This window comes from Tiliqua scincoides, chromosome 4 (assembly GCF_035046505.1).
Source record: "Tiliqua scincoides isolate rTilSci1 chromosome 4, rTilSci1.hap2, whole genome shotgun sequence".
Lineage (NCBI taxonomy): Eukaryota > Metazoa > Chordata > Lepidosauria > Squamata > Scincidae > Tiliqua > Tiliqua scincoides.
Genome location: NC_089824.1, coordinates 220,464,291 through 220,608,469, shown reverse-complemented (window position 1 = coordinate 220,608,469; position 144,179 = coordinate 220,464,291). Strand labels below are relative to the sequence as shown.

The following is a 144,179-nucleotide window of genomic DNA, read 5'->3' as shown; positions in this document are numbered from 1 at the left end:
ACTACAATAATAGTTCCCTATTGTTACACTTTTAACTTTGCCTCCCTACTTGTTTTGTGCCATTCCATTGAGTTGGGTCCTCAGCCATGCAATACATGTCCTGAATGTGCAGGCATGTTAAAAGTAACAGTAAAACTTTCCAGCAGCAGTAAAACTTCTAGCAAAGCATGGTGAAAAATAGAAAGCCATAAGAACAATCAGAAGGTCACTATTCAAATAACTTTTAGAATTCATTGTCATAAAGTGTTAATGGCAATATTATAAATGGAATAATTAAAAGGGGATTATGCATCGCAATAATTAGCCTCTTCAATTATCAAGCAGCCAAGACAATCTGGGGGTGTAATCTCATATCTCTAAGCCTCTGTTTGCTGAATGTTGGCAGCAAACCAGAGTACTGATGAGCCAAATTATGGAAATTGTCTTGTTTCTTCTTTGCTTCTAAAATAGTCAATGCTGTCTCCATTTAGACAAGTTACTTGATTAGACATCAAATGAGTGGTTCTCTAACTTTTTAGCACCAGGACCCACTTTTTAGAATTACAATCTGTTGGGACCCACTGGAAGTGATGTCATTAACCAGGAAGGGGTGTCATGGCCAGAAATGACATCATCATGACATCATCAAGCAGGGAAATTTTTTAACACCATCATATGACAAAATCAAATCAATCAGTTAAACAGTGTTTCTCGCACATTTAGCACCGGGACCCACTTTTTAGAATGATAATCTGTCAGGATCCACCGGAAGTGATGTCATGACTGGAAGGGACATCATGCAGCAGGAAAATTTTTAACAATCCTAGGCGGCAATCCTACCCACACCTACCCAGGAGTAAGTCCCATTTACTATCATTGTTAAAAGAACATACATAGTAGCTTGTTAAAAGTACAGGTCTGTAACATTTCCCCAAATGTAGTCACATGCCATGGCAGCATCAAGTCTAATCTATTAAAAATAAAATATTGAATCGAATGGGGAGCCACCTGAAATTGGCTCATGACCCAAATAATGGGTCCCAACCCCACAGTTTGAGAAACACTGAGTTAAATGTTTACAATAAGTATAAGTTAAAAAAATGTTTTTAAAATAAAGAATAACCCTCTCAAGCAGTTGCTGATCTGTTAAAAAAAATCCCAAAATATCTCATAGTAATCCTAGCCTCACTTATTTGGGAGTAAACTTATCATTGTTAAAATCATATATATAGTAGCCTATTAAAAGTACAGATCTGTAACATTTCCCCAGATGTACACATACTTAATAGCATCAAGTCTAATAGATTAAAAATAAAATATATATTGAAATGAATGGGGACACACCTGAAATGGGCTCGTGACCCACCCACTCTCCGTTTGAGAAACACTGCAGTTATCTAATCTCAGGTGTTACCAGCACATGGGTAAGTGCCGTCAGATCAGACTGGAATTTTACATGAAAGCTGTGTTATTGGGGTATGGTATCAAAATGTTTGTATCTTCCTAATTTTTACATTATACATTTTTCATTTCTTACATCTGGAGGTTTACCAGATCAAGTACTGGCTGATGACCCCTGCCCATTAGAGGGTCCATCTGGTTGGTTTGACCCCTAAGCCCTCCATCCCAGTGGCAGTTGCAGTGTGCTACGAACCATTAGGAGGGGGTCCCAATGCAGGGTTTTACTCCAGAGCACCCAGCAACACTAGCACTTTCATGCACAGTAACACACTATGGAGGGGGAGGTGAAAAATGCAGGTGCCGCAGGGCATGGAGCCTGGAAAGGGATGTGGCTGCGAGTGGCTCACCCCAGAATCCTTCCCACCTGCTTGAATGGCCAATGGAAGAGGATTCGAGGGCACAGGATTGGGGCTTGAGGCTCAGCCCTATGGCTGCAGCAGGTGTTCTATTCCCACGGTTATGAGTCCGCCTCTACGCCCTGTGCCCCCTCTCAGAGGACTGTCTAGCAATCCTCAACTAGCCCGGATGCAGCAAGAGGGGAAAAGACCCCCAGGTGGGCTTGCCCTCCTGCTAAGTTAGGCCTTTGGAGGAATAAAGGCAGCACCCGCCTCCATTTGCCCCCCACTCCTCCAGCAGCCAAGACTTGCTGCAGCTGATCCCCAGGGAGAAGCGTAGAAGAGGCAGTGGCGCCACTCAGGGCGCTCTGAAATAAACACACCTCTTTGAAGGAGGTGTGATGGGTGGGGAGGCAGGAGAGGCAGAGCCTCCCCACTGGAGTCCTTCAAAGAAGTAAAGAAAATATTTCTTTACTCAGCGTGTAGTTGGTCTGTGGAACTACTTGCCACAGGATGTGGTGATGGCATCTGGCCTAGATGCCTTTAAAGGGGATTGGATAAATTTCTGGAGGAAAAATCCATCACAGGCTACAAGCCATGATGTGTATGTGCCACCTCCTGATTTTAGAAATGGGCTCTGTCAGATTGCCAGATGCAGGGGAAGGCACCGGGATGCAGGTCTCTTGTTGTCTTGTGTGCTCCCGTCTCATGTTGTCTTGTGTGCATTTGGTGGGCCGCTGTGAGATGCTGGAAGCTAGACTAGATGGGTCTTTGGTTTGATCCAGCAGAGCTGTTCAAAGTGTCGCCGCTGCTGTGTGAGATGCCCAAGCACCCACAGCCAATGTACTCTGCCTGCCTGCTCCTCTGTGCTCTCTGCTCTGCATGTGGGTTGTGTGTGCTTGCACCCCTCCCATGGCTGCGGTGCTTTTCAAAGGACTCTGGTGGCGAGACTCTGCCTCCCCTGCCTCCTCACCCACAAGGACTGAAGTGGTGCAAAGGTGAGGGTGGGAGCAGCTCCTCCTCCTTCCATGGCAGGCAGGAGCAGAGCCGAGAAAGGGGCCAGTGGGGCCTGCACCTGCCTGACTGCCTGCACGTGATCCCAAGGTTGGCACCGCCTGTCCGGACTGGGGCCTGACCCTGGTTTCCTTTTTCTTGCTCTCTCCTCCAGACTGCGGAGAAGCTCTTCCCCTCCATCCATTAAGGGCAAAGGGAGCAGAAGACAGAAAGAGACCCAGCAAGCTCCAGAGATGAACAAGGCTAGTTGCGCGTGCAGTGGCATAGCTAGAGGGGGTGCAAAGCACTAAGTTCTGAGGGGAGCCTCCCTGTAGCATGCGATGGACACCTCCCCCTTGCCTTCAGAGCCATTCCAGGTGGGGGGAGAAAACACTCGCCTCTTCTCTGGGTCTTCTCTGGCATTCGCCTCCGTTTTGCTCCCACCACCCAGAATGCCTCCGAAGGCGAGGGGGAGTAGCCACTGGCACGTCGCAGGGAGGCTTCCTGTAAAACTTAGTGCTTTGCACCCCCCTCTAGCTATGCCACTGCATTAAGGTCAAAGCAAGCAGAACACAGAAAGCAGTTCAGTTGCTGCCAATAGTCTCTGGAGAGGAGCTGGGCTGGCTGTGTATGTATCTCTGGGAACCTGCACTTGGCGCCAGCAATCAAAAGCAATTAGCTGCTGTCCAGACAACACATGTCCCCGGGAGGGGAGGAGACGCCCTCTTGCTGTGGACAGCCTGCACGTCAAGGTCCCAGGGGGGGATCCAGGAGGAGCTTTAGCCCTGAGCCATCATCCCCATGCAATTCAATGATGCAAAAGTGGAGCCTTCCAGCTGGATTCCCAGAACAGCACTGCCAGGGGAGGAAGGGGAGGGAAGAGGTTGGCTTGGCTGCTTAGGGCTGTTTTCCCAGAGTCCCCAGGACTTCTCTGCACCCACTCCCACTATTTTGCTCCTTCCCTACTCCTACCACCTTTGCAGGCAGCCCAGCCCTTGGCTCAGCCATCCTACCTCCCTTCAGAAAGAGTGGGAAAAACTCCAGTCTGTGGACGAAGGAGCTGTTCTTTCAGCACCACTCTGGGCACAGCTGGCTGCGCACACAAAAGACCAAGGGGTGGCTCATGCGTTTCTTCACTAGATATCACCTCCCCAATGTAGCAGACTGCATGGGCCCTGCCTGCACACCACCAGGTGTGGAATCTGCTGCATGTACTGGCCGGATTCCTTCTCAGTGCTTCAAGGTGCACTGATCTGCTTAATTGGTCTAATACAGTGGTTCCCAACCTGGGGTACATGCATCCCAGGGGTACTTGCCAGGATCTTTAGGGGGTGCTTGAAATAGAATTGAATCATGGCGCAAAAAGGCAGGTCTGTATCAGAATGCCTTGCTGCACTGGCAAGACAGGAAGAAAGGCAGCTAGATGACTGTGAAAGCCCCAGAGACTGCTAGTCATCAATTCATGTATTATCAGATATGGATCAGTAGTTGAAAATATACACATTTGAAATAACAGCAACTATATTTATTATCAACATTTTACTAATAAAAGGGGTACAAATTTATGGGAATGGGCTGCCAAGGGGTACACAAGTGAAAAACAAACAAACATTGGGAACCACTGGTCTAACACACAAATGCAAAGCCCCCAGTGGCAACATAAGCCAAATGAATAACATCCACACATAGCACCAATGGTAGGAGAAAGCCCCAAAGCTACATGGAAGCCTTATGTTTGAAAATACTTGCAGAGCAAAATCCTATGCATGCTTACTCAAAAGTATGCTCATTGTGTTCAATAGGAATTTCAGGAAAGTATGCATATAATTGCAGACTGAGAGTCATAAGAAGAGCTCCAAAATGAGAGCAAATGGCTAGTTAACCCAGGATCCTGCTACCCAGAGTGGCCAAGAAGATGCCTTCAAAAGTCCACAAGAATGAGCAAGTCAAACTATATGTTACTTTAAACATGCTGTTAACCCTCGTGCATGTGTTTTTCTTATAGAAAAACAATATAAGCTGTGGGGGCAATCTGGGTTAGGCTCATGTTGCACAGGAAGAGTTTTAAAAACAATTTTTCCCCCCATGCTGTAGTCCTGATCAGGGCAGGCAGTTGCTTCAGGGAGAAGACTGGTGGGGGTGTTGATCTCTGTCTGCCTTACCTTCACCACTCCTCCTTCTCCTTCCACTCCCTGGATTAGAAAAACAGGGAGACACAGAGGAAGACAAAATGTGGAGGGGAGAACACTGGAGAGTGGCACACAATCAGATAAGGGGAGAAGCATTTGGCCTGCCCCCTCAGGGATAAGGAGGTCTCAGGCCAGCCCTAATCCTGATGAAAATTGTTCCCACAAAGGGACAATTTGCTCCATAGCCTCTTCTTCCTCAGACCTGATTTAGCATTGGATCAGTTCCCCCTTCTTCCTTAGCTGAATAAATTTTCTCTTCACACCACCAATCCCATTCACGTGCAGTTGCTTTATTTTCCCTCTAACAGCATAAGCCTTAGCTTGTTTACTCAAAAGTAATTCCCTCTGAGTTCAATGAAATTTATTCCCTTGTAAGTGCGCTTTAGTTTATAGCCTAAAGTTGCACATATACACACACCTATGTGTCATGTTCAGTTTAATCCTATAGTGCGCTGGAACAGGCAGGCCAGGAGGCCAGCACTGTATCCAACACAAGATAGGGGCCCAAAGTGGCTTAGCCAGAGGTAAGGGGAAACTTACCTTACCCCCAGAGGTAAGGGGAAACTTAGCCAGAGGTAAGGGGAAACTTACCTTACCCCCAGAGGTAAGGGGAAACTTAGCCAGAGGTAAGGGTAAACTCTTCCCCTTACCCCTGCTTATGCCACCACAGTTCCAATGGGTCTCCTCGGACTTGCACCACCTTAGGAGGTGGCATAGGTCTGAGGAGAGTGGAGCAACTTGCAGCTGCTCTGTGCTGCTTGGGAACAGGGGCTAGGATCTGGCATATCTGCTGGGTCCTAGCCCTACCTCCCTCAAGGAACTTGAGCCTGCCCAAGGGCAAGTTAGGACTGTGCCCTAAGTCTCTCTAAGCTCACTGAGACTTACTTCTGAGTAGACACAAATAGGATTGTGCTGTAAGACTGCAAACCTATGCACCTTTATTTGGGAGTAAGCCCTACTGAAGCCCTAAGTAGAACATATTCCTGGACAAATCCTGCCCATTTCCCTGTTCTTTTAAACATGATGTTTGTCAAGTGTTTCATAAATTTGATTTGATTTCACAAATCTAGATTTTGGAATTTGGGAGACCAACATTCAAATTCCCAGTCAAGGTCATCATAAGACCTTGGACTAATCACTAATCTACCTAACTGGGTTGCTGTGGTGGAGATAAAGGAGACTGAAGGACCAGGTATGCCACCCTCAGCACTTTGGAAGAAGGGAGGGATATACAATAAATGTAAGAAATACATGCATTACAGCTGTCAGCAACTAGATGCTTCCCAATCATTAAGAATAATGATTGCAATGAATAATCTTAGTGAAAGTGTTTGCTCCATTTGAAGCTGGAGCAAAGAGCACATCAGCTCAGCAGAACAGCCCAGTAGAACTAGTTACACTCATCAAGCATTTTGTGGCAAAGCCTGTGAACACAGAACCCTGGCACTCACTTGGGCTTTTGCAATGCAACACATGCCAATTAGGAATATAGTCCCATTGAAATCAGTGGGATTTACTTCCAAAAAGAAGTGTATAGGATTGGGCTCTACATACCACATAGGTGACTATACTCGAAGTATATATGACCAATAATAACAAATTTTAAAAAGTATTTCCATAGTGCTTTTGAAGGGTCAAAACACTTCCTATGTATTACCTTGGCATCCATACAACACTTCCACACACTGTAAGGTAAACATTATCCCCATATTGCAGAAGGGGCAGGGGGCAGGGGTAGAAGGCAGCGATTTGCCTAAGGCTACCTACTCAGTTAATGGCAGAGGGAAGATTCAAACTGAGGATTTCCTGGTTCATTGCTCAGTCTCTTAACATATTCACTGCTGCCTTTGATTGGAACTTGCTTCTATCTTCCCTATCACTAGATACCTTTACATGTCTCCTGGTACAGCAGCACAATAAAGATGTTTCTGCTTTGCCACGTTAATCCTTCAAGAGCAGAGTGCAGGTTCACAATGATGCCCTCTTCAGCTTTGTATTAGTTCTCTCTCCATCAGTTCCTCCCAGACAGAAACTGGTTAGCCAAAAGCAAAATGAAGGGGCCTGGGACTCTGAAGAAAACTATTGACATTCTATGACATTTTATTCTAGGTAGCACTTGATCTATCTTATCACTAATTAACAGAACTAATTAACTTCAATTAAAATGAAAATGAATGAGAACTGCATACAAGCACAGATGCAGAACAGATTTTGCCTGTGAAAGTACACATTCCTTTTATCAGTTGGGGGAAATTGCGTCATACTCTGCTCAGCAAGCCAGACACAAAGGGCACAATCCTAACCAGGTCTACTCAGAAGTAAGTCCCATTTTGTTCAATGGGGCTTACTCTCAGGAAAGCGTGGTTAGGATTGCAGCCTGATTCTGATGAGGGAGAGAAATCGATTCCAGATCTTTGTACAAAGTGTGAATTCTGGATTAGGTGACTCTGGAAAACCCAAGGAGCCCTGCCAAACCAGCAGACCAGTCTAGAGAGAAACAATCTAGGGGGGAAACGGCAGCAAGAGACAAAACCTAGGAGCTAGCAGATTCGCTGATTGCAGCAGGCAGTGGAAGCCTCCTTAAGAACTGCCCCAAAGAACACAGTAATCCAGATCCACTTGCCTGGGAGTCTGCCAAGGGGTCACTGCGCACTGCAGGATTCCAAGAATAAGCAAGGGCATTTTAAGGAGATACTTCTCACCAGGAAAAGGCAGGGTCTGGCTTGGACAGCACAGACCTGCTCTGTCCATTGTTGGAGCAAATTCAGCCTTGGAGCTGTCCAAGGTCCTGCACACAACACAGGACTAAATCTGCTCATCCAATTAACTGCTGCCGTCTATTGGTCATAAATTGCTTGATCAGTTCCATGAGGGTTTTGTCACTCCCAGTTCCTTCAGTCCATCCCCAATGATCAGGACAGGACAAATTGCGTCCGAGCTGTCAGTATCTCTGGCTACAAAGAGCTTTAAATCTAAGTGGGAAGTTGGACAGGAACCTTGTTTCCCTCAGTCATCATATTTCCAAATGGTCAGAATTTCCTAAACTGCATTCCGTTTCAGCCTTTCTCTAACACATGTCAATACTGTTACCATTTTGCAGAGGGGCAAACTGAGCCTGACAGCAACTTGCTCAAGGCTATCTGGAGAATCTACTGTATGTCTGAGCTAACAATGGAATCCATTTCTCCAGGTTTGGAGTGTAAAACATCATTCAACATACTATTCTTCTTCTTGGCACTGGGATGTGAATATGAGAATGATTGGAATGCATTGAACAGGTCACGTTTTTCCCAGAAGGATGACATCAATTACACATGGGCCAGGTGGAGAACTCAGGTGAGCCAGCCTTTTGTCTGTGTGTAGTACTATAGCCCTGAACTCTTTAACGTTTGCAGACATTGCAAGGTCAGCTGTCTAAGACCCAATACTGCATTTCTTTGGAACACAAATGAGGATTAGAAAGCTCACTTTACAAGCAAGTATAGATTTATGAATCAGAAAGTCAATAATGCACATTGATGGTAGGAGACAGGAGCAGAGGAATATGAACATATGAATTCATGAAAAATTAAAAGGAAAAAAATATATTGCTTTTTTTGTGCGAGTAGATGTGCCCCAATCATGGCAGAATAATGTAAAAGGTATGCTGACCCCATAATGGGATATGCCTGGCTTAATTGTTTCCTGAAAAGAGATTTATCAATATTATTTCAAGGGAGAACCTGTCAATATTCACTTTTCCTTCAGACCAGTGGTTTTAAACTTCTTAGAGGCCCTAGAAGCTGCTGCCTGATTTATTAAATGCCAGCGCCTATAATGGTGATTGGACAGCAGATGATTTAACCCTTGATCTGCCCTGTTAAGTTTCCAGAACCACCAAAAATTGGGTCCCAGATCCAAAGTTTGAGAACTACTGCTTTAGACAGATGGACACAATAAAGGCCATCTAGGAAGTTTCTCTGACCTCATTATCAATTTTCTCTGTAAACTGCAGAACTTTGTTGCGTCAGAAGCCAATGGGGCAAGTCACCACAAATGGCTTTGATCAGTGCAAACTAGAAAGGCAGGCAAAGTATAGAGCTGGAGAAGTGCTGTGTTTTCAATGGTTTCTGTCAGCTGAGGCCCCTCTCACGCCCATACAGGGTCCTAGACATGGTTGTTGAAAAAAGTCAAGAGGCAATGAAAGCACAGAAGATGAGTAGGGATTCCCTGGTGTCCGACTGCAAGCCATATAAGAAATAATATGACCAAGATGGTCGTGCATGGATAGGTGCCTAAAGTGATGTCTACAGCCATTCATGGAGCCACTGTTACAGTAGGAGTAGACTTTTTTCTGGGAAAGTTGTAAATAGCCAGAAAGAAGGTTGAAGGCATGAAAGCCCAACCCAACTTTTGTTAAGATTTTAACTAAGACTCCTTCAGCTGCAGAATATTAGACAGCTGCCTAGGACTACAATCCTAACCACACATTCCTAAGAGTAAGCCCCATTGAACAAAATAGGATTTACTTCTGAGTAGACCTGGTTAGGCTTGTGCCCTAAGTCACTTATGCAAAATGCCACATGTATTTTGGGCATAAATGGAACTGATATGTTAAAAAAAACCACCATGACTGGTGGTCATAATAATATTTGGCTTTCTGAGCATCACAGCTATCATAAATGAAACACAAAGCAAGCCTGATTCTGACTGCAGAGAGAATTTGGATAATGTGAGCAGTGCCCAGCAAAGTCCCAAAAGCCAGATGTGGGCTGTGCAGACCTTGCAATGCTTGGTGGTATCATGTCAGTGATCGGCACAAGTTCTTGTTCGTCCCCCGTGGCTTCTTTTCCTGAGCTCTTAGAGCCCATCTGTACTAGGCAGCCTTCCCTTTCTTCAGTCCCTGCTGAATAATTTTATATCTGTTGAAAATTTGGCTGTTGGGTGTATGCAAAATAAGCAAACACATACCTACAATGCTTTTTGACCACAGAAATTGGACTTTGCAGGGCACAAGGAATCTACAGTTGTGCCTAAAACAATATCAAGGATACTGTGAAAATCTTCTTAGGCAGGAACAATCCACAACTCTGTCACCAGGCTCTTTGAAGAGTGGTGTAGTTAGAGGGGGTGCAAAGCACTAAGTTTTGCAGGGAGTCTCACTGCAGCATGCAAGTGGCCCCTCCCCCTCCCCTTTGGAGCCATGTGAATGTTTGTTCTCCCTGCCTGGAATGGAAGGGGAAGGGTTGCTTGCATGCTGCAGTAAGGTTCTCTGCAAAACTTAGTGCTTTGCACCCCAGTGGCGTCACTAGGGTTCACGTCACCCGGTGCGGGATGCCAGCCCATCACCCCCCATGCAGTGGGTGGGGCAACACCCCAGGTGGTGGGCGTGGTGATGTACCATCACTCCACCCCCACTCATTTTTTGGCTGTACTTTATGATAGAACAAAGATAGAACGCATTCTGCATGAAATTACGCATTGATTGATATATAACATGATGGTATTATTCTTCCAAATTGTGATTTTAGTGATTTTGGTCACTAGTGGTGTCACACACACACCCCCGGGTGTCAACTTACTAACACTTTATTGCAGCAGTTCTCAAACTTTTAGCACTGGGACCCACTTTTTAGAATAACAATCTGCCCGAGACCCACCAGAAGTGATGTCATGGTGGAAGTGACATCATCAGGCAAATTAAAATAAATATGAATAAAGTAAAACAAATAATTAAATAAGCAGAAGCCAGCCCTGTTCCACCAAGTGAATTTCCTCTGTAGCCTGCCTGCAATAACACCCCCCCCCTCCAAAACCAGTAAGGTTTTCAGCCCTACCCAGTGCCCAGTTCAATTTAAGATCCACCTGGCTTTACAAGTCTCAAAAAAGTTCACCTTATCAGCTGAAGCCTCTGTTTTGATCCTTTTGGGGGGGGGGCAAATTTCTGGAGCATATGTTGAGCTCCAGTTCTATCAGACCAGGACCATTCTGGTGGCTTCACATTCCCCTTTGCCTGGCCTGACCACCAGCCAAGGTATGTTTGCTTACTTGCGAGTAAACTCGACTGTGAGTTTCACTTTCCATAGGGCTCAATATGTTTGTCTACTTGGAGGGGGGGACTTCCTTCTCAGAAGTTTTTGGGGGATGCATTCATTGGATCAGGACCATTCCAGTGTCGTTGGATTCCTCTCAGCCTGCCCATTCTGACAGACTAAGGCAAGTTCACCTACTCATCCATAAACACGCGATATGGCTCACTTTCACTTTCCATAGGGAACCATGCATTTTTTGTTCTCTGGTTTTTTGGCCATAACTTTTGATAAAAAGGAGATATTTTGCTCTGGTTTTTTGCATTGCATTCTGCTTGAATTTCTGCATCCAACGGTATATAATATGATAGGGCTACTCCTAGCCATCGCAATTTTAGTGTGTCACCCTCCCAGTGTGCGTCACCCCCATGCGCACCCCTCGCGCACCCCGCACCCCTCACGCGACGCTACTGTTGCACCCCCTCTAGCTATGCCACTGTTTGAAGATGCACCTTTCTGCTCTGGGTGCTTCTGTTTCTTTTCACACCATTTTTCTATCTGTTTAAATTCTCATTCTTTCTGCACAAGGTCACTTTCATTTTATTTTATAATGGTATAAGTGCAACTGCTGGAAAAACCATTAGGAGCAAATATTAAGGGCCAAGCAGCAAAATTGGGCAGTGACATATCAAAGTAACTATAAGTAGGTGGAATGAACCTTGTAGAAAAAAAGGTGATTTTTCAAAGAGAGAAGTCAACAACCAGTAAAAGAAGGATGGTCCTAACCTGAAATATAAGCCAGGTCAAAGAATACCTTGAATTTGCTCAGGACAAATGCAATGCAATGCAATGCAAATACATGAACATTTTTCTAAATAAATGGACAAAACTCAAAACTCAGGATACCAAGACAGAAATGCTGCAAAAATCAGCTGCCAGATCTTCAGTTGAGGCAGAAGGACTCAGAGCAATAAAATCATAGTGCCTAATATAAAACAATAAACAAATACAGTATTGTCTTTTTGTAAGCCATTTTGAATGCCCACTTGGGAGATAAAGTGGGATATAAATCTGCAAACAAACAAACAAACAAACAAACCCTATATCGGAATGCCTGTATTTTTGTCACAGTTGCCTTTTGTGTGACTGCGATCATTAACAACACAACAACTGTCAGTGACTTAGGTTATTTTTTTTTTAAACAAACAGTGTGCTTGTAATATTTTTCCATGCAGAATGTTACTGTAGCCCTGGAAACCAGAACACATTGTGACCATGAGACAGTAATATTAGCTTTTAACAGCCGCAATCTAGAGCAGGTGACTACTTCTTAGTCCTGCTGCATGACCCAGATTTGTGGCATTGGCAACACTGTATTGAAAAATGGAAATTTGAAAGAAGTCAAGAAGTCGTCCACTCCCCCCCATTAAGTTAAGCTGATAGGAAGCCAATTGCATGACTTTCATTTGGATGGAGAGGGTGCGTCAAGGACAGTGGTTCCTAAGCATTTTGGGGCCAGGGACCCCTTTGAGAATTTGATGAAAGCCATGGACCCTCTCCCCAGGAAAAATGCGCGCACACACCACTTTTTTTTTTGCACCCGGCTCACTAACCCTTGACTCCTCAACCTTAAATCCCAGGTTAAGATTTAACAAGATTTAAATTTATCTAAACTGTAGAGAAACCTTTCCCGTTTCGTGCTCTCACCTTCAACACATGGAGGAGAGATACAAGGTTAACCTCTTCCTAGCATCATTCTCTACTTGAAGAGAGGGTACCAATGGACAACAGTATGGGCCAGGGAATGCCATATGCCAGGATGTATGGCAGACTCATGAAAACACCCCAAGGTGGACCCCTCAAAGGCAGGGCTAAGCCACACTAACCAAAGCATAATATATGAATGGCTCTCTCCAGTAATTGCTTCATATTCAGTATTACTATTCTGGAGAAAAAAATATTGCTGACATATCTAGAAAAGTTTTTGTCTATAAACAAGCTTTCCAGAGTTCCTGGGGACTGTATGAGGCGTGCCGTTAAAAGGTCATGGGTCCAAACCTATGCTTAGTGGGCCTATATGATGCAGTAGTGCCACTGGAGCAGCAGAGAGATAAGTAAATATCCACTCTGCCAGTCCCTGGTCTCCAGATCTATGCCATCTCAGATCTATGCCATCTCTTTTGCTGCTGTAAATCCAGAAAGGTCCAAAGGGGAGTGTCCTGTCTGAGCTTGGGCATTGTGGCAGCTGCCATCAAGATCTCTCATGCTCCCAAACCACCCCGACCTGGCCCACCTCCCGTCCTGTTTTACCCTGATCTTCCTCTCTGTCAACTTACTGGCACAGCACATGATCTAGAGTTCACTGGCACCTTCAAGCATTTTCTGGGTGTCTGTGTTGGTCCCAGCAATCTGGAGTTGCTGCTGCACTAGTAGTCTGCAGGATGCAATGGCAGATCATAAGATCCATCATTGCATCCCATTCATAGGATTGGGCTACGTATGTGCTAAAGATCCATATATCCATATAATTTGACATGCTGCCAGCTATTACCCATCCATGCGGGTGCACAAGGCTAAAAAAGAACTGCTGTAGGTGGAAGCAGAGAAGGTGGACCAGGGGGGATTTATCTAGAGAACTGATCTACCTATTACATGGTCTGGTCATCTTCAGTGACCTGTTAAGTAGCCAAGAGAAGCTCATCACACACTTGCTCCTCACCAACTGGCTAGCCATTATTCTCCTCATCACTGAGCAGAATATTACAGATATAGGGGGGGCGCTGGATCCCATATTCGTAGTTTCAGTTAACCACAGATGCAGATGGGTTCCCACGTCCCACTGCACTCTCCGGAGGTGAGGGGAGCTGTGTCCACGCATGGCCTCTGTGGGCCTCAGAATGACTATTACACGTGAAAAAACATCACTTTCAGTTTTTCTGCAAAACCGGAAGCGAGTTTTTTATGCCTTTAAAAGCATTATGAGTGCCCGGAAAGCTTCACTTTGCTTCTGAGGAAGTGTCAGGGAAATGTCCTTTGCTTTTGAGGCCAACAGATTATGCAGGACTTGGCAACATATGGGTCAGGGTGTTTGTGGTACCAAAAATGTTGGACATATAGGGCAGCTGCTTCTTCATTCACCTTCTTTTGATCAACAACAAGCACATTCCTAGAAAAAGAATACAAGTGATGAAAACAGAGTTTGGGTAGAGTTAAAGGGTGTGTAGCACCTGCATACTCAGTAGGGTCAGACTTGCATGCCCTCAGTGGGGTCTTGTCCCCACTGACCCAAAGCGTATCTTTCCTGCATTTCTTTCAGTCCCCTGAACTGAAAAGCAGAGCCCTACCCAAATGAGATACAGTGAGATCCCAGGGGACACAACTTGAATACTCTTGTCAGATAAATACATGGGTTCTTGATGTCTACACAGGAACAAAAAGAAATTTGATTACAGGTTCTACCTGCTACCACAGAATAAGCAATAGTATTGACTGCCAGTTTCGAATGGAGGCCTTGGACAGATTCAAGCCAGAAGTGGCAACGGTTGTTAGACATTTCAACTTAAAAGTGGGAATCTCTTGTGCCATGTTCAGTGTTCCTTCCTGCCACTGAATCATCTCCTAGTTTGTTAACATGTTGAAAAACTACTTTATATACTCATTACTATGGTTCCTTACTATTCTGCTCCTCAAATGTTTGCAGATATTGAGAAAACCATTTGTTAAGTCATTTTTGGGAAGAGGGAGCCCAATCTACCTATTCTCTTTTCCTTCCTCAGTCAGTTTTCCATTTGATACCTAATATTGTTTCTAATTAAAAGACAAGTGTCAGCCCTAGGTCTGGACACACTTGATATACTGCATCAGCTCTCTACTTCCAATCCCAAGAAGAAGGTGTGGCCAAGAAACTGGGGGTACTGACTTAGAGACATTTTTCCCTGCTGCCATACAGTTCTACCACAAATGCCTTCCATCTTCCTTGGCCAAATATTTGGCATTTGATGGGTGTGGCACCTCTTCAGTTCCTTCTCAACCAGCTGCAGAACGGGGTTACCAGCAGCTGACTTAGGGCCAAATGTGGAGTTTGATCTACAGACAAGCAGGACACAACAAAAGTATGAATTCATCATATCTATAAGAATCCCAGGGGGCTTTCAACAACTGCACCAATTCATAATCACCAGGAAGGTCACAGCTATTCATTCCCTGTCCAAGTACTGAAAGGGGTCACCATGTGCCATAAATATGCATGCACTCTTGCATGGTCTTGTGCAGCTGTTTGAAAATCAAGTATTCAAGAAGGTGTGGCCTAGTTGTGCAGAAGGACTGTCTGGGGCTACAAACAAGATCTCTGCCTGGGTAGAATTCTTCGGCATACTTCAGCCACTACTGCAGCTGACACCACACTGAGCATGTGCCGTTGCTTCTCCTACTTTCTGGATGGAAATAATAATAATATCTATGCAACTGGAAATTGAAATATGCCAGGGAAACAAGAGGTTCAGGGAGATTGCTCCTTTTCAGATACAGGGATGCGTTGTTCCTTGTAGCCAACTTAACAGAAATCTTTTGAGGCACACACATGAACATCTTTACAGCTTCCTCCTATGATTCTCTTTCAAACATGTCCTGCTTTTAGGAAGAAGGATGGAAGAAAAGTAAGGGAAACCAGGCTTTTACGTGTGCAAAGATAAAAATCTCTTTTGCATGACTGCCACCAGAGATAGGGAGTTGCCTCACACAGACTCTTTCAGAAATGGTTCTGTTGTGCACTGCTCTTTGTCTTCCAGGAAAAAAAAATCTTCCTTGCTTGCTCTTCTTCTTCATTGCTGTCTCAATCCTGTCACCCTAGAATCTTGTTCTTTGGAACCGGTCTATGCCAAATTGAAGGGGAAACAGGCTGAAAACAGCCCTGAAAGGCAAACTGCTCAGCTTTAAATGCCCTGTCCCATTGTTGGTAAATTGATATTTATTGTTCGGGAAAAGGGAGAGGGGGCTGAGAGAGAAAGTACCATATTGTTTCAGAGCACCATATGGGGAAGGCACCTGGTACCCAGACATGCAAAACACACCCTCCAACTCCTTCACAGCAGGGTCCTTTCAGCCACAGCTTATAGCGTTGAGGAGCCTGAGCAACCCTTCTGTTTCAATTTATTTCATTCTGCAATTAAGTAAGAGGTGAGCTGGATTACAGATAACCCAAGAAAACCCACCCAATGTTACATTTGGTTTTTCTACCCGGGTTCTTTTTCAGAGACAATGTATATGAATTTTCTAGCAAAGGTTTAACATATTTTTGTAAAAGATTTTTGGCAGATTTTAGTCTCATGCAAAAGCTGTTCAAACATAGCCAGAGGGAATATTTTTTAAAGGAAGAAGCAGAGAAGGAACTGCAGGCATCACTGAGGTGGGAAAGTCAATGAATTTAGCAGGAAATGCTGATCCTCCTTTTGCATTTCTGTGGTGTATATTGTATGTACATTCCCTCCTCTTCCCTTCGTTCACTTCTTCCATTCAAAACAGCCTCCCCCAACTCATTTTTGAATGCAGTAAAGAAATGTGACCCGAGTCTTAATTTACAAAACAAGATCTCAGGGTTGGGGCCAAGTCTGGAAAATTCTAACAAATTCATTGTCTAGGTTAAAGCACTGCATGTTTTTTCCTCTTCCAAATGCCATCCACTTAAACCCCCCACCCCCGCCGAAACATACAACAGTATACATGTTTGGGAACTAGGAGGCAGGTTCACACATATGTACAAGTTCTCACAGCCTGCTACCCTGTGAAGAAAGCTGTCCCCCACCCTGGAAGCCAGGCCCTGTAACCTGGGAAGGCAACAGAGTGTAGCTGCAGTGGTGTCACAGCCCTGCAGGAAAGGACTGTATACCAAGGTTTCATTCAGCGCCATGAGTGGACCACTCCCTCTGAAACAGCTTCTAGCTACTCCACCTGCCCTGATTCAGTTAACCCAGATGTTTTTTATAAAAAACACACCCTTGCTTATTTGTTCTTTTCTATACTCTTTCTTGCATCATTGATCGACTTTTACAGAACCTGGTTTTAAAAAACCACAAAAGACACCCCCTCCGAATTCTGGCTTTCTCTGATCTCAGTAAATGGGTTTTTAACAATATATAGCATACAGACAGCAAATTATTTGATAATCAATGAGTCTAAAGATGAAAAAGATGTGTAAAAACAAGCTAATCCCATCGTCCCTCAGCAGGGAAGACAATGACAATTCCTGGGGAGCTTTGCAGACGAGCCCCACCTTGAGAAGAATTGTGAACAAGCTGATTGTTTCAAATGGCTTCGTTTTCAATTCTCTATACTGCAGTTGCATGTAAATAAATCCGTGCTCTTTACCTGAGACAGTGCTTGCCATGATGAGTCCCAGGAAGGATGCTGAAAGGGAGAGGCAGAGGCAGAGGAGCAGAGAGGCTGGCTTTTCTGCTGAAGTGCTGCAATGCTGTGGAAGGGAGGAAGGACTGACTCAGCTCTAGGGGTGGTGGCTATCCAAGAAGGGAGGAGAGAGAGGGAGGAAGGGAGAGAAAGAAAGAAAAAGAGGCCCACAGTGTAGGCGACTTGGTCTCCAGATAGACAGTAGCTTTTGATATCCAAATCTTTCCCAGTCTTAGGACTCTGAGAAAGAGGAATTACAAAGGCTGTTAGCAAAGGGGGGGGGGGAAATGAGCAGACACACCCAAGTTGGAGATGTTACCCCCTCCCCCGCTTCTCTTGTATGGCATGGACTGTCTAATCATCTGCTCTGTCATCTCCTTTCAGGGAGTTGAAAACAAAATGGGTAAGAGCACAGAGCAAACTCAATTTATTAGAGAGAGAAAATGAGTTTCAAAGCAAACCCTCTCCCCAACAAAACTACCTGAAAGCCTTGTTGAGAATTCACGTTAATCTGGTTAAAAAACCGGCACCCCAGCTACTGAGTTACCATCACTTAGGAGTGCTGTCTCATTGTTTAAGAATCACAGACATAAGGCAAAGCCAGTTAAGTTACAAATGCTTGAAATTAGCCCAGATAGTTAACATGATAGACTTGTTTTCAGTCCTCATTGCTAACTTGGAAGCTTATTCAAAGTTGTCTTCAAAATCAAGAAGCAAACAAGGGAATGCTACTTTTGTTAATGTATATCTAGAAGTCCTTCCTAAACCAGTCATTTAAAACATGCTTTTTGATTCACAGAATGACTTTGCTCCCAAAGGAATTTCTTTTTCTTTTTAAGGTCCTTCCTCATCACCTTTTTAGTTCTATCCAATGCATGAATTGTCATCTTCATAACTGTCATTATTTTGATCAGCTTCTTTAGCATTCTAGGGGCACAATCCTAACCCCTAATGTCAGTGCTTTCCAGCACTGACATAAGGGCAATGGAGCTCTGAGGTAAGGGAACAAACACTCCCTTACTTTGCGGAGGCCTCTGTGAGTGACACCCAACTGCAGGATGCAGCACATGTCCCATTGGCACTGCTATGCCAGTGCTGGAAAGCACTGACATAAAGGGTTAGGATTGCGCCCTAATCCAGATAACTTCACAGGTCATACTGAGAAGTATCTCCAAAAACAGCCCACTTGAAAACTCTCATGACAACAATGACAATAACCAACATGGTACTTTCAGAGTCTGCTGAAAGCACAATCCATGTTATTCAAGCATACTTTATGAGCCTGATACAAAGTTGGAACATGAGACCCCCCTCCCTCTTGCAAAGTCATTACCTATTTGAAAAAATCAGATGATCAATTAACCTTTAAGCATGCCTTTAGTCTGAGTGACTTATGACTCCGTCCCAAGCAGAGCTGGCGTCATTGCTACTTTGGCTCAAAGGCTTTGGTCATAACCTAAGCCCATCCAGCACAAAGGGAGCAGTGAAACCAGAGCTTGAATGGCTCAGTCCTCCTAGTAACTCTGCCAGCATCCATGGAAGTTAATACTGCCTACCAGGCATGGGGTGGTAGCCTAACATCAGCTACATGTGCATGGAGCCACTCACCACAATTTCCAGTTCCATCACCAGCAGCCAGGAAAGCACCACCAGGACAACCCAAGCAGGGAGCAGTGAAAGGTGCATGTCCAATAAGCAGTCACTGCTGGGCCATGACCCCTCTGGCAGCTTCTAGGAATGAGTATCATGGTGACAGCTGCCACTGCCAGCCACAGGAAGATGCCCCAGAAGATGCTCCTCCTCCACACACACATGACACAAGGATACCACAACACCTCCCACTCAGGAACTGTGGCACAGATAGCAAGGAAATGAAAGTAGGGAATTGCATCACCCACAGTTCAAATCTGTCTTGTGCCACTCACACATACAGAGCTGGCTTCAAGCCAATTGGACCAACTGCTCCAAAATGGGCCCCATGCTTAAGGGGGGCCCTGGGCTAGGGCAATCTACTCTAGTCTTTATATGCAATTTTATATTAAAGTGTGCTTAGTTCCATTTGGTCTATTAACCCACATGCACTTTTTAAGCACACGTTTTGACTGCTTCCCATTCTACCACAGAGTGATAGAGAGCTACATAAAATGTATTATAGACTTTAAGTTTCTACAGACCTTGGCTATGAATCTTCGGCCCCACAAAAAATGTTTCCAATTGGACCCCACAGCTCCTAAGGCCAGCCCTGCACACACACATATCTGGGAAATATCTTTTCAACAAGAGGGGAAGGAAGATAACTACCTTAGGAGAGGACAGGCCTGTGAAATAAACACTTAAGCTTCCCTAGGGCAAGTGCCTGAATTCCTGTGGGAGAATCTAAAAGTTTTTTGTTAGGGAGAGGATTGGAACAAACCACAAGGCGATCTTCAACAGCATTCAAGCAAACCAGGATACTGTTATCCCATTGTGCAGACTCAGGCCAGCAGCCAGGCAAAATAGGTTCAAAATCAGCCAGGGGCTTGCTATAATCAACATCACACTCATCTTTTGCATGATTGGTCAGAAAACCACCCGTGGTAGGGATCAAAGAAGAGATAGAGGTATGTTATGAACCCAATCTGGTCAGCATATGGGGTGCTCTCCAACCACTCAGCTAAAACAGGAGATGGACAAGGAGCACTTCATGGGATATTTAGTATCTCCCCACACCAGAAACAGGTACACCTGACTGGGAGACTATAGTAGATGAACCAAGCAGAGGGAGTACTGTATGAACCAGTCATTGGGCTTGCACAAACCTAACCCCTTACGTCAGTGCTTTGCAATACTGACATAAGGGCAATGCAACTCTGAGGTAAGGGAACAAACATTCCCTTACTTTGAGGAGGCCTCCGTGAGTGACATGTGTCCCATTAGCTGGAAAGCACTGACATAAGGGGTTAGGATTGTGCCCGTAGGGTCCTTATAGCAGCAGTCACAAACACATGCACACACTATGCCCTTTGCATCATTCCTGACACTGAAACAGGTGGCTTGTGACCAATTAAGGACTTCTGCCCCCACTTCAGAGTTCAGAGAGTCAGGGAGTTAGGATGCTGCAGACCTTGAGCTCTGCTAGCAGAGAGGTCCCTCCCCCCTCCCCCGCCGAATCCCCCCTGAGGGCAGCAAGAAATGACTAGAGTAGGGAGAAGGGATCCTTATCTGCTAGTAAAGTGACATGTGATCAGTAGGTCAGCAAATCCACAGAGAAACAGCAAAAATCACACTGCTTACTGCTGCCAGACATGCTGGGATCTTCACTTAAGGCCTGCACAACTAAGGGCACAATCCTAATCTGGTCTACTCAGAAGTCACTCCTATTGTGTTCAATGGGACTTACTTCCAGAAAAGTGAGGTTAGGATTGCAGCCTAAGGCGCCTGAGGAAAGAGAAACACAACATAACAGAACAGGCAGCAGCAGCAGCAAGACATGGTTTCTGGATCAGAATGCATACTTAGTGTTTGTGAGAAAGCCTTGTTACTCAAAGTACACTCAGCAGTACCCTATTGGGGGTGAAAACATGGTGTCTGAGATCCCTACTTTTGAAGGGGATTGCACTGGAACTCCATGAAAAGTGACTATTGGCCCCACATGGCAAACACGGCATAGTGGCAAGAGCCTAGTGCTCACCAAGAGAAAGCAGACACTCACTGCCATTAGATGTTGCCAAAGGAAGGGATGGTTAGGGAACACCATTTTTAGCAAAGGCACATTTGACAGTACAGTGGCTCTCTTTATCCATGGGTTTGGCACATGCGGAATTGACTCAATGAAGGCCCCGGCCCGTGCTGAGGGCCTCACATGACCATGAAGTATCTTCCAGTTGCATCTGGAAGGTGTTCTGAAGCTATGCACAACTTCCTTGCACTTCAGAAAGGCTGCCAGAGCCTTCTAAAAGGCACGTCTGGTTTTTTGGGTCTGGCCTCTCCACAGAGTCAATTATCTGTGGAAACTGGTAATTGCAGGGGTCTGGGAATGGATCCCCCATGGATACTGAGGGCCCACTGTGCTGAAGAGTCTAGGGGGCAAGGTAGGAACATGAAACACATATGCAACATCAAAATGTTGTGGCATGGAATTCCCTTCTTTTCACTGTTACCTGCGACAGGGTGCACTGTGCTTGCTCCCCCTGTTGGGTGGTGCAGTAGAGATTCTTCTTGGGTGTCTGTGTGTGGCATCCACCTGGGGCATCCACCTGTAACAAGAATGCTGAGAACACAAGCGTTAACAAAGTAATGACTGCCATACATGTTGGGACGGCAGAAGGTTGTTTGTGCAAAGTGTTGAGTCCATGAATTAGTGATATTAATGAAGTCATGAATGGGGTACAGAAGGAGAAAGTGGACAGGCAAGACGTAGTTCTTGAAGCATTGAAAATGGCTTTGAGACTTGTAGTGCCAACATCAGATTGTGCCATTGATGCCTTTCTCTTCGCTGAAAGTCCTCACTTTCAAGAATCCTTTGCAGAGCAGTTGTTGCTTGTGGACACAAAGCCTACACACTGCTCCTGTTCTAGGTGGCCTCCTTTTCCGTCGAGGAGTTTTATTTCGCTTTAGGACTCTTTCCTAACTGAGGGCTGACCTTTCAGCCCACACTGGCTTCTTGTGCATGAGGAGCTGGTCATAGGACACTTAGGGCCCAATCCTAGATGTCTTTAAAAGGGGATTGGACAAGTTTCTGGAGAAAAAATCCATTACAGGTTGCAAGCCATGATGGGTATGTGCAACCTCCTGATTTTAGAAATGGGCTATGTCAGATGCAAGGGAGGGCACCAGGATGCAGGTCTCTTGTGACCCCAAATGAACACACACACGATTTTTTGGATTTTGGAGAGGCAATCAAACAGGCGACAGGAGAATTCAAAGGACTTCTTAACGTTTACTCGTTTGCAAACGGGACCTCCACACATGTAGAGGACCAAGAAGGATTACAATGATGTGGATTTTATAGGGTCTTTCCGATAGGGGAGGGGGACAGAGGACACAAAGAGAGAAAAAATATCCAGGGGAAAATAACATACAGGCAGACACCCAAAACAACATTTGTTATGTTATCAGTACAGGATGTTGATCTGAGGATGGCAATTCAATACACATCGGCAGTTTGTTTACAGAGATATCCGTTAGAGGGGGTCTGGTACTCTGACTCATCCCTTTTACCCTAACCTTTTTATCCTCATTTGTTGATTGCCCTTATGTATGATCTTTCTGTTCACCCTTGGAGGCCCATATCACAGTTAACTGGTTCTCTGAGAGGGATAGCTTTTTGGTCAGAGAAGAGCCTTATGGGTGAACTGGGCATCTTGGGATATTTCCATATTGTGAGCTGGGCATATTGTTATCACTTGTTATCTGGTGTGTTCCCTGGGGCATTTGGTGGGCCGCTGTGAGATACAGGAAGCTGGACTAGATGGGCCTATGGCCTGATCCAGTGGGGTTGCTCTTATGTCCTACCCAACTTTTCAGCACTGATGTAACCATGCCAATGGGGCATGCGCTGCACCCTGTGAAGGGGGCAGTCACAGAGGACACCTCAAGGTAAGGGGATGTTTGTTCCATTACCTTGAAATTCCCTCTTCTAAACTGTGGTTAAAGGTACTGTACAGGCACCCTGACCCCCTTTGGATCTGGTCACCCTGGGCAGGGGGCATATCAAAGAATGGACTTCCGCTTTGTGCCTGAATCTGGTGTCTCCATTACTGAGCTAGGGAGGGTGTGAATGGACACCGTTTCCCCCATTAGGTCTTAGACGCTTCCTTGATTTGAAACTTGCCTCCCACCTCAGAGGTACAATGGGAATAAAGGTACTTATCTTGCTGTAAATATTTTCAGATTATTTGTTCACAATGCTGTGAAGGTTAAAGCATTATACAAATAAATAAATAATATAAATAATATAAATTATTAAGTTCAAAACAATGGTACTCTCCTTTAAACACTTTTGTGACCTAGGCCCAGAATATTTGAGGAAGTGCTTTCTTTGTACTTGTTCCTACTCTTGTAAGATCTGGGGCTGAAAACCTCTTAACAAACAGTTCCAACTTCTTTCAAGACTACCTGTGTTGAAATAGTCTTTTTCAGTGATTTTTCCCAGGCTCTGAAATCAAACGCCAAGTTTGGTAAGACAGATCTGAGGGACTGGTTCTCTTAAGTGAGCTTGCCAACCTTTTTCTTTAAGCAAGCGTTTGATGTTCTTTCACAACTATCTTGAGAATAATTGTTGAAAAGTAGACTACAAATTCCCCCCCCCCCCCAAATAGTAATAAATACTATAAATAATGGTAGGGTTACCAGATATAAAGTGGGACAGAGTGCCTATACCTTGGACCACTGTATAGAAGAGGGAATTCCCACAGGTTCAGCTCAGCACAGAAAGGCTTAAAAAGCTGTGCCTGCCAAATTCCCTCTTCTATACCAGGGGTCTCTAAACTTTTTGGTTGAAGGGCCACATCAAATATCTGGCAAGGTGTCAAGGGTCGGAAAAAAAATTAAATAATAAAATTTAAATAAATACATTAGAGATGTATCTTAGATAAATTAATAAATGAATGGGCTCAAATGCCCAGGATTTCTCCAAGCCAAAGAAATAAAGCACACATTTGAATGGCCCCCATTCCCCCACCCCAGAAGCACAACTCCAATTGTGTTTGGTCAACTGGGACAGAGGCTCTAAGGGGATCAGAGGCTGGCCGTGAGCCAGATAGAGACTGGCTGCAGACTGTACGTGGCCCCTGGGCGGGGGTTTGGAGACCCCTGTTCTATACAATCCTTCAAGGTATAGGCACTCTGTCCCACTTTGTATCTGATAACGCTAAATAATGGACTGGAAGCATCTACAGTACACTGATTCAAGCTGCTGTTGAAAATCACACTGAAAACTGCAGTAAGATACAAGCCTATCAGATAATGCTGCAGAAGGAATTTGTTTTTAGAAGATGTACTGTTTGGTAACATGTGACAAGGGCTATGTGGCAGTTGGCCCATAAAAATGCCTTCTGTGACTGTGAATAGTGGCAAAAAATACTACTGAGCTACCTTGCAGGGCTGTTGTACGGATGATGTTCATGTACAAGAGGCCCTGGAAACACTTTAAAAATTAGGTAGGGGAAAGGCAGGCAGAGCTTTTTCTTGGGATGGTCATGGAGGAGGGGGAGAGAGAGAAGCCCAGATAAGAAGAGACTCCTTGCTGGGTGAGGCCAGAGGCACATCTAGTCCAGATTCCTGCATCTCACAATGGCCCACCAGGCACCTCAGGGAGCACACAAGACAGCAAGAGACCTGCATTCTGATGCCCTCCCTCACATCTGGCATTCTGAGGCGGCCTCCTTCTGAAACCAGGAGGTTCACACACACATCATGGCTTGTAGCCTGTGATGGACTTTTTCCTCTGTAAATCTGTCCAATCCGCTTTTCAAGACATCTCAAAAAAGACATAGTCAAAAAAGACATCAAAAAAGACGCTGCATCTCAAAAAAGACATAGTAGAAATGGAAAAGGTGCAAAAGAGAGCGACTAAGATGATTACTGGGCTGGGGCACCTTCCTTATGAGGAAAGGCTACGGCATTTGGGCCTCTTCAGCCTAGAAAAGAGGTGCCTGAGGGGGGACATGATTGAGACATACAAAATTATGCAGGGGATGGACAGAGTGGATAGGGAGATGCTCTTTACACTCTCACATAACACCAGAACCAGGGGACATCCACTAAAATTGAGTGTTGGGAGGGTTAGGACAGACAAGAGAAAATATTTCTTTACTCAGCATGTGGTTGGTCTGTGGAACTCCTTGCCGCAGGATGTGGTGATGGTGTCTGGCCTGGACACCTTTAAAAGGGGATTGGACAAGTTTCTGGAGGAAAAATCCATTACAGATTACAAGCCATGATGCATATGCGCAACCTCCTGATTCTAGAATCGGGCTATGACAGAAGGCCAGATGCAAGGGAGGGCACCAGGATGGAGGTCTCTTGTTATCTGGTGTGCTCCCTGGGGCATTTGGTGGGCCGCTGTGAGATACAGGAAGCTGGACTAGATGGGCCTATGGCCTGATCCAGTGGGGCTGTTATGTTCTTATGACATCCAGGCCTTCAGGTGCCACCCCACACCCTGCGGCAGGGAGTTCCGCAGGCTAATCTCAGGCTGTGCAAACCCACCAGGGCTTGCAACCTGGGATGGACTCCTCCTCCCTCAACCTGTCCAGCTCCCTCTTAAAGGCCTCCAGGTGCCAACGCATGCCCTGTGGCAGGGAGTTCCGCAGACTTCCAAATGGGCGAAGGGGGCGAGAGAAGCAACCCCGTCGTCCCCGTGGCAACAATGGGAGCCCCACCAAGCTCCCCCGATCCCGGCGGAGGAACCGAAGCAGCAGCGGGGGGAGGGTCTGGAGGCGGCCGCTGTTCCCGCCCCCTGAGGGCGGAGCGGTTGCTGTGGAAACGCCGTGACCAGCCTCGGCGGTCGGGCGAGGCTCCGCCTCCTTCGCTGGCTCTTTCCCGCCCCGCTCCTCCCTCGCGCGTGCGCGCGCCGCAGCCGTTAGCCGAATGGGCAGGGGAGGGAGGTGTCACGTGACGGGCGCGTGGTGGCTGCGAACTGAGGTGAGCTGGAGGCGGGGGGGCAAGCAGCGTGCGTGGTGCAGAACCCTCAGGGGGCGCGGGCAGCAGCGCCCCGCCCCGGGGGAAGAGGGAGAGCCGCCTGCGCCGGGGCATCGCCGTGCCCGTGTTGCAGGCCCTGAAGCTCTGCGTGCCCCCCGTCTGCGGAACTCCCTGCCACAGGGTGTGGGGGGCACCTGGAGGTCTTCTAAGAGAGTGAAAGTCCACCCCGTGGCTGCAGAAAGAGGCATCTCAGAATGCCAGTGCAAGGGGGGCACCAGGATGCTGGTCTCTTGTCTGGCAGAGAATTAATACGTTTTGAATTTGAATAAAGCTACCTGATGGAATATGTTCCACATGGAACTTACATGAGGGTCTTGCAGTAGCTCAAGGCATGTCAAGGTCCTTGCGCAAAGCAAGGCCGGCCTTTCCTTCGCTGCCACTGCTGCATCACAGGCACGAAACAGCAAGCAGTGGAGGGAGCTCTCGTCCCACGTCTCAAATGAGAGGTCGGACAGTGGGAGCAGTTGCTTTGGGCCAGCACAGGCCAGAGTCTCATTGGAAACTGGGGGCTCCCCACAGGCTGGATTGGGAGGCCTGCAAATGGCCCTTGGGCCAGAGTTTGGGCATCCCTGTGTTAGGATACCAATGATCCATCTCTTGGCAATGCACTGAATTTGGCCTTTTTTGTCCTGTGTCTAGCATCGTGCTCAGATCTGGCCTTGCAGGGAACAGAAATTTGTATTGAGCCTAGTCAGAAGTGCCATTGCCTGCTCTGAATCCACAGGATGCTAAAGCTAAAAATATAAAAAGGACAGAGATTCATATATACAACACGCTGCTATCGCTGTTGCAGTGTGAAAAGGAACAAAGCAAGATGGTGTACAGAGAAAAATGAAACTTGAAGGCAAAAGTGACCTCTCCTACTTCTGTATGACTGGTAATCCATTTTTTTCTCTTGTTGTACTGAGAACAAAATGTGCATTCATTTGTGACTGTATTGCCTGAACCTCAGTCAGCTAATTTGCTGATTGTGGTTGGTAAGTGGTTTTTCTGGTCAACTGTGTCAGTCAGTTCCTAACCTGTAATGTGGTCTCACAGATGGGGCAAAGGAAGGATTCTGGGAGAACAGCAGTTCGGAATGCAACTGTACAACCTTTCTACAGCACTCTAGACTCTATACTGGGAATGCTAGTAACAGCATATTGAATGGAGGGCAGGAGAACTGCTCTCAGGGCCCTGTTGTTGTTGTTAACAGTATTTATATACCGCTTTTCAGCAAAAAGTTTACAAAGCGGTTTACAGAGAAAAATCAAATTACTAATGGCTCCCTTTCCCAATAGGGCTCACAATCTAAAAAGATGCAAAAGAACACCAGCTGGCTGCCACTAGAAAAAACACTGCTGGGGTGAGGAGGGCCATTTACTCTCCCCTTGCTAAATAAAAGAGGAGCACCCACTTGAAAAAGTGCCTCTTACTCAGTTAGCAGGGGTTAGTCAGTCAGTTAGCCTCTTACTCAGTTATCCTATCCAGCTTTCCAGCACCAATGCAGCCCAGAGGTAACAATTGTTCCCTTACCTTGAGGAGGCCTCAGTGACTCCCCTCTTCACTGAAGGATGAAGTTTGCACCCTGCTGGCATGGCTACATCAGCACTGGAATGTTGGATAGGATTGGGCCCTTAGAGCATTTACATATCTCTGTCCAACAAACATTTTTTGCATTGCTTTTCATAGTAACATTTGTCAAACATCCACATCTTCTAAAGCTTCATATCTACTCTTTGAATCTTATAGTCTTTGTCAGACATGTGGAGTTGGTAGCTTCTGGATGGTCAAATGCAGTGCAGTGTGTCTCTTTACCGTGAAGTTTGGAGGGGTGTAGGGAACCTAGGAGAGGGGGGTTTGAGTATTTAGCTAAGATCTTTTTGGTACTTGTATACTCTTGGTTTCAGGTTCTGAGGTCTGACAATCAGTCAAAATATGCCCAAAATAAAATTAAATGGTGTCACCGTGGACTTCCCATTTCAGCCCTATAAATGTCAGGAAGAATACATGTCCAAAGTGCTGGAATGCCTGCAAAAGGTAAGTGTTTGGAGAGATTGCAGATTTTTAAAAAGTTCTGGTAGGCCCTTTTGAATGTATGTTTCAGGGTGTTTCTGAAAAAGGAGGAACTAAAGTTGTAATGTTGAGATAACCTTAGGCTACAATCATATTCTGACTTACTTGGAAGTAAGTCCCACTCAATTCAGTTAATCCATATACCCAGTGAGTGACCATTGCAAACTGTTGTAACAGTAATACTGGTTTCTTTTTCTGTATAAAGATTACATTTAAAAATTTTTGCATAAAGATTATTTATCTTCAGATTTTCTATCTCTGGATTTGGCTCAGCGCGGGTCCTCTTGGGCCTCCCTGGCCCTCAAGATGTCTTTTAAAGACATAAAAACATCACTTCCAGTTTTAACCGGAATTACCATTTTTGCCTCTAGGAAGCATTCTGCATCCCGTTTGTGCACAGCCTCTGCGGACTTCAGAAAGCTCTTCGGAGGTGACCAGAGTGCAAGTTTGGCTTGCCTTCAGAGGGGTCAGGGGGCCCCAAACCACAAATTTGCCTATCTGTGGTTTTTATTATAAGCAGGGGGTCCAAGAATGGACCCCCCCCATGGATACCAAGATCCTACCTGTACTTAGCTAATGCAGTGCTTTGACTGGACAAGTGTCATATAAGTAATAGGGCTGTGTACATTTGTAAAGGAAAAAAGTCATAGTTTTTTTTGGGGGGGGTGAGGGACTTTCCTCCTTTTTAAATTCACACCTGTGTTGTGGTGTGGAAAAAGCATTCTTCCTCCTCATGGGGGAAGAAATGCCTGAAGATGGTGCTTAACATCTGAGGGTATGGAAGTGTTTGTATTAAAACTAATTAAAACAAAATTAAGATCTGCTACCCAATTAATGTAGGCCGTCTTTTTTTAGTTGATCTAAATGCTTGTCAAGGGCTGTGCCACAAGGCTGTCTATAGCTGTGTTGTAGTTAAGTCATCCAACTCAGGAAAGGAAATGACCAGGTGACCTAGCACTGGATGAGTTCATTTAAATAGTGGCTGCCAAGTTGAGAAGAGGGTAGCTGGAGGTAGGCAAGAAGACTGATGAGGTTTAATGCTGGAGCACCCATCTGCCCCTGGGCTAATTTCCAAAATTACTGTAGAAATAATTTCCACATAATAAGCACAATATTTTCTTAGAGATTTTCTTATAAAGGTATGCAGTAGATAATAAAATACATTTGGGCAATTCTTAAAAGCTTAAGAACTGGTTGCATTAATTTAAGGAACACTAATTTGCTTCTTCTCCTGATCAAGAAGATCAGGAATCTACTTCCTTGCAAACAGATTTATTGCACATATGTTTGGCACTCAGAAGAGAGAGGTTTTGCAAAATAGGCTCTTTTCAGGAAATGCATCTGTTCTGCACAGTACAAAATACCTTTGAAATATAAGAAATGTATCTTTTATTGGGCCAGTTTCAATTGAGATGTATACATTCTATGCTGGTGCGCAGACCCTTTCTCCTACTATACTGTCACAACTGTGTTGCAAAGCTGTCTCCAAACATATGTTGATAATGTCGCATGTTCTTGCCAAAGGACCAGTGGTCTGTGGAGCTTGACTTTGAGTTGCGCAGCTGCAACAACTCCACAACAGTTGGTGGCGGCGGCGGCAGTGGTGCTGAATTCTCAGAGGAGGATGGGGAGGGCTTACCTCTTTGGCATTTGGTGGTGGTGGTACTGCATCCTCCTCATCTTCTAATGGCTGGTAGAGGGATTGCTGGGAGCCCAGCATCCCCTCTGTGGCCATTAGAGGAAGTGGTAGTAATGGTGCTGGATTCTGAGGGAGATAATTGAAGCAAGGAGGGGTTTGAGGTCTTAGTAATTTCCCTCAACCTTCAGTGCCATTGCCACCTCTTTTTCTAATTGCTGTAAAGGCAATGCTGGGCTCCCAGCTTTCCTTACACTAGCCATTGAATGAGATGGTATCATGGCCATTTTGGATGCCAAGGGGAAGAGATAAACCTCCCTAACCCCTGCCTTATAGGTAAGCCCCTTATTTACTTCTTCCCTACATTCAGTTCCACCACTTCTTCCTTTTACTGGCCGCAAAGGGAATGCTTTGCTCCCGGTACTTCTTCTGCTGACTTAAAAAAAGAGGAGGTGGCAATGGTGACAGCATTGGCTGCTGAGAGGAAGATGGGAAGGGCTGATCTCCTCAACATCTAGTGAGACTTTCCCCAGTTCCTCTGATGACTGGTGGAGGGAATGCTGGAAGAGAAGCATTCTTTCTGTGGCTATTAGAGGAAGCAGGGACAATGGCACTGGATGCTGAGGGAGCAAGTAAGTCTCTCTCATGCTACAGCTTAAGGATGGAGCTGGTCTGGACTCCATGGAGGAAGCCAGCTGGGGGAGTGGCGGATGAATGCGGTATAATGTGGCCTGCCAACTTGCCAACTCTCCTGTCTTCTGCTTGACATGAGGTTCTCAACATGGACAGGCTGTCCCTGCAGGGGGCGTACTGGTTCAGGACTACATGTCACTCTCTACAGTCCCTAAACCTACCTTATTCCATTATTAGCGGTATTTATATACCGCTTTTCAACTAAAAGTTCACAAAGCGGTTTACAGAGAAAAATCAAATAACTAAATGGCTCCCTGTCCCAAAAGGGCTTACAATCTAAAAAGATGCAAATGAATACCAGCAGACAGCCACTAGCTGGGGTCCATTGTTTCTTATGGGATTATTCCGTTGTTTCTTATGGATAAAATTCCTCTGAGTTCAATGGATGCGCATGCAGTCCGTATTAATTTGTTTACATTACTTATGGAGAAAAATTCTCCTTCATAAGTAGTTTTGCTACAAGACCAAGCTTTCTGCTTTCTAATCCTGCTCCCTAATTTATAGAGGGGACGCCCTTATAATTTCAAGCTTGCTTTGTTCTTCCCCAATCTGAAAAAAGCACATATCAGAAGAGTGCCTTGTAGATTCTGTAGCACTGGAGTTGAAAAAGATTTCCAGAACAGTCAATACCTACTGTGAGCAATGCTGACCTAAAAAATCATCAGCAAGTGCTAAACCAAATGACTTATGCAAATCAAGCAATATGCTGAAAATAGAATAATGCTGTGGTAGACCAACTCTACTCTTTTCTTTTTGCTCAGATGGGGTATATGTGACTGAATGAGGGCCCAAGCCTATCCATCTTTCCTGTGCCGATACATGATGAGGCCTCCATAACTACCCCCACCCTGTAGGATACAGGACACGCCATGTTGGCACAGTTGCATCAGTGCTGGAAAGTTGCATGGGGTTGGGCCCTGTGAGAAGCTTTTGCCTCTCAGCTCTCATACCTTTTATCTTTTTCCCTGTGACCTTTGGTCTTTCAGCTCCACAGGTCTGAAAGCTTCCTACTCCTTCAAATGACTGTCCTGTCTCTCTTACAGCCCCTTATGCTTAGAACTGCCTCCCAGAACACGCACAGAAAACACCCTTGCTTATTTTGTTCAAATCCCCTCTTAAAACACGTATTTTCAATTGCACAATACCTTAGTCCCCATTCTGAAACTAAGCTTAAGAATGTGTGACAGAACAAATGCTTGTGTTTCTGCTAACCCCAGCACCCATTTGCCTTTCCTCCCCTTGTTGTCTCCCTTGTGTTAATGCCTAGATTGTAAGCCTCTCAGGGAAAGAAGCTATGTTTTTGTATTATGTAAGGTGTTCGGTACGTAGATGGCACTCTATAAATAATATTAATGAAGGCCTAGTGGCCAGCCCTAAGACTTTCTAGTTGCTTGATTCTCAAAACTGTAGAAAACTGCATTGTCATTAAGTGGTTAGGATTGTCAGATACAGTTCACCACAGCCAAACCAGTTCTGTTCCAGAAACCTTTGCTCTCTTTAGACAAGCAGTCTCTTAAAAGCACTTGTCAGATGTGTGTGTCTGTGGTGATATGGGTACAGTGTTTTGGGGAAATATTTGTCACTCAGCTGGCATTTAGGTGAATGTACCAGTGTTTCTCTTCTTTTCCACCATTATTCAAGAAAGTGAATGGGATTTTGGAGAGTCCCACAGGCACAGGGAAGACACTGTGCCTCCTGTGTTCAACCTTGGCTTGGAAGGAGCATTTGAAAGATGCCATCTCTGCGCAGAAGATTGCTCAGCGACTTAATGGAGCAGAACTTTTCCCTGACCGACCGATATCGTCTTGGGGAGATGCTGCCACCCTGGCTGATATCCCAGGCAAGCACTGTGACTTGTGTTTTCACAAGCATATTTGTGTTCATTTGGAAGCCAGAAGGTGTCACTTGGGCTGCAATCCTATGCACACTTTCCTGAGAGTAAGCATCATTGAACAGGATTTACCTCTGAGTAAATGAGTATAGGATTCCACTGTACATTTCTCAAAGTGGGATGCCTGTCCTCATAGGAAGTGTAGGAGAGGGTGTAGCAGGCTGTCAGATATTGGAAATATTCATCCTTGACGCAGCACTCTTGACTAAAAATTCAGGTCATGTGGAAGATAGGAAACATGTGACCCTCTGAATACATCTTTGGGTACTATGATACACGAATTAGGTGCATTAGCTTATAGTTTGACCTTTTTAGGGCTTGTCTCTGTTAAAGAACTTTGAGGGACTTATACCAGTGCATCAATTCTCAGTGGTGTTTGCAAGTATTTAGCTACAGGTGCTTCACAGAAAGCTCATTTGCTGAAGGCAGTAAAGATATATACTCTTGTTCTCTTTAGGTGAATGGTTGGGTTGTAATATCCCTCACTGCCTCCACAGGCTGTTGCCATAGCACCAGCAGGGGAAAAGCAGACTGATGATATATTTAGCACTAAACAAGAACTAATTTTTTCTCTTTTGCTCCCCCCCTTGCCTCACCTTCTCCACTTGACAGCTTATTACACTGATGTTCCTAAAATAATTTATGCCTCAAGAACGCATTCTCAACTCACTCAGGCCATCAACGAATTAAAGAATACAGTTTACAGGTAAAGAAAATTTAAGGTGTTCCTGCTTATTCTGAGTGTAAAAGAAGTTTGGTTAAATAAGTATCTGACCATTTTCATTTTAATGCTGTTCTCATTTATAGCAATACCTTGAAAGTGCTGATTATAAACTACTTGACCTAATCTGTGGCCACATTAAAAGAACTCTCCCTCAAGGTTGAGGTCATATTGCTTTTACGAAAGATAAATATCCTGTAATGCTGAAAAATGTGTGTGTTGTCAGACTTCTAATGTTTTTCTTACTACTGCCCTTTGCCCTGTTTGAACTCTGTGTTTTAAATACTTTCCATAATCTAGTAGCTAGCATATATCTTCAATGCGTTGTCAGACTTCCAATCCTGTTTTCCAAAATGCTGTTTGATTTGCGTGTTAAAAGTGTTTTTCTTCTCTTTAAACAGGCCAAAAGTATGTGTTTTGGGTTCTAGAGAGCAGCTTTGCATCCATCCTGAAGTTAAAAAGCAGGAAAGTAACCATATGCAGGTAAGAACATACAAGCAAATTAGCGCTAGGCCCTGACCAGCCAAGTCAGGCTGAGTCTCATGGCTGAGTGGGAATTTGAACCTGGTTCTTTCTGGTCTAAAGATATTTTATCTTTGACACTATATTGGTTTTGAGTCTAGTGTAATGATCTGTTGGTTAAAATGGGTTATAAGAGTAGCTGGACATTTTGTCTTGTTAGCTCAGTGCATCTTTTTGTGAGGAAGCCGCTTCTGATGAATCCGTAATAGGTGTCCATTACCTCTTGGAGGCAAGAGCACCATTTAGGAATGAATGGCAGCCCTCATTAAGTCACATGGCTTTTGGTCTTTGATTTATAATCTGGCCCTTGCTGCTCAGTGCAGATGGAGATTTTCCTTCCATTTTGTGTCCAGCAAAAATTTCCTTGAAATAGCTTTGGAGCAGCAATGTCTGCTTCTAATGTTCATCGTGCCCCTTCTTTGCATTTTTGTCGCATTCTGTTCACAGCAGATACCCTCAGCTGAAAATTGTGTGGTAGCAGTGGGATTTATACTTTATGCAGGCACTTCTAGACTCATGTAAGTTGAGTTTTACATAAGCTGGAACCAGGGTGCACAAGTGGAGCCACCCATGCTCATTTTTCTGTAAAACTTGCTGCTTGCTTTGCTTGTACAACTGGGATTGTTCTGGGGTGTGCTGGGAGTGATCACAGCATATAGAGCAGAGCAAGTGATGAATGTGGGCAGCTCCTCTTGCACAGCCCAGATTTCAGGTAAACTCAAAATTACGTCCTGGTCCATTACGGCTGATCCATAAGTCAGGGAATTAGAGGGCAGGTCCTCTCATGGATGAGAACTGGTTGAAGACCAAGAAACAAAGAGTGGGTGTTAATGGGCAATTTTCACAATGGAGAGAGGTGAAAAGCGGTGTGCCCCAAGGATCTGTCCTGGGACCGGTGCTTTTAAACTTCTTCATAAATGACCAGGAGACAGGGTTGAGCAGTGAGGTGGCTCAGTTTGCAGACGACACCAAACTTTTCCGAGTGGTGCAGACCAGAAGTGATTGTGAGGAGCTCCAGAAGGATCTCTCCAGACTGGCAGAATGGGCAGCAAAATGGCTGATACACTTACAATGTAAGTGTAAAGTCATACACATTGGGGCAAAAAATCAAAACTTCACATATAGGCTAATGGGTTCTGAGCTGTCTGTGACAGATCAGGAGAGAGATCTTGGGGTGATGGTGGACAGCTTGATGAAAGTGTTAGTGCAATGTGCGGTGGCAGTGAAGAAGGCCAATTCTATGCTTGTGATCATTAGAAAAGGTATTGAGAACAAAACAGCTAATAATTGTAATGCCGTTGTACAAATTGATGGTAAGGCCACACCTGGAGTATTGTGTCCAGTTCTGGTTGCCGCATCTCAAAAAAGACATAGTGGAAATGGAAATGGTGCAAAAGAGAGCGACTAAGATGATTACGGGGCTGGGGCACCTTCCTTATGAGGAAAGGCTACGGCGTTTGGGCCTTTTCAGCCAAGAAAAGAGACACTTGAGGGGGGACATGATTGAGACATACAAAATCATGCAGGGGATGGACAGAGTGGATAGAGAGATGCTCTTTACACTCTCATATAACACCAGAACCACGGGACATCCACTAAAATTGAGTGTTGGGAGGGTTTACTCAGCGTGTGGTTGGTCTGTGGAACTCCTTGCCACAGGATGTGGTGATGACGTCTGGCCTGGACGCCTTTAAAAGGGGATTGGACAAGTTTCTGGAGGAAAAAATCCATTACTGGTTACAAGCCATGATGTGTATGTGCAACCTCCTGATTTTAGAAATGTGCGATGTCAGAATGCTAGATGCAAGGGAGGGCACCAGGCTGCAGGTCTCTTGTTATCTGGTGTGCTCCCTGGGGCATTTGGTGGACCGCTGTGAGATACAGGAAGCTGGACTAGATGGGCCTATGGCCTGATCCAGTGGGGCTGTTCTTATGTTCTTAAGTAGATGGGTCTCTGTTTCAAGGCACTTGCAATCCAAATTCCAGCAAGGGAGTCCAGGGACGTTTGGGATAAATGTGAGCAAATGCTTTGCCTTCATATTGTTATGAACAGGACTTTCTGTTGTCTTGCAGATTCACATGTGCCGTATGAAAGTAACCACTCGCACGTGTCACTTCTATAACAACGTGGAAGGTACAAACATGTCCATTAACTTCTCAATTTGGCTGCCTTTTTATTGATATGGGGATAAGTCCTGCCATTCTTTTGACCACATCCATGTAACGGTTGCTTTGAGGTACATTTGCAAGGCCCCCTGTTCACCATAGGAATGCTTTTGTGTTCTCAAAAGCGTCATCATCAAGGCTGGTGTATACTACCCATTTCTCTGTGATCTTGTGGTGCTTTGCCTTCAGGTAGCTTTCCAATAATTGTTTTACTATAAGGGTCATGCTCTGTGACACCATAGTGCTAGTCTATGAAATGGGCTATGTCAGAATGCCAGATGCAAGGGAGGTACCAGGATGCAGGTCTCCTGCTGTCTTGTGTGCTCCCTGGGGCATTTGGTGGGCCGCTGTGAGGTACAGGAAGCTGGACTAGATGGGCCTATGGCCTGATCCAGTGGGGCTGTTCTTATGTTCTTAGTGCATGAGAATCTGGGATAATAAGATGCAAAGCAGCATCTTGTAATGCAGTTCTGAAGTGAGATCTCTCTAGCCTGATTCTACTTCGATTTGGATGCAGGGACAAACAGTAACTAATAGAGATGTATTCCTACAGATTAAAAAGGTTGCATCCTTAGCTGAAGGGTATCATTATACTCTGATCCTCTTGGAAGATCTCATTTTTCTTAAGCATGTGTTTGTACAGGTTGAGTCTCATTATTCAAGGGGGTTCCATTCCCAGAACTCACTTGGATGGCAAAAATTGCTTTAAAGCAAATCTGTTTAAAAAACAATGTCCCTTTGCTAGGTGATTTAAAAACAACCTTGCTGACCTTTGTGATATAAGGCAGAGTCATTAGGCAGACAATCCATCAATCAGTCTCTCTCCAGGCTCTTAGAAAGGTTTCACTTCAAACCAGCAACTCCTCCCTTCACCCAGAGCTGGGAAAGAATGCAAAGTGACTCTTTCTTTCATGTGCTCAGGGGGAAGGGAGGGGTCACTTGCCTTGGAGTAAAGCTGTTCTAATGTCTGGAGAGAGAATGGTTGATGGATTATCAGCTGGCTGCCCTGTCTTGCTTAACTGACTTTTTTCCTTTCATTTAAAGGTCCCTTCTCATTGCGTTGAGATAAAACCGCAAGTGAAAAATCTGTGAATAGTTAGGTTATACCTGTATTTAGTATATTTGTTTCTTAGGAGGAGTTTTTTGTCTTCATAATATTGAAATTCAGCAAATAGCTCCAGGTAGTTCTTTTAGAAAGCTGCTGCCTGTCACACCCTACATCTTCTGCTGTACTTTTCTTTGTATGAAGTGAATAGACTCAGATCTTCAAGATCTTCAAGGTAAATTTCTGCCTTCCTATCTGAATAGTAACAAGATCTCTGGGTTTTGGGCTGCAGAGGCTAGAGCCAACCAACACATTCAGTTCAGAACTGAACTGACTATACAGAAAAAGGATGGTGCTGGCATAGCTTGCAAAGTGTGTCATCTGCATGTATTATGGTATGAAAAACATAATTAGACTAAATCAACAGATGTTCACATTTTCTTGGAAACTTTCCTGGAATATGGGAGCAGTGGGCCCTGGATTTGGATAATCACTTAAGTTAAGGGTAGTGGGAGCAATCCATCAAATACTATTGCTGAGCAACTGCCATTAATTTAAAATTCGACTTCTGCAGACATGAGTGGTGGTTGCCTAGCAGCAGTGTTGGGTTGGGGTGTCCAAGAAAAGATCCCTAAGTTTAGGTATAGAAATACATAATTTGAGTGGAAGGGTTATTATGGTGCACTGGCTGTGTTTTGCTCATGTATTGGAAGCTTTTCTTCGAATTAAAATAGCACATAGCAACATGTGTGATTGGGATCAGAATCACAGTAGAAGCAAGGCGCCCCCCCATTCCTGGCTCTCCTAGGGCAACTGTTTTTAAAGAAGAAAAACCCAATTCAGCACCTGCATTTAAAATACCTTAGGGAAACAAATGGAAGAATTTAACTTAATGAATACTTAATCCTTGGAACTTGCTGCCACAACATCTTGTGGCAGTCATTTGTATAAATAGAAACATTCATGCTCAGAGATGAGTTATTTTCTGAGTACAGAGCATAAATCCTGCCACTGTATCCAGAATGTGCTCACCTTTGGGAGCTAGATGGAGCCATCAATTCAGCCTAGTGTGGTCGCTCTCAAATTTCAACTATATTTGCAAATATCATGGAGTTCATCTGAGTTGGCTGACTTCCATTTCTACCTGGAACTACTTGCTTGATAGCATGCTCCAGCCCCTAGGCATCTTCTCCATGTATTTGCCTGACTAGAGGACAATGTGGTGTTATGATATTTTTTTAGACATGGCAAGCAGCATAAATCTAAATTCATGGGAAATAATCAGATCTTCTCATTATGTATGTAGCTGCCTAGAAAATATGTGAAACTAAGTAGAAACAGAAGGGTATTTAAAGTCAGCAGTTCCTAAACGTTTTCAGAGGCAACTTCCAGTTTTCTTCTGAATACTGAAAGTAGCTTCCAGGGGCTTCTGAGGGCCATTCTGACGCCCATGGAGGCCAATAGAGAGAGTCAAGTGTGCAACCTTGGAGGCTCCAGGTATGTAACTGCGAGCTTCAGGAATGGAAGCATCCGTGGAATTCCTTATCCACAGGGAAGGGGGGAATATTGAAACCAAACCTCCATGTTTAAAGAGGACCCATTGTAATTGGATTATTGTGGAAACTGAATTGCCCTTGAATTGCCACCAATTGCCTTGGTGTTTTCCTTGGAATAAGCCAATTCATTTTTTTTCCTTTTCAGAGAAGAGCACTGAGAAAGACCTGATCAACTCCATCCTGGATATTGAAGACCTTGTTAAAAATGGAAACAAGCACAGGTCGCTATTCTCCACCGTGTTTTTCTCTGCTGGAGGCCCCTCCAACAGATACTTGGATTAAGGTTAAGCCAGAAAGGCAGGATGGGAATTTTGCTAAAACTTTGTTTAGTATTCAGAGACAGTTTCTTGTTGGGAGTTTTTTGAGATTGTTTTGAAGGGCTGACAAACAGTTAAATTTTTACAGTGATCTCTCGTTGCCCATGACTGCCTGAACCATTGCTCTCATGGTGTATGAACCACTGCTCTCACCCTGATGGCTCAGTTTGCCTTTTGTTAATCATTCCTAGTCAATCTGATTGGCTACAATCCGGTTGTAGTATCATTGCTTCCAGTATATTTTCAACAATTCATATAATTCAAAGAAGAATGAAATAAACAAAAAAAGACTGGGAGATGGGGAAAACATCAATGAACTACCACAAAAGATAGGGTTACAGATTTATAATTATTAAGGATTAATTGATAACCCTGAAATCACCACTGCTTGAAGTGAAAATTGAATCTGGGGAACGTGTTTTGGGACTCATTTGAGATTTATGTAAGTGTAAACAGTTTGTATCAAAAACTGATCATAGCTGAAAGCTGATCTTAAGCAAACTTAAGCAAAACATCAGCAAATGACATTTGCTGATGTTAAGAACCTGAAAGGGTGCCAATAATGAGCTGGATCTTCTGGGATGGCTCAGCTGTGGGAAACCAGCCTGTGATGAGTTTTTAAATTTAGTTGAGTGAATGGTGGTTTACAATGTTAGTCAAGATGATGAGTATTTCCAGGGTTTAATGAGCTAGACTGCTCCGTTTGGAAGCTGACGTGAAGCCCTGGTGAGCGCAGTAAATTACTGTGGAAAGATTGTTGGTCTGATTGTGAGCATTGGTGTGTCATTTCTTTTCATTCTTTTTAAACAGAGTTTGCCCCTATTATTTCTCCCGGAGCTTGAAGCAGCAAGCAGACATAATTTTTATGCCTTATAATTATTTACTGGATTCAAAGGTATGATTTTTCTCCCTCTGTTTTAAGGAATATTTTGAAAGGATTTTAGTGTATGTCATTAAAAAGAAATGACTGGCAGCTCAGTTCTGTGCATGTCTATTCAGAAGTAAGTCCCATTGTGTTCAATGAGACTTACTCCCAGGAAAGTATGAATAGGATTGCATCCATACTTAATCAACTCATGATGTTACAAATGACACATTTAAAAGCTGATTGTGTAGGCCAGGGCTTTTCAGACTGGGGCATAGCGACGCCCCAACCTATGGGCCCTGGGCTCTGCCCCTTTAAGGGGTGGGAGCAGCCTGGAGGCAGGGAGGAGGCAGCAGCGCAATCCCCAGGATCGTGCTGCTCAGGGGGCTGCAGGGCCTTGGGTGCACTTACCCAAGCCTCCTGCAGTCCCCTCGGGGTGCGGCACAACCTTCTGCAGAGCTCCCTGCAGCTGTGAAAGTGAAAGCGGAGTGATCGCACTCCACTTCCGCTTTAGTGGGGGCGGGGAGCAATCACTCCACTTTTACTTTCACAGCTACCGGGAGCCCTGCAAGAGGTCGCGCTGGGCTCCCCATACTCCAGGGGGGCTGCAGGAGGCTTGGGTAAGTGCACCCAAGCCTCTGCAGCCCCCTGAGCGGCGCGATCCTGGGGATCGTGCCACTATATTCCCCCCACCCACGCTGCCTCCCCCCTGCAAGCACTTACAGTGGCTCAAACTCTCCACGAGAGTTTGAAAACCACTGGTGTAGGCAGAAGAGTGTATGATGCTTAAATCTGGAACCATGAAGTTCATTTGCCTTTATTTTTTTTTGTAATATTATTTTCAAGAAGGGAAATAAGAGGGGGGCTCAGAGTCACTGGTGGCTGCCTTATGAATGGTAGGCCCCTGGTACTGTGGGCAAGTGCCCCAGCTGGGGTGATACCTATGTTGGTGTGCCGTTGTGTTCCACTGACCTAAAAGGCTGGTTCCAAGACCCAAGCTCCCCTCCCAAACTGCTGAGTCTGGGGTTTCTTCCATTCCTCTGTTGCAGTTCTCTCAGTCTCTGGCCCCTCTGCCTCCACTGTGAGTGGGGTGCCCCTTCTTCTTTCTTGTGCAGCGCACTGGACTTTGCCTACTTTTGCTACCTCTCTTACCTCTCCTGGCAACATCCCGCTCTATCCATTCTGTCTGTTGCCTTCTCCATCTTTTCCTTCCACCTTCTCTCCTCTATCTTTGCTGACTCCCCAAGTTATGGGCAGCTGCATTGGCTTAATGACTAGTGCATAGCATACGGTGTACATGAGTACACAACCATTTTTATCTTTGGAGTGGAAAGGGAAAATTTCACGGGGAGGGGGTAATTCTAAAACTCTGCATGTCTTGGTCCCTCCTCTGTCCCATGGTGAATATCTTTTGATGGTTCCTTTTTGGCTACAGACCTCTTGGCATCAAATGTAGAGTACAGAATTAGAAGACTAATGTTTGATTTTGGTATTGCTGCTGTGTAGATTTGTAGATTTCTGTAGTCAAGAGGTTGACCCAATAATAGAGAATTCTGAAAAGCTGGCAAAAGCTTTTTTCATCATTTGTTTTGTAAAATCTGTACTGAATAAACAAAATAACATGTTGTAAGTGGTTTTGTGGGGTTGTGCTAGTCACGGACATAAAGCTGTGGTGGTTACTTATCCCTCTGCACTGTTTCTCACTCTTCCTGTAAATTGTGTTTTGTTCTCCTTTGAGCAGAGTCGAAGAGCTCACAACTTAGACTTGAAAGGAACTGTGGTAATACTTGATGAAGCTCACAATGTGGTAAGTAAACTGCAACTGGCTTGTCGCCATTTCTATGAAATGCCTTTGTGCTTGTGCTAGGTTCCCTTCCACACAAGAAATATGATAATTCATGAATATTTGTTTCCCCAAATATTGAGGAATGTTGAAACCTCAAGTATTGTGGTGTTGAATGACTGAGATGGTGGTCTTTATGTGAAACCACTACTGTTAAAATGCTTGAGGCAAGTTTTTTAGTCTATCAAATGCCTGCTTTGGTGGTGGTAAGGCTTTTTTGTGTATAAATGCAAATTCATTTCTAATTGCTTGTGCGCAGGTCGCCTAGCTGTTCCCCTAAAACTTGATCCTGATTGGAATAAGTATCAATTAAAGAACTTCTCTAACCTTACTGGCTCTTTCATCTTATTGGTTTGCTTGTATTTATCCAAATGCTTATGGAAACCAAAATTGCAGAAACTTTAAATATCCTAAGATATATTGATTGCTTTATGCTGTAGCCCAGGGGTGTCCAAACTTTTTGGCATCATCTCTCTGATACAGATACTGATCTGATACTGATACTCTGATACTGTGTTTGGGGCCGGGAAAAAAGAATTAATTTACATTTCAAATTTGAATAAATTTACATAAATAAATATATTGGAGATGGAACTTATATGGATGAATGAAGGTCTTGCATTAGCTCAAGTCCTATAAAAGGCCTTGCACAAAGCAAGGCTGGCCTTTTTTTCACTGCCGCTGCTGCATCACAAATGTGAAACAGCAAGCATTGGAGGGAGCCCTCGGCCTGCAGAAGGTTGAACAGTCGCCCTCTTGCTGAAAGCAGTTGCGTCCGGCCAGTGTGGGCTTCAGGAAGTCTCTGGAGAGCCAGAGGCTCATTGGAGACTTGGGGCTCCCTGCTGGCCAAATTGGGGGTCCCTGAGGGCCATGAATGGTCCCAGGCCGGGGTTTGGGCTCCCCTGCTGTAACCCAGTAGTGCCTAATTTGATTTGCAACATTTATCCTGTGCTTCAGAGTGAGTTTTTTCAAGCCCTGCTGATATGTCAGAGATAAAATGTGGGACTTCCTGAGTGCCGGTTATGTAGTTTACCCCGTGTTGTGGCCTTCACCACAACTTAGGGGCAGTAGTTTAGTTTATTTTTTCCCCTTTGGTATATGTGGGATTAGGACAGAATGAAGGGAAGAATAATCTTGCGCATGATGGAAAACTGAGTTTGCCATTGGTGTGAAGTCTGGGTCAGGCCTCAGCACCACCTGATCCTTATGGGAAAGACACAACTCCAGATTTAGAACAGAACCCCCAAATGTAACACCTGCCTTGCTAATGTTATGATAATGAGAAAGAGCTTGTTAAAAGTTGGGCCCTTCATGGCTACATTTCGCATTTGTAAGTGAGGTAACCCTCATTTTGTGAGGATTATATTCCTGAAAGGCAGCTAATAAATATATATTTTTAAAAAGTAACTTGGGGCACAATCCTAATTGTTGATTAGGCCAGCGCAAGTCCCTTGCACCGGCTCAGGAGGGTTGCAAACATGCCATAAAGCATGTTTGCGCCTCCTTGGGAGTCGGCTGGGGTGACGCAGGGACATGTGCCAACCCACAGAGGCTGCATCCAGCCTCCATGCCAACTTGGGAAAGAAGGGTTGTGTCGTCTGAGCTCGGCCGACACAGGAGTCTGGGAAGGGCAGGGAGGAGGTGGGAAAGTGTTCCAGGGCAGGGAGCGGGATGCGGGGCTGGGACCCGCCTGTTATGCTGGATCCCAACCCTGTTCCCCAAGCAGCACGGAGCGACTTGAAGCTGCTCCATTCTCCTTGGACTTGTGCCACGGTGGCAGAAGTCTAAGGAGACCTATTGGAGCCGTGGTGGCTTATCTGGGAGTAAGAGGAAGAGTTTCCCCTTGCCTCCGGCTGAGCCACTTCTGGCCCCACTTCTGGCGCACTTCTTGCACTGGATACAGCACAGGCCTCTTGGCCTGCCTGCTCCAGCGCAAGATAGGATTGCACTGCACATTTATTTGGTATGCCTGTTGGAGATAGTTCTATAGCATGATGAAAATTGGTGTTGGCTTTGGGCCAATGGTGCATTTCAAGGGGTTACTGAATTGGAATGTTTTTTAACTCTGATCTAACCTGTGCTTTCTCTTGAAGCATATGGTGTTGATTTCTGGTGTCTCTACATACCAGAGGCAGTGACAGCCTAGATTACTCTGTCCTAACATTGTGGGATTTCTGCCTAAAAGTGTTACTTTTCTATTGTTTCTCTGATACAACTGTGTTTCTAGGACAAGCTGTCCAGCCACAAAAGTGGGAAGTCTGCATGGCTGCTAATATTCTAAAACAAAAATGTTGCATTTTGTCTGCATCCCTAGGAGAGGCTGTGTGAGGAGTTGGCATCATTTGACTTAACCCCCTATGATTTGGCTTCAGCTGTGGATGCCATCAACATAGTGTTGGAAAAACAAGCCAAAGAGGTTCAGCAGAATGAATTCAACTCTGAATTTGGTGTGGAGTCTACCAAGTCAGGTAGATCTCAGACTTGGAATCGTTAATGAGTTAATAAATTCTAGAATATGTTGTGGTTTTGTTGGCTGCACACTGTAGGGAATTGAGGTTTGTGAAGTCAGTCTTCAGGAAATTGAATTAAATTCTGATTTGATTGCTAGACACTTGATCACTTAGGAGCCCAGGGCATGATTTCCCATGCAAGTTCCAGTGGAAAGGATAGACTTGTTATGCAAGAGCTTGCAAGCACTAATGTGTGTTGGTATTTATGTGAGCAGGGCTTCTACAGAACAGTTTTTTCATACTTTGTGCTTGCTGAAAGCAGGGGTGTACATGTTTGGTTCCAAGGCAAACACTACATAAATTATCTGAGTTAAAAACAAATGGCTTAAATAATTCCTTCATTTGACTGTCTGAGCATTGGACCAAGGGTAGGAATCCCCATGCTTTTATGCTCCCTCCCTTAGGTAGTGGAGGACAGTCTGCGGAAATGGGAAGATGGTCAGAATAGACTAGAAACCTCAATTTTCTTATACAGCTTGGTTTTTGGGAGGGTTTTGTTGGGGGTCAGCAGAGGGCAACACTTAGAACGCCCAAGTCATCCAGTTGCATGCCACAGGACTAGTTGCAAAGTATACCATATAGGCTTCATTCTTTGTTGAGGTGGTAGCCAAAGTAGCATATGAAATGGCTGTGTTTATCTCTCTGTATAGCTTTGTTGTTAGAGATAATTGGGCAAAACACAGAGATAGCAGAAGCGCAAACCGGCAGCTGCAGTGTGTGGTGCTCAGAGCACAGGGAAGAACACCAAAAAAAGGAGGCAAGACCCAGGGAAGTACCAACACCAGAGTCTATTTACAGGCAGTATTTACAGGTAGAAGGCAGTTCCAGAAATCAGCAAGCAGAGCAAGTCCAAGTAGTCAGTAAATCAGGTATCCATCCAGCAGAGATTCATGCAGCAACTCACTCCTACAACTCACCCAGTGGAGTGTGCTTGTTGGCCATTTATACTCCTGTCAGCCAATGGGAAAGGCCATGACCTCATCCCTGAGGAATGTCATTGCATCATCCTGGGTGGGGATTGCATTAGCTTTTCCCATCTCTCCTTGTTCTGTGCAATGACTCAGCACTTTGCCTTGATTGGTCCTTGCCCCTTTTTCTGACAGGTATGCTTACATTTGCTTATACACAGCAGCAGTCTGGTAGGCCTGCCTTATCCAGCCACCAAATTGCCTTGCTGTATGGGGCACATACTGAGCTGCCCTTCTGCCATAGTCTGGGGATTGACAATAGCCCTAGTCAAAATACTTTCGCTTCCTGTCCCCACCTCCAAGATGATTGGAAATGCGTCAGTAACCTCCTGGTCTTAAAGGCCAGTACATTTCAGCAGCAACTGTTTCCTTTTTTGTCTACCTTTCAGTCACACTGCAAGATTCTGGGAATTTGAGACAGCCCTTAGGGTATCATCAAAATTCTTTGCAACTTTTTTCCTTTCTGATCCCTTCTCTGTTCCTTGCAAGCAAAGATCTGTAATACTATTATCTCTTGTACAAGTGTTCTGAAAGTTACATTAGTGTGTACACCTTACATATTCAACTATGTATTTACATATGAAGAGAGGGCGGAAAAGGCATTGATGATCCTGGCTCATGTCTAAATTAAATAAAAATGATATCTCCTCCCAAAACAGGATTGAACATGGAACTTGAAGATATAGCAAAAATAAAGAGTGAGTGTCATTATTACATCTTTTCCCCCTGTTCCATAGAGCAGTTTTCAAAATTGCTTTGCAACCCTTTGAGTTTACCCAAGAGCACCTGACTCAGTTGTGCAGAAGTTCCAAATTTTGTATCATATTGATCTAGAGATAGATGTCTTGTTTGTGCAACTTTGCTGCAATAAATTAAGCAAACTGTAAACAGATTGTGTATCTGAAAAATTGAAGGCATTGAACTCTACCCAAGAGAAACATGAGAAGTGTTTGGATGGAGCATTCGTTCATTTAAGGGGGAAAAATGCCCAGCAACCTTGTGAATGTTCAAACTTAAGCAGTTTATTTAAATGAATTTACTGGCAACTTTCTGATTACACAGGCCAACACACATTTTGCTTCCTTAAATGTTACACCAATTCCTGGGTATATTTGGGGTGCTGATTCCAAAAATGGCATCCGTTTTGCTGTATCACGTCTAGTTTTGGAGTTATAGTATAGCCACTTTAGTGAATGGTGCAAGCAGCTTCCTCATGAGGAAGCCTACACCATGGCTTCCTCATGAGGAAGCTGCTTGAACCATTCACTAATGAGGCTATACTATATCTCCAGAACTAGACGTGATAGGGCAAAACGGATGCCATTTTTGGAATCAGCACCCCAAATCCATATAAAACCACCATAAAGTTTGGGGAAAACCTTTCTGACCCTCAATTTTGTAGGCCTGTGTTATAGATAGATGCATCATGCTTATGTATCTTAAACTGCAGAGCAACAGCCAATAGGCGTATTTTAATGGCCTGTAGTTAACTTGTATTATGATCCTGGCTGATTTCAAACCATTGGTTAACTTGACTTTACTTATGTAACATTTTTATTATGAAAATATTAATCACAAACCCTGAAAAGGTCTTCACATGATAACTTATAAAATGAGAAATAGTGTGAGTTTGGACTTCATATTATTTTGCTTCTTGTTATTGGTCTTTTTGTGGTGGTGGTGTTAATTAAAACATTAACACTTTCTTCATCAATGAGAAACTCATTTTTTTCCTCTTAAAAACTGGGATTTTCAAGATATTGACCAACCTACCAAATGCACCCAAAAATGCCTGCATCGTTTCCCATTGTTTGCTTTGCTGTTTTGTTCTGTTCAAAGGGCTGGCAGTCTGAGCTGAACTGTGTGAATATAGCAAGGCAAGTTCTTCACTCCATTTCCAGACTTGGTTATGGTTCAGCCTGGAAAAAAAACCCTTTCTCACTGAAAAGGCATGGACAAGAGGAAGCCTGTGCTTCAGCCAGGTCTAAGGGGGCAGGAGAGGGACAATTTCCAAGAAAAGTGAGATTCCCCTTGTTGGAAATAGCCAAAATGCTGGCTCTCTTAGTTTTCCCTTTCTTTCTCTTGAAGGGATTCTTCTCCAGCTGGAAAACATTATTGATTCTGTAGAACTGTCACCAAATGGAAGTGGACTGACTAAGGATGGAAGGTATGTTCAGCAGCCAGAACCTCTATTCCAGGTTGGCTTTGTTTCTCATGTTTGTCTGTTTGAAGACTCATAAAATTGCAGTGTTGCTTGTAGGGGCTATGAGCCTGACTTGCGCAAACAAGTTGCTAAGTTGTGGCCACTGAAAATTCAGACTACAAAGGCAGTGCTCCAGTTAGTAGGATCAAGAGTTGGACTTGCGTTAGGGAGATTTGGCCTCACATCATCAGTCATCATGCTGAAGGGCAGGTTACCAGTGGGGTGAAGTAGAGGTTTCCAAACTAGGATGCTCTGTTGCTGCCTCCTTAAGGGCCGGGGAGAGGACAGTAACATGATTGGGATGATTGTGCTGCTGCTGGGCAGGGAAGGTTTTTTAAACTTACCTGGGGGTTGCTGTGGCTCTCTAGAGGGTCCAAGGGGCCTGTGGCCCCTCTGTAGCCCTGCAGGAGCCTCCACAATGCTCTAAAAAGGGAGAAAAAAATCTTTTATTGCTCACCTGCGACTGAGTGGTTCTGGTTGCGTCCGCCTGCCCTTCTGAGGCCTGCACAGCTGCCCCAGGCCTCTGAATATCCTCTGAACATGACCAGTCACTTTTTAAGGTCTGGGTACCCTGACCCATGGATTTCATTATCGTTGGATTTTGGCATCCATGGAAGTTTTGGAACAGAACCCCTGCAGATGCTGAGACACTTCCTGAATACCACAACGCTGTTTACATAGAAATAAATCAGTAAATGGTTCCCTGTCCCCAAGTGCTCATACTGTTTAAAAAAAAAATACAGTAGCAACAGTCACTGAAAAATCACCATGCTAAGGATATTATTGCAGACTTAAGATGTTCTTATCTGTGTATTTCTTCTTGATTTTACAGCTACATATTTGACCTGTTTGCAAAGGCCCAGATTACTTTCCAAACCTGGAACTCTCTCCATGAATCTCTGGAACAAATCCTACAGTATTTAGCAGGCTGTACGTATACATTCTATCCCTAGGAAAGAATGAGGAGAGCATATGAAAAGTATGGTGTAGCAGAGATAATAGGTTGAACTAGTACAGAAGCTCTCCTACTTACAAATATTCAACTAACAACAACATTTTTTATCCTGTCTTCTTCAGCACTTATGGCTGTTTTTGCAGTGAAGGTGTTCAACTGAGCAGCAACTGATTTCAGGGAATCTGGTGCCTGCACCAACAACAAATGCTTCTTTGCAAAGAGCTGTAACTGCTAGGGGCAGCAGAGGATGGGGAAGGCAGTTTAGATAGTTCTGGTTTCTCTCTCTCTCTCCTCTCCTGCATGGACTGTGAGGTAGATGAAGGTCTATGGGCAGAGTTTGCCATTCCAGAGAGAAACAGTTATTGGTAAACAACTCAAGATAGTCAGCAAGAGCATATTTCTGAAGTAATTGTTTTGATGCTTCTCATGACTTCTTCGTATTCAGCTCTTCTACCCTCAGTGGTTCAAAGTCACTTGTTCTAATATGGCTCTTGGTGTTCTCTGCGGCTGCCACTTCTGCATGGGACTCCTTCCTGGAACCTCTGCATGATCATACCTCTCTTCAGATTTCTCCCAGCTTTTCATGAGTTTATACTGTAAACTTTCTAATGGTGATGCTGATAGCTATTGTGGTATGGCAGTGAATTCCGTATATTGATTTGTGTTCTGTGAATAATTGTTTAGTCTTAAACTCATCTTCCTTTGCTTTGTTTGAGGATATGTTCAGACCCAAGTTGTAGATCTTTTTCTGGACAGTTCCTCTTGAGGCACAGATTGGCAATTGAGCATCTGAATGCTTTGCTGAGGGAGAAGCAGAAGGAAAAGAATGTTTGGAAGAAAGCTGTAGAGTCGTTCTCCCTCACTTATCAGTTTTCAGTGTGCAGAGATTCATTTCCCCATAGTGGAATTGAAAAATGCAATCTCCTTGTCACCAACCCCTGTTCACCTCTAGCCTGAATTGGTATAGTCCAGACAAAGTATTGCATTGTATTCTGCTCAGTGTATAAACTGCTCATACACTGTATGGATGTGATGGAGCAGTGATCAGGATCGAAGATCATTTTTCTCCCCTTAATAACTACCGCAGACACCCGCCCATAAGTCGATCTCACAGATAAGTCGAGGGCAGGTTTTGAGGCAAGAATCATAGAATTTTCTATGACCCTCGAATAAGTCGGGGTCATAAACTTGGGGGGATGTCTGATTATAGTTTTGTATCCTGAAAAATAACCTACCAGTAATTGTTACCTAAGAACTGACAGTCTCTGATTTATAAAAAATATAGTAAAAGATCATAAGATTCATTTTTATTCATAAACTTTTAAATTCTGGTCTTCACCTTTTTTTTGTAAACACTATCAAAGATTAACTGCACTGTAAACAGCATACTAATAGAACAGTGGTTCCCAACCTGGAGTTCATGTATCCCCAGGGGCACTCAACAGGACCTTTAGGGGTGCTTGAAAGAGAATGGAATAATGGTAGTGCTCCAAAATGCTTCACAGGAAAAAAACTAAAACATAAAAAAGTGATCTATCACTCAGAATTTCTCAGGACACTTCTGATGCAAAACAGTGCAAAGGCAGAGTCTTCTGCTCTTAAGCCAGAAGCTCTACATATACCATACAACTTAGAACACAATTGGGAGTGTGCAATTCATTTCACAGCAGAGACAAGCAACAGCAAATGGCTGTGACCAAGTGCAGCTGCACATAACTGAAACCCTATTTACTCAGAAGCAGACCCATTGCTTTACCTGGGTGTTATTCCTAAGTAATTGTGCTCTGAATTATAGTTTGTGAGACAATTTGGTGGGAGTGTTTCCACTTTCAGGGAAGAACATAAGAACATAAGAACAGCCCCACTGGATCAGGCCATAGGCCCATCTAGTCCAGCTTCCTGTATCTCACAGCGGCCCACCAAATGCCCCAGGGAGCACACCAGATAACAAGAGACCTCATTCTGGTGCCCTCCCTTGCATCTGGCATTCTGACATAGCCCATTTCTAAAATCAGGAGGTTGCACATGCACATCATGGCTTGTACCCCATAATGGATTTTTCCTCCAGAAACTTGTCCAATCCCCTTTTAAAGGCGTCTAGGCTAGACGCCATCACCACATCCTGTGGCAAGGAGTTCCACAGACCGACCACACGCTGAGTAAAGAAATATTTTCTTTTGTCTGTCCTAACCCGCCCAACACTCAATTTTAGTGGATGTCCCCTGGTTCTGGTATTATGTGAGAGCGTAAAGAGCATCTCCCTATCCACTCTGTCCATCCCCTGCATAATTTTGTATGTCTCAATCATGTCCCCCCTCAGGTGCCTCTTTTCTAGGCTGAAGAGGCCCAAACGCCGTAGCCTTTCCTCATAAGGAAGGTGCCCCAGACCCGTAATCATCTTAGTCGCTCTCTTTTGCACCTTTTCCATTTCCACTATGTCTTTTTTGAGATGCGACAACCAGAACTGGACACAATACTCCAGGTGTGGCCTTACCATAGATTTGTACAACGGCATTATAATACTAGCCGTTTTGTTCTCAATACCCTTCCTAATGATCCCAAGCATAGAATTGACCTTCACTGCCGCCGCACATTGGGTCGACACTTTCATCGACCTGTCCACCACCACCCCAAGGTCTCTCTCCTGATCTGTCACAGACAGCTCAGAACCCATCAGCCTATATCTAAAGTTTTGATTTTTTGCCCCAATGTGCACGACTTTACACTTACTGACATTGAAGCGCATCTGCCATTTTGCTGCCCATTCTGCCAGTCTGGAGAGATCCTTCTGGAGCTCCTCACAATCACTTCTGGTCTTCACCACTCGGAAAAGTTTGGTGTCGTCTGCAAACTTAGCCACTTCACTTTACCCTTGCTAATTGGGTAAGAGGCACTTTTTCACGTGGGTGCTCCTTTTTTTAGCAGGGGGAGAGTAACTAGCCCACCTCACCCCAGCACTGTCTGTTCTAGTGGCTGTCTGCTGGTATTCCTTTGCATATTTTTAGATTGTGAGCCCTTTTGGGACAGGGAGCCATTTGGTTATTTGATTTTTCTCTGTAAACCACTTTGTGAACTTTTAGTTGAAAAGCGGTATATAAATACTGTTAATAATAATTAATAACTTCACTGCTCAACCCTGTCTCCAGGTCATTTATGACGAGGTTGAAAAGCACCGGTCCCAGGACAGATCCTTGGGGCACACCGCTTTTCACCTCTCTCCATTGTGAAAATTGCCCATTGACACCCACTCTCTGCTTCCTGGCCTCCAACCAGTTCTCAATCCACGAGAGGACCTGTCCTCTAATTCCCTGACTGTGGAGTTTTTTCAGTAGTCTTTGGTGAGGGACTGTGTCAAACGCCTTCTGAAAGTCCAGATATATAATGTCCACGGGTTCTCCCACATCCACATGCCTATTGACCTTTTCAAAGAATTCTATAAGGTTCGTGAGGCAAGACTTACCCTTACAGAAGCCATGCTGACTCTCCCTCAGCAAGGCCTGTTCGTCTATGTGTTTTGAGATCCTATCTTTGACGAGGCATTCCACCATCTTACCCGGTATGGATGTTAGGCTGACCGGCCTATAGTTTCCCGGGTCCCCCCTTTCCCTCTTTAAAAATAGGCGTGACATTTGCTATCCTCCAATCTTCTGGCACCGTGGCCGTTTTGAGGGACAAGTTGCATACCTTAGTCAAGAGGTCTGCAACTTCATTCTTCAATTCCTTAATAACTCTTGGGTGGATGCCATCAGGGCCCGGTGACTTATTGATCTTTAATTTATCAATGAGGTCTGAAACATCTTCTCTTTTAACCTCTATCTGACTTAACTCCTCGGTCAGGAGGGGCCGTTCGGGCAGCGGTATCTGCCCGAGGTCTTCTGCCGTGAAGACAGATGCAAAGAACTCATTTAATTTCTCTGCCATCTCTAAGTCTCCTTTTATCTCCCCTTTCCCTCCCTCACCATCCAGAGGGCCAACCGCTTCTCTGGCGGGTTCCCTGCTTCTAACATATTTGAAGAAGCTTTTATTATTCCCCTTAATGTTGCTGGCCATGCGTTCCTCATAGTCTCGCTTGGCCTCCAGTATCACCTTCTTACATTTCTTTTGCCACAGTTTATGTTCCTTTTTATTCTCCTCATTAGGGCAAGACTTCAATTTACGGAAGGAAGCTTCCTTGCCCTTCACAGCCTCTCTAACTTGGCTGGTTAGCCATGTGGGCACCCTCCTGGAAGGTGCATCCTGCAGCTGCAACAAGCCCATCCTCACCTGGTCTGAGGGCTGTTTCCTCCTCATGATTTACAGCAGGATCAAGGCTGTCAGGGGGGTTTCACTCTTAGAGAAGTGGGGTTATGCTGGGGAGCCGGTTCAGCTCTGCTCTCTGTCTTGGGGGGATGTGCGAATGGAAACTGCTGTCTGCTGCTCTAATCAGTTTCCTGGTCAGTTTCCCTGATTGCATGGCTTGTAAATAGGGGGCAGAGAAAGAGGGCCAGTGGGGAAGGGAGAAGAGAAGGGGGGCACAGCGGGCAACTCGGAAGAAGCAGGTGCAAAGCTGTAGACTCTGCATGAAGAAGCAACCCTCCTGTCTCCCCATCTTCAAGCTACGATCATTTCTTAGGAGTAAGCCCCATTGACAATAATGGAACTTCTGAGTAGGCATGCACTGGCTTGGGCTCAAAGCCTGCCATCCTATGTGCACTTTCCTGGGAGTAAGCTCCATTGATGACACGCATGGGATGCGCTCCAGGCTCCTGCTCCCCTTTCCTGTGCTTTCAAAGACTAGCAGGGGTGGTGGAGGAGGAAGTCAGAACCAAGGAGACCAGGCTCAGGGAGCCTGAGTGGGTGGGACTGCAATGCCCAGGAGCAGCAAAGAGCAGGGAGCAGTAGGTGAGCCGAGCAGCTCTGTCAGGCTCCCCACTCATGGTGGGAAGGAGGGAGGGGCAGGTGAGCTGAGCAGCTCCGTCAGGCTCCCTGCTCCAGGTGGGAAGCGCGCAGTGGGGGAGCGGGTGGCTCCTCCTCAGCAGCACCACTGCTGCTCCGCAGTGTGCCTGAAACAGCCCTGACCCCTAGTGGCCCGGCAGATAAGGCGAAGGGTTGATTCAGGAGCGATCCATTGGAACAGATTTATTGCCCTATAGGCGGAGTATCTACGGTAATAGTAATTTTCAGCTCTCTTTATATGGGATGGTGAATGATGCAAACATATTGCTCATGATATGTTACAATATATGTGCATTATGTGCCCATCTGCACAAACCCTTCAAGTTCAGCTACTGAGACCGAAAGAAAGATATTGATGCATGTAAAAATGTACTAATCCTCTGTTTTGATTTTCTAGGTACTGGGCTGTTTACCAACACTGCTGGGCTGCACAAAATTGCAGACATCATCCAGGTAAACATGTGTTTCCTCTATTTGTAGTTTATAAAGAACTGACAGGCTTTATTGAAAGAGGGTTGTAGATACTATGTATCAAATCAACCTTTCATATGGTTTTTGTAGTCTCTGTGCAATCACATTAATGGGATCTGTGCCTGTGTAGAGCTGCCTTCAAAGAATTTTGAGCTCAAGCTAAGACCTTTGGTGGTAGTCATGCCCCCTGCTTGGGATGAGCACATGCTAGTGTGCATTCTTGGGCATGGCTAGCTGTAGTCTCCCTGCTAAGTTCTGCATTTGACAGCCTTTGAGGAATGTTCTGTTCTGAGGCCAAAACTCTTCAGGCTATGCTGTAGTCCAGTGTTTCTCAAACTGTGGGTCGGGGTCCACTAGCTGGGTCCCCATTAATTTCAATATTTTATTTTTAATATCGTAGACTTTATGCTACCATGGTATGTGACTGCATTTGGGGAAATGTTACAGCTCAGTACTTTTAACAAGCTACTATGTATATTCTTCTAACAATGACAGTAAATGGGACTTACTCTTGGGGAAGTGTGGGTAGGATTGCATCCTAAGATTGTTTAAAATTTTCCTGCTTGATGATGTCACTTCTGGTCATGACATTACTTCTGGTGGGTCCTGACAGATTCTCATTCTAAAAAGTGGGTCCCAATACTAAATGTGTGAGAACCACTGCTCTAGTCATTTATTTTTCTATTCTTCTTTTTCTTCATATATTTTTACATCATTGTTATTTTCTTTGGTTAAAAAAAAAATTTGTTCATTGTGGAAGTTTGGACATTTAGTTCGTCCTTTCACCCCATGTATCTCCACAAATCTGGCAGAAATCTCTGGCACAACAGCACTCTTTATAAAAGAGTACTTTTATACTTTATAAAAGAGTTACTTTATAAAAGAGTACCTTTATAAAAGGTACATTTCTCATTGGGGAAGGAAACTCTTCAGGTTTCTACAGCCACTGTTGACTGTTTCTAGGCGAGTCCTACAGTATTGAATTCCACCCACTGCCTCTGTTTCAAAAAGCAAGCGCATGAAACTGAGCTTTAAATTTAGTGCTGTACTTTGGGACATATCCTTAAAAGTTCCAAAAGGGGTAACATTTCAGCTTTGTCCCCTCCTACTGTTGCATAGTAGCTGAGTGGTTAAAGACACTGGACTGGGCTGGAAGGTCAGCAGCCCAGGAGTTTGAGACCCCGGTGCTGTAGAACAGGGTGAGCTCCTGTTACTTGCCTCAGCTCCTGCCAGCCTAGCAGCTTGGAAGCATGTAAATGCAAGTAGATAAATAGGTACCACTTCGGTGGGAAAGCAGCATTTAGTCAAGCTGGCCACATGACCCCCAGAAGATGTCTTCTGACAAGGCTGGCTCCCTTGGCTTGGAGGCACAGATGAGCACTGCCCCCTAGAGTCAGACACGACTGTTCAGGGGAAACCTTTACCTTTTACTGTTCAAATAACTACACAGTTCTCCTCCATCCAGGGATAAAGTTCACTTCCTTGGGATAGGTAGCAATTCCAGTTCAATTAGCCACTTCAGGCATGAGATAAATTTCAGTTTCATTGATATATAGACAAACACTGTAAGGGCTGTTGTGGCAAAAGTACCAGCATGCTTCCTGTGTGCCACTTTCCTATTCAACCTTGGCTTCTGCAAGGGGAGACCAAGACATGCTGTCAATCAACTGGGTTCTGTTGCTGTGGCTCCAGTCTGATACCCGGGAAGTAGAATCTCTGCCACCAGAGATGGAATTTATTTATTATTTCCATTTACTTGGTCCTGAGGCAGTTAACAATATTTATAGGTATGTGCTGCAGGGCAACATTCTGGTAAACAACCGGTTGCATATACAGTGGTAGTCCCACCAATCTTACCAGGCTAGCTTCTTTCTCTCACCAGGCTAGCCGTCTTTTAAGAGGGACGCATACATTCAGTTCTAAAGGTTAGTTTAGCATTAAGCTCATATTTCATTTTAAAGAGATTATTTTAAAAAGAAAAACTGCTTAGAGCTGAAACATCAAAAAGTTTTTTAAAAATCATCCATTTTTTACACCCTGAAAATAGCAAGTGCAGATGTTCCCCTGTATGGCTTTTGGAGTCTTCTTTTTTGAGATCTTTGAAGCAGTTCTTTTGTGCCCCACCATGTGGTGTTATTTTCCTATAAATAGTTGAATAGAAAGTGCTGCATTCTGGTGCCTGTATGTCTCCTTTTGCAGAGTTTGAAAGTGTATGTGTGTGATCTCATGGTTGAGGTAGGAGGTAGAAGGATTGGATGAGGGGGCTGTGTAGGCTTCTGAGATCCAAGAGATGTCCTTTCTCAGGCACAGTGTTCTATGTTCCCTCTAAATGATTGTTGTATTTGGAGTCACCCATGGGTAGCAAACATGGGATGGTGCAGAGATTGTCTTATAAGGTTCTTGGCTCGGATCACTTCAGTCATTCAGGTTCACCTTTTGTTGTGCCATCTGTGTGTATTGTATGAAACAGTTCCTGGAGTGGAGCAGCACCTCCGAGGTGCTCTCTGTTTCAAGAAAGCATGGTCAGGGATCACTGTGCAGCTTAGTCTGTGCTGTATGGCTGAGGAAATGAGTGGGGGATCCTTCTGTGAAGCTGGATGACCGAGGACACTATAATACCGGAGTATCCTCTTTGATTCACAGCAAGGTTGAAGAAGACCTTTTTCCAGCTAATTGTGAAAAGCAGACTGCTTCCATCCTCCTCATGTATTTTAAGTAACATTTCCTGCTCTAGGCTTCCAGATTAATGAGAATCTTAGAGCTGCTTATTTGTTTTGGCACTGCAATTGGTTGTCCATCATTTATCTATCTGTTTTTATCATTAGAAGTTAAAAGCTTCATTAAATGTTGTCCCAGGTGGAACGGACGGGAATAATAGGCCACTTCATAGCTTAACAGAGGTATCTGAGAAACTACCAAGAAATGATGCAACTCCTTTTCCTGTGCTTAGTGCCCTCTGTGAACAAACTTCCTGAGCTATAGGTTTTATCCTGGAAACAGCTCCTAGGTGCTGAACTTAAGAACGTAAGAACAGCCCCACCGGATCAGGCCATAGGCCCATCTAGTCCAGCTTCCTGTATCTCACAACCGCCCACCAAATGTCCCAGGGAGCACACCAGATAACAAGAGACCTGCATCCTGGTGCCCTCCCTTGCATCTGACGTAGCCCATTTCTAAAATCAGGAGGTTGCACATACACATCATGGCTTGTAACCCATAATGGATTTTTCCTCCAGAAACTTGTCCAATCCCCTTTTAAAGGCATCTAGGCCAGATGCCGTCACCACATCCTGCGGCAAGGAGTTCCACAGACTGACCACACGCTGAGTAAAGAAATTGTTCACAACCTCCCATTTGTTCACTTCAATCAGTTTTGATGTTGCAGGTGGCTCCTTCGGATTGGGGCTTGTCCCCACTAGCCTCTGCACCTTCAGAATGGCTTCTACTACATGGGATCTGAGCCCTTTTTGAGATGCAGGTTACGTAGGAAATTGCTATATACCATTGGTCATTAAAAATGCTAATTGCGTCAAATCTTCGGATTAGAAGTGAAAAGGCATCTATGAAGTCTAATTGTATGTACTAATAATAACTAAAGTGAAATGATGGCTTTCCTCTGATATGGGAGCTTTTAAATGCTTTACAATCCTAACTTGCGCTGGAGCAGGCAGACTGGCGGTCCTGTACTGTATCCAGTGCAAGTTTGGGGTTGACTACAGGCCAGACTGGGGCAAGGGGAAAAAATTCCCCTTACCCTGGGTAACACTGCAGCAGTCCCAATGGGGCTACCCGGATCCACGCCTCTTAAATCAGTGGTGCAAATCTGAGCAGCCCGGGGCTGGTCCAGACTGCCCAAGAACAGGGCTAGGATCTGATATAAGTGCCGGGTCCTGGCCCTGCCTCCCACTCCCTGCCTGCCCACTGAACCGCCTGCCATCCCCCACCCTGAAATGCCTCCCTCCCGTCTCCTCCCCGCCTTCCCCGCACCTCCCTAGACCCCCATGCCGACTGAGCTTGGCTGGTGCAAACTCACCCTGCCCTGGAGCCCACGTATTTCTCCTGAGAATGGTGCGAAAGTGCTTTACAGCACTTTCACAGTACTCATCTGCAAGCCTTTGCACCATCTGAGCAGGTGCTTTGGATTGCACCCTCAGTTATTGATCCCAAAGTAGATTTAACTGTAAAATCATGTTGGCAAAATAAGAACTAGAATACCAACAAATCCTTTTACATATAGTTATCCTTGTCTTTGTTGTGTTTTTAGGCTGATTTTAGTGCTGAAAGCCTTGGATGTGTCAGCAAAAGTACATGTTACTTCAGAATATTTTCTTTTTTCCATTGTCATGCAGCAGACATTCAGAAGGGTGACAAACGTTATTTACCCTCCTAGGAAGATCTGGTGAAATTTGTTTTGCTTACTTTTCTGTTTTTCTTCCATCTGCTATCTAGATTGTTTTTAACTTTGGTCTTCCAGAAGGGGAACCCAGCTTGACACCAAGCTGCTCAGTGTCAAAGTATTATAAGGTATGTGTACTAGGAAGTTGGAATAAGGAGTGTCATATCCTTATAATGGGATTTCAGTAGATTGCATTGCCAGTATGGTGTGCGGATAAAATTATTTCTGAGAGGCAGGGGACAAGTATGACCGTGTATGAACTTCCTGGAGTAAGGGATGGAATAAAGATGTAAGAAATGAGTGCATGTTTCATTTGTGAAATATTAGATAAAAGCCCCTTTACCTGTTAATGTGTTTCTAAAATCTGCTTCATTCATTGCTCAGATTGCATAACTAACCCCACTTGCAGTATTCTGATTCCTTCAGTTGGCTACAGATTGTAATAGCTGATTGCACGCTTTGCTTCATTCTGTGGGGATTACAATGCTGATGGTGATGCATGTAGCATAGATGTCCTGTCCTTTTAGTTTGTTTCAGTGTCCCTTATTTCTCCAGGTTCATATTCACCCTGACACAAGCAGTCAGAAAAAGAAGCAGACGATGGACCTGTGGAGTTTATCAGCAACTAAAAAACAAGGTGATGGGGTGATGCTCAATCTGTGCAATTTGTTCAGACCAGTTTTCTTCAACTCAAATTATTGGAGGCTGTCGGGAGTGCCAGTCCAACAGCCTCCTGGAAGAGTTGTCATTTTACCTCACTTGGCCAGGGCTGTTTGCAGCTGGCTTGTGTGAAACCCTTGTCAGGACTGTAATCAAATTGTTTAGGTGTGTTGGCAACCTTCAGTCTCGAAAGACTATGGTATCGCGCTCTGAATGGTGGTTCTGGAAAATCCCACCGGGTAGATGGGACTCGTTAGCCTGGGAAGGCAACTCATCTGAGAGAAGGAAACTCTGACCTCAAACCTCCACTGCCTTGTGGCTATATCCAGTTGTGGAAAAGGCTTCAGGAATCAACCTCGAGGCAAAATCAGGAGTCGGAGTCCCTGAGGCAGTTCATGGCTGAACACAGTCACGCTCTGGCAACTCCTGCGATGCCACTGGAACCAACTGTATTGGCTTCTGCCTTTCAATTGGACCATTCCAGCGACGTGGAGAGGGGGGATTTGCTGCATGGGTAACAGCCTATCCTCCATACCTTCTTTACCCAGGCTTTGCGCACTGGAGAGGACACTCCAAATTGTATAGATGTGCATCCAAAATTGTTTTCAAAGGATTTGGATTTGAAGGAGGCAAGCAAGAACTGGGGAGACAGAGGTGAATAGAAATGTTAAAAAACCAAACAAAGTGGCGTGGAGGTAGAGGTCAGAGAGGGGCTGTAGCTCAGTGGTAGAGTGTCTGCTTTACATGCAGATGGTCCCAGGCTCCATCTTCGACATCCCCAGGTTGACAGAATTCATGTCAGTCCCTGGAGAGCTCCTGCCTGTCACTATCACAATAATAGTGAGCTAGCTGAACCAATGGAGCTCTATATAAGGCGGTTCTGCTGAGGTTTGATAAACAATGAGGAATTGGTAGCCATAGGGTTGGGTAGGGTAGGGATGCAAAGTTATGCACAGGAAGGATAGAGTGGATAGAGAGATGCTCTCTAGACTCTCACATAACACCAGAATCAGGGGACATCCACTAAAATTTATTGTTGGAAGTGTTAGGACAGACAAAAGAAAATATTTCTGTACTCAGCATGTAGTTGGTCTGTGAAACTCCTTGCCACAGGATGTGGTGATGGCATCTGGCCTAGATGCCTTTAAAAGGGAATTGGACCAATTTCTGAAGGAAAAATCCATTATGGGTTACAATCCATGATGTGTATGTGCAACCTCCTGATTTTAGAAATGGGTTATGTCAGAATGCCAGATGCAGGGGAGGGCACCAGGATGCAGGTCTCTTGTTATCTGGTGTGTTCCCTGGGGCATTTGGTGGGCCGCTGTGAGATACAGGAAGCTGGACTAGATGGGCCTATGGCCTGATCCAGTGGGCTCTTCTTATGTTCTTAGGGAGTTCTGCCAACCAGTAAGGCTTCATCTTGCTCAACCACCTGCTGCTTGCTTCTAACCTTTCTTTTAACCTCCACAAATGATGGCTAGAAGCAATAATTTTAAATAAAGGCAGAGATTTGTTTGTAGAAACTGTTGCACTTAAACAGTGAATACACCAAATGTGCATCAAGCAGTTTTAAGCTAAATATTTCCTGCCTTTGAGAAGGCAGGAATTCACACCTTCAAGCTGTGTCAAAGTTATGGTGACTAGCAGCTGACATAGATGCCATTCTTTTCTAGAGGTGTTGCAGTGTGCACCTTGGGAAACCCTGATCCTTGGTTGTGTGATCTGTGTGAGGTTATTTGTGTCTTTCCTTCCTTCAGATGGCCTCTGAAGGTCACATCATAGGTCAATCATAGGTCACAAGTCTACCTTGTGAATTGAGCAAGACAAACTTTTACTCCAGCCTTAACCTTCTTATCTTCACCAATCTCTCAAGCAACCAGTTTTGTTTTTACTTTTTGATTATCTGGAGACGAAATTAGAGGGTTTGCAAGCAAGAGGTGGGCAGTTCCAACTGTATCTATGTAGAACTTGCTACTGAAACTGGTTTGAGTTGTACCTCCTTAATGCACCCATTCTCTTATTAAGATACACTTGTGCCAGAGAGCTCTGGTAGTAAAGGTGAACCCATTCAGTTGTGGTGGATACAAAGATAATCAAAACAGATTTGCTAGATTTTTAAAAAACTGGTGTGAATGTGTCCAATTGAAGCTTTCTTTCCTTAAAATGGAATTGCTGCTGTAGTTGTAAGAGAAGTTTAGGCTCCAATCTTGGCTTGTCCTTGCTTGTAGGTCATCAAGTTCTTCTTGAGGTTACATCAGTTCTACATCAGCTTTTGAAAGAGTCATGTTTCTGTTCTTTGTCTCTGGCTGCTACCTTCAACATTCTTGCAGTTGTGGGTCACTGAAACTATTTGCAGTGCAGTCACTAAAATAAAACTTCCAAGAACAGCTGAAGGCTGTTTCTTTTTAGTAACATGTATATTTATGCCTAATAAAGGTCGTCTGTCTAGTAACATGTATATGAAGAAAAGGAAACATGCCTGTTGAATTTGTAAGATTTATTCATATGTCAACATGTCATGTGCTTGGTTTCCACTTCTCGCTGAGCCTATTACATAGTATTCTACATGGTGAATTGATTTTGGGTTTTGACTCTGTCATCAGCACAATTGCAGACCATGTAAGGATGTTTTGACACGGCTATAACTAATTATTTCCAAGAAAAGATTATTTATTTTGTGCTACTTCTGTGTAGGGAAATGCAGTGCATAATTAGTCTGTTAGTAGCATGAGCTTGTCCTTCAGTTCTAGGAACCCTTGCAGACAAACTGCACAGCAGGCATTTTATCTGGAAAAGGAAAAATATTTTATTGATATGCTGATCAGAAATATCATAGTAATGCAGAAAACAGAACCTGAAATTGAAGGATAGAGTTAAGACTGGCATAAGGCAGCCTTGAAAATGGAGCAGAGAGTGGCATTGCCTCCAAATCTCCTCCCCCAGTTCTTTTTGCAGTTCCTCTCTTTCCAGCCCTGCAATCTTTTGCATCACATGATGTGATGGCAGATTAGCTTTCTAGTTTGAAAACTAGCTGTGCCATCAGCTCCTTGCTTAAAACTGACTAGTAATTGCTGCACTACTGCAGCATTGTTGACTGTCCTGCTCAGGTTGTGCTGCTGGGTCATTACACCAGGGCTGTAGTCTAACTTCATCCTGAGCAAGTGACTCGTGTTTTTGACAAGTAGCAGGCAGGGTGACCCCATGCCAATAAAGAGTTCCCTAAAACTTAAGAACAAGAAAAGACCAGGCTTATAGAAACCCTAGAGCCCTAATACCCTTTGTGCTCCAGTCTCTCTCTTTCAACTGCTTAAGAAAGGCTGAATCAGAAGCCTGGGCAGTTAAATATTGAAAATTTCATTTGCAAGACTGTCAGTGCAATCCTAATTTGCACTGCAGCAGGCAGGCCTACACTGTATCTAGCACAAGTTTCAGGCAGCCAGAGGCTTGTCCCAAGGCAAGGGGAAACTTTTCTCCTTACCCCAGGGAGAGCCACTGAAGTCCCAATGGGGTACTCAGATCTGTGCCACTTCAGTGGGCGGTGCAAATCTGAGCAACCTGGGACTTCCCTGGACTGCCCAGGTCTGCCAGGTCCTGGCCCCACCTCCCACTCCCTGCCTTCCCATCCCTGGGAACCCCTGCCACTCGCCCACTCCCTGCCCCAGAACACCTCCCTCTTCCCTCCCCTCTGCCCTCCCCACGCCCTCTTCAGATCCCTGTGCTGGCTGATCTTGGCCTGCGCAATTTCACCCTCTATGGGGCCCGCATTGGCACAGGGAGACCAGCGCAAGTCCCTTGATGCAAAGTGCAGTTGCGTCAGCGTGAAAGTACTTTATAGCACTTTCGCAGCAACATTGGGCTGGCATAAGGGACATACGCTGGCCCACTGCACCTTTGAATTGTGCCCTATGTTAGTAAATGTTTCCTTCTATAGGTCTTGTAAGACGCTAAAAATTGGAGGGCTGGGAATCTCTGTCTTTTAACTTTTATTTACAGAGGTATGTGTCAGGCAGGAGCGCTCAGGATACTGTGTGTTCAGGAGCTTGGTTTTGCATTTCAGCTGTGAATGTTTAAAAGTGTTTGGTTTTTTAACCACATATCTTATTGATGATTTCAGTAACAAAGTACTTTACAGTTCCTGTAACTTCTCCTTGCAATCCTTAAGAGCAGGTAAACTAAGAATATGTGACTTGCTGAAGGTCAGCCTATGGGTACCTAGTTGGTTGATTGAGGATTTGAATCCGGATCTCCAGCAGCTAGCAGAACACTGTTTGGCACATTGTCCTTTGCTTGAATTGCCGAAGAACTCTACAAAACGTCTTCCTCTGTTTTTGATGCAGGGAAGATTCTGAGCTATTGGTGTTTCAGTCCTGGATACAGCATGCATGAGTTGGTTCGTCAAGGAGTCCGAACAATCATTCTCACAAGTGGCACTCTCTCCCCGATTTCCTCTTTTACTATGGAAATGCAGATGTAAGTTGTGATCCTTTGCAAGTATGAAACAGGCAGATGAGTTACAGTATGATGCAGCTCCAACCCTACCCTAAGTGTGAATGAAGTGAGGAAAAGTCTAGGTTGCGCAGAAGGAGCACTTCCAGGTTTAACCACTCAGAGCCCAACCGTATCCAATTTTCCAGAGCCAGTGCAGCTATATCAATGGGGCGTGCACTGCATCCTGCTGTGGGGGACAGTCACATAAGCCTCCTCAAGGTATGGGAGCATTTGTTCCCTTACCTCAGGGCTGCATTGTGGCTGCACCAGAGCTGGAAATTTGGATAGGATTGGGCCCTCAGTTTTCTTGTAAAGAATGTAATACTTTTGTTTTCTGTCATATGAGATAGTTTTGACAAAGAAGTGTTATAAAGAAGTGTAATCACTTGTTCACCATCTGCACTGTGCAGATTTTTCCCCTCTTGCCTGCCTCCAGATTGCCCCACTTTTATGGTACCACCACTGTTATTTCCTCATCCTCCTGCCACCACCCACCTTCCTGCTGTCTGCCATTTGAAAAGGTAGAGGGGGGAGGGGAAGGAGGAAGTGAAGAGTAGAGAATGGAGACCTAGGCAGGCCTCTACCCCACTTCTGTCCTCCCTGTCCTGCCTCTTCTGCCTTTTCACATGGGAAATGGGAGAAAGGAAATGGCAGCAGTGGTGGCCTCTCCTTTCCACACCACCACTAGGTAGTGGGAAGCAGGCAAGTTTCTTAGTGTGCCCCAAACCATGCTCATTATTGTGGTGATATGGTGTGCCCTTCATCCTTTGCTAGTTTGATCAGTAGTCTTTGCCTGGTATGTATGGATAACTGGATAGCTGCATGTACACAGCTAGGGAGGCCAGGATAGCCTTTGTGACTTCATTTGTGTGGCTACTGGAAGACTGCAGGTAGAATGCAGGCATCCAGATCTCTCCAATATAGAGAGTCAACATATAGCATGATGTGTAACATTATTATCTGTCAGTGGCTGTTCTCACAGTCCAGGGTCACTGGGTGACAGAGATACTACTTAACCTATTTTTACCCAGTCCACAGGTGTACATGTTTGGTCCCTGTTGCATATATGCAACATTGGGCAGAAATGGCTTAAGTATAAGCTATAAAGTTTGTAACATAAGCATGTCATCTCTGAGTCTTTCTCCTTTGCTTTAGACCTTTCCCAGTTTGTTTAGAAAATCCACATGTTATTGATAAACACCAGATCTGGGTGGGAGTAATACCCAAGGGACCCGATGGAGGTCTGCTGAGCTCCACCTATGAAAAAAGGTAATGCTTTTATTGTGTTTCTGTTCTGCCTTCTACGAAAAGTATAGTCCAAGCCACAAGCTAACATAAATGTTGTCTTCCGTATGAGACAGCCAACCCCTGAGGTAATCTGAAGTTGAAGTTCTGAGTTTCAACCAGTGAGAGCAAGCAGGGAGGGCTTTCTCAATAGTGGCACCTCAGCTATGAACCTCCCTCCTCACTGAATTAGAACAGAATCCTCCTTGTTGATTTAGGATTTTTTTTTATGCTAGCTTGCTTTTACCCTTTAAAATGATACGTTACTTTTATGGTTGTGTTTTGTTTTATGTCTGTTTTTTATTGTATTTATTGATGGTTTTATTGCCTTTAAATATTGTTAGCTACCTTCATTCTTGTATTGTCCAAACAGAAAGGCGTGATATAAATGTTTTAAAATAAAAAGTTGATTTCAATACTAATAAATACTATAAAAACACATGAAACTCCAAATGCTTAGCATTTGTATGGCACTTTCAGGTGTGTGAAGTGCTTCATGTAATCAGATCTTCCATTTTAAAAAAGTTTAATTGTCGCCACCAAGTTTGATATTGATCAGTATAAGGACTGTAGCACCTAGAGCAGGGGTGCTCAATTGGTGGATCGCGATCTACCGGTAGATGGTGTGGCAAAATGAGTAGATCGCGGAGTGCCGACCCCCCCCTTCAGGTGCCTCTGGGAGGAAACGCCGGGAGTAAGGCCCATTGTACTCAATGGGGCTTACTCCCAGGTAAGTGTGGCTAGGATTGCAGCCTCACAGCCTAATCCTAGGCATGTCTACTCAGGAGTAAGTCCTGTTATACTCAGTGGGGCTAAAGGTACATCAACATACATTGTACACATAAATGTTATATGTTATGATGGCGCGAACATTGTAAAAAAAACTCTGGTAGATCTCCAGGCCTTGCTGGGTTTCAAAGTAGCTCTCGAGCCAAAAAAGTGTGAGCACCCCTGACCTAGAGTGTAACTGTTTTCCCCCCTTATTTTATTTACTTTATTTATACCCCGCCTTTCTCCCCGAAGGGACCCAAGATGACCCTCATATCATTTTTCTAATGAAAATCCTCCTGAAGCTGTTTACCACCATAGAACAAAATGCAGAGGTACCCATATGGGTTTTCCTTGCAGGACAAATTGTAGCTTGCAGGGGAGGGAAGTTCATCAGAAAATTGGATCAAGAAGAAAAAAATTGCTACACTCGCCCCCAACTTGCAGCTGGTATTCTTTAAAAAGTAGCAGGAAAGTTAATCCCAGATGTAGTTTGGTTTTCAGCTTCCCTTGAAATTCCTTGGGTGTTTTGTCTGAGGAGACACCACCAAATTTGCTTCACATTCCATTTGAGGGGCAGTTTTGGTGATCTCTCCCTCTGAACTTTTTCTGGTGTTCACTCTTGGAGGTAGTCATTGATGTGGACTTCAACATGAGGGGTGTTTGGTAAAGGCTAGCATTTTAGACTTAAAGTCTGCACTGCTGAGTTTCTGTAAGGTGGGAAATGAGCAGCTTTCCCCCAAACCGATCTATATACTGCTAGATGCTGGAACAAAAATGAAGATAAAACAAAACTACATTTTCACCCAAGCATAAAAGGGTTTTTTCCCTTGCTCAATTTGTCGGTTTTCGTTGTTAATCCAAAACTTCTAAAAGTCTGTCCATTTCCATCACATTCATTATTTTCTCTATTAATTCATTTTTCATTAGTATTTTTGAATCCTTCCAATATCCCTGGGGCCACTTCCCTGGGGCCACTTGCGGCCCTCGAGGTCTCTCAGTGAGACCCTCAGGAAGCCCCGTCTCCAATGAACCTCTGGCCGTCTGGAGATTTGTTGGAGCCCACACTGGCCCGACACAACTGCACTCAGCGTGAGGGCAACTGTTTGTCGTCTCTCGTGAGCTGTGGGATGAGGGCTCCCTCCACTGCTTGTTGTTTCATGTCTGTGATGCAGCAGTGGCAGCAGAGGAAAAGCCATCCTTGCTTTGTGCAAGGCCTTTTATAGGCCTTGAGCTATTGCAAGACCTTCATTCATTCATATAAGTTCATCGTTAATATATTCATTTATGCAAACTTATGTAAATTTTTTCAAATTTTAAATGTAAATTAATTCTTTTTTCCCCTGGCCCCTGACACAGTGTCGGAGAGATGATGTGACCCTCCTGCCAAAAACTTTGGACACCCCTGATCTAGCATATAGGATTCTACATTTAAAATTATAATAACTAGGTATACGTTGTTTTCTTTATCTATAATATCTAAAATAATATAAAATTCGTTGCTCTAGTAAGTTTTTTATTATGCTTCCAGATCTGTTCCCATTGATCTATCGCAGGGGTGCCCAAACTCTGGCCTGCGGGCCACTTGTGGCCCACGATGGGTTCCCATCCGGCCCCCACGGGGTCCACCCATCTTCAATGGGCACCCGGCCCTTACCACAGCCCACGCTGGCCCAACATGCGAGCTCCGGTTCTGGTTTTCCCCCGCTACAGCTGTCAGCGGCAGCGAAGGAAAGACCAACCAGCTGCGCACGCAGGGCCTTTTATAGTGGGAAAGTAATGCGAGACGTGCAGGCCTCGTAAGTTCAAGCCTTGCAAGTGTTGCGTTACTTCCCACTACCAAAGCCCTGCGTGCATGCTGGTTCCGTCATTCCCTGCCTGGCCGGTTGAGGGCGGGCAGGCAGGCAGGTGGCTGGAGGGCCGGCCGGCTGGCCGGGCAGCAACACAAGCCACCTGAGCGAGCAGGCAGGTGGGGAGGGGGGCTCAGCAGCCGAGCGAGTGTTTGAGCAGGCGGGCGCCTGCAGCACAAGCCACCTGAGTGAATGGGTGGGGGGGAGGGCAGCTGGATGGGCAGGCAGCCGAGCAAGCGGGCAGGCGCCCACAGCATAAGCCACCTGAATGAGCAAGCGGGCGGGGGGGTTGGCTGGATGGGCAGCCAAGTGAGCAGGCGGGTGACTGGGTAGCCAGCCAGCCGGCTGTAGCACAAGCCGCAGGAGGGAGGGTGGCCAGGCAGCTGAGCGGGCGAGTGGGTGGCCAGGCTGCAGCACAAGCCACGCGAGGGAGGGTGGGAGAAGGGCGGGCAGGCAGTTGAGCGGGCGAGTGGATGAGTGGCCAGGGAGCAGCATATGCCACCCGAGCGACAGAAGGAGGGAGGATGAGGAGACAGGCAAGCTGGCGGGTGTGTGTAGAAGTGTTTAAGAACTGGCTGGGGGATGCCCCCCCTTTCTGTGTGTGAAAGTGCTTAAGAACTGGTTTGAATTCATTCATCCATATAAGTTCCACCTCTAATATATTCATTTATGTAAATCATGCAAATTTGAAATGCAAATTCTTTTTTTCCAACCCCCAACACAGTGTCAGAGAGAGGAAGTGGCCCTCCTGCCAAAATGTTTGAGCACCCCTGATCTATTGTGATACTATGGCCTATATTTTACGCCCATTTTATCACGCATTGTTTTACTGTTTCTTCTCTCAAAATCCAATGGTCCATCTTATAATGCATATATTAATTTTGATCGCAATCTTTCTTTAACATAAATGATAACACCTTTTTTTATCTGAAGCCACAAAAACTTTTCCAAATTTTTTATTCACCAACAATACCCTATTCATTAGTCAATACGTTTCTTTTTACTGGTCTTCTTCTCTTTTTGTCTTTTTCTTGTCGCAGTTGGTGAGCACCTCTTACTCTCTCCTCTAAGCCATACCCTCTCTGATTCATCTGTTGCTTCTTAGTCATCTGATTTCTTTTCATCCGATTCCATTTCTGCTCTATATTCTTCTAATTCTTTTCTTGATTTCCTCCTTTTCTTCTTTTCTTATCTTGTCTTTCATCACTGTACTCAAGAAGTTTTCTGCTTTCATTGTTGAATTTATATTATATCTCTGTGTCTAATATTGAAAAAACATACCTTCCGGAGAAAGCCATCTATATAGTATTTGCTTTTCTCTTAAAAATTTTGTCAGGTTTTCATATTCTTTTCTCTTCTTCCTCACTCTCTATGGAACATGTCTCAAAAAGTTGACTTTATTATCATCCACTGTCCATTCCTTTTCCTGTGAGGCCTTCAGTAATTTATCTCTGTAAAAGGTTCTGATGAATTTCACATGGATTTAACATAAGAACATAAGAACAGCCCCACTGGATCAGGCCATAGGCCCATCTAGTCCAGCTTCCTGTATCTCACAGCGGCCCACCAAATGCCCCAGGGAGCACACCAGATAACAAGAGACCTCATCCTGGTGCTCTCCCCTACATCTGGCATTCTGACGTAACCCATTCCTAAAATCAGGAGGTTGCGCATACACATCATGGCTTGTACCCCATAATGGATTTTTCCTCCAGAAACTCGTCCAATCCCCTTTTAAAGGCGTCTAGGCTAGACGCCAGTACCACATCCTGTGGCAAGGAGTTCCACAGACCGACCACACGCTGAGTAAAGAAATATTTTCTTTTGTCTGTCCTAACCCGCCCAACACTCAATTTTAGTGGATGTCCCCTGGTTCTGGTATTATGTGAGAGTGTAAAGAGCATCTCCCTATCCACTCTGTCCATCCTTGGTAATTTCTCTTGGTAATTCGTGTTTTCTCAGATAAGAAGTGCTCACTCTTCTCATTGAGTCCAATTCTTTAGCTATCTCTTCCATCAGTGTATCAATCCATTCTGATATTAATCTGACAATCCGTCGCAATGTATCTTCTCCTTTCTCCTCTAGTATATTTTGTATCCTCACCACTTGAGCTGCGCTATCCATCTGAATTTGTGTTAATGTGCCTCTGCATTGTGCTGATTTTCTTCTATCTCCAATATTTTAGCTTGATCTTTTCTTATCTTTTGTCCCAATCTCTCAATCTTTTGTTTATTTTCTTCTGATGTAATTTTCACCTCCCATCAGTTGTCCAGTAAGATCATCTAATCATTTAGTTAAAGCATGCACACTAGCTTGAGTTTGTACAGATTGGTTTGTTAGTTGCTGTACCATTGCCAACAGTTTTTGTATGTTGTCTTGCACGGTCTGTTTCCAGTCTTTCCCTTTCAGTTCCTCTTGCACTAATTTTCCAAGTCCCATCTCCGCCTCCGGCGAGCCTCGGACTTTCACTGTTTTGCCCGCCATCTTCGTTCTTCCTTCCTTCTGGTCGCAGTGTTCTTTAAGGCCACTAGATGTCCTCAGTGTATTATCTTCCTTGCTTCAATTATAAACACAAATTCAGTTCTTACAATGTCTTTTAAAATCCAGTAGATGTCACTGGTGCACTGTTTTATTTATATTTCTCTTATCTTGTTTGTACTAATAGCCTTGGCAACGCCATTCCTCCAACTGCAGGAATGTCAAAACATCCAGCTGCTCCTTCAGGCACTCCAAACGATAGTAATAAACCAAGGCAATAAATGCTCCAATACACAAACTTTTCAAGGGCAGTTAATTTGTAATCCACCAAAATTCAAAGTTGTAAAGTTGTAATTGTATTGGCAACCTTCAGTCTCGAAAGACTATGGTATCGCGCTCTGAAAGGTGGTTCTGGCACAGCGTCTAGTGTGGCTGAAAAGGCCAATCCGGGAGTGACAATCCCTTCCACACCGGGAGCAAGTGCAGTCTGTCCCTGGTCTGTCTCCCTGGCTATGGGCCTTCCTTCTTTGCCTCTTAGCCTCAGACTGTTGGCAAAGTGTCTCTTCAAACTGGGAAAGGCCATGCTGCATAGCCTGCCTCCAAGCGGGCCGCTCAGAGGCCAGGGTTTCCCACTTGTTGAGGTCCATCCCTAAGGCCTTCAGATCCCTCTTGCAGATGTCCTTGTATCGCAGCTGTGGTCTACCTGTAGGGCGCTTTCCTTGCACGAGTTCTCCATAGAGGAGATCCTTTGGGATCCGGCCATCATCCATTCTCACGACATGACCAAGCCAACGCAGGCGTCTCTGTTTCAGCAGTGAATACATGCTAGGGATTCCAGCACGTTCCAGGACTGTGTTGTTTGGAACTTTGTCCTGCCAGGTGATGCCGAGGATGCGTCGGAGGCAGCGCATGTGGAAAGCGCTCAGTTTCCTCTCCTGTTGTGAGCAAAGAGTCCATGACTCGCTGCAGTACAGAAGTGTACTCAGGACGCAAGCTCTGTAGACCTGGATCTTGGTATGTTCCGTCAGCTTCTTGTTGGACCAGACTCTCTTTGTGAGTCTGGAAAACGTGGTAGCTGCTTTACCGATGCGCTTGTTTAGCTCGGTATCGAGAGAATGAGTGTCGGAGATCGTTGAGCCAAGGTACACAAAGTCATGGACAACTTCCAGTTCATGCTCAGAGATTGTAATGCAGGGAGGTGAGTCCACATCCTGAACCATGACCTGTGTTTTCTTCAGGCTGATTGTCAGTCCAAAATCTTGGCAGGCCTTGCTAAAACGATCCATGAGCTGCTGGAGATCTTTGGCAGAGTGGGTAGTGACAGCTGCATCGTCGGCAAAGAGGATGTCACGCAGACATTTCAGCTGGACTTTGGATTTTGCTCTCAGTCTGGAGAGGTTGAAGAGCTTTCCTATTTTCATATATCCATAGCAAACTTGGTAAATCTCCACCCTGATTTCTCCTCACATCGATAAACAGCTGGGGGGGAAACCTTCGTCCTCCTCCTCTTCTCACGGCAAGAAAACAAATCAGGCAAACAAATTATTCAGTCCATGCCAGGCCAAATGGAATAACACTTACTTAAGTTTTTCAGCGTCTTTCCCTGCTGGGGCCTTCAGTTTGATTTCAAAATGAATTCTTCACCATTGCTGCCAAGACAGTGGAATCTCCTGGGAAAGCCCCCTGACCGGGCTTTATCTCCTCAGGAATCGTGCCATCACGTGAAGGAGTTTGTCTCTCCTGACAAACAATCCTCGGATCTCCTCAGATCCAGTTTTTGGGAAAAACAGTGCCTTTTAAGAGCTTGAGAAAAGGCACTTCTGCTCGGCTGCTGGCTGGCCCCTCCCCTATCAGCAACTTCATTCTTCAATTCCTTAATAACTCTTGGGTGGATGCCATTGGGGCCCGGTGACTTATTGATCTTTAATTTATCAATGAGGTCTGAAACATCTTCTCTTTTAACCAATATCTGACTTAATTCCTTGGTCAGGAGGGTTCTGCCCGAGGTCTTCTGCCGTGAAGACAGATGCACAGAACTCATTAACCGTAGATACTCAAGGTATCTATTTTTTCCAAGTAATCAAGCTCAAATTATCACTTCGCCTTATCTCCAGGTCAATCAGAGGGCAAAGCCTTTCAACTCTGAAAAGTTTCATTTCTCAAGCAGCAGACAGGCCTCAAGTTTCTCAAGCAGAAGGCAGGCACCAGGCAGGCAGGGCAGAGATCGTTCCTATGGCAACTGGGAAATTCCAGCCAAAGTTAACCTTTTAATCTCCTTCCTTCTGCTGCAGCCTGGTTCTGCTTGGCAACTGCTTGCAAAGCAGATCTGTTTTTTGAAACACCAGGATGGGACCCTCCTTCCCAGGCTGCAATTCACTGCACCATTACTTAAGAATAACACCCATGGAAAGCAGTGGGTCTACTTCTGAGTAAAAAGGGCTGCAAATATATGTAACTGCATCTCTCTGCTGTGAATTGAATTGCACACTCCCAGTATGTGTTAAATACTGTATGTAGAGCTTCTGGCTTAACACACCAGACACCTTAAAAGTGAAGTTGATTCATGGTTCAACCTTTTTCACTTGTATATCCCTTGGCAGCCCATTTCCATAAATTGTACCCTTCCTATTAGCAAAATGTTTGTAATTAGTAAGACAAGCCCTCATCTCCTCTATATGAAAGCCCAGGCTTCTTGTATTCATCACATATTTTCTCTTTTTATCTGTTTGAAGAACAGAAGACTCTACCTTTGCACTGTTTTGCACCAGAAGTGTGCCGAGAAATTCTGGGTGATTGATCACTTTCCATATTATGTTTCAGCTTTTTTACTGTACTGGTTTTTAATCACTGGTTCATACATGAATTGATGACCAAAAACTAGCTGTTGGTGGGGCTTTCACTGCCAACTAGCTACCTCCTTCCAGGCCATGCATTCTGGAGCACGGCCTGCCTTTTTCTGCCATTATTCCATTGTTTTTCAAGTACCCCTAAAGGTCCTGTTGAGTGTCCCTGGGAGTACATGAATACCAGGTTGGGAACCACTGGTATGTTGTTAGCAGTGCATTTACTCTGATAGCGTTTACAAAAAGGTGGTGAAGACCAAAATTTAAAAAAGAATAAAAATGTATCTTATGATCTTTTACTGTGTTTTTAAAAAATTAGAGACTACAGTTCTTAGGTAACAATTAGTGGTAGGTTATTTTTCAGGATCTGGCCTCGGGTAAAAACTATAGTCAGACACCCCCCTAAGTTTAACCCCCGACTTATCCTTGGGTCATAGAAAATTCCATGATTGTTGGCTCAAAACTTGCCCTCGGCTTATCTGTGGGGTCGACTTATAGGTGAATGTCTGCGGTGATTTCTCTGCCATCTCTAAGTCTCCTTTTATCTCCCCTTTCCCTCCCTCGCCAACCACTTCTCTGCCGGGATTCCTGCTTCTAACATATTTGAAGAAGCTTTTATTATTCCTTTTAATGTTGCTGGCCATGTGTTCCTCATAGTCTCTCTTGGCCTCCCGTATCAACTTCTTACATTTCTTTTGCCACTCAATTTTGCCACAGCAAATCCAATGAAATAGAAGGACCTTGTTTGTTTTGGTTCAATGAATGAATTTTCACTAGAAGTCACTGTGGAAAACATTAGGTGAGAGAATGGGAAATTGAGAAACTGAATCAGGATAAAAAGTGAGCAATATAATTCTTTTGATGGGGTTGTGGTGGCTGTTATGCAGTCTTAACTACTACCCTGTCTTCAACCCCAAATGATGCTCTTTGAATTTTCTCATTTGCAGATTTTCAGAAGAGTGCCTGTCTTCTCTTGGGAAAACTATAGGTAAGATTGGAAAATGTCTTGTTCTGACTCAAGGCTGAAGTCCCCAAAAGCCAGGAAAAGGGCTTCGGTTTAGAGGTAGCTGGGAACTGAAGTACCAGATTATGTATAGTCAGGATGTATATGAGCAATAAAGTAGATCACAAATGGGCATTACTCAAAAACCCAAGCAACAGAACTGTTGAACCTACAGTGATCTGCCATCAACTAATGCTGTAAATACTGAAATGTATCCTGTGCTCCATCATGGAAGAGCTCATGCCAGTTAAACAGTACTGGACCAAAAGTCTGACTCATCGTTTTCTTTACTATATTTATAAAGATTCATGCTCTTCTTTTCTCAAGACAGATTATCTTCAACAGCTAACAATCAAAGCAGAATGAAGTGTAAGGAATAAGCAGTTAAAATTTTTATAAAGCAACTAAATTCAAAACTAAAGTCCTTAACTAAAACAACCCAGCAATACCAGCTCTTCACTGGCCAGGGCTGGAGATTCTTCTTAGATTCAGGGAAGAAATATGCTCAGTCCAGGGTCAGGATGCAAAAAGGCACTTTATTTCTTCTAAAACAAACATATAGAGCAGAGGTTCTCAAACTCCTATATGGGAGCAAGCACTGCCGGGACAAGGGGCTTTTAAACATACCTGGGGGAGTCATGGCCTCCAGCAGGGTGTGGAAGGCTTGCAGCCACCTCCAAGGATCAGCGGGGAGGCCCACAGAGGGGACTGGGAACTTCCCGTCCCCTGTCGGAGGCTGGTGCAACCCTCCAGATAGATTTAAAAGCTCCCTAGTCCCAGTGGCTCCAGCACCGTTGGAGCGTTCATTTCTGGTCCATGCCCCTTAAGGGGAATGGCCCTCTTCCAGTTCCCCTAGTGGATCACAACCCACTACTTTGGGAACCACTGATACAGAGCAAAGCAAAACTAATGAAGTGTTATCTGGTGGGCTCATGGACTGACACAGCAGCATACTGGTATTCAATGCAAAGTCCAGGGGGGCGAACCTTATTAATTGGAGGGCAGTGGAACATATTGCCGAGGGAGGTGGTGAATTCTTCTTCACTGGAAATCTTCAAGCACAGGCTTGACAAGCATCTGCTGGAGATGTTCTAGGTCACAGTATTTCTCAACCAGTGGTACAAGTAGCGCCAGTGGTATTTGAGCTGGTGTCTGGTGGTAGTTGCAGGACACCTGCCACCCAGCAGCAAGACCAGGAATGTAAGACAACAGTGGTAGGAGGCTCCAAAACATGCTTTTTTGTGCTTAAAAAAGCCCTCCTGTCTACCCTTTTACTGGTGTTTGTCATGTTGCATCTGGCCTCCTAACCCAGAAGTAAATGGCAATGATGTCACCACCAATTACAACCAGTGGTACTTCGAATGGGTGGACCATGTTAAGTGGTACAGTGGAGGACAAACATTGAGAAACACAGCTCTAGCAGGATTTCCTGCTAGAAGGATTTGGACTAGATGGCCTTTTAGGCCCCTTCCAACTCTGTTTCTGTGTTTCTATGAATTGCAAAATTATATAGGCTAGGTATTTATTTTGACTGATTTCTTAGGAAATCAATGCTAATTATCAAGTAACACACTGATTAACAGTGAAATGATACATGTTACTGTAGATATAACTATGCCTGGCTATTACCCAGGTTCTCATAGCTTGGAAATGTCTTATCACATAGGTGTGACTAATTGGCAAAGCTGGTACAGCAGCAAGCAATAACTAGGAACCTTGAGTTTCCAGAGCAGACACTACGTAATTCTTTTTTCAGAGTAGCCAGCTGTTGTTGAGGTAATTTGTTTTTAGCTCAGCTTCTTAGGAAAAAAGCAGCCTATGACAAAGCTGACAATTCTCTGAAGCTGGGGGAACCAGCGGCTACACCAACTAGCTGTTACAGCCAGCAGCCAAGCATCACCCTGCCCCAAAAGCAAAATGAAAAAGGCAGGTTTTCTGACAAACCTGAAACAGTGTGGAATAGGGACCAAGCAGGCATCTTTGGAGAGGGCATTCCACAGAGTAATGCCATTGCCGAAATGGCTTTGCTCCTACTAGATGACTGTAAGGGAGCTTCCTATTTTTAAAGTACCTTCATCTGAGCTGCTGTTACTTTGTAAAAGGCCAAGATTCTAATAGTCAAATCCAAGCACTTCGGGATCTCCACCAAAGATTTAAGCTTGCATTCATTTGCAGTGTGTGTCTTGTTCGGATGCATATGGCAGGCATTCCCTAGTGGCATCAGTCATTGACATTGTTGGTTGGTCTGGATGCATTAGATTTTCTAGTCACACCGTGTCCTGTCTGCCAGGGCTTCTGAGATCTTTGTCATCAGATGCTCATTTGGAGCAGTGTGTGGTGTCAGAAGAGTGGATGTAACACCAGATATATATGGTGGTTAATGGTGTTCTGCTTTGAAACGTGCATCTGCAGCAGTGCTGTTGTAAGTACAGTAGTGCATCCCCATATCCACGGGGGATACATTCCTACTGTTACCATGGATACGCGGAACCACAAATAGTAGCAAACCCTATACTTACTGTGATGCCACAAGCCATTCTGGGGTGCTACAGCCTCTCCCCAAGTGAGGGCCCATACTAGACAGTACTAGAGTTTTTCCCAGCCGTACTACGTGACAGAGCAATCTCATGCATATTCAGTGGGACCTGCTCCCAAGAGAGCATGTACAGGATTACAGTCTTAACTGGAGATCCCGGGGACTGAAGCCGAGACCATCCCCATAACGCATATGAAATGTGACCCCAATGCTGCTTTGATGGTCATGGTGCCTGCAGGTGTGTGTGTGATTTTCTTGTCTGTTTGTTTTTCCCCCAACCTGTCGACAGAGATGAAAGATGGAAAGATAATCCCTGACTAGGGAAACCCAAGTAGGAGAACTGGCAACTCTCTGTGTCTGACTGAAGTGTGTGTGTGTGTGTGTGTGTGTGTGAGAGAGAGAGAGAGAGAGAGAGAGAGAATGATTTGTTTTAAATGCTGTCTTTGACCTGGTGGCTGCAGTTTGTGTGTTTAAATCTGAGCAAGAAGGCAAAAAAATATTTTCATGTTTGGTCCCAAGAGTCTCCCAGCTGAGCTCCTTTGGCAGCTTCCCTGGAGGTGGGCCCTAGTCTGAAAAGGTGGGAGGCTGCTGCAGGAGAATTGGTTTTCAGCTGCTTGGTTGTGTGGTCCACGATGGAACCTTGACCTGACTAAGGGGGCTTCCCAAACTAGCGCCACAGTTGAACATTTAGAGCGAAAAGGAACAGCAAAACCGAAGCCGAGAACCTCTCTGTGCAGTGCATGAAATGTGGCCCAAAACTCTGCTGTGATCATAAATGAATAATATGATGTAGTAAATCATAAATAAGCATATACAATGGTGCCTCGCATAACGAAATTAATTCGTTCCGCGAGTCCTTTCGTTATGCAAGTTTTTCGTTTTGCAAAGCGCGTTTTCCCATAGGAATGCATTGAAATTGTGTTCCTATGGGCAAGAAAGGTCAGAACAAAGTCAAATTTGGTTTACAAAGTGTTTATTAAGTGCTCTTTAAAGGCATACATACTGTACTGAGGATTTCAAAAACGGGGGGGGGGGATGCTGAGTGGGGAGCTTGAAGGCTGTAATCCTGTGCACACTTTCCTGGGAGCAAGCACAATGGGACTTACTTACATAAAGTAAAGTAAGATCATGACATGAAGATCCTCCCCTTACTAGGGTGAACGGGATCATAAACTGACATGAAGATCCTCCCCTTACTAGGGTGAACGGGATCATAAACTGACATGAAGATCATCCCCTTAAAACAAACCAAAACAAAAAAAAAATTCATCTTGTGAAGCACGGGTCATAAAAATTCGTTGTGCGAGTTACCAAACTTCGCAAAACGCTTTCGTTCTGCAAGTTTTTCGGTGCGCGAGGCATTCGTTATGCGAGGTACCACTGTATTAGCTATGGAGCTTATATGAATAAATGAAGGTCTTGCAATAGTTCAAGGCCTATAAAAGGCCTTGCACAAAGCAAGGTCATTGTTTCCTTTGCTGCCGCTACTGCATCACAGATGTCAAATAGCAAGCAGCCCTTGTCCCACAGATCACATGAGAGGTCAAACAGTCACCCTCATGCTGAGAGCAATTGCATCGGGCCAGCGCGGGCTCCAGCAAGTCTCCAGAGGTTTGAGACTGGGGGCTCCCCACGGACCAGATTAGGAGTTCCCAAGGGCTGCAAGTGGCCCCTGGGCCAGGGTTTGGGCAGCCCTACTCTAGCAGCTACGAGTCTAGTATTCTCACTGTCTCCTTCCTTTTCCAGAAAGCTTCCTGTACTGTTTGCTTCCTGTTAGTGCTTTTCAAACAAAGCTTTTGCAAAGAAAGAGTTGAGTCATGAGAGTGATTGGGGAGGGGAATACTGTATCTGTTTATACCAGGGGTGCTCAATAGGTGGATCGCGATCTACCGGTAGATCGCGAGGCAAAATGAGTAGATCGCGGAGTGCTGACCCCCCCTTCAGGTGCCTCTGGGAGGAAACGCCGGGAGTAAGGCCCATTGTACTCAATGGGGCTTACTCCCAGGTAAGTGTGGCTAGGATTGCAGCCTCACAGCCTAATCCTAGGCATGTCTACTCAGGAGTAAGTCCTGTTATACTCAGTGGGGCTCAAGGTACACCAACATACATTGTACACATAAATGTTATATGTTATGATGGTGCGAACATTGTAAAAAAAAACTCTGGTAGATCTCCGGGCCTTGCTGGGTTTCAAAGTAGCTCTCGAGCCAAAAAAGTGTGAGCACCCCTGGTTTATACCATTTTACTGTAGAGTTTCAAATGCAAAAGTGATGCATTCCTGCACCTTAAAAGCGTCCAGTCTGAACTGGGGCAGAGTAGGACAGAGGGGCAAGGGATAAAAATGAACTAATGCTTAGTTACAGTTATGGGACTCATGTTTAGTTACCATTAGGGATGGGGATTTCATAGAAATGCTGAACTCAAGAAGGATCTGAATGAGTGGGGGACTTTTATCTTTGGGGAGAAATTTACATGCACAATGGACAGGAAATGTGTGGAGTTAATTATTATTATTATTATTATTATTATTATTAACAGTATTTATATACCGCTTTTCAACTAAAAGTTCACAAAGCGGTTTACAGAGAAAAATCAAATAACTAAATGGCTCCCTGTCCCAAAAGGGCTCACAATCTAAAAGGTCAGGAGACTTTTGGTTGTTGAGGATGGTAACGCTGCAGGAGTGAAAACTGCAGGCAGATATATCTGTTTCACGAGGTAATAGCAAAAGAATCCATGGAGAAAATGGAAGTTGTGTAAGGTTGTCTTGGTACTCTAATCAAGGTGAATTTGACTGCAGCATAAATGTATGTGTTTTATTGCAGGTAATCTTGTTCGAGTCATACCACATGGCCTGCTTGTGTTCTTCCCTTCATATCCTGTCATGGATAAAAGTCTGGAATATTGGAGAGTATGTTGTGTTTTTCATGAAGGATTTGGGATCAGCGTCTGACGCAGGATCACTTAGATCAAGAGTGTCAAACATAAGGCCCCGGGGGCCAAATGTGGCCCCTGGAAGCTTTTTATCCGGCCCTCAGGCTCTCAGCTGCTGAGCAGTGCTGAGGTGTTACTGCTGAAAGGGCAGCCCGCACAAATATTGGGCTCTCCCACATCTTGAAATATGATCAAGATTTGCGTGTTTTCTGTCATTTGCAGCTAAAGAATTCCTAAGTGAGAAAAAGTGTTTATTTTTGGTTATGACCTGTTTAATGACAATACTTCCTGCCTAACGACATCACTTCTGGCCCTCAGCAGGCATCATGAATGCCAGAAAAGGCTCTCATGTCACAGCAATAGTGTATGAATTTAATCTCAGGAAGAAAAATAATCACACAGCTATTTGAGCATCTCTTGCACATTGCACAGATCACTCAACTTGCACTTCTAGCATACCAGTTTTGGGTCTTGTGGCTTGTGCTACAGTCAATTGGCAATAGCCTTTAGTGGAGAAAAACTGTTGCCTGGCTATCTTGTGCATGTCCACTCCTACTACAGAATTTCTGGACATTAGTGATGCTGCTGATTATAAATTACATGGGTGAGAGTGGAAGAGAGAAAGAGAAAAAGAGTTTTCGGATTGCCCCTTTTCTTTTAAGCAAGGTTGCTGTGCATTTATTTTATTAGCTTGAGATGCAAATATTCGACACAGCTTTTTTTTTTCAACCTGGAGATGTAATGTTGAGAAACTAGCCTGCTGAATGCTTCTTTCCATACAACTTTGGATAGGTGGAAGGTCAGCTATTGCATTATAACAAAGAAAAATTGAGAGGTTGTGCATGTGGTTTTTTCTTTTTTTAAATTTCTGCATAGCTCAAGTTCACATCAAAAGCCTGTTTAGGTTGTCATTCAGTATATAATAGAAAAATATCAAATATTTAAAGAGGTACAGAGTATGTGTATTCGTAATGTTTGGATCAGTGTGAATTCTGATGAGCCAGAAGTTAGGTACAATGTATCAATTACCAAAGGCCTTAAATGCTCATCAAAGAGGGGGAAAAAATGAGCTATGAACCCTGTGAGAGAACAGCATGTTGATACTATCAAGGAAGTGAATGGTAAGAAGGCAGCATTCTGATGAGCCTGGCAGAAATTAAGCCCTGCCTCAAGGGCCTCTAACATGGAAGGTTTTACTTCTGATTAATGTGTGCATTGATTTTTTAACTGCAGATTTGTTAAAACCAGACATGTTGAAGTCTGAGAAAGAATTAGCTTGACTTATTTCATTATTCTGAAATAAAACAAAATACTTCATTATTTCTCTACGTTGTTATGTTCATAAAAAAAACCTAAAGGGCACCCAATGAATTTCAAAAGTTTGTATTTTTTAATGACTAGAGCAGTGATTTTCAGTGTTTTTCGTCTCATGGCACATTGACAAGGTACTAAAATTGTCAAGGCACAGCATTAGTTTTTGGACAATTGACAAGGCACACCATGCTGTTAGTGGGGGGGCTCATATCTGCCAATGGTCCTATTAATAAATTTCCCTCCACCAAACTCCTGGGCATACCTGGGGACTATTTGCAACACAGTAGTGTGTCACGGCACAGTGATTGAAAATGGCTGGACTAGAGAGTTACTGGAGTAAGCTATTTACTTGCGGCTGATTTTTTTTTTTGCAATAGTTAAGAAGGTCCTAAAGAACACAATGTTCCATGTTTAAAGCAGTGTGAAATCTTTTTAAATTATCAAATTATAAGAGTTGGACAAGACTTGTTTTAGTTGTAAGGGGGGCAAAGAGGGAAGAGGTATGATTAGAGAAAAAATGGCTGATGCCAAAGGAGTCCCTGATACTTTAAAGATCTGAAGTCAGCTCTGTCATTTGATGGACCTATAAGAGCAGGGTAGGGGGAGGATAAATCATGCAAATGAAACAAATAGGGTGGCTGTTCCCCCTCCAGTTGCTTTTTTCAGCTCTGCAGCTGCCCTATGCTATGATATAGCTGACATAGTTATAATATCTGAATCCACCTTGGTCATACCTTCCAAAGTGTTCAACAGTTAGGACTCAATGGTTGGACCATGGACCGCTTTTGGACCATGGACCATGTTCTCACTGTCTTATAACTGACTGATGGTTTCCAGCTGGCAGCGAAATAGCAGAGATAAGTGGAGAAGCATAGATTGTATTGTGCCCAGTAAGCACTTTTTGTCATCTCTCTCCCTCTCTGTTTACCTAGGAGCATGATTTTGCTGGAAGAATAGAAGCGGTGAAGCCAATGTTTGTGGAACCAAGAAACAAAGGAACTTTCACAGAGGTTGGCAAGACTTTGCATTATTATACAGAATACAGTTTGGTGTTCTTCAGGAACTGTCAAATTCCTTCTTTTAGAAGCACTGCAAAACTGTTCCTTTAGCTGGCTTTCAGTTGCCAGAGTTTACATGTGTCAGTGAATGAATATCAGACCTAACAAAATGCTGCATTTTGGTAGAATGTCTTCAGTAGACAGAGGAGGAGAGGATGGATATCAGAGATATTAGTAATAACTGATTGTAGATTTGCTATCTTTTTGAAAAAAGAATGTAAAATTTCCAATAAACATTGTTAATTGCTCTGAGTCCTCAAAGATAGTATTGGCTAAAGGTCTAATTGCATTACTAGGATTGTGAATGTCACACTGACCCAGGCGTTCTTCTCTGTTTCATATTTCTTTTCCTCATCTCCTTCTGTTACTCCTACAAGGGGAATACTATCCAAACAAAACTGATAAATTGATGCTGTCTTTTTGTCTAACCCAGTCCTTTTCAAGTTGTATCTTATCCTCTCAGTATTGTGACTGTCTCCTGCGTAAGTGCTCTGTTCTCTAACTCTTCTTGAGTGTTGAGCTCTCTAGCTTTGTATAGTTGTGTTTAGCTTGGTAATAAGCTCTGCACCAAGTGCGTAAAGATCAGATCAAGGAAGGATTGACTTTTGCAAGCTTAGGGATAACATAGTTAAGTCCTGCTTGGAGATCAGTCCTTGTTATCCTGGTGCATGGGAAACACCAGTGGCAGGATCAGTGCATAACTTGTCCAAGTAAGACTTGACTAGAGTGCTTTCAGAATTGAATGCAGGCGTTCAGGCTACTGTTGTTGCTTCAGCAAATCCTAGATTGACATCTGTTCCCTATTGTAAAACAGATAACAGCATGTGCTCAAGTCACTCCTTGATTCCTAGGTCTGGACCTGTAAGTGATCTAGCTATTGAGTGGTCAAGGGACATTTCCAGACTTGTCCTTAATTAAGCTTAGTTGGGACAGCTTCTAGCTTCCTGAAATGACTCCCCTGAACTAGTGGGCACTGTGCAGAAACAGGGAAGGCATCATTGTCCTGTGTTTCCTGAAGAACATTCCAGAACATTTGGGATACTGCTCTTCCTGGAGCTGCAAGGACAGTCTTTGACTTTGTGTCATCCTCCCAGAGGAAGGAGACTGACCTAGTCTGCTGGTACATAAGAACATAAGAACAGCCCCACTGGATCAGGCCATAGGCCCATTTAGTCCAGCTTCCTGTATCTCACAGCAGCCCACCAAATGCCCCAGGGAGCACACCAGATAACAAGAGACCTCATCCTGGTGCCCTCCCTTGCATCTGGCATTCTGACATAACCCATTTCTAAAATCAGGAGGTTGCGCATACACATCATGGCTTGTACCCCGTAATGGATTTTTCCTCCAGAAACTTGTCCAATCCCCTTTTAAAGGCGTCCAGGCCAGTCGCCATCACCACATCCTGTGGCAAAGAGTTCCACAGACCAACCACACGCTGAGTAAATAAATATTTTCTTTTGTCTGTTCTAACTCTCCCAACACTCAATTTTAGTGGATGTCCCCTGGTTCTGTTTGGGTTTGTTTGGTAATGGGTTTGTTTGGAGTTCCTAGATGCTTTTGAATGGCTCTCACAGTTGTTTCTAAGCCTTTTTGTCTTATCACACCCACACTCCAGTCCAATCTGTCCGAACAGGAATGACCATTTTATGTTTAGGGGGAACAGAGGTGAAGAAGAGCTGCAGGAATGACTGGGGAGTTGAGAGCTCTGCCCTTTCATATCCTTTTGATTTGGACTGGAGATTGCTCCTACTTCAGCTGGACAGCTTCTGCCACTCTCTCATCCCTCTCTCTGGTGCTAGGCGGGTTAAGAGAAGGCATAGGAAGATAACATCATCTGCCCTAGTAGGCAAAGTCCCCCTCTTTCTATCACAGCATAACGTTTAGTGGGCGCAGCTAGCCCTGTAATAGATTGACTCAGCAGGATGTCTGCATTTACAGCTTGGTGTGAGCGCTTTTGCAGATAAGTGTGCTATAATTAACTAGCAGTGAGTTTCTGCACCTTCCTAAAAAATGCGCTGGTCAAAAGTTTCGTGACAGGCATCATTGTCAACCAGCAAGAAGAACAGGTGTATTGGAAACAGACCAAGAGGCCTGCTGTATGTTTCCTCTGATCCCACTCCTATGTTTCTTCAGAGGATGGTGGGAATCATTCTAGTAGCACCTCCTTGGCCCAGGTTGCCATGGTTTCCAGGTTTAATCAGTAAGTCAGTCCACAAGAGTTGGAATCTTTTGATTGTAAAAGATATACTGGTGCAGCGCTCAGTGTTCCATCACCAACTTGCTTTCTTTTGGTTGACGGATTAGGTGCCTCCTAGCAATGCTGTTGCTTCTGCCTTTTTTTCCTGTTGGCTCCTGTGGTGTCTACCTAGCAAATCTGCAGTACCACAGAGATGTCCATCCACCACTAAAAAGAGTGCAGAGATATCCAGTCTAGGGAGAAAGTTTTGGAGACTTAGAGTTTCTCTTTTCCCAGCACCTATTGCTCAGAAGGGATCTTAGAGTTCTACCACCCATCCTGTGATTGAAGGAGAAGCAGTACAGTTATTCTTGATTCACTAGATCAAAGCAATGCTTTGTCATGGCGCACCCCCAAACAACAAAAAGAAAAATGAATGAGGGTTTCCCTCTCTCCCCAACAAGGATGTGGAGTGCAGTTGGGATTCAGACTCTAGCTTAGGGGTGTCCAAACATTTTTGCAGGAGAGCCACATCATCTCTCTGGCACTGTGTAGGGGGCCAGGGAAAAAATTATTTTACATTTAAAATTTGGATAAATTTACATAAATGAATATATTAAAGATGGAATATATGAATGAATGAAGGTCTTGCAGTAGCTCAAGGCTTTTCCTTCGCTGCCGCTGCTGCATCACAGATGTGAAACAGCAAGTAGTGGAGGGAGCCCTCGTCCCACAGCTCACATGAGAGGCTGAACAGTTGCCCTCATACTGAACAGTTGCGTCGGGCCATCACGGGCTCCAGCGAGTCTCTGGAAGGCCAGAGGCTCACTGGAGACTGGGGGCTGCCTGCAGGCCGCAAGTGGCCCCCGGGCCGGGGTTTGGGCACCCCTGCTCTAGCTCCTGCAGTTCCCTTTAGTGAAGGGGTACTAGGGGAGGAAGGGCCAGTCATAACAGATCCATCTCCACTCCATGTAGAGATGCCTACAAAGGGGCTCTGTAGGTCGCAGGACCCCCAATGTTCCCACAGCAAATCCAGGTTGTGCTCCTGCCATTGTGATCTTGGCCATTCTTCTAAATCTCCCAGGGTTTTTTTTATTCCTTAAGAGAATTAGTTCATGGAAATCACCCAGAGATTCCTGTAAGGACATGCAATCCGTTTCTCTTTTGCTCTCACTCTTAGAGAGAGGTGTCAAAGGTTTTATTCGAGATCTCCAGAAGCCTCCAGTGCAAGTATCACAGCAAACTAAATAAGCAATAAAAAGAGTTGAAGTGGCCAGAACACTGGCTATATATTCCACTACTTGCTAGAAGCGTGTTGGGATAGATGCAAGGATAATAATCTAACAACTCCTGAAATTGTTACATGACATGCCCATAGCAATTTCTAATATTTCTCCCCTTCTGGTGGAATTCTTGAGCGGGAAATTTTGCTTTTCGTTTACTGGATTTTCCTGCTGTGGGCCCCCACAAGGCTTGACAAGTACTTCTAAAAAATGTCATGTGTCCTTTGGAGAGAGGCTTCTCTCCCCTGTTCCTGCTATCCCTACTAATGGGGGCAGCAATTATGAATCTCCTTATCAAACACAAATACTCATTCATAATTCCAGTGAAACCAGCTAGTTAAATGCAAAGGGGTGCTGCTTCTGACGGTGGGAGAGATCATTGCATCTCATTGGGCAGCTACCGCCCGCCTTAAGCTGGGCAGTCCCCAGCCAGTAAGGTGTTGCCTCGCCACGGGGTGCGTGGGGTTTAGGGTGAAAACCGACAAGCGAGTCGACAATTCTGCACCATGCAACAGAAAACAGAAAACTCCTGCCCTAAAACTGGGCACCTGGACACTTGCTCCCAGTGTGGAAGGGATTGTCACTCCTGAATCGGCCTTTTCAGCCACACTAGACGCTGTGCCAGAACCACCATTCAGAGCACGATAACATAGTCTTCCGAGACTGAAGGTTGCCAACAACCGTCCAGTGTCTTGACTCATTTGTTAATGCGCATAGCTTGGTTTTCTCCAGCGTGGCAGCAAAAATCTCTTAAGAACATAAGAATAGTCCTGCTGGATCAGGCCATAGGGCCATCTAGTCCAGCTTCTTGTATCTCACAGCGGCCCACCAAATGCCCCAGGGAGCACACCAGATAACAAGAGACCTCATCCTGGTGCCCTCCCTTGCATCTGGCATTCTGACATAGCCCATTTCTAAAATCAGGAGGTTGCACATACACATCATGGCTTGTACCCCATAATGGATTTTTCCTCCAGAAACTTGTCCAATCCCCTTTTAAAGGCGTCCAGGCCAGATGCCGTCACCACATCCTGTGGCAAGGAGTTTCACAGACCAACTACATGCTGAGTACAGAAACATTTTCTTTTGTCTGCCCTAACTCTCCCAACATTCAATTTTAGTGAATGTCCCCTGGTTCTGGTGTTGTGTGAGAGGGAAAAGAGCATCTCTCTGGGCTGGGGCACCTTCCTTATGAGGAAAGGCTACAGCATTTGGGCCTCTTCAGCCTAGAAAAGAGACGCTTGAAGGGGGACATGATTGAGACATACAAAATTATGCTTGGGGAAGATAAAGTGGATAGAGTGGTGCTCTTTACACTCTCTCATAACACCAGAACCAGGGGACATCCATTAAAATTGAGTGTTGGGAGAGTTAGGACAGACAAAAGAAAATATTTCTTTATTCAGCATGTGATTGACTTGTGGAACTCCTTGCCCAGGTGTGGTGACAGCATCTGGCCTGGACGCCTTTGAAAGGGGATTGGACAAGTTTCTGGAGGAAAAATCCATTACTGGTTACAAGCCATGATGCATATGTGCAACCTCCTGATTTTAGAAATGGGCTATGTCAGAAGGCCAGATGCAAGAGGGGGCACCAGGATGCAGGTCTCTTGTTATCTGGTGTGCTCCCTGGGGCATTTGGTGGGCGGCTGTGAGATACAGGAAGCTGGACTAGATGGGCCTATGGTCTGATCCAGTGGGGCTGTTCTTATGTTCACTCTATCCTTCCCGTGCATAATTTTGTATGTCTCAATCATGTCCCCCCTCAGGTGCCTCTTTTCTAGGCTGAAGAGGCCCAAACGCCGTAGCCTTTCCTCATAAGGAAGGTGCCCCAGCCCAGTAATCATTTTAGTCACTCTGTTTTGCACCTTTTCTCAGTAGCCTTTGGTAAGGGACTGTGTCGAATGCCTTTTGGAAGTCCAGATTTATAATATCCATGGGTTCTCCCACATTCACATGCCTGTTGGCCTTTCAAAGAATTCTAAAAGGTTTGTGAGGCAAGACTTACGCTTACAGAAGCCAGGCTGATTCTCTCTCAGCAAGGCTTGTTGTCTATGTGTTTTTGAGATTCTATCTTTGAGGAGGCATTCCACCATCTTATCTGGAATAGATGTTATATATCTATAGTTTCCTGGGTCCCCTCTCCTTCCCTTTTTAAAGATCTGTGTGAAGAATTGATTCATAAATAAACCAAAGATTATGGTCCCAACTTGTGTCCTGTGTCCCCTTTTCTTCCCTTTACTAGATTGACCTAAATTCCAAATCAACGTTCATATAATGTAGAAAGAAAATACTGATATATCATTGTTTGTCTTGGCTTCAGCATCATTACCAAAATTTAATTTCTCTTCAATGTAAACTAAGGTCACTTGGTGCCTGCCATGAGATCAGCAGGTTTCATGTAGTAAGGGTGTTTCATTTCTGTGACTAGGCATGTGATTGATGAAACATAGTAAGCAACATTCTGAAACCCTATTTTTTGTGTATGTGAGTGGAAGGTGGGTGGCTAGTTCTGATTTTTATTGACTAGTTTGTCTCCTAGGTAATGGATGCATATTATGAGAAGATTTTCTGTCCCAAGTCCAATGGTGCTATCTTCTTGGCTGTGTGCCGGGGAAAGGTAGGTGTTAATCAAATGTGTCTGCCCGAAGGTTAAAATATGTGCAGAAGATGGTCTTCACAAAGCAATGAGAGAAACTTTTATAGCCCTGTGGTAGCTTGTTAACTGTAAAAACGTTACTAAGTGGTAGTGATGGACAAGCTCCCACAGATTGGCTTGGAATAAACTGAGCTATTCTCCCTGCCACCCCTCCCCCCCAAAATAGGAAGTAGCTCTACTTACTCAGAGATGGATGCAGATGGATTCAGACCTGTCACAGCACTTGTTATGAGCATAATGGGGACCATTCTCTGTGTATGGTTTTAATGCCCACCAAACATACTTGACAGCCTTTTCTTCCTTCACAGGAGTTAAACTGCAAACTGTTAATTTAGTTACCTGAGGGACTCAACAGTTCCCAGATACCATATCAGTGCAGTCAATAGGAAGCTTCACCATCTCCTGCAATACAGTATAGATACAGGGGGTGGCAGAAGCTTCACTGTTGTGGGGGAAATCTTGTTAATTCTTGTCCTAATTTGTAGTTGCAGCCACTTAAAGTTGCAGCCACTTTTGCACTTGTACTTGCAGCCACTTATTTTGTTGGAAGCTGTTTCAGCTTTGGAGAAGTAGGTTGTAAATATTGTTATTGAATGTTAGAATACATTTACAACACAAATCTATCAAAAGTATAAAATAAGCAGCGTATGTCCATTTCTAAAGCTGAATCAAATGCACTGTTGTGGACCAAATTAAGAAACTTGCATGAAAAGTTTTAATAAATAAAAAAATAATTGGGTTTCTTTGTACTGAGAAGACGCAATAATAATCAACAATAATGACTACAGAAAGGAATATTGGTTAATCAAATTTTGTACATCTTTCCAATAATCCTGGGTTTCCAAGCCGCCCTGGGTCCCTTTGGGGAGAAGGGCAGGGTATAAATAAAGTTTATTATTATTATTAATCTGTATAATGTCTCTGCTCTTCTTCCAGTTTAATTAGAGAATAAAATAAAACAACCTATTTCTGAGGCTATCATTCAAGTGGTGTGACTATTTTATATATGAACTTTAGTCATCTTTCTAAAAAATTCCAGAGAGAAAAAGTTAAACAAAATACTGAAAAAGTGACATTATGTCTACCGTACAACCACTACTTTGTAGAAATTCATGAGAATGTTTTACAGAAGGTGACAGTATCAGATCTGGAAGATGGAAGCCAGGCTGGAGTACAGAAGACAGGATAGCAAATCAGTTAGTGCTGCTACTCTTGGCAAGTTACGTGGCTCAGACTGAGGAATCTGGATATGGAGCAAGTGTTACATAGAGCCAGCTAGTTCTTGGGGTCACCAGGGTAGAATAGGAGTACCTGTGGCTGGGCCATTTTAGGAGGGGTGCTGCAAGGCACCAGCAATCATGCTGCTAGCTCCCTCAGTCTGGGAGTTGTTGGCATAGTAAGTAAGATGTCTGAGCCCTGCTCTTGGAATTCCCAGTTCAAGACTGACTGTGCCTTATAAGCAGGTGAAATCAATGTAACTCCTATTGGAGAAACTGGAAGGAGTTGAATGCAGCTAAAACTTCTTTTGCCCTGATAGAACTGTTACTGGACTTGCTAGATGATGCTAGACTTTACTAGACCTTTTTGGAACTCTTTGATCACTAGTAAACTAGTGGTAGCTCGAACCAGCTTGGCAAAATCTTAACCTCTGATGCTTGTCTGCCCCCCCCCCCGCCTTCACAACCTTATCCCTAATGAACTTTTTACCTTGGAGGGAATCTTTCTACATCTATTCGTCAAGGAAACCCCTACATAGCTGCCATGTAATTCCCATGGGTCGCAGAAAATCCTGGGGCATGTTCTAAGGTACATAGCCAGTTTGTGACCTGCACTGATGTGGATAATTGGCCTCATTGTTGCCCTGCATGAACAGATCATCTTGGTGCATTACAGAAAAAGATCAGTAGTAGTGAGTCAGTAGTGTTTCAAGGGAACACCCATCACTGTTTAGCTTTTCAGTAATTACTTCATGATAAGCTTCCAAGGAACTTCAGGATTTCCTGGAATAGTTTGTAAACTGCTGCTGTAATGTAATCTCGAAGGAGCGGGAAGATCTGTAAACAGGGAGTTGTATCTGCATGTTCCTGGTGCAGATAAAGTTGCCTGTGTACTGAATTTCTTTCAGGCCATAACCTCTCAGCTTATTCTCATAATTTCTAGCATAGTTTTGTCCCTCATAGACTGAAAAATCCTAAAGTTTTGCCTGTGGCCTCAGAGCAGTCAAGCAGAGAAACGTGGCTCAAATGTTACTAGAACCCTGCTGCAGTTTTACATTCTGCCATTTATGTACAATAGCTGGGCACTGGGTACAGCTGAGCAGCACAAGTGGGTTCAACTTGAATTGAATTGAATTGAGAAATTAAATGAGTTCTTTGCATCTGTCTTCACGGCAGAAGACCTCGGGCAGATACCGCTGCCCGAACGGCCCCTCCTAACCGAGGAGTTAAGTCAGATAGAGGTTAAAAGAGAAGATGTTTCAGACCTCATTGATAAATTAAAGATCAATAAGTCACCGGGCCCTGATGGCATACACCCAAGGGTTATTAAGGAATTGAAGAATGAAGTTGCAGATCTCTTGACTAAGGTATGCAACTTGTCCCTCAAAACAGCCACGGTACCAGAAGATTGGAGGATAGCAAATGTCACGCCTATTTTTAAAAAGGGAAAGAGGGGGGACCCGGGAAACTATAGGCCGGTCAGCCTAACATCCATACCGGGTAAGATGGTGGAATGCCTCATCAAAGATAGGATCTCAAAACACATAGACGAACAGGCCTTGCTGAGGGAGAGTCAGCATGGCTTCTGTAAGGGTAAGTCTTGCCTCACGAACCTTATAGAATTCTTTGAAAAGGTCAACAGGCATGTGGATGCGGGAGAACCCGTGGACATTATATATCTGGACTTTCAGAAGGCATTTGACACGGTCCCTCACCAAAGGCTACTGAAAAAACTCCACAGTCAGGGAATTAGAGGACAGGTCCTCTTGTGGATTGAGAACTGGTTGGAGGCCAGGAAGCAGAGAGTGGGTGTCAATGGGCAATTTTCACAATGGAGAGAGGTGAAAAGCGGTGTGCCCCAAGGATCTGTCCTGGGACCGGTGCTTTTCAACCTCTTCATAAATGACCTGGAGACAGGGTTGAGCAGTGAAGTGGCTAAGTTTGCAGACGACACCAAACCTTTCCGAGTGGTAAAGACCAGAAGTGATTGTGAGGAGCTCCAGAAGGATCTCTCCAGACTGGCAGAATGGGCAGCAAAATGGCAGATGCGCTTCAATGTCAGTAAGTGTAAAGTCATGCACATTGGGGCAAAAAATCAAAACTTTAGATATAGGCTGATGGGTTCTGAGCTGTCTGTGACAGATCAGGAGAGAGATCTTGGGGTGGTGGTGGACAGGTCGATGAAAGTGTCGACCCAATGTGCGGCGGCAGTGAAGAAGGCCAATTCTATGCTTGGGATCATTAGGAAGGGTATTGAGAACAAAACGGCTAATATTATAATGCCGTTGTACAAATCGATGGTAAGGCCACACCTGGAGTATTGTGTCCAGTTCTGGTCGCCGCATCTCAAAAAAGACATAGTGGAAATTGAAAAGGTGCAAAAGAGAGCGACTAAGCTGATTACGGGGCTGGGGCACCTTCCTTATGAGGAAAGGCTACGGCGTTTGGGCCTCTTCAGCCTAGAAAAGAGACGCTTGAGGGGGGACATGATTGAGACATACAAAATTATGCAGGGGATGGACAGAGTGGATAGGGAGATGCTCTTTACACTCTCACATAATACCAGAACCAGGGGACATCCACTAAAATTGAGTGTTGGGCGGGTTAGGACAGACAAAAGAAAATATTTCTTTACTCAGCGCGTGGTCAGTCTGTGGAACTCCTTGCCACAGGATGTGGTGCTGGCGTCTAGCCTAGACGCCTTTAAAAGGGGATTGGACGAGTTTCTGGAGGAAAAATCCATTATGGGGTACAAGCCATGATGTGTATGCGCAACCTCCTGATTTTAGGAATGGGTTAAGTCAGAATGCCAGATGTAGGGGAGAGCACCAGGACGAGGTCTCTTGTTATCTGGTGTGCTCCCTGGGGCATTTGGTGGGCCGCTGTGAGATACAGGAAGCTGGACTAGATGGGCCTATGGCCTGATCCAGTGGGGCTGTTCTTATGTTCTTATGTTCTAACTCTGGCTCATTGTCCACCATCATTTTTGTCCTGTTTTCATTTGCTCCTAGATCAAAGTGCTGGTGGTAACTTTTAAAACCTTAAATGTGTAGGGATTGGAATACATAAAGGACTACCTCCTCTCATATGAGCTCCCTTGTGCGGCTGTCTTTAGAGGAGGCTTTTGTTGTGTCCCATTCCTGACAGCGTTGAGGTGGGTGGGCAGGTTTGCAGGATTGCAGGAGCACCTGGATTCTGGAGCACTTTGTGCTTGAAAACTAGCTGACTCTCCTCCCCCATCCCACCTTATGCCTTCCATAATAAGTTGAAAATGCTGCGCTTTCTTTAAGCCTTGGTTTAGTTTTGATCTTCATTGGATCATTCTGTTACTGCTGGATTTTCTTTGCTCTTCTTTGTACTGTTTGATTGTTTTCAGTTGATTGTACATTTCACTCTAATTTTGTATGATGTTAGTTGTTCTTTCCCATTTTGGAGATAGAAAGCCAGAATATGGGATGGGGGATTGTATTTAAATAGAGTGGGTCTTGGATTAAATCAAACATGAATGCTTTTGAATTAGCAGCTCTCAGACTATGAATCCTGTCTTCAGACTGGACAAGCAGCTCTGCAGCATCTTCAACCTTGCAGGACTGTGTCAGTAACAGAAATTATTTACTTGTCTTCAGGCCAGTGAAGGTTTTGACTTTGCTGATAGGAGTGGACGAGGTGTCATCATCACCGGCCTTCCTTTCCCCCCTCGAATGGATCCCAGGGTCATTTTGAAGATGCAGTTTTTGGATGAGATGAGGGCAAAAGCTGCTGGCACACAGGTAGAGTGAGACTCTTTATCAATTGGTATGCATATTTTTTCTTGTTAGTTTGCAACTTTTTGTGTGAGTTTCCATCTTCATTTCCCTGGCAGTGTTGTAGGCTTTCAAAATTAGGCTGAGATTCCCAATTGGCTACTACAGATGCAATCTGGGTCCATCAAAATGTAATCATATGTGTACCATTAAGGGATTTGTAGGCAGTTACCAATGGGCAAAACCCTCTTACCCACACATGGTCTAATAGTAAAGCCTTAATTTGTCTAAAGGGCACTGCCACTTTTCTGAAACTGCTAGATTGCTTTATGTGTAATAGGTTGCAAATACTTTTATTTACTTTATGTTTAATATTTGCAGTGCACTTCTTTCTTGAAGGATGATATTGATTTTGTTCTGGGCATTTGGTTCTTTTAAAAAGAAAAATAGCTCTACAATGAAAGCTCCACATTGAATTACAATAAGATTATTCTTTCTTTCCCATACTTAGTACTTATCTGGTAGCACCTGGTACAAGCAGCAAGCTTCTCGTGCTGTGAACCAAGCCATTGGCAGAGTCATCCGGCATCGACAGGACTATGGTGCCATCTTTCTCTGTGACCACAGGTGATTTCCCTGGCTTCGGTAGAGTTCCTGCACAGTAGAATAGGCCTGTCTTTTTCTCCTTGCCTCCCCCCCACTTGCCTAGCATACCTCTCCGACCACTGGCACCTCTTTACTTCGCTACTGTGAGATAATTGTTTTAGAGTGCTGCTATCGGCTAATTTTAAAAGACACTCTTGATAGATATATTCAGGAACTGGCTGGCTGGTTAGATTTAGAAGAACTATGAGCAGCAGTTTCTAATTATGTAACACTTTTATTGCAGTCCTGGGAAGAGACTCAGAGCCCAATCCTGTGATCCGCGGCATGGCTCCGACCGCAGACCACAGTAGCAAATATGCCGTAAGGCATGTTTGTGGGGCTTACTGCCGGGCTCCCGCCGGAGCTAGCCTAGGCTGGCGCACGGTGGTTGCCCGGGTTCCGTAGCTCGGCATTCTCCAGGACCACCGGGCTGCGGAACGGGAGACGGGGGAGTGGCCGGGAGCGGCCTTCCGGGGAGGGGGGAGGTGTAGCCGGGGGTGGGCAGGAGGTGTGTTGGGGGAAGGGAGAGAGGCGGAGCCACAGAGCCGAGCTCTGCAGGATCCAGGGCACTCGGGTAGGGCTGTGCACCCTACATGAGCGCCTTTACTTTAGCGCCAACCTTTTGGATGGCACTAAAGTGAGTAGCCCCATTGCGGGGCTGCTTCCCTTACTTGGGGGAAGGGGACGAACAGGAGGCAGTGGGAGCCTACCACGGGGCCGCCGAGCCTGGGCACTGCGGGCAGCTCAGGATTGGGCTGCCCATTCCCAAACAAATGACATTGACTGAACCCTCACGAATGGTTTAAATGCCCCTCCTGAATGTACAAGAGTGGCTTCAATATTGAGGCTGATCACTGAGATATCAATCAAAAGTGTTCTGTTCAGAAGATGGAGCCAAGCTGCAAGTGGACTCTGGGGTGATATTTCCAGAATGTTTTTGCAGGGATGCCTAGCAGATACCATGATGCTAGAGTTCTGCATATGCCCTCTCTGTTCAGGAGAATGCAGAAGGGCTCGTGGACCTCAGTGGGGTCATCATCCCACCCCTGAGCATTTGGGATGTAGTCCACCCACCTTTTCATGGCTGATGAAGTTTAGCCCTTGAGCTTTAGCACTTCTACACCAGCAGAGGTTGTAATTGAATGTTGATGGATAAAACCTGCAGACAGTTGAAAGGAGGGTGGAGGATTCTTCTGAATTATCATCAGCTGTGACGAGCAGATAGTTACAATGGTGCATACTGCACAATTTTGCCTCTAAGCAAAGTTCTGCGGCAGCAGAACCATCTGCAGAGGATCAAGGACATGTACTGCCACCTCCACCAAAGCCTAACAGAGAAGGAGCTGTAGCAAGGGAGGGCTCCCCTGACAGCATGGTCTAAGATGCTGTCTTTTGGCCTTTTCAGCCACACTAGACGCTGTTCCAGAACCACCTTTCAGAGCGCGATACCATAGTCTTTCGAGACTGAAGGTTGCCAACACCTACAAAACTCACAGATAAGTTCCATGTAGGTTTTGCAACCACAAAAAAAATCTTATTCAAATTAAATTTTTCACCAAGTTGTCATTTCTCCCTGCATCTGAGTATTGGCAGAGTTGGGTTGAAGTTTTGGAGGAGCTGTGGTTAGCCAGAATTGAAAGATTTGGGCCAGGACGACATTTGCAGCCCTGATAGGAAACTGATGCCAATCTTGATGAAGAGCACGCTTTTATGGAGGTCAAATGAGCAGTTATATGCCTTGTGTAACAGACCTTCTGTTACTCATATCATATCTAGTGCTTCAGTGTCAGTAAGTGTAAAGTCATGCACATTGGGGCAAAAAATCAAAACTTTAGATATAGGCTGATGGGTTCTGAGCTGTCTGTGACGGATCAGGAGAGAGATCTTGGGGTGATGGTGGACAAGTCGATGAAAGTGTCGACCCAATGTGCGGCGGCAATGAAGAAGGCCAATTCTAAGCTTGTGATCATTAGGAAGGGTATTGAGAACAAAATGCCTAATATTATAATGCCGTTGTACAAATCTATGGTAAGGCCACACCCGGAGTATTGTGTCCAGTTCTGGTCGCCGCATCTCAAAAAAGACATAGTGGAAATGGAAAAGGTGCAAAAGAGAGCGACTAAGATGATTACAGGGCTGGGGCACCTTCCTTATGAGGAAAGGCTACGGCATTTGGGCCTCTTCAGCCTAGAAAAGAGATGCCTGAAGGGGGACATGATTGAGACATACAAAATTATGCAGGGGATGGACAGAGTGGATAGGGAGATGCTCTTTACACTCTCACATAACACCAGAACCAGGGGACATCCACTAAAATTGAGTGTTGGGAGAGTTAGAACAGACAAGAGAAAATATTTCTTTACTCAGCGTGTGGTTGGTCTGTGGAACTCCTCGCCACAGGATGTGGTGACGGCATCTGGCCTGGATGCCTTTAAAAGGGGATTGGACAAGTTTCTGAAAGGAAAAATGCATTACGGGGTATAAGCCATGATGTGTATGCGCAACCTCCTGATTTTAGAAATGGGTTGTGTCAGAATGCCAGATGCAAGGGAGGTCACCAGGATGAGGTCTCTTGTTATCTGGTGTGCTCCCTAGGGCATTTGGTGGGGCACTGTGAGATACAGGAAGCTGGACTAGATGGGCCTATGGCCTGATCCAGTGGGGCTGTTCTTATGTTCTTAGGAAAGACTGTAAGTATTTCAGAACACAGATCAGCGCAGTGGTGTCACTAGGGGGTATGGTGGTGTCGGAGAAAATTACACCCCTCCTGTCCCCTCAGAAGTGGTGACACCTCTAGTGGTCAAAATTTGGGAAACCTTTTGGAAAACGTGTATTTATGAATAATACCATCATGTTATATATAATTGGAAAGGTCATTTCATGCAGAATGTAATGAAACAAGCTATTCTGAATTATCTGTATTCTATCAAACGTTATCACTAATTAACCAGAACAAGAAAACACAACTACCCTGTGTAACAAAAAGTGGATCAATTCAAAACTGACCAATAAGACTGATGGTTCCAAGATCCAATAAGGTGGTGTTTTGACACAGCAGGAATCCAAGACATTGGCATCCTTCAGTCTTGGAAGAGTATGGTATTGCGCTCTGAAATGTGGTTCTGGAACAGAGTGTCCTCTCCAGTGCACGAAGCCTGGGTAAAGTAGATATGGAGGATAGACTGTTTCCCATGCAGCAAATCCCCCCTCTCCACGTCGCTGAAATGGTCCAATGGAAAGGCAGAGGCCAATACAGTTGGTTCCAGTGGCGTCACAGGAGTTGCCAGAACGTGACTGTGTTCAGCCATGAACTACCTCAGGGACTCCAGCTCCAGATTTTGCCTCGAGGTTGACTCCTGAAGCCTTTTCCATAACTGGATGTAGCCACAGGGCAGAGGAGGTTTAGGATCAGAGTTTTCCTTCTCTCAGATGAGCTGCCTTCCCAGGCTTACAAGTCCCATCTACCTGGTGGCTGTCCAGTCGCCTCTTACGACAAGTACAGCCAAACTGAGGGCCTATTCTTATCCCCAGCCCCCAGGGGATAGGAATCCAATATGGTATTAGTATCAGTCAGCTCTCAGTTCTGTGTATCAGAGCTAATACTGGAACTCTTATTCAGTTGTGTGAGTGTCAAATAGGCTAATTTCTTTTTGCTTGTTACTGATTTGTTGGGAGACCTGTACTGTTATATATTAAAATAAATTAATAAAGTTAATGGGGGTACACCAACCCTAGTGATGCCTCTGCATTTAGGCTGTGCATATGATATTGTAATTTATTCTTTGTGGTCTAGTATGGGAAGAGATCCATCATGGGGTTGATGCAGTGAGCTCTCGTACTGGGTGACAAACCCTAGTGACACCTCTGGATCAGCATGTACTGCTGGTAGGTGCCAGAATCTGAACTGAGGGAAGAGTATAGAGTAGATTTGAAAGCACATATTTGCCCTTGCCTAGTATTGAGGATGGGCTAGAAGTTAGCAACTTAGCCAAGATCTATACCTGTATATCAGAATGAAGTGATAGAGTGTACAGCTTCAGGGTGTAGGCTGGGGGATAAAGTTTTTAAATGCTTCTGAGTGTAAAAAACAGCACCATAATCCCTGCAAGAAGGATATTCAGAAAGAAAAGTTCTAGCTGAGCAATCTTGTTAAATTAAAAGGGGGACATGGATTCTCCATCTGTAGTCTCTTCTGCCACTTCATGTTTGTTGCAGATGTGCACCCAATCTCATTGCCCCCCCCCCACATGTACACTTACTAGCACAGTTGCTTCCAGGCCAGCAAAATAATGTATGAAGGACTTGGATTACATAGATTATGTCATCATTAACAACCATGTAGGTTACCTAGCCTTACATGGGTAGAATATTTCAGCAGCTTCTTATGGACTTGGGGCAAACAGTAGAAGCAGTTGCAAACTCTTTCCTCCATCGACAAAGTGCACATGTTTGAAGGAGATCTTGAGGCACTTTACTGCCTTTATGACTTCTGGCCAGCACTCCAGGCAGCTCTTGCAATCCCAGAATTTCACACAGCTTCTGCTGCTGTTTTACCATTTCATCTTTTGTAACAAGGAAGACCTAGGAAGATGCAATGATAAGAACACCTGAGTATGAGAAGACATCCTGCAAAGGGTAATTGGTCTACCAGTTACTGGAGGCAGGGTTTAATGGAATTTCTTACCTCTACCATCTGGGCAATTTTCCTTCTAGCTCTCATTCTGCATCAGTCAGGAGTTCAGGGTTTTTTGTTTTTTGTTTTGCATGGCTCCGTAAATAATTTTTTTTTTTTTAGTAATTGGGGCCAAGCTAAATGTTTCAGTGCATCTTTGGCTTACATTTATTCATATGTCAGAGCCCTGCAGTGACACTGTTGAATCTGACAGCTGAGGCAGAGGGCTTTTAACTCTTTACTACTGCATGTTTCCTGCTGAAAAACTTGCCATTTGCTACATTTATCTTGTTAGGACTCAGTAGCCTCTTTGAAGAGGCTATTTTAAACTGAAAAGCAGCGTAGAAGAGGCAAATCCTCTCTACTTTGTGAAAATACTTTGAAAATTTTTTAAAATTTCAAATGGCATTTGGGGGTACGGGGGAGGAGTGATTTGATAGTTGGGGATATCGAGGGGGCCCAATGGAGTTCTTATATGCTGTTAATCTTAAAACGTTTATATTTTAGCTGCTGTTTTTAGGCTAGTGTAGTTTTAAATATTATTTTTCTTACATGTTTTATCTTTTTATGTCAGTCCAGAGAGCACTCTTTCCAGAGGAAGTGTTCCCATTTGTTTTATTCTTGGTTTCCTTCTCCCTCTTCCCATTGTTTTAGTTAGAAAGAAAGAGTGAACTTTTCCTAGCATTGCAGCCCAACTGGCAGAGCCAGTGGAGTGATTCAGGAGATGCTACTTTGTGGTCCACGGCTCTCCTGCCCACATGTTTTCTGGAAGACCTGCTGCCTACAGAGAAATGTGTGGTTGCGTCTCCATTCTGCAGAGCAAAGCTGCAATTAAAAGTCCAATCCTAAACCTCGGGGCTGCCTCAAGGAGCAGCAGTGCTGAAATGGCAGGCACTGTATCCTGTGGGGCCAGGGCAGCCACTGGAGTCTCCTTGGGGTAAGGGAATAAACATTCCCTTACACCTTGTCAAGCTCAGCGGCTGGCAGTGGGTTTCCTCAGAGCTATGCCCACTATTTAGCGGGTGCAGAACTGAGGAGGCCCACGTCAGGCTTTCTGGCTCAGGAGGCACACAGAATTCAGCAGCAGAGTCTGCAGCCATCCCATCCTCCCCTCAGTTCATCCGTCCTCCACCCAGTTCTGCCCTCCCCCCGGCCCAAAAAGCCTCTCTGCCAGCTGGTGGAAGTACTTACTGTTGGGCATGCTCCACTGTCATGTTCTTGGCACAGTGGCCCAGTACTGATTGGAGTGGGCCTCAGTGCCAGTGCCATGTGCTCTCTGCTGGCACAAGAGTGCCTGATGGCAGTTGACAAGGCAGTGGGTGGCTGCCAATGCTGTCCTGGCTCAGGATTGGGACCTAAGTCCCCTTGTGAGATCACTGAACTCTCAGAGGAGGGTGCTGTAGTTGCCATCCAACAAGGAAGCTCCCTTGGACAACAGGCACAGCTGAGATTCCATTCCAGATCATCGATTGGCTTCAAGAAAAGGTCAGCATATAGTGAGCTAAGTTGGTGACTGAGTACTCTCCCCCACCCAGTATTGAATGGAGTAAACTACACCCCCAGTTTTATTGGTGGATCTGGATGGTGCTTGTCAAGATCCTGGAATCCAAATGGACAGGGTCAAGCATAAGGGAAACAAGAATTTTATCCTCTTCCCTCTCCCTCCATCTGCTTCAAGCTCTTCCACCAGGGAGAGAAACAGTCAGCAATAGTACAAGATCTAGAAGCAGACAAGATCTAGAAGCACTCACTTTAGCAGAACTGTTAATTTTTATTTATTTTTCAATTCCTGACAGGTTCATGAATATAGATGCAAGAGCCCAATTGCCTTCTTGGGTCCGTCCTTATGTGAACATTTATGAAAAGTTCGGGCACGTGGTCAGAGATGTGTCTCAGTTCTTCCGCGTTGCACAAAAAATTGTAGGTAACTAACAATGAAACAAGTGGAGGTGAAAACTGATAGGCTCCAAAATTTCTAAGGCTTACATTTGACAATTCTTCTGAAGGCATGCAGGTGATTAGCCAGTTGCTTATAGACTGTGTTTGGACTCTGTGATACTTAGCATTGTCAGAATGCTCTTAATTTAGAAATTCGAGAACCCTGGAATTCGATTTAACCGAAGTAAATATGTGTCTCCTTTAACCAGGAGCCTTTGAACCCTTGAATGGTGTGGGCACTGCATCTCTTAGAAGTGGCCTATTTCTCTCATCTTGTTGGGATTTATTAAAACTAGACTGAACTACAGAACCTTTTGCAAAACTTCCAGTGCGTCCTTAACGCTTCAAATTGCTCCCAAAGATTGGGGCATTTTCTGGAGCAGCTTCTAACCCTCCTTGGCAGGCCAGAAAGGGTCCTCAGGAATAGCATTTATTGACTGTGCATCAGACAGTTGATCACATCATCAACTATATGAAACATTATTTTCACATGAAGTAGATCTGCAATGTGGGCCTCCTAAAATTGTAGCGTGGAAAATGGCCCTCAGTATCGTTTCTTTACGATGACCCCATACGACCTACTGTTCTGCCTTGCATTTGAACTGATGGCTAATCTAGTCTGTGGTAAAATCTTCCTCCCCGCTTGGCAGAATGCTGAAAATCTTTCCCACAGTGAGGGAGAGCTAGTTCGGCCAGTCTGACAGGAAGAGGTAGTATTAATAACTTACAGATATTCGGATAGCTTTCATTGAGCCTCACAACTCAATGAAAGAGGTCACAACTATTTCCATTTTATTTCCTCTATGAAAGAGGTTACACTATTTTCATTTTATAAATGAGACAGAGACTTGATCCAAAGCTACTCAGTGAGTTCCTTCCTGTTCAGGAATTTTCATGGCTCAAATGGGTGGAAAAACCTCTTGGGGAATACAGCCAGAAGTGAAGTCATTTGACTTCAGTCATTGTTTTTCTCTTCAGTTCTCTGCCATGATTGAGCCTAGCATTTTGTTTCTAACAACATCCATATTCATAAGTAAAGTTTCAGCTCTTCTATAGCATTGGTTGCTATAGCATAGCAAGTACAGGCATTTTCTGCTTATACAGGTTGTGCCTTGTTATCCACTGCAGTTCCATTCCAGAAGTCTTAGTAGATACCAAATCAGTGGAAAAATAACTTTAAAAACCCACTTCCAGGTTTCTTGCTCTATACCAATGCATTCTGGAGCAGCAATGGAGGAGCAAAAAACCCAGTAGTGGGTCCTTAAAGCTATCTTTAACCCCAAGAAGCTTGCAACCAATGCAGTTTAACAGCGCAAAGGTAGGAAATGGAATTTTGGTACTTTTTTACCTTGTTACAAGGCATTTAAAGGTGGACACTGGTATCAGTGGATAATGAGGCACAAGCTGTAGCTTTAGGTTTCATCCAGAAAGAACAAACTCGCAGAGCTCTTTTCTCAGTGTGATGGGTTTAATGTGTGCAGCACTTGTTGCTTTTCCTGCTCACTAGATATGATGGTGGCAAGCCATGGTTTCATGTGTCTGCCCCATTCTCTCAATTTGGGGGGGATGGGACTAATTTTGCATCCAAAGGGGTGCGTGAGTGTGGAGAACTGCACTTCTGGCTGCCTCAGGAAAGATGAGACAGATTCATGAAGGTACACTGCTCAACACAATAAAGGGAACACTTAAACAACACAATGTCACTCCAAGTCAATCACACTTCTGTGAAATCAAACTGTCCACCTAGGAAGCCACACCGATTGACAATCAAGTTCACATGCTGTTGCACAAATGGAGTAGACAACAGGTGGAAATCATAGGCAAGTAACAAGACACCCCCAATAAAGGAGTGGTTCTGCAGGTGGTGACCACAGACCACTTCGCAGTCCCTATGCTTTCTGGCTGATGTTTGGGTGACCTTTGAATGCTGGCGGTGCTGTCACTCTAGTGGCAGCATGAGGCGGAGTCTGCAACCCACACAAGTGGCTCAGGTAGTGCAGCTCATCCAGGATGGCACATCAATGTGAGCTATGGCAAGAAGGTTTGCAGTGTCTGTCAGTGTAGTGTCCAGAGCATGGAGGCGCTACCAGGAGACAGGCCAGTACACCAGGAGACGTGGAGGAGGCCGTAGGAGGGCAACAGCCCAGCATCAGGACCGCTACCTCCGCCTTCATGCCAGGAGGAACAGGAGGAGCACTGCCAGAGCCCTGCAAAATGACCTCCAGCAGGCCACAAATGTGCATGTGTCTGCTCAAACGGTCAGAAACAGACTCCATGAGGGTGGTATGAGGGCCCGACATCCACAGGTGGGGGTTGTGCTGACAGCCTGACACCGTGCAGGACGTTTGGCATTTGCCAGAGAACACCAAGATTGGCAACCTCGCCACTGGCGCCCTGTGCTCTCCACAGATGAAAGCAGGTTCACACTGAGCACATGTGACAGACGTGACAGAGTCTGGAGACGGCAGGGAGAACGTTCTGCTGCCTGCAACATCCTCCAGCATGACCGGTTTGGCAGTGGGTCAGTAATGGTGTGGGTGGCATTTCTTTGGGGGGCCTCACAGCCCTCCATGTGCTTGCCAGAGGTAGCCTGACTGCCATTAGGTACCAAGATGAGATCCTCAGACCCCTTGTGAGACCATATGCTGGCGCGGTTGGCCCTGGGTTCCTCCTAATGCAGGACAGTGCTAGACCTCATGTGGCTGGAGTGTGTCAACAGTTCCTGCAAGATGAAGGCATTGATGCTATGGACTGGCCCGCCCGTTCCCCAGACCTGAATCCAATTGAGCACATCTGGGACATCATGCCTCACTCCATCCACCAGCGCCACGTTGCACCACAGACTGTCCAGGAGTTGGCAGATGCTTTAGTCCAGGTCTGGGAGGCGATCCCTCAGGAGACTATCCGCCACCTCATCAGGAGCATGCCCAGGCATTGTAGGGAGGTCATCCAGGCATGTGGAGGCCACACACACACTACTGAGCCTCATTTTGACTTGCTTTATGGACATTGCATCGAAGTTGGATCAGCCTGTAGTGTGTTTTCCCACTTCAATTTTGAGTATGACACTAAACCCAGACCTCCATGGGTTAATAAATGTGATTTCCATTGATGATTGTTGTGTGATTTTGTTGTCAGCACATTCAACTATGTCAGGAACAAAGTATTTAATAGGCATATTTCGTTCATTCAGATCTCGGATGTGTTGTTTAAGTGTTCCCTTTATTGTTTTGAGCAGTGTATATCCTGTATCAAATATGCTACCTAAATAGAACCTCTGTCTTCAGAGATAATATATTTGATGACCCGATTCTGTGATGCCTGACATCATCTTGTCCTGCTTGTGGCTTTCCAAAAGTTTTCCAGTACTAGAAACAGAACGTTGAAGTGGATGGATCTTTCATTTGATCCAACATCCAACTATGCTGTGTTATTTCAGTACTGGATCTCATAGGCTGGGTCATGCAGTTCATTTAGAAACTTTCTGGCCCTGTGAGAGCCCTACAATAGCTGCTATTAATTTAGTGTTTCATTGGACACTATTGGACAATTAAGGAATTGTCACCACGCAGCTCTAGTGGAAAGTTTCTTCTCAGTGTTGTTCTTATGAGGTCAGCTCCTGCAGTTCAACATTTTGAATTTCTCTTGTGTAATGCTTCTGATTTGTGTTCAGATGCCACAGCCACCACCTCGTGAGTCCTCTTGCACCACAACAGCCAGAAAGCAAGAAGAATCCGCAGCTTCTGCTTCCCATGAGCAGTTTCTTTCTGTGACCAGAGCAAGCAATTTGGATGACCACGTTCCTAGTTTGAAAAGAAAGAGAATGGGTAAGTGCATTTCTCCCAAATTGCTCCCCTGAATGTTTTTAATCTTTGTGTTAAACAGGTTTAGCATGCGAGCAAGGAAAGGAGGGACTCATCTGCTGCTTGCAGTACCCTCTTTCTCCTTTAGTTCCCATGAGTCATATGTGGCACCAAAGGAAGAGGAACATTAGTCAGACTTGCTGGTTGCCTGTCTTGGGAAGCTGCTTTTTCAGTCATGGTGGTACACTGGGAAGGCTAGATTCCAGTTAAGACATTGCAATACTGACCACTATTTGCAGGTGCACCTAAATTAGCATTTCTCCCTCCTCTCAAGTTGCTGTATCTGCAGTTCTGCCTACCAAATAATAGGGTTGTCCTCCACAAACAAGGTCGAATTGTCAGGCGAAAGGTGCTCTTTTGGACCATGGCCTGCAAGCCTGGTCATTTTTAATTGGACTATCGGACAATCCAGCCATGAAGGCCTTAGCATGTTCATAAAGGCACAATTTGCCTTTGGAGAAGAACCCATCTTCTGTGTTTCTATACAAGTCACTGGCCTTTGTGTTGTTTGGAAGTCCAGAGCACTGGCTCATGCACAGACAGAATGGGAGGTGAGTCTATCACATGTTTGTACCAGGATTGTTGGCTTTTCAGAAGTCCAGTCCTTTGTTGGTCATGTGTTTAAGTAGAGACTAACCTCTTCCAGGACAGAAGTTTGTATTTCACTCTAGGAGTTTACAGAAAGCTATCTTACACTGAGTTAGGCCATTTGTTCATCTAACTCAGCATTGTCTACATAGACAGTGGTCCTCTTGGAATTAGAGGGTCTTTCTGATCTGGAAATGGCAAGGATTGAACCTGGCATCTTTTGCTTGCAAAGCATGTGCTCAGTCACTAAGCTGTGGCCCCCTCCCATGGTGGTGTTCTGGGTAGTCTAAATTAGATGCTATATTCCTCTCCCTCTTATGTACTTGACTATCTCTCAGCCAGAGAGAAACCAGTAAGGAAGAGACTAAGACAGCTAATATTGTAAAGCCATTGTACAAATCGATGGTAAGGCCACACGTGGAGTATTGTGTCCAGCTCTGGTCGCCACATCTCAAAAAGGATATAGTGGAGATGGAAAAGGTGCAAAAGAGAGCAACTAAAATGATTACTGGACTGGGGCACTTTCCCTATGAGGAAAGGCTACAGCGTTTGGGCCTCTTCAGTCTAGAAAAGAGGAGCCTGAGGGGGGACATGATTGAGGCATACAAAATTATGCAGGGGAAGGATAGAATGGATAGAGAGACGCTCTTTTCCCTCTCACATAACACCAGAACCAGAGGACATCCACAAAAGCTGAGTGTTGGGAGAGTTAGGACAGACAGAAGAAAATATTTCTTTACCCAGCGTGTAATTTGTGGAACTCCTTGCCAGAGGATATAGTGATGGCGTCTTGCCTGGATGCCTTAAAGAGGGCTTTGGACAAATTTCTGGAGGAAAAGTTCATTATGGGTTACAAGTCATAGTAGGTATGTGTAAGCTCCTGGTTTTGGAGGCAAGCTGCCTCTGATTGCCAGATGCAAGGGAGGGCACCAGGATGAGGTCTCTTGTTATCTGGTGTGCTCCCTGGGGCATTTGGTGGGCTGCTGTGAGATACAGCTGTGAGAGACAGACCAGGGACAGACTGCACTTGCTCCCAGTGTGGAAGGGATTGTCACTCCCAAATTGGCCTTTTCAGTCACACTAGACGCTGTTTCAGAACCACCTTTCAGAGCGCGATACCATAGTCTTTCGAGACTGAAGGTTGCCAACTACGTGTGAGATACAGGAAGGTGAACTAGATGGGCCTTTGGCCTGATCCAGCGGGGCTCTTCTTATGTTCTTATGGGCAAACGTTTCGGCAGGAGGGCCACATCATCTCTCTGACACTGTTGGTGCCTGGGAAAAATTAATTTACATTTTGAATTTGAATAAATTTACATAAATTTACATAAATGAATACAGAACTTATATGAATGAATGAATTTTACTGAGCTTATTTATAATACACAGGAGCGCTATAATATAGGCATGTAGAACCATATGAGAACAATGAACTTCTTGCCACACACTTCTTGTACAGTGAAAGCATACAGACCAAGCCAGAAACACATGGAGATATAAGCAGTCACAGGCCAGCATGGACTCCAACAGTCTCCAATGGGCCAGAGGCTCATTGGAGACTGGGGGCTCCCTGCTGGCCAGATTGGGGGTTCCCTGAGGGCCACAGATGGCTCGAGGTCTGGGTTTTGCCCACCGCAGTAAGGGAATGGAAGGGAAGTGCTTATAGATTGTGTATCTTGTGTCAGATAAAGGAATGACCAGCCTGTGTGTACAGTATGATCAAGGTCCAAACTCCTCAAGAATGCAGCCTGGTAGTCTCTTGGATGCCCTGGAGCACAATGAAAGGAGGTGCAGAAAGGCCAGGGAGGAAGATGGTTTGTTGGGAGAAGAACAGGTATGACTTTTCACTGGTTTTAGTTATGTTTCATTGTTTATGCAACTGTTTTTACATATACTTTTATATAGTTTACAAGCAGCTTTAAGTGCCCATCTGAGAGAAAAGTGGGGCAAAATTTAATTAATAAATGCTCAATTTTAGTGGCAGTAGGGAAAAAGCTGCTTCTTCCTTGCCCTGTAGCACACAGCACAGTAATGCTAATAGGGAGTTGTGTTCAGTGCCAAATAATAAAACATAAGACTGCATCCTTTAATTACCTAGGCCCACTTCAGTTAAGCACAAAACTTCCATTGATTTCAGTAGGATTATTTAAGCATGCAACTAACAGCTGGAACTTGCCCTTAATGGGCCTTTGAGTTCACACAAGGATTGAGGAATTTGTCAGTGAAGCCAGAAGCTGGCTCCGCTTTCCAGAGCATAATGAGGCTTATTTTTATTTTCAGGTGCTCTTTGAATTATTTATTTACTTATTTATTTGGAAAGATGTATATACCTCTTCTCTGAGTCTCTTTGAAATGGGATGGCAATACAGATTTTTTGCACTTTTTGTAATCATGACCTATTTTGGGATCCAGACCTTGGTTTGTATCCAGAGATGTGCTTGGGTTTACCCAGTTTTATGGCATAAGGATCTGTCATTCAGAAGGAAGAAATAAAAAATTATACTGGGCGCACTCAAGCACATATTTTGATCCAGGCTGATATTAGTTTAATTTTAATGTTGTAGATACAGGTATAACCTAATTATCCACAGATTTTTCACTTGAGGTTTTATCATATCGAAATGAGGGGGGCCCTTTAAATTAAAGGAAAAACCTTTTCTTTACTCAGCCTCATTTACCACTGTCATGCAGGAGAGTGACAGCAATCAATCAATCAAACTCTCCCCAAGGGCCTAGAACAGCTTAGTTTCAGTTTACTCCAAGGCAGGTGACCCCTCCCTTCCCACTGGAAAAAGCACAAAAGATTATCACCTTCCCTTTGCATTCTCTTTGCATTTTGTCAGAGGGAAGGAAGGGGTCGCTTGCTAAGCTGTTGATTGATTGCCTGTCTGCTGCTACTCTCCCACATTACCATGGTAAATAAGGATCTTTTTTAAACCACTGAGGAAAAGGACATTGTTTTTTTTAACTGATGTAATTTAATTCGATTTTTGGCATCTGTGGAGGTTCTGGGAATGGAACCACCACGGATGCTAGACTCAGCCTGTGCTGTTTGTATTTCTCCAGTGGTTCCAGGATGGGCCAGACTTTACTCCCGACTCACCAGTTTCCATTTCTCTTCATGCAGGGTTGAATGTAATGCATTACATTGGTTTCTGTGAGGCCTCTTCCATCTCCTATCTTCTCTGCCTCCAGTTGCAATGCAATGGCTCCTGTCTGCTTTTTTTCCTTCAGCACCCTACAGAGGCAAAGCAGGAGCATGGGAGAAGGATGCTAGCTCTGTGTCCCTCTCCCTTCTGAGTAAATTGATGGGGAAGCTGTTGAAATGCTTCCTTACCCCAGAACCCCAAGAATGGAAGTTAGCAAGTATCTTCAAAATGTCCTTTTTTCTGTATTGAAGCATGGCTACCCTATTCTCAATGTATTGAACACAGAATGTGGTTATCAGTTTTTGTGGGGGCATGTCAGAGGCAAAGCCTGTTGTCTAAGAGAGGCATTTCAGAACATCTCAGTTGTATTATTTTTTTTTTAAAGAATGTAAGTTCTCAATAGCTTTTCTGTCTTGGTATTTGCAAAAGACTTTTCATTTGAGCAGTGTTTTGGCCTCATTCTCTTTATGTTGTCAGCATTTTTTTTCTGTTATAGGGTTTTTTATCTTGGTCTATAGGGTTTTTTTGGTCTTTATGCCTAATAAGAAAGGGGTGGGAGGTTTTGTGAGGAATTTTTATACTGTCTCTGGGGTAGAAAAATATCTTAAGTCAAATAAAGTGGGAGGAAGCAGGGTGATGACTGATCTTGATGCCACTTGACTTTGAAATGTCAGCCTTAATCTCTAATTGGGGAAATTCCAGACATACAGACATGATGCTTCTTTCTCTGTGTTCTGTTTCAAGGTCACTGGTACACCTCATTCCTTTGTTCCTGTCGGATTCTTCTCTATTAAGTGAGCAGTCCCAGAAACTCAAATTTTGAGTGCTATATGACCTAAAGAGAGTCAAACTTGTTCTGTATCCTTGAGAAATGTCAGAGCAAGACTGCATGTTTTTAATGCCAAAAAAACTCCAAAAGGAAGGGAGAGGATTTATTAATGCTGTTATTGTTGCAGGCAAAACAGTTGTCAACTCTCTCCCTTCTGTATGAAAAGAAACTTATGGATGGGCAGAAAGAAAGCAAGAAGAAAATCAAGATTGTCAGCAATCTGGTACGTGGCACTGAAGCTGAAGATGAAAAGACATAATTGAAATGCACACTTTGGCATAAGGAGTCTTTATTTTTTATTTTTTAAAAGATACAAGTAAATTAATAATGATATTCACTAAGGATTATGTTTTTCAATGTCAGTCAAAACAATTGATTATATGTTAGGATTGAATGTGGAGTTTCACTCTCACTGGCTATTACTCTGGATTAGATTGCGAGACTTCAATATTGCTTTGAGGTTTGCTCCAGAAATGCAGCATTACAAAATGGGGTATTGTCCTTAGCGGTGAAGTTCTCAGACTAAAGGCATGCTCTCTCTTCCTCCCTGCCATTATTGGGCATTTGGCTCTATACACTCCACTTCCAGGAAGCTATATTGCACATGTGTTTCTTTCTGGAAATCCCCATGGAATCATTGGGCCTTCGGGGGGGGGGGGTATGTTGTAGAATACATATGGGGAAATGCAGTTGGAATGCTAGGGGATTATCTGATGCAAATTCAGGCATACTTTCGGTCCTTAGAGAATCGCACTGTTCAGAAAACACCTGACCTTCCTGAAATGATAACAAAGAACCAAAATACAAATACTTGGGGAAAATCACCAGCATACAGAATTAGGTCCTTAAATATCCCATGTTCTGATACTTATGGGGCAGTCACGAAGCCAGGCCCAAATTGTGGTACCTTCAGAAAGAGAGGGATGAACCAATGCTCAAGTTGAGCAAGGTAAATCTTGCATATCTAGGAGAACTTATTCTTTGTATCAAGTGTTTGACTGCTTTCCTCTACAGCCCTGGATGTCCTTTTCCCAGTTAAGAACATAAGAACAGCCCCACTGGATCAGGCCATAGGCCCATCTAGTCCAGCTTCCTGTATCTCACAGCGGCCCACCAAATGCCCCAGGGAGCACACCAGATAACAAGAGACCTCATCCTGGTGCCCTCCCTTGCATCTGGCATTCTGACATAACCCATTTCTAAAATCAGGAGGTTGCACATACACATCATGGCTTGTAACCCGTAATGGATTTTTCCTCCAGAAACTTGTCCAATCTCCTTTTAAAGGCATCTAGGCTAGACGCCAGCACCACATTCTGCGGCAAGGAGTTCCACAGACCGACCACACGCTGAGTAAAGAAATATTTTCTTTTGTCTGTCCTAACCCTCCCAACACTCAATTTTAGTGGATGTCCCCTGGTTCTGGTATTATGTGAGAGTGTAAAGAGCCTCTCTCTATCCACTCTGACCATCCCCTGCATAATTTTGTATGTCTCAATCATGTCCCCCCTCAGGCGTCTCTTTTCTAGGCTGAAGAGGCCCAAACGCCGTAGCCTTTCCTCATAAGGAAGGTGTCCCAGCCCCGTAATCATCTTAGTCGCTCTCTTTTGCACCTTTTCCATTTCCACTATGTCTTTTTTGAGATGCGGCGACCAGAACTGGACACAATACTCCGGGTGTGGCCTTACCATAGATTTGTACAACGGCATTATAATACTAGCCGTTTTGTTCTCAATACCCTTCCTAATGATCCCAAGCATAGAATTGGCCTTCTTCACTGCCGCCGCACATTGGGTCGACACTTTCATCGACCTGTCCACCACCACCCCAAGATCTCCCTCCTGATCTGTCACAGACAGCTCAGAACCCATCAGCCTATATCTAAAGTTTTGATTTTTTGCCCCAATGTGCATGACTTTACCCTTACTGACATTGAAGCGCATCTGCCATTTTGCTGCCCATTCTGCCAGTCTGGAGAGTTCCACATTATAGCAGAGCTCCTGTTGGTTCAGTGTACCAGAGCCTAGTCTTCATACTACCAACTACTGTAAATACTTCTTTGGGCTGGTCAGCAGGATATACATTTTGCTCATGTATATTACTATGTATAAATACTCATTCGAAAAAGAAGAGATGAGACGCTGCAATAATTAATAATTTGTACCAGTATCCTGAACTAGCTGGGCTTTAATGATGAGTATGGAGGAGAGAAACTAATTAGTCTTGGGTCCTCTAGTGATGAAAGGATCTTAGAAAAGTGGGAACCCGCAAAGGAGAAATGAGGTACGTGACTGTGGGTGCAATCCTAACTCCTTATATCAGTGCTTTCCAGCACTGACATAAGGGCAATGCAGCTCTGAGGTAAGGTAACAAACATTCCCTTACTTTGACGAGGCCTCTGTGAGTGGCACCGCTATGCCAGTGCTGGAAAGCACTGACATATGGGGTTAAGATTGCGCCCTGTTCTGGTTGCTTTTCCTTTTTCTATCACCTCTGCAGAGATTCAGCAGTTGAATTGGGGCTTGGAGAATGCTGTTTGCCCAATTCTTTACTGCAGCTGCCATGGTGGGGAAGAGAGGTCTAAGCCTTTCTTTATCCCTAAGCAATTCTTAGAGGAGGGAGGGAATTGTACTCAGAGACAGCACATCAAAGGATACTTCCTGTACCAGACCTCCTTCTCTCTTTTTAAAATTACAGCAGGCCAGTAGACTGCCAGACCCTGCGGAGTCCAAAAAAGCCAGGGCTGCAGCTTTCATTGCAACCGTCAAGCAGTCCTTGAGCAAGCTGAATTTTGACACGTTCTCACGAGCTCTCCAGCAGTACAAGAACACAGATGACTTCGATACTATGTTATCTCAGATGAGTGTGCTTTTTGCTGAAAACCAAGAAAAGCATGCCCTGTTGAGAGGTATTGTAATCATATGAATAGGTCCTATGCGCATGATGTGAAAAGCCTGGTGTGTTCCCCCTTATGAGCATTTTTGCAAAGTACAGTACAGTACAGAAAACTTTATGGTAGTTGCACTTTGTAGTCCAGTGAAATTAGCATTTAGAATGAGAAACTGAAAAATGCAGAATGTATTCATTTGCAAGGCTGTGATAAACATACTGAAAAAAACAAAAAAAAATCCATCTTGGGAAAAAGTCACCATATTGAAAAATAGGATATACCTCTGAAATGAATGACCAAGACCTGGTCATTGAAGTCCTGGGACTTACAAAATGATGCATGGGATGGAGTTTTTTTTTCTCTTCTCCCGCTACTAGAACCGGAGATCATCCAGTGAAATCAATGGGTGGAAGAATTAGGATGGCACCAGCCATGAGACTGTTTGAACCCTTGTGTCAGATGAAAAGCAGTGAGCTGGTGGGGGGGTACCCCCATGCACCAGCATCTTTGTGGCCACTCCACGACTCTTTTGCAAGGTTAAAGAACACATAGGAGGAGGAGGAGGACAACAGGACTTTCTTCTTCCTTCTGCAGCTCTACCATTGATTCTTATGAAGTGGTCAGCAGAGAAAATGCTGCGATTGGAGAAGTTCTGCTCTCAGGATTCTCCTGGACAAGTCATTTTTTTAAAAAGCCATTTAGACAGGTCCAGCAAGATAGTGAATTTTCACACTGGGTTGGCTGTTGTGCACTGGAATGTGCTGAAGGAGGTGCATGTTCACAAACTGTTGGGGGTAGTGGGACTGGCGACTGAATTTGGAGGTGTGAGCAGTAGAACTGGAGAGTGGGGTTGGGCAGTGGATTATCTGGATTGATCCACCTGCACAGGGCATAATTAGTCCATTGAATTCTGTGCAAACTTGAAACTGTTCCTTATTGCCCTTATAGAAGGAATTAATGCTGTGTGCTTGGGGGGGGGGGGAGACATCCCAAGTGTTCCTGAAGTGTGGGGCTGGTTGCTCCCCCTTTTGCATTGCAGCTCCCCATCACCTCTGGGTCACGTTCTTTTGGGATCATTTATCCAGAAGGAATAGCAATGACAGCAGAAGCCCCTGCCACATTGTTATCCTTGTGAGACTGTTCCACAAGGTGGAGAGGAGCCTGAAGAGGGGGAGGTGGCAGTAGCTTAAGCTCCAGCTGGCTGAGAATTGACAGGAATTTGTTGCCACTGCTGCAGTCTTGCTTCCTCCCTGATCATTCTTCAGAACCTGAAGAGTGGTCTGGATTCTGGTGAGGACGACAGGTATCTGAAAATGTAGCAGTTTCTGAATGGATTGTGCTACATAGTAGTCTGTGATTGTGTATGTTGTCACTGAACCTAATCTTCTTTTCTTAATTGCAAGATTTTTACCAGTTTGTTCGGCCACATCACAAAAAGCAGTTTGATGAAGCCTGCCATTGCCTGACTGGAATGGGCTGTGGCTATAAACCTGAGCACAGCTTGCTACGAGAGGAGAGGCTGCTGCTGGCCAAGAACACAGGTGAGAATCGCCTTCCTTGAGAAATCTGAAGCCCTAAGTCTGCAGTTTCTGTCATTTCCTATTGTTCTGAATTAAAGGAAGTGAGAACTGCTGCTCCTCTTCTCATTTTGACTCTTGTGAGTGCATCTGTAATTGCACTTCCAATCTGGTCAGTACAGTGGGATGTACAAAGGTGTGTTCTCTTCTTCTTTTCTTCCTGGTAAAAACCAGGCAGGAGAGCTAAAGTAGAGCACACATTGTTTCTCTCCCACGCCCTCAGTCATGGGGGTGAGTAAGAAGATATTCACACTTCATTCCCACTTGCTGGTAAGAAACTGCCCAATATACTGTGAGAGTTTGGGTCAAGGGGATTGTTTGGTCTTGGCACTGAACAAGAATTCATCACAATTTGACTGTTGTAACAGCAACCTGCTTTTATTCTTACCTTTTAATTGCTTGTTGTAGTTCCACACTGAATGTACTTAGAGTTGACCAAGTCGTTTGAGGTTTTAGGGATTTGTCAGAGAGATCCGTGTTGGCATCCTTTAGTCTCGGAAGACTATGGTGTCACGCTCTGGAACAGAGTGTCCTCTCCAGTGCGCGAAGCCTGGGTAAAGTAGGTATGGAGGATAGGCTGTTACCCATGCAGCAAATCCCCCCTCTCCACGTCGCTGAAATGGTCCAATGGAAAGGCAGAGGCCAATACGGTTGGTTCTAGCGGCGTCGCAGGAGTTGCCAGAACGTGACTGTGTTCAGCCATGAACTGCCTCAGGGACTCTGGCTCCGGATTTTGCCTCGAGGTTGACTCCTGAAGCCTTTTCCGTAACTGGATGTAGCCACAAGGCAGTGGAGGTTTGGGATCAGAGTTTTCCTTCTCTCAGATGAGGTAAAGTGCACCTGCCTTGCCAGGAGTAGACTGTAATAGCACCATGGTGAATCTAAGTATGTTTTCAGTCAGAATCAGGAGGACTTTTCTTTCTCTGGTATTTGAGGTGGGAACAGAGCAACAACTTCTTTTCAAGAGAGGGGCTTCATCCTCTAGTCTAGCCAATTGTGTTTTCTGCCTCTGTGGAGATGCATGGCCTTGACTGAAACTCTCCTGAACCATTTACAGACAATGCCTCCCCCCAAAAGGGAAGAAAAGAACCACTTTAAAACTGAAGGAGATATCTGTTTAGCTCACTTTTCACTGGTTAGTCCCAAAGTGGTGAACAAAGGTAAAAGAGTATAAAAACAATTTACAGGTGGAGCCTGTTCATCTCCGGATTTTATTTCCATGGATCTGGCTCGGCTTGGGTCCTCTGGACCCATGGTGAGTCAGATTTGGGCCCACCTGAAACCTTTGAAGGTGACCAGAGCTGTGCTCCGGTCACCTCCAGAGGCCTTTCTGAAGAGGCTTCAGAATGACCAAAATGCTGAAAAAACTGCTACTTCTGGTTTCCAGAGAGAAACCAGAAGTGACATTTTTAATGCCTTATGAGCTCAGCTCCAGTTGCCTTCGGAAGCTTTAAAGGGCTGGAACCGTGGAGTTTGGTATCTGCGGAGAGTCAGAGAATGGATCCCTTACCTGTACTAACTAAATTGTTGAATTTGTGTTTATTGTAATCTGAGACTGACCAAACCGCAACATTCCAACAGCAGTAGACATGGAAGCAGCACGGCTTCCCAACCCCAAAGCTAATGAACAGGTGCATCTTGAGGGCATTTTCTAAAAGCTAAAGGCGAGCGAGCTCTTGAACTCCTTACAGCAAGGCGTCTCAAATGTAGGGGAGGGTTTGGCTCCACCTGCATGCCATTCGAACCTCTCTCAGTGATGGTGTGCAGAGCAGAGCCCCTCCTGAAACCCTAATGGTCTGGTGGATTCATATGGCAGAAGTTGACTCTTAAACCGTTAAGGGCCCAAACTGTATACTGTACTGTGTTTTGAAGATAACAGTGAGCAATTTGAATTAGACCTGGAACTGAATGAGCAACTAGTGCAGTTTCTTAAGGGTGGGAGTAATCTCTTCCCACTGTGTGGTCCTCATCCACAATCTGGCTGCAACATTCTGAACCAGTTGCTGTCTCTGAGTAATTCACACAGTCAAGCCACATGAAGAGCACAAGTCAGTAGTCCAGGCGATGTGACCAAGGCATTTGATGACTGGCCACATCTGTTTTCTTGAAGAAATGCTGCAGCTGGTACAGCAGCCAAAGCTGGGCAAGGGTGCTCCTGGCCAAGGCCAACACCTGCTCCTCTTGGAGCAGAGTCAGATCCAAAAACATCCCCAGAGGAGAGCAAGAGGACAATGTAGAGACAATTAGAGGGCTATTAATCTCCCTGGCAACGAGGCTGCAGGCTATAGGCAGAGCAAAAATTAAGCTAGGGCTCAAGGCTTCCATTTAAATCAAGCAAGCCTTGTTCTCTTTAGCAGGATCACACCCAACTCTTCTGCACCCTTGAATAAATAATAATAATAATACAGGTATTTATATACCGCCTTTCTTAAGAACATAAGAACAGCCCCACTGGATCAGGCCATAGGCCCATCTAGTCCAGCTTCCTGTATCTCACAGTGCCCCACCAAATGCCCCAGGGAGCACACCAGATAACAAGAGACCTCATCCTGGTGCCCTCCCTTGCATCTGGCATTCTGACATAGCCCATTTCTAAAATCAGGAGGTTGTGCATACACATCATGGCTTGTACCCCATAATGGATTTTTCCTCCAGAAACTTGTCCAATCCCCTTTTAAAGGCATCCAGGCCAGATGCCATCACCACATCCTGTGGCAAGGAGTTCCACAGACCGACTACACGCTGAGTAAAGAAATATTTTCTTTTGTCTGTCCTAACCCGCCCAACACTCAATTTTAGTGGATGTCCCCTGGTTCTGGTGTTATGTGATAGTGTAAAGAGCATCTCCCTATCCACTCTGTCCATCCCCTGCATAATTTTGTATGTCTCAATCATGTCCCTTTTCTAGGCTGAAGAGGCCCAAACGCCGTAGCCTTTCCTCATAAGGAAGGTGCTCCAGCCCCGTAATCATCTTAGTCGCTCTCTTTTGCACCTTTTCCATTTCCACTATGTCTTTTTTGAGATGCGGCGACCAGAACTGGACACAATGCTCCAGGTGTGGCTTTACCATAGATTTGTACAACGGCATTATAATACTAGCCGTTTTGTTCTCAATACCTTTCCTAATGATCCCAAGCATAGAATTGGCCTTCTTCACTGCTGCCGCACATTGGGTCAACACTTTCATTGACTTGTCCACCACTACCCCAAGATCTCTCTCCTGCTCTGTCACAGATAACTCAGAACCCATCAGCCTATATCTAAAGTTTTAATTTTTTGCCCCAATGTGCATGACTTTACACTTACTGACATTGAAGCGCATCTGCCATTTTGCTGCCCATTCTGCCAGTCTGGAGAGATCCTTCTGGAGCTCCTCACAATCACTTCTGGTCTTCACCACTCAGAAAAGTTTGGTGTCGTCTGCAAACTTAGCCACTTCACTGCTTAACCCTGTCTCCAGGTCATTTATGAAGGTTGAAAAGCACCGGTCCCAGGACAGATCCTTGGGGCACACCGCTTTTCACCTCTCTCCATTGTGAAAATTGCCCATTGACACCCACTCTCTGCTTCCTGGCCTCCAACCAGTTCTCAATCCATGAGAGGACCTGTCCTCTAATTCCCTGACTGTGGAGTTTTTTCAGTAGCCTTTGGTGAGGGACCATGTCAAACGCCTTCTGAAAGTCCAGATATATAATGTCCACGGGTTCTCCAACATCCACATGCCTGTTGACCTTTTCAAAGAATTCTATAAGGTTCGTGAGGCAAGACTTACAGAAGCCATGCTGACTCTCCCTCAGCAAGGCCTGTTCATCTATGTGTTTTGAGATCCTATCTTTGATGAGGCATTCCACCATCTTACCCCAAGACTTTATTCAAGGTGGTTTACATAGGCAGGCTATTTAAATCCCCGTAGGGATTTTTACAATTGAAAGAAGGTTCTATCTTTTAAGAACCACAACATTCAGATGTTTCTTTCTGATCTGGTTTCACATTCTGGCCTCCATCCTCCCACGCTCAGAGCAGATGGAATAACTCGGCTCAGCTTGTCAGCTGCTTCAAGGTTGCACGGTGCCGGTGGCCTCGAACAGGCGACCTTGTGGATGTTATCTTCAGGCAAATGGAGGCTCTACCCTCTAGACCAGACCTCCTTCCCTTCTGCACCTTCATTCCATTTTGCAAATGTTTGCCAGATGTCTGGTTTTTGAACTAGAGGGTGTAATACTCTTTTCCACCTGAAAAAAAAGTTCAAGGCTACAATTCAGTGCATCATTACTTAAGAATAACACCCATGGTAAGCAATGGGTCTACATCTGAGTAAATTGGGTTGCAAATGTGTAGCTACGTTTGCTCATGCTCATTCCTTATTGCTTGTCTTTCTGCTGTGAATTGAATTACATACTCCCAATTAGTGTTATAAGTAATGTGTTATATGTTGAGCCTCTGACTTAACACACAAGGCACCTTAAAGAAGGATTTGATTCATGGTTCTACTGGTATGTTGTTTGATGGTATGTTGTTTACAGTGCATTTACTCTAATAGTGTTTACAGAAAGGTTGTGAAGACCAGAATTTAAAAAGTTAATGAATAAGAATGTATCTTATGATCTTCTACTGTGTTTTTAATAAATTAGAGACTGTACAGTTCTTAGGTAACAATTACTGGTAGGTTATTTTTCAGGATCTGGCCAGGGGTAAAATCAGACATTTATCATCAAATTTATAGTTTACCCTCTCTCCCCAACTTGTCTAAGGTCATAGAAAATTCCATGATTTTTGTCTCAAAACCTGCCCTCGAATTATCTGTGAGATCTACTTATTCTTAAGGGTCTGTGGTGGGTTTTAAACAGCGTAGAGTCGGAGTGTCAAACTCATTTTATACAGAGGGCCGAATAGCATTCATCATGCCTGCTGAGGGCCAGAAGTGATGTCATTAGGCAGGAAGTGATGTCATTAAACAGGTCATATCCAAAAATAAGCACTTTTTCTCGCTTAGGAACTCATTAGCTGCAAATGACAGAAGAGCAAATGCACAAATATTGACCATATTTCAAGATATGGGTCAGCCCCATTTTCATGTTGACTGCCCTTTCAGCAGTAACTCCTTAGCACTGTTCAGCAGCTGAGAGCCTGAAGGCCAGCTAAAATGCTTCCACGGGCTGCATCTGACCCCTGGGCCTTATGTTTGACATTCCTGGCCTAGAAGACTAGGCAGAATCCTGTAAAATCTTATAGGCCACAGGTCTAGCAGTAGTTCTCTAGCAAGTTTGGTGGGCTAGAGCCAGGGAGTATTTCCCCTCTCCCAAGATTGTTTCAAGACTTTGAAAAAGCCCAAAAGGAATACTCCACTCCTCACTTTGCCAATTTCACTTTACATTTCATACGCATAGGATAGGGCCCCGAGAGTTGTACAGGTGCATATGGAATTCAGAGTTTTCAGACTTTTCACTGTATGGGTACTGAAGCAGAGTTCTTTTTACACCCCAACAGGCAAGCTGAACCAGCAGAAAAGACCACAGACCGCAAATTGTAACTGAAACTTGTCAAACGGTTTTTTGATCTAGAGTAGAGATAGCAAAGCAAATCTATGAAAGCTAAATATATAAAAGTGAAATTGGAAAAGCTGATATGGTGCTTCAACATAACCAAGAATTAAAGCCCATCTAAACTTCTCCTGCCTGGTACTTAAATCCAAAAGCTTGCTAGATCAGTTTCAGGCTGCAATTCCAAGCACATCCCACCCAAAAACAAACCCTTTAACATTTCTCCATGTTTTTGTGTTGGGTTTACCACAAACAGCCCATTTTTGCATACCACTTACCTCTTTATTTTAGGTATATTTAGAAATATTGACTATGTCCAGTTTTCTCCATATTTCTAATCTGCAAAGCTGAGGAAATGGTTTAGCTTTATAGATGAGGCTCATGCTCTGCACTACCTGATCTTATGTATCAGAAAACCACTTTCTTAGTGGTCCTCTGGTTCAAGGAGAAGTCCCTTTCTGTGTTTTCCTCTCAGGCAGTCTGGGGCCATTTTTGCCAACTTCAGCATTTTAGCTGGAAAAAGAAACTCTAAGCCACCCAGCCTGAGTAGGTCTCTGATTCACATTTCTGCTCAGGAAACTAGAAATCCTTGAAGGCATTCAGTGCTGCTCCCAGGACAAAGCTAAGAGGCACCTGGTCCTCTGGAAGGCGCCAGCAGCAAAGCAGGCTTAGGGAAAGAAGCAGGAAGTCCATGGTTTTTAAGTTCAATTTTGTCTTAGTCATGTAGGGCCTCCCCAGGCCTTTTTGATTGAATCCCTTCATGGATTATTAATCCTGCTCCCAAACCTTACAGGTATTGAGACTTTAGATGGATCAGCAATTCACTCTCCCCACGATGATGCCCATTCTTCACTTGCAGGGTAAGAAGAAGTGGGATATAAATGTTTTGAAATAAATAAACCCTAGGAAACAATGCCACAAGTGATAAAGTTGCTCCCGTTGGTACCTCAAGCCTAGCCCGACATGGAGGGATTGAGAACCTCACCAAGTAGGGCTCCCATCTGCGGTTCTGCACCCTACAGGTTGCAAGGTAGATGCTGAGCTTGGAGGTCTCACAAGTGGGTTACCCTGGCCTCCGTTCAGTCACATTAGGCTCTTGCCACCAGCACCACCAGTGTCTTTGTGTTCTTTAGCTTTAAAAAAAGTAAGAATTTTCAGGTGCAAAGAAGAACAAAGGTTCATGTGCTTTTAATTAGCTATGCAGCAGAGGTGATTTCCGAAGCTTGCAGCTTAGTTAGAAAACACATATAGTATTTTGCATGCAGTCCCATGCATCTACAAGATAATTGGTAGCAATGTTGGGAAAGACCTTTACCTGAGATCTTGGAGACCCATTGTGAGTCTGGGTCGGATAATGGCCTAACTCAGTGTAAGAGAATTTCATATGGACTGTGTGTATCAAGATGGCGCACAACAGGTTGTCACAATTAGCTAAACAGAAGACACCTGGGCCTGATGGACCCTAATAATCTTTAGACAACTGATTCTGTGATTCATAATGCCAGGGATTGAAGTTATTTGCTTTCACACACAGTCATCCAATCCAAAGATTTGCTGTCCTTTGTAAGGGTCAGAAAGTTTGTATCTGCTCACATCTCCCTAGTCAAGGAGGCTTCTGTATGCTTTCTCCTGCCCGCAGTGCCTCTGACTCCAGAGATATGGAAGAGGGTCAATCTAACTGCACCACATTGGCCCAGGATTCATGTCCTTCAAATTGTGTCTATTGAAAGCTTCCAGGTCTTGCATACCTTTTTATTACATGACTTGGTCCTTTGCTCAGAATCTGTATACTTACAGTATTAGCTGAGAAGTAACAGTTAGCATCACTAGATTTTCTGTCAGATGTTGTCTGTTCAACTAGCCCAGGGCTCTCTAGACCCTGTCCTGTGGGCCAGATCCAGCGACCTGCCTTTTCTCTCCCTGTGTGAACAGCGCTTACTGTTTCATGGGGGAGCTGTCTGTCCCCATTGCTGATATCCCCCAAACTGAGCTCCAGCCCATCGCTTCTGGGTTCTGTAACCCAGCCACTGAACACGGATTTCTGGACAGGCACAGAGGGATGGAGCTTAATTTGGGGGAGACTGGTGGCAGAGAAGGATGGCTCCCTGGCAGAATGGTGAGTGCCGGTCACACCATGGACACCTTTCCCCTTGAACAGCAGTCTCCAATTTGGAGATTGCTGATCTAGCCTCACAGAAGACATCCACAAACAGGGTGCATGTGTGGCAGGCCTTCATTTTTATGCACTAGAAATTATTTGCTCCATGTGCAAGTAGAAATCTTGGGTTTTCTTCTGGAAGGATAGAATCAAGATCTGCAGGCTGCTATTCCCTAACTCAGGCTGCCGGCTTGGGTCCATCCTCCCTGTTCTCCTGCTCAGGCTGCTGTGTCTGGGTCCATTCTCCCCTGCAAGCAAAGGAAAACCGACTGAGAGCTCACTTTGAGTATTTTCTAGCAGAAGTTAAATCTGTGGTTTGCTTGATTCCTGTCTGTGCCTGAATTTAATTAGCTAATTAAACTGCTTTCGAGACAAAATTCTTGCAGACTTTGTTCCCAGCACCCCTAACTTCAACCATGTGTGACTTGGGGTTGAGTTTGTTTTTTGTGGTCAAGGCACTCTGTGTGTTTCCTAGCTGTAAGGCTGTTCCTCATCCCATGATTTACTGTTTACTCACAGCTTGAATTCATGGTGTTCTCTCTCTGGGGTTTTTCCCATTTAGAGTCTTAAAATCCTCAAGAAAACTTCTGGCACGCATTCAGGAAGACTGTGGAGTATCATAATGAGCATTTTGGCACAATAATGACTTGTTTGTCTCCTTCTCCCAGTGTTCTCAAGAGAATAAAATGCCGTCAGTGAAGGCCCAGGCTGAGTGGTAGAGCCCCCTGCTTCACAACAGTTTCAATCCCTGGCATCTTCAGGTAGAACTAGGGAAGACCCATGTCTGAATCTCAGGAAAGCTGCTTCCAGTATGGTAAACTATACTGAGCTCAATGGATCAAAGGTCTGATTCAGCATGACACATTCGTACACAGTTATCTCTACATGCGAATTTGCTGCCCACGGATTCGCTTATCTGCAGGGAGCAGGATTGCCACATATCTTCAGTATTTGTGGAGTGTTCTCAGCAACCTGCAGTCTCTGTGCCATCCTGAAGTGATCCGTGGCATAAGCAAGGCAGTGGAGAGCCTCAGCAAGGTTGCAGAGATCCTCAAAATGGCACCCACGACTATCTGCTAGCTTTCTGAAGCTTCCCATAGCTGTTTTAAAGGGCTCCATACTAGTTATGGCTGCCATTTGAAGATCTGTGCTACCTTGCTGAGGGTCTACTGCTGGCAGGTAAGCTACCCTAACCCCATTGATCCCATAGGATCAATTATCCTTACCCACAATTCGGTATCCGCTGATGTTGCCAGGAACCTAACCCCCACAGATACCAAGAACTGACTCTATGTCAGTTCTGTCCTAATAAGGTTACTTGTCATCATCTCTGAAGCTTAGACAGCATTGGGGAACAGGTATCTAAGTGTGTTTCTACCCATTCTGTTTGGGGAATTGCTGCTTCAGCAATACTTCATGTGTGAAAATTTACATGAAAGTGACATAACTTGCAATCCAGTACACGCTTACCTGACAGTAGATCCTCGTCGGCATCCTTCAGTCTCAGAAGACTCTGGTATCGCACTCTGAATGGTGGTTCTGAAACAGCATCTATGTGGCTGGAAAGACTGATACGGGAGTGATAATCCTTTCCACATTGGGAGCAAGTGTAGTGTGTCCCTGGTCTGTCTCCCTGGCTATGGGCCTTCCTTCTTTGCCTCAGTCTGTTGGCCAAGTGTCTCTTCAAACTGGGAGAGGTCATGCTGCACAGCCTGCCTCCAAGTGGCTGAGTGTCCCAAGGTTTCTCACCTGTTGAGGTCCATTCCTAAGGCCTTCAGATCCCACTTGCAGATATCCTTGTATCATAGCTGTGGTCTACCTATGGGGCGCTTTCCCTGCACTAGTTCTCCATAAAGGAGATCCTTTGTGATCCCACCATCGCCCATTCTCATGACATGACCGAGCCAACACAGGCGCCTCTGTTTCATCAGTGTGTACATGCTAGGGATTCCAGCTCATTCCAGGACTATGTTGTTTGGGACTTTGTCCTGCCAGGTGATGCCAAGGATGCATTGGAGGCACCACATGTGGAAAGTGTTCAACTGCCTCTCCTGTTGTGTGTGAAGAGTCCAGGACTCGCTGCAGTACAGAAGTGTGCTCAAGACAGAAGCTCTGTAGACCTGGATCTTGGTATGTTCCATCAGCTTCATGTTGGACCGTACTCTCTTTGTAAGTCTGGAAAGCATGGTAGCAGCTTTGCCAGTGCATTTGTTTAGCTCAGCATCGAGAGAAAGAGTGCCGGAAATTGTTGAGCCAAGGTACACATAGTCATGGGCAATCTCCAGTTCATGCACAGAGATTGCAATGCAGGAAGGTGAGTGCACATCCTGACCCATGACCTGTGTTTTCTTCACTGATTGTCAGTCCAAAGTCTTGGCAGGCCTCCCTAAAATGGTTCATGAGCTGCTGAAGGTCTTTGACTGAATGGGCGGTGACAGCTGCATCATCGGCAAAGAGGAAGTCACGCAGACATTTCAACTGGACTTGACTTTGCTCTCAGTCTGGAGAGGTTAAAGAGCTTTCTGTCTGATCTGGTCCAGAGATAAATGCCTTCTGTTGCAGTTCCAAAGGCATGCTTCAGCAGGACAGCAAAGAAAATTCCAAACAAGGTCGGTGCAAGAACACAGCTCTGCTTTACTCCACTTCGGATGTCAAAGGGGTCTGATGTTGAGCCATCAAAGACTACAGTGCCCTTCATGTCCACATGGAAAGACCTGATAATACTGAGGAGCCTGGAGAATCTTGAAGAGGCTGTCCCTGCTGACCAGGTCGAAAGCCTTCGTGAGGTCTATGAAGGCTACAAAGAGTGGCTATAGTTCCCTGCATTTCTCCTGCAGCTGTCTCAGGGAGAAGACCATATCAGTGGTGGACCTGTTGGCTCGGAATCCGCATTGCGATTCTGCGTAGACGCTCTCTGCAAGTACCTGGAGCCTCTTCAGTGGGACTCAGGCAAACAGCTTTCCTACTGAACAGAGTAAGACTTACTTCTAAGTAGGCATGTCTTGCATTAGTCAGTACTACTGTTAGTTCTACGTTCATCAGGTAATATAAGGTGGACACTTCACCTTCTGTAGGTACTGTCTTGGCAGGGAGATGCTGCAAGCTGTAATATCTGTGATTCAGTGTGCTTTCTTTCAGAACCTTCCCTCGGACATCTTTGATGTCCCCATCATTTCAGGATATCTTCTTGATGCTGCTGGAGAAATGGAAATTTTATTTTTTTCTGTAAATCTGTTGTAGACAGGACATCCTAACATGTTCTTCCATATTTGTGGAACTTTGTTTTTTTTCCCCCTAGGGCTGAGATTCTCAAATTGTGGCATCGCGATGCCCCAGCCTGAGAGCCACAGGATCTGACCCCTTAAGGCGTGGGGGGACAGGGAAAGGCAGCGGCACAATCCCCAAGGTCATACTGCTGTCGGGAGGGGGGGGGCTTTTTTGAACAGACCAAGGGGCTGTACAGGGCTCCCTGAAGCTTGTAGAATGTTTAAAAAAAAAAAAAAAAACTATCTTGACCCACTTCTGGGTTGCAATCACAAAACTAGAAGTGGGTCGCAATCATTTTTTACATTCTACAAAGGGGTTCTTGGAGCTTCCCAAACCCCAGCAGCAGGTGAGTTTTGTTCAAAAGAGCCCCCCCCTTCCCCTGTAGCAGCACAATCCTGGAGGTCACGTTTTCCCTGCACAAACTTCTCAGGAGTTTTATTCCTGAGAAGGTTGAGAACGCCTGCCCCCAAGGCTAGTTTTCTCTGTTTTTACATTCAAGTGTTTTCTGGAAACACACCCTATTTACCCTGGCTTATCACAATTGTCTCTCTTCCCCTTTCACTTTTCTTTCCCTTCTTTTCCTGTGTCTTGCTCTGCTTTAGGCCTTAACTGCAAGCTTACAAATTGTACTGTGTATCATGTTTGTACATAACCCAGAAATATTAAGCACTCCTTAAATTTGATTTGGCAAACTTTCTTTTGGCACCTCCAGTTTATGAGATAACTGTGTTTTATCTAGTGGCTAGAGGAAAAAGTTCTTTTCTCACTCTATTCCTTCCTCCAGTCCCAGACTATGAAAGGGGATTTTCCTATTGCTTCTGGATATAAGATAATGCCACCTTGCTATGACTATCAGGCTTGTTCCCCCCCACACATTCTCAAGAACTCTTCCACTTTCATTTAATCTGTTCCTTGTCTGGCTCTTCTCAATACTAGAGAAAGAATGTGAGAAGAAAACAAACTTTTTGGAGGGTTCAGCTGGACAGCTCTCCTCTGAGCACCATTTGAACAAAGGAGGAGCCCACCTAACTTCTGGTTTGGATGTCACAGGTGTGCCAGGTATGCCAAAATGCCCCCTCCCCTTACTTTGCCATGCCATTCACAAGCAAGTGGCCATTTCAGTGGCAGAATAGTGAATTTTACAATGGCAAGTCTCTTCTCCCCAGCCTGGTTACCAGAATGCCCTTTTGAACACAACTACATCTTCACATGGTGTTGCTGTGGGGAAAAAGGCAATCCTCACTGATTCCTCACTGAAACCCTCGCGTTCCAATTCTCTGTTAAATGTACTTTATATATGGGAATAAAAGAAATGACATTTGCATTCTCTTGCAAAAACACTCCATGCATGAAGGACTCCTTGCAAATATTCTGCTATGGGATGTCTTCTCCTTTTCTCCTGCATTTAGACTGCAGTTGTGTAGTACTTACATGAGAGTAAGTCCCATTGAAGAAGACATGCATAGGATTGCATCATTAATCTTGAAAGTTAGAACTCATTAGGAAATTATTCCTGAAATTCTAGGAGTGCATTGATGGGCTGGGCTTGTAGCATTTCTTGCATGCATATAAAAAAGGAAATAATGAAACATTTCTGCAGTTACCTCCTCGGCAGCATGGATATGGGGCTGGATATAGGCCTCAGCCAGATGGGAAACATAGGCCCCATTTCAAACTGTATTTTTCAAGTATTTCGCCAAAATGCCAGCCCAAAAATGCTTAAAATAGCTCCCGCTTAAACCCTTCAATCGGTTTTCAGCAAATTTAGCTACTAAGATGATACTGAAAGTACAGTACTGTAATGAGAAGCACCAAATACATTCTGTATTGGGAATTTCAGATCAGAAATGAGCATCACTTCACCTTTAGAAATGCTTTACATGTTTTCTTTGGGAAAATTCATGAATAACATCAGCAAAATCAAGCAACATTGTATTGTCACTGTTGATGTTCAAAATAGCTAAACCATTCAGCCACCATTCTTCACCATTGTGGACCAAAAGTATGACTTAAATTTGTTTTAGAACAATAAAGCTCATCTCAGAGGCTACAGTTGCTGGTAATGAAAGAAAAATGTGCAATGCATTTATGATATTTGGAAAAACATTGCCCAATCTCAAGGTAAATGTCTGACCATGAATTTTTTTTTGATGACACAACATTGAGTTTGAAATTTCTGTCTTAATCTACTTTCAGATTTTAATATTTAGTGCTAAAGAATGTCCCTTAACTCTCTGGGAGTCGGCCCCCTCAAAATCATAGGTCAATGCCAACTGACCCCACTGACCCCCCCATTCCGACCTGGATTGAATACTGACACTGCAAAATGCTTTTAATTAGTTCTGTAGTTTAGCATCAGAACTTTAGCATCCTTTAGATTTAGGATGTCAGACCCTTTTGACATCCGAAGCGGAGTGAAGCAGGGCTGTGTTCTTGCACCAACCTTGTTTGGGATTTTCTTCGCTGTCCTGCTGAAGCAGGCCTTTGGAACTGCAACAGAAGGCATCTATCTCCGGACCAGATCAGACGGAAAGCTCTTCAACCTCTCCAGACTGAGAGCAAAATCCAAAGTCCAGTTGAAATGTCTGCGTGACTTCCTCTTTGCCGACGATGCAGCTGTCACTACCCACTCTGCCAAAGATCTCCAGCAGCTCATGGATCGTTTTAGCAAGGCCTGCCAAGATTTTGGACTGACAATCAGCCTGAAGAAAACACAGGTCATGGTTCAGGATGTGGACTCACCTCACTGCATTACAATCTCTGAGCATGAACTGGAGGTTGTCCATGACTTTGTGTACCTTGGCTCAACGATCTCCGACACTCTTTCTCTCGATACTGAGCTAAACAAGCGCATCGGTAAAGCAGCTACCACGTTTTCCAGACTCACAAAGAGAGTCTGGTCCAACAAGAAGCTGACGGAACATACCAAGATCCAGGTCTACAGAGCTTGCGTCCTGAGTACACTTCTGTACTGCAGCGAGTCATGGACTCTTCGCTCACAACAGGAGAGGAAACTGAGCGCTTTCCACATGCGCTGCCTCCGACGCATCCTCGGCATCACCTGGCAGGACAAAGTTCCAAACAACACAATCCTGGAACGTGCTTGAATCCCTAGCATGTATTCACTGCTGAAACAGAGACGCCTGCGTTGGCTTGGTCATGTCGTGAGAATGGATGATGGCCGGATCCCAAAGGATCTCCTCTATGGAGAACTCGTGCAAGGAAAGCGCCCTACAGGTAGACCACAGCTGCGATACAAGGACATCTGCAAGAGGGATCTGAAGGCCTTAGGGATGGACCTCAACAAGTGGGAAACCCTGGCCTCTGAGCGGCCCGCTTGGAGGCAGGCTGTGCAGCATGGCCTTTCCCAGTTTGAAGAGACACTTTGCCAACAGTCTGAGGCTAAGAGGCAAAGAAGGAAGGCCCATAGCCAGGGAGACAGACCAGGGACAGACTGCACTTGCTCCCGGTGTGGAAGGGATTGTCACTCCCGGATTAGCCTTTTCAGCCACACTAGACGCTGTGCCAGAACCACCTTTCGGAGCGCGATACCATAGTCTTTCGAGACTGAAGGTTGCCAATATACATACAAAGTTTAGCATCCTTGTAATTGCATAACTTTGTTTTGGGGGAATCGTTATGTATTCTTCAGCTAGAAGGAAACTATTTCTTACATCAGGGTATATTCTTAGTGAACCATCTACAGGTTGGTTTTGTATTCAGTCACACCTAGTCAGAGAGTGGTAAGTTTGAGAGTAAAGGCTTTATTGCAACAAAGGGGTCTGAGTCAGCCCACGTACAGGGTGCAAAATGCATGCTTCTTATAGTGCACAGTGAAATGCGTCAAAACATTGCTGACATAGTGATAATGTAAATGTCGCAGCAATTTCCAGAAAGATCAGATTTGATGCTGAACTGACAGGATCTTTCATATCGCTTAACCTTTGGCTGAGTACATCTTGCAGTTCCAACTATAAGCAGCACAGAGAGGAATAGCAAGGATTTGTTCCAAAAGTTATGGCTACTTTCTGGTCTAACTTTCTTCAGGCCTATTAAGTAGGGCGTGGTTAACCCACTCTAGGATGTAACAGGCCAATACAACTGCACCATTTCTAGAGCTGTGTTAAGTGCTCAGTTTTCCTGCATCACACCTTTTCAGGAACATATTGCTCTTCATTCAGCCTCTAGCTGTTTTGGAGCAGACAGAAATAAAAGGGGGATGACTTTCTACAGAGTCCTTACGTGCCTATCTGCTTTTTTCCTCTCAGGTGCCCATGTGCGTGGTGACCCATCCAAAGAAGCACCCAGTTCTCTAAAAGAGAGGCAGGACCAGGTAATCCGGTCAGCCTATCTAAATGACCTGAAGATGTCGCTAGATAAAAGCAGCGTCAGTAGCTTCTTTTCAGCACTGTCGGCATATAAGAAGACAGACGACTATGATGCCATGGTGTCCGTGGTGGCAGCCCTCACCACAGAAAAGCCAGAAAACTTTCACCTGCTCCAAAGCAAGTACCTGCCCGTTCATTTCTCAGGATGTTTTTGTGGTTGTCTTACTGTGTTCTTCTTTTTTATTCACTATTAAGCCTGAATAATGTCATGTATAATGTCTCCCTTTAATGAAATGTAACTGGAGGCCCAGGAAAAACAGAACAGGCAGGAATGTTTGACAAGCTGGGAATTTCCCTTTGTTTTTCCTTCCTTCCTTCCATGTACATCCATAAACACGTACGTCCCCTTTTCCCTGAAACTCCCTGGCTTGTAACAGGTGTGTGATATGCATGTGTTGCTTTTCCCCACATTCACAGGGTTCTCCATGTTTGTTCGTCCCCATCACCAGAAGCAATTCAGGCAGATGTGCAAAGACTTGACTGGAATGTCTTGCTCCAAGGAAGTAGAGGCTCAGGAAGGGCATGCCCTCGATTCTGGGTGCTCAGCCCTTGCTCAGGAAGAGTGGGACCCTCAGGATGAAGCTGCCAGGCCGACTCCAGGTTTGAGATGTGCATTTTGCTGCAACTTCCACACTTCCTGTGCAACACAGCTCTCCTCTGCTTGAGGATATTAGAAATAAGGCAGCATCGGCTTGCAGGGGCTGCAGAGAGTGACACAACATTGCATGGGCAGGAGTGTTCCATGATGCATCAGTTACCAACCTGTCAATCATCTGTGACAATTTATCTGTCCTAACCTGAACTTCTAGAGAGATTGAAGTACTTTGTTGAGCTCTTTCAGCAGTTGGTACTCTCAAACCAAGAGTGAAAAAAACTAGATTGTGTTTGTGTTCAAAGCTGTCAGAACCTCTTGTCCTAAACCAGATGCTATACAAATATTTGAGTACTGAAAGTAAAGTTTTTATTTGATTTTTTACCTTAGCCGCGGTTTTTATTCCTTATGTGCATCATTTAGTCTTAATAGCAAGCAGCCTGGTGAAAGTAAGCCATTTTGACTACAAGAGGAGCTTTCTTTTCTCCATGTCACTATTCTCTGCTTCCTAACAACTCCAACAGAGAATGTGGACACGTTCAAACCCAGCTGAACAGGAAGCTTCCAACAGGGATGTTCTTTTTCCTCATGATCTCTTAAGACAATTGTTCTTAATGCCAACTCTCTGTATTATGGAGCAGGACAGTGTAAATTTCAGCAAGGCTGGAAAAGAGAATTGGGAGCCCTCATCTCCCTTCATGTACACACAGATCTCTTTTGTTCCAGAATTGCCTCCAGTCAAAGAGGTCTTTGGAATATCTCAGCCCTTGGAATAGAGTGTAAATGTAATAGAATTTCATTTCTAGTATGAAGAAGCTGCTAATATGCAGGGTTGCTACCATTCCACAAATTGTTGAACCTTGCTGTCCATACACTCCTTAAGAATCTCTTCTTTCATTATGAAAAAGTGGTTCTCAACCCTCCAGTTGCACAGAAAAGGTTTAAAAAGCAAGTCCAGGGTCATCTTAAAGGCTCTGAGATTAGAGAGGGTCTGGGTAAGGCCTCTAGCTTCCTTTTGAGGAGGTTTTCATTCTCCAAGTTCCTCCCCTCTTCTGTTGCTTCTCTTCACTGCTGGTATTTCCTGTCAATATCACAGGCACTCCATGCCTCCTTCTCCTTTGCTACTCCATCGTTATAGAATGCCTAACCTGTTATGGGAGTGAGCTCCCTCACATAAACTGTACGATACTGAATTAAGTTCGTGTTAACAGTCAAATAACATGAGTACCTCTTATGGAACTTATAATTCTGCTCCTAGTTAACTTGAAGAGAGAGAGAGAGAGAGAGAGAGAGAGAGTGTGTTTAATGTGCATCAACCAGGGTCCCGCTTAATACTGGACAATACCAGTACTCATATTGCTACATTTGGTTATTGCCAGTGGTGCTTGTTTGCACACAATGCTTTAGACAGAAAGGTCATAATAATGGTCACATATATGAAGAGCAGTGGATGCTTCATGGCCTTTGATACATTTGATACACAGGCACTTCCAAGGACAGGAAGCTGGGGATGATCCAGAATACGATTTTGTCCTTCTGCACCAGCGAAACTACAAGAGGTTTAAGTCTTCAATCTCAAAATAAGAATAAAGCACACGCCCCAAGTGCAACAGGCATCTCTGTCTTGGCATTAAAGCCTTCATCAGGTAAGCATAGATGGGGTTAGCCAAAGCATAGTAGCTTCCACTGAGAGCCCATTGTCTGTAGGCCCAGCGTAGGGGGGATCAGATGTATGTCTTTGGGTGTTATCGCACTTACTGAGACACTCATCTATACATGTGTGGGAACCTACATTGCATGCTCAGGGCAGGGACACCAGTTCGATTTGGGGGGAATTTTCCCCTAACCTGGGGTGATTAAACTAAAGGTGAGGGTCTACTGTAGACCCTTCTGTTGAGGTTACACATGCACAGATATGTACGTGGTCACTTGTGCTTTTTGATATGTAAATACAAAATATCTTTTGCAGGCATCTCAAAGAGAGAGGCACAAGAGAAGTTTCAAAGCATGGCCTCTTCCCCAAGCAACTGTGAAACAGAGAAGACCAAAGGAGGTCCCAGCAGTGTACGGGCACCCACAACTTCTGACAACCTTCCCATTTCACCAATAAGCAGTAGGTATTTCAAACAGAATCCCAGATTCAATCCCCAGCATCTCAGAGCCCTTTGCCTGAAGCCTTAGAGAGCTGGTGCCAATCAAGGCAGATAGCAGTGAACTTGAATCTAATGTGCATCAGCGAGTATACCTAACCTGGTGATCTTGAGAAAAGGGCACTTCTTCTTAGCAAGTTCCCCTTTGCTTACATTCTCTTCTCATGCTGGCAAACACATTGCCTCTGGAGTATTTCTATATTGCAATTTCTGTTGTCAGCTGCTTGGAATTTGTTGTTCAAACAGCCTGGTGATTATCCTACTTTTCAGAAAAAAGTTGCATTTAAGACATTAAGGCTGCAATCCTTTTCATATTTTTCTAGAAGCAAGTGTATAGGAAGATGATGATTGAACTAAAAAAATATTCAGATTCAAAGAGCTGATTTCTTTTGAAGGTCCATGTGTGTATGTATCTGTCTCTTGTTCTCTCTCAATCTTCCATACTAGGAGGAATCCGGTGTGTTAAATGCAAATCTGAGCATGGTGTGTCTTTTAAATGCCAGCTGTGTGCCTTCACTTGTTGCAGAGCATGCTGGGAGAATATCTTAAAGGTTGGCTTCGTTATTCTTGCCCCCTCTTCCCTCAAAACAGGATTATCTAGGGCAGGGGTGTCAAACTCGTTTCATTCAGAGGGCCAAAATTAGCATTCAGGATGCCTGCTGAGGGCCGGAAGTGATGTCATTAACCAGAAAGTGACATCATTAAGCAGCTGAGGCCCAGAAATCAGCACTTTGTTCTCATTAACTGCAAATGACAGAAGAGAAAATACGCAAATCTTGATCATATTTCAAGATATTGGAGAGCCCAATTTTCATGTGGGCTGCCCTTTCAGCAGTAATGCCTCACATTGCTCAGCAGCTGAGAGCCTGAGGGCCGGATAAAAAGCTTGCGTCCCCTGGGCCTTATGTTCGACAAACCCCTGATCTAAGGGACAGTTCCATGATTACTGTTGTGGCACATGCAGCAAAATAGGCTGCAAGCTGTAGTGAGGCATTCCTTACTTTTCTCCAAAGACAGGTAGCTAATATATTTTAAAATATTTTTCAACTGAGCATTTCCTGCAAAGGTCAGCTTGTTCTTGAATCCTAAAGACCTTCAGGCTGTCTGATCCCTGAAGGACTTTAGGGAAAGGTTTTCCCTCCTCGTGTCAGGCCATTATCAGGCAATAATACAAAGACAGAGACTTCAGTACAACCAGATCTTACAGAAAGGGCAAAGCACAGAATCTCCAGCATTCTTCTTCCCACATTTTCCATTCACTCCTGTAAGATTATGGTAACCGGAGGGGGGGGGTGGTCCCACCTCCATGACACAGGTAGTCTGCCCCAGGACAAACTTGGCAAATCAAGCTTATTCAGAGGGCCTGAATAAGTTTCTGGTACCAGCTTATGCTTGTTAGTTATCATGAGCCCCCAATTTTCTGCTGCCATGATATATGGTGAGCAAGTACAGCGTATTGACAGCCACACCAGCAGATGACAGCAATGAAACTGTAGATTGCACTAAAATATGTAAATTCAGAAAATTGAAGGAATTCTAAACCCTCACGCGGGAGTTACCAAAGTGTGTGAGTGATGCTTTAGGAGTCATGGCACACTCATGGGGTGTCACAGGATGACCCTGGGCGCCCCTCCTACCTCAGGTGCCTCCATCTTGGATCTCACAAAATATCGCAAGATTTCATGAAAACTAAGATGGTGGCACCTGGCTCAACCAAGAGGAAGAGGCTGCAGGGGCATCATGACTCTGGTAAGTTTGGGAAACCCTTAGGGCAGTGTTTTTCAAACTGTGGGTAGGGACTACTAGGTGGGTCGCGGGCCCATTTCAGGTGAGTCCCCATTCATTTCAATATTTTATTTTTAATATATTAGACTTGATGCAGCCATGGCATGTGACTGCATTTGGGGAAATGTTGCAGACCTGTACTTTTAACAAGCTACTATATATATATTCTTTTAACAATGATAGTAAATGGGACTTACTCCTGGGTAAATGTGGGTAGGATTGCAGCCTAGAATTGTGAAAAATTTTCCTGCTTGTTGATGTCACTTCTGGTCATGACATCACTTCCAGTGGGTCCTGACAGATTCTCATTCTAAAAAGTGGGTCCTGGTGCTAAATGTGTGAGAACCACTGCCTTAGGGAATAAACCCTGTTGGACATAGTGGAACTCACTTCTGAGTAAGCAGGTAGAGGGTTGCAAAGTATTTCAGAATATTTTGTTTAAAGAGTCTTCTGAAAATGTTTATTTCTCCAAAACCAAAAATTTTGTGGGGTGGGGATGATTGCCCAGATCAACTTCAGAATTAACTGTAGAAGTAGATAATGCCGGCTAGTGTTGTGCTTTCAGAAAGTCTGCTCAGACTGTCTCTCATTGCAACCTTCCAATACTTGAACTGTTAAAAACTCTCACATTTCAAGAGTAAAATGACTAACAATCAGAACTTGCAACCAATGTTCTGAATTCAATGTTGAATTCTTCTCTACTTCTGCAGAGCAGGAGGTGGTAGATTGTGATGACAGATGGATTTACCAGAGAAGGAATTACCTTAAATCTTAGAGAAGGGGTGCAACAATTCTTAAAACAACCAGGATTTGCAGTCCATTTGAAACAAATTGCTGTCATTTACTAAATACAACAGTCAGTATTGAAACTAGCTAGTTGGCAACCTTCAGTCTCGAAAGACTCTGGTATCGCGCTCTGAAAGGTGGTTCTGGCACAGCGTCTAGTGTGGCTGAAAAGGCCAATCCGGGAGTGACAATCCCTTCCACACCGGGAGCAAGTGCAGCCTGTCCCTGGTCTGTCTCCCTGGCTATGGGCCTTCCTTCTTTGCCTCTTAGCCTCAGACTGTTGGCAAAGTGTCTCTTCAAACTGGGAAAGGCCATGCTGCACAGCCTGCCTCCAAGCGGGCCGCTCAGAGGCCAGGGTTTCCCACTTGTTGAGGTCCACTCCTAAGGCCTTCAGATCCCTCTTGCAGATGTCCTTGTATCGCAGCTGCGGTCTACCTGTAGGGCGCTTTCCTTGCACGAGTTCTCCATAGAGGAGATCCTTTGGGATCCGGCCATCATCCATTCTCACGACATGACCGAGCCAACGCAGGCGTCTCTGTTTCAGTAGTGCATACATGCTAGGGATTCCAGCACGTTCCAGGACTGTGTTGTTTGGAACTTTGTCCTGCCAGTGTTGAAATACACTCCCCTTAAGCCAGACATGCTTGCGGTGTAAACTTTGTTTTGAACAGGAGCATCCTGTTAACTAGACTTCAGGTCTTTTCTTAGTTCCCTGAGGCAGCTGACCAGTTTTGTGTCATTTGTGGACTAACAAACTAGCTAACCAGAAAGGATAACTAGAGATTCAGTGGAAGTATGAGAGTGTAAGAATTGCCTTGCTGGATCAGACCAAGATCCATCTAGCTTAGTGGTCTGTGGCTAGCTGTTCTTGGGAATCTCTCAAGCAGAACTTGAAGATGTTGATCATGCCTTAGAGTTAGCTCTGAGCAGCTGGCATTTGGAGATATTCTACTGCTGTACATGCAGCCTCTGTTAAGTTGTTATGACTACTAGCTGATAGACTCATCCTCCATGAACTTGCCCGTTCTGTCTAATGTTCATGTAAATATTCCTGCTCAATTGACTCAGCAGGCTCTCAGATGCCCCAGGTGAACAGGTGGCACCACATCATGCATCGTAACCTCCTGCTTTTTCATTGAAGCAATTGGTCTCTGGTGAGATCTAAGTGCTGCTCAGCTATCTGTTTGCTTCCATGTTTGCCTACCCACACAGTACACAGCCTTGGTTCACTGCTTCCTTCCCAACTTTGTTCTTTACTGTTTCAATTGAATTGCCCTACTGTGTTCCTCCTCTTTCCCTGCCAGTTCTGCCCTCCTCTCCCTGTCCTGCTTCAGCCTAAGAACTGACTGCCCTTCAGATCTGGCAGTAACAGAAATACATTTTGCTGCCTCATGTTCCTTCTACACAGAAAGTGTCCAGTTGTAGGAAAAAGCATAACAAGAACATCTGCTGGTTGGTAATCAGTGCATGAGTGATGTTTTCTAATGAAGAAGGTATCAAAAGAAGGTATTTAAGTACATGTGGCCTTCCAAGGAAAACCCATATGACACAGACGAACAGAACTGCTGGCAAGCAAAATCTGCATGTCATGCAGCAAGGACGACAGGAAGCAAATAGTGTGTACCCTCATGTGAAGGGATGTGTGATTAAGACATCACTGGTGAGAGGTCAACAGTCCTTACTCAGAACTCCAGAAGTTCACCTCTGCAGAACCTTCAGAGAATTTTTCTTTTTCCTTTCGTTGATTAGAATTGCACAAAGGAAACTGGAACCTAGAAATCAAGTTATCTTAACTTAGAAGTTTTTTTTAATTAGCCAAGCTTCCTTATTTTTCTGGCCTTGTTCCGATTCAAGCCTTGCATTTCCTCCCTCTTGAAGTCAATCTTTCTAGTAAGTTTCTTCTGGTAATCTGTTCCTAGGGTTTCTTGGCTTTTAAAGAGCATGGATTCTTAGCTCTAATAATTTTAGGCCAAAGCTTGAAATCAGATGGGCAGCATCTGGTGAAATCTTGGCAGACAAAGCATGTGACTGAATAGGCTTTCAAGAGTCAAGAAGCTGCACAGCTCTTTGTCTTTGCCTCAGGATAACTATTTGGTAGCCTCTTCCCTTGCACCCCATTTATTTCTAAGCTCTGCATAGAGCTCTGTCTTTTCTTCCCAAAGTCTCGTGCCACTCCACGTCCCAATCCTGGTAGGAGAATAAATTATGCAACACAAGCAGTTATGTGCATTGTATGTCATTATTTGGTCACTAGGAACTTAATAGTGCTACTCGGGCAAACAGCTTTCTTACAACTTAATACTGCTTTTGTCTTTTAAGTAATAAGGGCTGTTGGAGGGATGACACAGATCTAATGTGTTTATGGAAACACCTCAGTATAAGAGCTGCTCCTTGCAGAAGTGCTAGTGTGAAAAAGGGTCGTCAGGCAGTTTGCAGCTTTTTTTATTGTGTTCTGTTTCTCTCGCCCCCACTCCCAGATTGCCAAGAAGTGCCCAGAATGCCAAGCTGATACCAAGAGAAGACATTTAGCCCTGTCCTATTGGCCAGATCCCCAGTGAGAGAGACATGCAGTGACTACAGTGGTTCAGGACTCTCTGAACATGCACAAAGAAAGGAACCCAAATTCACAGTTGTTCTGTTCTCTCTTCCTGTGTCATTCTTCCATCATAAGAGAACTTGGACTCATGGCCAATAATGAGAGAAATGAGTATTTTCAGGATTACAATTGCCCAGACTTTTTTTACATTTGAACACCTTGGTAGTTTACAATCCGTTTAGGATGACTCTTTGACAAAAGAGTTAAAATTGCATCATTTTACATGTGGTGATCTTTCCAGTGGGCTTGAGCACTGTAGATGCCTGTTATCCTGGCATGTCATGGACATGGATTTATGAACCATGGCACTCATTGAAAGTTGCCCTGGATGAACCATCTTTACCGCCCAGCATAAGAGTGTTTGTGGGACTGCCTGAAACACATTAAAAGCATCCATAAAGAGCTGCTCTTTGTCTTCCTTGGGGCTTTCTAATTTCTTTTGAGAACATATGCAATTGTCTGTAAACTGAAAAAAATCACTCTTGGAATGAAACTGTGGGACTGTGTGCCAACTTCTTAATAGAAAACGGGGGCAACTGAGCAAGTAGATATATTTCAGTGTAAATTTATTTACTTGCTCATTAAGAGTATTTGCTGTTTGCAATTTGCTAATTTGGCTGGACCTGTAGTGCTTAGGTTAATTTAGTCATAAAGCCAATACTTTTTCTCTTGAGTTCCCAATTTTTTTCTGAGCATTTCCCCACCAATAAAGAGCAGAGATTCTGTTCTGCACCTGCATTTTTCAGTTCAGTTCAGTAAGACCTTTATTGGCATAAAATACAGAGAAAGAACAGAACAAGACAGGAATGTACAAAGACAACACAACATAAGCAAAAACATCAGTCACTGCCCAGAGTCCCAGGGCTCTGCCTGGCTATTACCCCAGATAAAAAGGAAGCAACATTATCCAGAGTCTCAGGATCAGGAGTGGAAAGGAGAGACTGAAGCATGGTTGAATCCTCCCGGCCCTGCATCCTAGCTAGCAATGGACCTAGAAATTTCTTGCGTGACACAACATGTAGCGGGCAATAAAAAAAGGTATGCATTAAAGTCTCAACGCAATCCCTACCACACTTGCATTTCCTCTCTAAGTAGGGGATACCGCTGAACCTGCCCGTTAACAAGGCTGATGGAAGAGCGTTACACCTTGCCAGTATGAAAGCTCTCCGGGCCTGTGGGCACACCAGGTGGTAAAAGAAGGAGGCCGGTTTCCCAAAACTGACTGGAATATGAAGATGGAGTGGAGAACATGTGGTTCTGGCGGCACTAAACAGCTCCTGTTGTTCAATATCTAGAATTCTTCCTTTGACAATTCTGTAAGCTGCATCACAACCAATCATACCTAACTCTTCAGTGTCCAGCCCTATTGACTTAATTTTAGTTAGAAGATCAGTGATCTCAATAGGCAGGACTGGATCCGATAATAATTGTTGCATTAGATCAGAAGAGGTGGGCTTAAATAAAATCCTAAACCAAAATTTCAAAATTCTTAACCATACAGTAGTCCTTAGTCGAATTAACCCCACCTCGAGACACAGGACCGAGTAGGGAACGCACCTGGGTAAGCCCAAAATCTTCCGTAAAAAGGAGGCTTGGACGCGTTCTAGTGGTTGGTTAATAACCTTATACCAGACAGGAGAACCATAAAGAACCTGGGAAAGAACCTTTCCCTTAAACGCCTCCAGAGCAGCCGGAACATAACCATTTCCGCAGGTGAAAAAGAAACGGGAAATGGCTGAGGAAGCTAGTTTGGATGCGTTCTGCACTGCCTTGCGATGAAAAGCCCAAGTGAGTCTGTAATGGAAGTTGATACCCAGGTACTTGAAATGCTTAACCTGTTCCATTTTGTTGCCATTACAAGACCACTTAAAAGCTTTCCATCTGTTAGCAAATATCATTATCTTAGATTTAGCATAATTGATCTGCAATTTGTTGGTCAAAAAATACTCTGTGGCACGACTGAGCAGACAATTAGCCACAATTTTATACCTACACTCTAGATTTGGCTCTACCTCAGCTTGTGATGGAACACTCCCAGAATGGAGGTCAAGGACCAAGATTAAAGGTAAATGGTCACTATAGGTTACATCCCCAATGGTAAAAACCTTCACATGGTGCTTCATTTTAGTGGATACCAAAATGTAATCCACAACGCTGGCGCCACGAGAGGATACAAAAGTAAATTCATCAGCATTGGGGAATTCTTTTAGACCATTAAGCCAAATCATGTTAGTGGTAATGGAAAACTTAGCAAGGGCCATACCGTTGGCATTATAGTGTGCATCTTTGGACCACCTGCTTAGTGCACAAAAGGGGGGGAGGGAGCTGTCATCATCCACATCCCAGGCTCTGCGGAAGATTTCCGCTGAGTTCCCTACCCTCGAATTTAAATCGCCCAGCAAAAGAATTTCAGCATGGGGGTGGGCCCTTTTAAGCTCATTCATACAAGTCAATAGATCATTCCAGAGCTGGGTCCTTTGTAAGCTACTAAGCAAAGGAGGAATATAGGTGTTGACGCAGATTAAGTCAATGTCTGCAAAAGACACCCTCAGTGCCTGTATCTTACAACAACCTGGAAGGATGTCTAAAGGGCATGACTTAAACCGCTTCAGTACAAGTCTGGCTAAACCCACCGAAGGATGACCATTAGAGGTGGGTTTAGTTGCAGGTACTGCAAAAGCCTTGTAGCCAGGGATGTACAGATGGTCCACAACCCATGTCTCCTGCAACAGAATAATATCAAACGTTCTGAGATAGCTTAAGAAACTGCTGTCATTTTTCTTATTCTTCCACCCTGCAATGTTCCAGGAAAGAATTCTTAGTTGGGAAGAAGTAGCAGGGGCTGGAGAAGCATTAATTAGTCAATCTTTGCTTCCTGATGGACACTCAGCACCAGAAGGATGATGAGACATGCAGCTACTCAGGGCTAAGTTAGTCACAGGAGATGGTGTAAAATCCCCGGAAAAAGGGACGGGAATTGCCTCAGTGGCTACTTCTGAAGCAGAGTGAAGAGCAGATGTTGGCACTGGAAGGGTCAGAAGATGTATTTCATAGGTCAAAGTTTCCGTATTATAATTGAGAAGTTATGCTTTAACCCTGTCCAGGGATCTGATGATATTTAATTGTTCTGGTCTTGTGAGTTCCTTAAAGGCGCTGATGGCACCCTCCACAATGTCATCCCCCTCCAGCTGTAATTCCATTATCAAATCTTTAGCCACCAGTGCAGGAGGATCTGCCCTAGGGCCTTGTTCCGTTGACAAGGGGCCTTTGGGGGCTGAGAGCGCCCTTGGAATGAGTGAATGGTCATCAGTAGGTAAATGCATTGGGAGGTCAGTAGTAATTGAGTTAGCTGAACCTGAATTTTGGCCATTCACTTCTATGCCCCCAAAGAACCTGGAGGGTAGGTGGGAGCCAGGAATCTCTGCCAAAGCTTTACAGGACTCAAGAGCTGATTCCAATTCCTCATCGCAGGGAACAGCAGACGTTGCCCCTGATGGTACCCCATCCAGGGCTTTAGATAAGAGGTTCATATTAGGCTGTGATGAACTGGGGGAAGATGACAAGACCTGGGCTGAGTCCCTAGGCAATTGTTGGATAGCCACAACATGATGCAAGACCTCCTCCGAGTTAGTTGAATGGCACAGCAAACCCACTCCATTGAGATAGTCCACCTCACTGGCCGATTCATTCATCAGCACAGGCTTAAAGGCTTCAGAAGGAGAGCTATCCATAGGCTCAGCTGCTCCAGTTAGGGGAGGGGTATGCAGACGGAGGGTGACTGAGCTCCCACCATCTCAGATATCAACGAAAAATGTGCCTGATCTGGTGCTTGAGGTTCGGTGCCAGCGCCAGAAGGCTGGACTTGCCATTCGCTATTAGTAGATGAAGATTTCAAGTGAAGCAAAGCATTTCCCAAAGATTCAGTGGCAGTCTTTAACTCATTAGCACTCGGCAGCACCAAGGGGCTTGAATCAGGAGAAAAGCAATTGGCAACTCCCACGCTCTGGGTGCGATTATCTCTCCTCCAGTGACTGGGCACAGAGCCAGCCTGCGCAAGGCTGGATGGAAGGAGAGGAGGGGGAGGCTGCATTTTTGGGAGCAGAGGTTTAATAATCATGTCGGCAAACACCCTCTGCAAGAAAATGCCAAAGGACCGAAGAAACAAACTCTTCCCATGCAGCTGGCCTGGGATCCGAGAGGTGCCAAACTTCAAAAGAAGCCGGGTCCAATTTGGAGACTGAGGAATCCAAGGGAGTTTTATGATTTCCTGCAGATCAACACAGTCAGCCTGAGATGGATCAAGGTGTAATAATCTGCATAGAGAGTCTTTTGCCCTCAGTTTATTGGCCCAGCGCCCCTTATGAATGGGAGAGTCTTGGAATTCCAGCAGTATCTGAATTTTCAACAAACAGTAAGCAGCTTCTCCGCAATCCAGATTCTCACGCAGCCCCAGCTGTTCAGCTTCCCGTGGCTTGTTAAAGTTCAAACCCAGAGCTTGAGCAGAGAGGGAAGGTAAAGGTGGTTGAACAGCCTTGTGAAGTGAGTCCAGCTGGGCATGAATAGTATTAAGCTGTTTACATACAAAAAGAAGCGTGTTTCCAATGTTAATATTGTAATCGCCCAACAAGGTCAAGAAGCAGTTACTGGGACCGTTCTGCTGAGATAATGACTGCTTGTCCTGTGGAGAGGGAGCTGAAAGGGTGGGTGAGGGAGGGCAGGCTGACGCCGTGCCAGTATGACTGAAGGGAGACTGGTAATTCCTCTCTGCCTCTGATTTGGAAACATGAAGAGCTTCATATCTGTTGGGAGAAGCGAGATTCAGAGCTCACCTACTGTGTCTGACCATGCTGGGAGATCCTCCAGGCGTAGCTGCTTGGCTGACTTGATAGGAGAGTTGCCCTGTCCAGGGGAGTGTTTATGCCTTCTCCTCTTCCCCATCGGAGCAGCTTTTTAGAATCCACTGTAATCCAAAGACAAGGGTGCAGACTGGAAACAACTGGTAGTGTTGCTTTGCTCTACCAGGACTTAGGAAGCATCCAGAGGAGGAAAAAGAGTCAAAGGATCCAACTAAAGAGAAATATCAGGGCATAAAGCAGGAGCATAGTAGCAGGGATCCTACCAGGTGGCCATCTTGAATCACCTGCATTTTTTGATGCTTCAGTTTCCAAAAGGGTGCCTGTGAAGGAAGCAATCAATAGTGTTCTGTCAAACTTGAATACATTTTAAGTTTATAAAAGTGGGAGTATTGGAAAATGTTTTTGTATTTTCATATTCTAAGAGGTTTTTGCTGAATTGAGAAATTGTGTCCATTTGCATGAGTGCATAGCACACAGTGTGAATAAAACTGTTTAAATAAAACAAGGGTTTGCATTGCTAGTGACTGTTGTAAGTTTTTGCCCATGTCACCAGCATCCCAAACACTGAAACTGCAATCGTAGGAATGCTGATCAGGAAGCAACTGAAGCTGTTTATATGCAGGCTATAAGAATTGCAGCCCAATCCAACCTAAATGCAGCAGTGCTGGCATGGGCTATGCTACATCCCATGGGGGATTTTTGGCTGCTGGAGGTCTCCTTGAGGTAAGGGGACATTCTCGCCTCAGGATAAGCTCCAGCGATATCGCTGTGCAAGTTCGTGTTGATCTGTGCAGGTGGATCAGACCCAAAAAGGGGGTTTGGATCCAGCATGTGACAGCACCACCAATCCTGCCCACCCCCAGCGCCATTCTGCCCTTCTCCTGCCCCTTTGTTGGACTTACCTGCTTCGGCAGACCTCCTGACACTTGTTCTGTTGCAAAGCACTTTATAGCATTGGAATGCATGTTTTGCGGGCATAGGCCCTTGGATTGGGGCCTATGTTCCATCTTCAGTTTTTGTTTGTCCCAACTGAGTAGCAAGAATCTGATATAATTTTTTCATGCCTGTCATTTTTTTTAATGAGGAATGGGCCTCTGGCAAATAATATTTTTAGCATTGGTATGGTTGGACGGGTTGATCAGTAGTCCATCTTAAGCCATTTCTCCCAATGTTGCATATAAGCAACAGGGACCAAATGTGTACACCTGTGAGCTGGGCAGAAATGGGTTAAAAGTCGTCTCAGAGCATAGGTAATTGTAGCAAGATCACTCCCACAGTTGGTATCAGCCATAGATGATAAAAAGCACTCCTTGTCACCAACATTCCTTGGGCTTCCAAGAGGAGCCTCTTTCAGGGGAAGTGCAAATTCTGTCCAAGACAGGCCAAACACAGACTTAATGGCACTTCCATCTTGCCTGGGTGTGTGTCCAGCAACTGATGGTATACATGTGACAGCATTTATTTCGATATATAAGTGGAAGCATATAAATTCACAAGGCAGTTTACATTGCTAAATAAATAAGTGGTCCCCTGTCCCAAAAGGACCATAGGAGATACCAGCAAACAGCTACTGGGACAGAGAGACTGCTGGGGTGAAAAGGGGCAGTTGCTTTCCCCCTCAATCCAAGGGGGTCACCACCTGGAAAGGGCCCCTTTTGCCCACTGAAAAACCATCAGTGGTGCAGAGGGAGATGGACACCCATGCTGCAAAAATGTCTCGGTCTTTGAAACGTCCTTTTGTTAAACAAAGTGGGCAGCTCAGGAATCAGAGAATGAGTGTTGAGACAGTTGGCGGCCTCAGGACTGATGGTTTTGTAAAAAAAATCCCTTGCCGTGAGTGCTCTCAGTTTCGTGTTTTCATTGAGACGAGCTGGGTGATTTTTGAAACTCATTTGACATTTTCTTTTCAGGTCAACTACCTCTTTTTTCAGGTTTTTTTCCATGACCAATATAAACAATCTTGCTTCGTCAGTGTTTTATTTTACGCTCCTGGGTTAGCAACACAGCTTGTGCGTATTTCAAAGGCAGTTACAGATTATATCCATGTGGTGTGGGAACTATAATGAAACCCTTAGAGTCATTCTGACTGTGAGAGATGTGTGTTTGATTTTAGATTCTGTGTTTAGCTTCCTAAGTGCCTCGTAATGGCACTTCCAGTCTTCTCCTGGAAGACTCTCCCAGAATCTCTGTCTAGGCAGAATCAGTTCAGGCTGGACATGGGAGGGAAAATGCTTGAGTGTTTCCTCTGTATCCAGATGAGCACCCTGCAAAGAGATAACCTCCAATCTCCCTGACACACTGTGCTGGGAATTCTTTTGTATGGAAGAACATTCTGTCAAAGGCAAGAGCAGCAGTAGTTCAGCTGGAAGGGCAGCTACTGCTTTGCATTTAGAAAGGTCCCAGGTTCAGTTCCTAGCAATGTTCTCAGGTACAGCTGGGAAAGAACCCAGAGCCTGAAATCCTTGAGAGCCACTGCCAGTCAGAGTGGATGGTACTGATCTTAAGAACAGCCCTGCTGGATCAGGCCAAAGGCCCATCTAGTCCAGCTTCCTATGATGCCATGAGCCAAGAGCTCTCACTAAACTCTAATCAAAGTAATTCCATTTTAACATCAGTTCTTACTCTGGTTCTAAAATGATAGCAAGAAGCTGTGAGCCACCCCTGACCCAGTGCCTGGCTGTCTAGAGCCCCAGTCCTTGAAGACCAGACAGAGCTGGTCTGTGTTACCTTGCCAAAGCAACAACTAATAGGAGGGTAAAGGGGGTGCTTGAGTGTGGCAGGGATGGAATTTTACTGGACCCTTTGTCTATGCTTGTCTATGTTTGAAATGAGTATAAAAAAACTAGCTGCATCTAGCTACACTTGCGCATGAGCTGAGGCAACTGGCCTCCTTGCTTTGGTACCAGCAATAAACAAGATGTTTTCTGCTAGACATTCCCTCAGAGTGTTAAATTGGGATGTAGCACTCCGGGTAACAAACCTCACTGCCTTTAGGCAAGTCAAAGGCAACACCTGTATCTCACAGCAGCCCACCAAATGCTTTGGGGAGCACACAAGACAGCAAGACACAACCTGCTTCCTAGTGCCCTCCCTTGCATCTGGCATTCTGAGATACCTACTTCTAAAATCAGGAGCTTGCACATACCTATTGTGACTTGTAAACCATGGTGGACTTCTCCAGAAATTTGTCAAATCTCTTCTTAAAGGCATGTAGGCGAGATGCTATCACCGTTTCCTGTGGGAAGGAGTTCAACAGACTAATTACATGCTAGGTAAAGAAATATTTTCTTTTGTCTGTCCTAACTTTCCCAACACTCAATTATAGCAGAAAAAAATAAATTTTTCCAGGCCCATTATTCAGAAGGGCCCATTATTCAAAATTCATCATTTTGTTACAACTATACACGCTCACTTCCATCATCACGCTGTACAAGAACAAAGGTGACAGGGGTGACTGCAACAACTACCGCGGCATCTCTCTCCTTAGCGTTGTAGGAAAGCTGTTTGCCCGAGTTGTACTAAAGAGGCTCCAGGTACTTGCAGAGAGCGTCTATCCAGAATCGCAGTGTGGATTCCGAGCCAACAGGTCCACCACTGATATGGTATTCTCCCTTAGACAACTGCAGGAGAAATGCAGGGAACAACGACAGCCACTCTTTATAGCCTTCATAGATCTCACAAAGGCTTTCGACCTGGTCAGCAGAGACGGCCTCTTCAAGATTCTCCCCAAGATTGGATGTCCACCCAGGCTCCTCAGCATCATCAGATCTTTCCACAAGGACATGAAGGGCACTGTTGTCTTCGATGGCTCCACATC

At 44.7% G+C, this 144,179-nt stretch overlaps 1 protein-coding gene across 3 annotated transcripts; it reads left to right on the top strand.

Annotated features, from left to right (window-relative positions):
- The first annotated feature begins 25,902 nt into the window (after window positions 1-25,902).
- Window positions 25,903-135,913, top strand: RTEL1 (regulator of telomere elongation helicase 1). Of its 3 annotated transcripts, XM_066624028.1 has the most exons (38): window positions 25,903-25,989; window positions 26,686-26,923; window positions 27,936-28,065; window positions 32,072-32,270; window positions 32,934-33,027; window positions 33,444-33,525; window positions 35,638-35,698; window positions 38,477-38,552; window positions 39,459-39,543; window positions 41,255-41,320; window positions 43,671-43,824; window positions 45,494-45,532; window positions 46,923-47,001; window positions 47,870-47,967; window positions 53,325-53,380; window positions 57,848-57,922; window positions 58,350-58,431; window positions 62,795-62,927; window positions 64,101-64,214; window positions 73,116-73,156; window positions 78,533-78,618; window positions 80,888-80,965; window positions 87,017-87,094; window positions 91,977-92,120; window positions 92,605-92,720; window positions 99,207-99,330; window positions 103,022-103,175; window positions 105,485-105,633; window positions 107,905-108,000; window positions 110,475-110,685; window positions 112,071-112,208; window positions 124,146-124,268; window positions 127,478-127,714; window positions 128,015-128,197; window positions 129,674-129,835; window positions 130,159-130,302; window positions 130,787-130,890; window positions 135,388-135,913. In XM_066624028.1, exons 3-38 carry the CDS (start codon window positions 27,964-27,966, stop codon window positions 135,466-135,468), a joined length of 4,044 nt encoding a protein of 1,347 aa, XP_066480125.1. In that variant the 5' UTR covers window positions 25,903-25,989; window positions 26,686-26,923; window positions 27,936-27,963; the 3' UTR covers window positions 135,469-135,913. The 3 variants fall into 3 exon arrangements, with proteins under 3 accessions (XP_066480125.1, XP_066480126.1, XP_066480127.1); XM_066624029.1 differs by lacking the exon at window positions 124,146-124,268; XM_066624030.1 differs by lacking the exon at window positions 130,787-130,890.
- Window positions 135,914-144,179: the final 8,266 nt, after the last annotated feature.

What these genes read in the sequence shown, in the direction of transcription:
- RTEL1 (XM_066624028.1), top strand. Translation starts at nt 27,964, where the DNA reads ATGCCCAAAATAAAATTAAATGGTGTCACCGTGGACTTCCCATTTCAG. An exon ending in TGGCTGTGTGCCGGGGAAAG is followed by an intron (nt 87,095 to 91,976) that starts GTAGGTGTTAAT and finishes ACTTGTCTTCAG; the next exon opens with GCCAGTGAAGGTTTTGACTT. An exon ending in AGCTGCCAGGCCGACTCCAG is followed by an intron (nt 128,198 to 129,673) that starts GTTTGAGATGTG and finishes TTTGATACACAG; the next exon opens with GCACTTCCAAGGACAGGAAG.